At 38.4% G+C, this 144,179-nt stretch overlaps 1 protein-coding gene across 1 annotated transcript; it reads right to left on the bottom strand.

Moving 5' to 3' along the window:
• Nucleotides 1–24,634: 24,634 nt before the first annotated feature.
• On the bottom strand, nucleotides 24,635–135,424 carry tmie (transmembrane inner ear). The gene is made up of 4 exons (XM_028803302.2): nucleotides 134,991–135,424; nucleotides 75,327–75,447; nucleotides 62,301–62,450; nucleotides 24,635–24,966 (listed from the first exon to the last, which is right to left on the bottom strand). Exons 1-4 carry the CDS (start codon nucleotides 135,192–135,194, stop codon nucleotides 24,635–24,637), a joined length of 807 nt encoding a protein of 268 aa, XP_028659135.2. The 5' UTR covers nucleotides 135,195–135,424.
• Between the last annotated feature and the right edge of the window lie 8,755 nt (nucleotides 135,425–144,179).

Raw genomic sequence — 144,179 nt, 5'->3', positions numbered from 1 at the left:
AACATTTATAGCACATGCTGCCTCAGCCATGCATAAAGTCTATTTGAACTTCTCCTATTTGGCAAACAATTCAGAGTCTTTCTTGTAGGGACCTCGAGGTTCAGAAACAATTTCATCCCAAGAGCTAAACACACAGTCAATCAGTCCATCATGTACTCCTGGTATAACTGCTTGTACTTATAAGTAAAAATACCACACTGTAAACTTGCACTAGAGTTGCAATATTGCACAACCTGAGCAACTTTATGAACTATATGGACATGTATATTGTACTTATGCTTTTATATTATATATTTTTCATTGTTTTTTTTTATTGTATTATTATTATTACTGTTATTTTACCATTTTATAGGAAAATAAGTTAATGGAGGATTTGTATATTGAATCTCATTGTACCATACAATAACAATAAAGGAATTTAATTCAATTCAGTATTTACAGATAATGATGACTGGTTTATAAATCAATTTAGATTTCCAACATCTGTCTTCTTGGAGCTCTTGATATCATTTTTAAGGTGAAATGCATTAAAGTACAGTATGTATATTACATTATATAGATACATTTTTAACTTCATTTAAATAATGTATACTGTTAATAATGAAACATGTGGGCACAGTGGCGCAAATAGTAGCGATTAGCTGGTGCCCCATCCAGGGACTGTTACTGCATTGTGCTGTATGGCTGGCTGAGACTAAATAGATAGTTGGATGTAATAATTAAACATGTGCTATGAAGATATTTTAATGTTCCTTAAAGGTTTTGAAGAACCAGCGTTCTAAGCTTACAGATGGTGTGACATTTATTACAGAGCTTATTGTGTGGAGATTGGTTATGTGGAGAAAGAAAAGGAAGGACAAGAATTGGGGGATGGTACATTTGAAAAAGACAGTACTGCTGCAAAAAATTATTTCATCGAGGGTCACACAAGCATCTTGCAGGAGGCAGGAAATATCTCTGGATGGGGCACCAGCTCATCGCTACCACTGCACCACCTTGTTTAATACATGCTTTAATTCATCCATCCATCCATCCATTTTCCAACCCGTTGAATCCGAACACAGGGTCACGGGGGTCTGTTGGAGCCAATCCCAGCCAACACAGGGCACAAGGCAGGAACCAATCCTGGGCAGGGTGCCAACCCACCGCAGGACACACACAAACACACCAAGCACACACTAGGGGCCAATTTAGAATCGCCAATCCACCTAACCTGCATGTCTTTGGACTGTGGGAGGAAACCGGAGCACCCGGAGGAAACCCACGCAGACACGGGGAGAACATGCAAACTCCACGCAGGGAGGACCCGGGAAGTGAACCCGGGTCCCCAGGTATCCCAACTGCGAGGCAGCAGCGCTACCCACTGTGCCACCGTGCCGCCCGCTTTAATTCATTCCATCATGAAAATTATATCAAGTATACATCTTAGTATTTTAATTGTTCAGAGAGCTGTAATATCATGAATGTAATGTATTCTGTGTTCTGTCTGCATAAGAGAAAGCCCATTTAAGAAGTACGAAGTTATTCACACACATAGATCACATAGAAAAACACATAGAACATGAAGCAATTAAAGTGGATATTTCGAACCTTTTTTTCACTGTGTCCCTATTTTTTTCTTTTCTTTGTACCCTAATGCACTTCCGTATGACAGTAAGACAGTGGGCTATGACTCACCTTTTCATGGCGACTTTAATATCTGACCAGTTCTTTTTTATTTTGGGCACTTTTCAACTTTCTGAACTTGTATCACTTGATCAACTTCCTTTTGTTGTTTATACCATTGCTTAATTCAACAAATAGTAAGTTTTTCCTTGCCTCCACTTTGCATTTGCTGAAATTCTTTATTTTACATGCTTTTTCCATGTTTTTAAACCAAACATTGAACAGAAGGTGATATTTATATTGATTTGCTTATTAAAAATGCAAAATTCTGGGAGTTGGGGTGGGGCGGCAGGCGCGTGCATGTACGTTACCTTTCATGCTGACTGGGATTTATGTAGCGGAAGTGTATGCAAGTTGGCTTACACATGGTTTTGTGCTTCTAAATTTTTGTTGTGCGTATGCACATTTCTACTTTTGTCCGTACTCCATGTTTTAGTCTGAATTCTACGCACAGCGTTATGCCTGAGGCCACAGGACCAGATAATATTTACCCTCAAGGTAAAGATGCTAGCAAGTACATATACATACGTATAAACCCTTAATACATATTTTTAGGAAGTCACTGTGCACTGCGGAGATTCTGAAAGACAGGAAATTGGCAAATATTATTCCATTATATAAGAAGGTTGATCAGGCAAATCTAAGCAACTATAGGCCAGTAAGCTAAACATTCATCACAAGAAAATTAATGGAAGGAATTATTAAGGATAAGATTGAGCAGACTATGGCAAGTACAGGAGTTTTAAGTGGATAGGACTGACAAACTTTGTTGGGCTGAATGGCCTGTTCTCGTCTAGATTGTCCTAATGTTCTAAAAGCAGATGATAGTACCTCTCCTATGGAAAGTGGAATATAAAAGTTGAGATTAATTTGGCACTGGAATATATTGAGTCTGATATGACAGCTTACATATTATTTTATCCATTGTCAAACACAAATGTGGAGTCTTCAGAGCTCTGACAAGGCACACAGAGTTGAGATGGGGTGCTGTTGCTAACACCACCTTATTTTAAATGCAGCAGTTCAGAGAGATAGCACTATAAAGACCAAGAGACGACTGGCAGTATATGCTCATTACAAATCAGTTTCCGACTCAGAAGCGACTTTCTTTTGTAACCTTGTGTTGCTTTTTTTTTTTTAACTTTAAACTCTCCATCATTAAATGGGGTTACCATGCTGGTACCCCAACTCTTCTTACTGATTCCTCTCTTTTATTTTTACACCTTTTAGCATAATGATGGGACCTGGAAACCAAATGAGGTAAAGAAAATAAAACTAACCAGAAGTGTCTCAGGTGAATAAAGATATTTTATATATGTACTAGCAAAATACCCGCGCTTCGCAGCGGAGAAGTAGTGTGTTAAAGAGGTTATGAAAAAGTAAAGGAAACATTTTAAAAATAACATAACATGATTGTCAATGTAATTGTGTTGTCATTGTTATGAGTGTTGCTGTCATATATATATATACATATACACATATACACACACATATACACACATATACAGATATATTATATATACATATACACATATATTTTTTATATATAGATTTTTTATATATATATATATATATATATATATACATATATACACATATATTTTTTATATATAGATTTTTTATATATATATATATATATATATACACATACATACATACATACATACACACACATAGATGCACTTACAATAACATAGAAATCAATATAAACAACATTAACATCATTATCATATGAGAATATGAAGTAATATATAAGAAGCACATTTCATATAAATATAAATTATTAAACAGTAAAATCTTCTTCTATAATTTGCTACCGTGGCTTTTCGTTGGTCTGTCCAGGATTTTAAATCACCTGTAGCTTGCAAACCGTTTCACCTATTGACTTGAAATCTGGTACACATATAATACGTCACGTCTGCTATCCGCTTTATGGGTGATGATTGTATTACTCTTTTTATGTTTATTTTATTTTAGAATCAACTCCTATTTGCGCACACCAGGGCGGCTGTGGGCAGATGCGTATGGTGTATTCACTCCATGTTATCGTGCATTGCGCTGTCACTGGTATTTTGATAAAAGAATTAGAACAATATATAAGAAGCGTATAAATTATTAAACAGTAAAACATTAACATTTAAGAAGTAAAGTTACATTGAGTAGTACTGCAGTGCCTTCGGGTATACCTCATTTTTTGTTTGCCCATTACATGCTTAAATGTATACATTTTTTGGTGTACCTACCCGAGAACACGCGACATATAACCGAGCGTGGGAGAAGCATGGATTTTAAACATGCGTTGAGTTCATCTGCTGGTCTCCCTCGTGGAATAACTGGTAATGTTTGAGTAAAATGTACAGCGAGTAAAACGACATTACCTCCTTTTTTTTTTTTACGATCTCTGAGATCTTGCTTTTTTCGGTTCAAGGCTTCATAAGCTCTTTTATGTGCCATGGTGTACTTAATAAGTACTCATCTTTGAATGTTGCAGGACTTTCGCCTTGTATGTAGATCGGGGAAATTACATTCATTGCATTCCTAGTCTGAATCACAATCTGATTGTATGGGTGCTTACCTGGCACTGTAGGGTTGCCACCCGTCCTTTAAAATACGGAATCGTGCCGCGTTTGAGAATGAAATTGCGAGTCCCGTTTTGAATCAATACTGGACGGGATTTATCCCGTATTTTTTTTATCATTTTTTTTTTAAAGCAGCGTGTCATGCAAATCATCCCACACGCATTTTATGAAGATGCCTCCTTTCCTACTTTTGATTGGGTAATACTTGATGTCATCGTTAGTTTGATTGGTCTTTTTAACTGTCCAGTGAGGAGGGCGTGTCTTTTAAGTAGAGTGTGGAAAGTGTTGGCACTGAGATGTGGCATGAGCGCCATAGTTGAAGCCCCTAACGTTGCGGTCAGCAAGTCGGCTAACATCCGCCATGTGCCGTCTTTCAGTTGCGAGAAGCAGATCATAGAATGGTTGAAACTGTTGCCCCTAACGTTGCGCCACGGCGTGTGGTTCGTTTATACCTCGTGTCTTCTCATTAAACTTTTATCTCGCGAATATGTTATTGCAATCCGCAGCGGGAGCGTTTCTATAAACTTAATTTAAAGTTACGTTTTACACCGTGCTTTGTTTCCCTTATGAACATGCTTGTATGCTTCACTCGCTCCGTTCTCAATTGTTTAATTAATTTTTTGCTCTTTGCTGTTTCCGGCTCTTCCTTCATTTCCCCCTACTTCGTTCTTTTATCTCGCGAATATGTTATTGCAATCCTTAACGGGAGCGTTTCAATAAACTGATTGAAAATAGTTTTGCATTTACCTTTTTAGTAAAAGGCGAGCTTTTAAGCCTGAGAAATCACCCCGTAAATGCACACGTTTAATTGCACATGTGTTAATATGTATGCTTACACAGTATTAAAAGACAGTCAAAAATTAACGTCATTTACCTTCGTTCCCGCGTGTGTCTCGTGCTGTAAATCTCTTCCTTGTTTTTAGTTAACGTGATTACGTAGGAGGCGTGATGACGCGATACGTGACTCCGCCTCCTCCATTACAGTGTATGGACAAAAAATATGTTCCAGTTATGACCATTACGCTTTGAATTTCGAAATGAAACCTGCCTAACTTTTGTAAGTAAGCTGTAAGGAATGGGCCTGCCAAATTTCAGCCTTCCACCTACACGGGAAGTTGGAGAATTAGTGATGAGTCAGTCAGTCAGTGAGTGAGTGAGTCAGTCAGTCAGTCAGTGAGGACTTTGCCTTTTATTATTATAGATCAGTCAACAGGAATAGGGATTGAAGCATTTCATCTGGGTAGAATAGGCAGAATTTATAATTAAGTCTCTTAAAATACACAAGATAGGGCTTACTTAACAACATTGCGCTCAAGGCAGGAGCCACACAGTCATGGAGCACTAGTCCACATTCACAATCACTCAGAATTTGAGTAGATAAATCAAATATTAATGGCCTGCATGGTCGCTATGAGGCTTTTGCTTTCTCCCGTCCTTTCAATATTATAATAGTACATCTGCAATGTTAAAGAGCATCCTGTGTGTCAGACAGATTAGTAAAATATAAATTAAAAAACAGAAAGTATCTCTGTTTAAAAAGTTGTATAAAAGTTTATGTTTGTAATTAATTAGACAAATAAAATACACACAAGAAAGGTACGGTATTAAGCAGTACATTAAACAACCCATCCCCTACTCTCAGTACATAATATTACATATGGTCTTGTCAGGTTCCATATTTAATATGTTATTAACTTATTTAGACCATTTTCCCATTCATTAATGCATTACATCAATGATGTCAGGTACATTTTAGCTTTTGTAATATGTTGCTTAGTAAGGTTACAAATACACTGGTGTAATGTGACAGGAACTGCTTTTGTCACTCATCTAAATTTTAAATAAGTAAAGACTTAATAGAAAAATCAAAGCTTCATTGAGATTGAAAGAATTTTAGGAACTTAACATCTGCTTGCCATTGACTCTGTTTTACGACTTTCTCTACTACTCTTTATACCAGATTAATAATCTATATAGTCCTTACTGTCCCGAACTGCAATATTATCTACTTTACCTCCACTGCTCGGAGAAATATTCTTTCCAGAACAATTTGTTTCATATGCAGAGCAAGGAAAATTGTGCTTGGACATAGATTCACAAAAAGGGAATAATCATATGGTATTGATGTCTTAATGATCCGCTGACTTGAGATGCAATCAATACTATCTATTGCTTGATTGACCTCAGCCTTTCTTAATTTTAAAAACATTCACCCATACAGCTCACATATTGATGCAGCTTCTTGTCTCCTCTCATGACTTTTGTCCCTTTAACGTGAACCTTTAATTAAAACAGCCATACGGTAATTGGGTTCATGTCTCTTTCTCTTCAGTTTTTTAATGAATCTCTTTCTGTCTCTCTCTGCTTTCTTAGTCTGTTGAATCTCTTTGGTTCTGGTTCCCAGCAATCCTTTAAAACTGCCTACAAGTAACTTTGATTAATATATAGAATACTCAAAAATGGGAAAATATGTTCATCTAGTAGTAGTAGTGGTATTCTAACATGTACAGAGTTCATATTTACAGAGTGCATGTCTATCTATCTATCTATTGTGGAATATGGCTGGCAGCTTATCCTGGCCAATACCCCCAAGCCGCCAGATGGAGCCATCCCTGCAACATGGAGGGGCCCCGAATTTCAGCAGGGCATCATGGAGCTTGGAGTCTTTCATCACAGCCCTGCTGGATACCATGGGGGACGCCAGGGGACGCTGCAGGGAGGCTCAAGGACTTATATTTTCCATATAACCCGGAAGTACGTCCTAGTCATAGGGACAGAGGAAATGACGTACTTCCGGGCTGAAGAAAAGGAGTTTTCACCCGACCCAAAAGTGTTATAAAGTCACATGGACTGAGGGACAGAAACACTTCCGGGTCAAGGACTTTAAAAGGACTGTGGAAAATCCCAGCAGTGAGCTGAGTTGGGAGGAAGGGTGACTGAGCTGCTGGGTGCAGTGGAGGAATTGTTATTATTGATTGTAGTATTGATTTATTGAGTATTGTGGAGTGGAGGGTGCTTTGTGCACTGTAAATATTAAAATAAATAATATTTTGGACTTTTATCTGGTGTCTGACGTACTGTCTGAGGGTTCAAGGGGACGACAGTGCCCCCTATCTGTCACACTATCTATCTATCTATCTATCTATCTATCTATCTATCTATCTATCTATCTATCTATCTATCTATCTATCTATCTATCTATCTATCTATCTATCTATAATATAGTACACTTCTTGTCTATCTACCTGTCTATATAGCTGCAGTTAGCTGTCTGCTCCATAAGGCTTATTCACAATTGGAGAAAGCTGGCAGCACTGTGAGGATGATGTTTTTTAAAGTTCTCCAGTGCCATTCTACCATCATTGTTAAGGGGTAGGCACAGGTATATAGAGGTGGATGAACCTATTGTATCCTGGATCATTCTTGGTTTATAAGGCTCAAGTGCCTCTGATGTGGATGTCAGCTTCTCAGGAAAAAGTCCTTTCTCCATTTCTCTTCACCCTGTACACCTTGGACTATAAATAAAACATCGTATCATGGTATTTGCCATACTTCACAGATGATTCCTTAGTAATGGGGTTTATCGACAAGAGGGATAAGACAGAGTATAGGAATAAGATGGAGAGCTTCATTTCTTGATCCAAAGAAAATTGTCTGTGGCTCAGAATCAGCAAAACCAAGGTACTGTTATTGACTTGTTATTGGTGCACCAATGAGCCTCAACACCTGGGGCCTCATGTATAACGGCGTGCGTAGAACTCCAGATGCAGGAATCTGTGCATACGCAAACTTTCACGTTCTTCCACTACATAAATCCCGATCAGCGTGAAAAGTAACGCACGTGCACGCGCCTTCTGTCCCGCCCCAACTCATCCCAGAATTATGCCTCTTTGAATATGCAAATCGATATAAATAGCCTTCTGTGAAAAGACAATGGGAAAAGCACAGGGGAAAATATAAGAATTTCAGCGAATACCAAGTGGAGGCAAAGGAAAAACATACTATTTGTTGGTTTAAACAGTGGTATAATCAACAAAAGAAAGTTGATCGAGTGACATAGTGTCGGAGAAACTCGAAAGCTCAAGTTCACAAAGTCTCACAGTGCCCGAAATAAAAAAGAAGTTGTCACATATCAAAGTCGGCGTGAAAAGGCGACTCGTAGCGGACCGTCTGAGTGTCATATGAAAGCTTATTAGGGTACAGAGAAAAAAAATAGGCACACAATGGGAAAAAAGCACGAAATGTCAACTTTAATCTCGAAATTTCCACTTTAATCACGTAGTTTATTTTGTCATTAAAGTAGAACATCATAAACTTCATCTTAAAATCGTTTATTTTACTAGTTTCTCAAATCCCATCGTAACTAAAGTAGCACGTTAAATGCTTTGTTCTGTGTTTGATCTTCTATGTGCTCTATGTATGTGAATCACTACGTGCTTCCGTTCTTTCTCTTTCTCCAACAGGACACAGAATCCATTACATTCGTGATATTACGGCTCTCTGAATAATTAAAATACTGAGATGTATACGTGATATCTTTTTCATGATGATAGGAATGAAAGCATGTTATTAAACATGGGAACACGGTGGCGCAGTGATTGTTCATATCTCACGCAAGAGGCTTGCTGCGCCATGCGTGACCTTCGATGAAATAATTTATTACAGAAGTACTGTCTCTTTCAAACGTACTAACCTCCAATTCCTGTCCTTACTTTTCTTTCTCCAAATACCCAATCACCACACAATCAGCTCTGTAATAGATGTTAAGCCATCTGTAAGCTTAGAACGCCGATTCTTCAAAACTTTTAAGGAACATTGAAATATCTTCGTGGTACATGTTTAATTATTCTATCTGTCTATCCTTCCAGTGTCGCGTCAGCACCAGCAATAATACAGCGCAAGGCAGGAGCTATCCGTGAACTAGCTAGCTCTGCGGCACCGTGTCCTCACATGTTTAATTATTAACAATACAGATTATTTAAATGAAGTTAAAGTTTTATCTGTATACTATAAGCAACATATTTTGCTGCATTTCATCTTAAAAATGATATCGTCATCATACGTGCTTTATAAAGTGGTGCAGGTTGTGCAATATTATAACTGTAGTGCAAGTTTACAGTGAGGTAATTGTACTTATAAGTACAAACAGTTCTACAAGGAGCACTTGATTGAGTGCGTTTATAGTTCTTGGGATGAAACTGTTCCGTTTTGCCGTGGCTGAGTCTGCATGTGCTTGAAAGTGTATACCAATAATTTTCTTTCCAATCAGCTGCTGCTGTGATTCCCCACTCAGATACAGTGATATAAATACTCCGACTGGTGCAGTGAGAGTAATATGGAAAAAGATGATCCGTTGTGGCGACCCTTAACGGGAGCAGCTGAAAGAAGAAGAAGATGCAGTGAGAGTAACAACGCTAAAGCAGTTATGGTATTTGGAATACTATGGCTATTCCCTGGACCATTATATTGCTACAGGTTAATTACAATCAGATGCATTACACTAATAAACAATATGCAGTTAATTTCAGTGTATTTATAAAGCCATGTCAGGAATGTGGGTCTAAGAAAGAAAGGGTAACCACACAGGAACAGTAGCACTGCTTTGATGCTGGGTGCCACCAGTCTGCAAAACCGAGCGGAGAAATTGCGTACACCAGGGTATGAGGTACCGTGGAAATGTGCGTGGCTTTACGCCAAGTTTAGGTTTTATACATCGTGATTTGAGCGTGGAAACGTTCGTACGCAACATTTCTATGCATACACACCGTTTATACATGAGGCCCCTGGTCACTATTCAGGGAGTACTTCCACATCAATTACAAGCTGTACTAGTTTAATAACACAGAGGAACCATATAATAAAGGGCAATGCAGACTTTGTTTCTTTGGACAATATTATTTAATGTGGTTAGTGACATCCTTACATGTTCTATAACTTTGAGCACACTCTCAACCCACTGGAGGTAGTAACAAAGGAGAGAATTAAAACAATACTGAGTGCCATTAAGAACAGTGCTGTACATCCTCTCTCTGGCAAACACTGACGACTTTTAGCCAATAAATTACTCAGCAGAAATGCTCTAGGACATTCTTCATAACTACAGAAACATGCCCCTACAATGTCTCACATTGACAACTCTTTTATCTTTAGACAATTTACATGTTTCCTTCATTTGTGTAATTTTTGTGTGTATTTGAGGGTGGCTGTTGTTGTTTGTTATATTTCTATCTGTCCAACTAGCTATCTAAAATACACAACTAGCATGTGCTTCTAAACACATTGAATATCTTTACACGGATACTGTACACATATAACAAGGACCTAAATGATAACATTTTTAACAGGGATAACAAACACTGTCATATATTAACCCCACATGTACTGAACATCTTTAGTAATGAGAGAAAACCCAACCACCTAGAGAAGTTCCAACAACACAAAGACAGAAGCTAGTAATGACCCAACCAGGATGTTGTATTACAGCCAGTTTGTATTTATGTGTTTTATGGTTGTTTTTGTTATGTTGGAATTATCTATTTTTCATGTAATTTTTGTTAGGTTTGTGCATCATTGTATTATTTTTAATGATGTGCTGTAATTTTATATGTGCTGCCATTCTATATGCTTTGTGGGAGGAGCCCCAGGAGGCAGGACTACCCTGACGGCACTATTGCTGTTTCCACCTTCTGGCTTTATGTTCTCAGTCTGAAGTGAGGTTCAGCAGTGGAGCATTGAATTAGCATTGGATTCTTTTTGCTTTACTGTTTTTTGTTTTGCAGGTTTCTGGATTTTCTTGCACGTTTATTGGATTTCCCTTTTGTAGTTTATGTGTTGGGACTTGGTTGCTTGGATTGCATGTTAAATCCTTTGAGCATGTATATCTTGTTTTACGGTTTTTGTTAAATAAATTCTTTATTTGTAAAATGTAAAGTTGTTGTTTTGTTTACAAGCCATAATTTTACAATTTCTTTCTCCCTTGTCAGACTTTTTCTAAAAATTAGGACATTATATCTTTAAACTTCTGAAGTTATTTCCAAACTCTGGGCCTGAGTAGGCCTAGTCTATAGGTAGTAGTCGGGGTCTGGCTGTCTTGGAGTGAGCCTCTTCGATGGTTGGCCTGCTTTTGAGGTTTACTTTGGAGACCTCATATAAGTTCAACATGTTTGGAATTCCAAATTACAACGCAGCGTTTTTGGAGATGTATAGGAGTAGCAAAGGTCTCCTTTCCATTGTGCTACCCTTGTCAACATGCTAAAACAAAATAAAATGTATTGCAATTGTAGCTGCATTTATTCAAAATTACCAAAGTTCTGCAGCTTTAGTTTGTTTCATGGGATTCTAGCAATAGCTTGACGTGCTGAAATGATTCCACAGACAAAATATCTTCATTTTTAAAAGCTTTAGTAAAATTTCAAAGTAAAACAGTTCACTCAAAAATAGAGAAAAAATTCATATTGCAAAAATAAGGTTCTTGTTTAAGAAAGGTTCTGCTTAAAGCTATATCTTGTTTCATTCTTTAAGTTTGCTCATACAGTTAAACCATTTCTAAACGGTCAGAAAACCGCATGCTTATCCCACTTACAAACTATAAATGGGTCTTTCACTCCATGTCAGCTATGAGCCTATTCCAAAACACAAACTTAATTAACACACAGTATTGCAGATATAGCTAAGAAGGTTCTGTCTCATGTTATCTTACAGGGTGCAAAAGGTTATACCATAATTTATAGCTATGAAAGAAAATTATATTCTATTCAAATTAAGCAAACACTAATCTGAGTTTAACTTAAAACATTAACTTTCTAAGAGTGGCTGTTACAGCAGTGTTTTCATATCCATTAAATTGTGGATAAAAGAACAATTCTAATTGGGTCATGCAGATTTGTGATTTTTTGAAGTGAATGAGAAAGAGTAGCAAACTGTTTGTGGAAAGCCTTGCAATGGGTTGCCGCTTGCATTGCTAAATTGAACTCCCCAGACAATGACACTTCAAGGGGTAATGGGACAACGGTTGCTGAGATTTTCCAAGAGGGACCTCCTCCTCCAGAGAACGATGATTGGCAGCTGTTCCATGGCGAAGACATCCATCCATCCATCCATTTTCCAACCCGCTGAATCCGAACACAGGGTCACGGGGGTCTGCTGGAGCCAATCCCAGCCAACACAGGGCACAAGGCAGGAACCAATCCCGGGCAGGGTGCCAACCCACCGCAGGACACACACAAACACACCCACACACCAAGCACACACTAGGGCCAATTTGGAATCGCCAATCCACCTAACCAGCATGTCTTTGGACTGTGGGAGGAAACCGGAGTGCCCGGAGGAAACCCACGCAGACACGGGGAGAACATGCAAACTCCACGCAGGGAGGGCCCGGGAAGCGAACCCGGGCCCCCAGGTCTCCCAACTGCGAGGCAGCAGCGCTACCCACTGCGCCACCGTGCCGCCATGGCGAAGACATGCCATAGGCATAATTGCGTCACTAGGAAAAGATAAGTTTAAGAACCTCTTTATTAAGATATTAGATTCAGCAGTGATACTGAAAACAGTAAGATATTAGATAACGTTTTTCAATTATTAAAGGCACGTTGTTTGATTCCCAATTACTTGGGAATGGCTGGTTCCTGTCAGACTCTGGCTCCCAGCAGTCCTATACTGGATAAAGTGGGGACAGGAAACATTACAATGTTTGGAAGATGAGCCATTACACCTATTTGTTGTCTAAATTGAACCAAAGTAGAAGATTAGAACAAAGTAAAAGACTAAAGAAGGGGTGGATGGATAAGTTAAAAGAAGACTTGAAGGAAAAGGGTTTGGCTGGGGAGGAGCTGCAGGACCGTATTGCATGGAGAAGGTTGATCAGGCACAACAACCCCACACAGAAGTGGCAAAACATGTAGAGGAAGAAGAATAAGTAGAAGAAGAAGAAAATAAAGAAGATCTCTGAATCGAATCCACCCATTCATTTTGTTTGCAATGCTATCCAGGCAGCATTGCACACAAGGTAGGAACCAGATGTGGATGAAGCTCCATTCCATCATTGGGCACAGTCAATTCAGAGTCACCAATTAACCAAATATACAATGCTAGGAAAGAAAAACAGATCACCCAAAGGCAAAGCGTCAGCTTCATCAGACATATTTTACAAAAGGCAGTAACGTTTGGTTTGGCCATCTTTAGAAGTGTAAAAAAATTTAAAAAGTAACATTAAAAAAGACGAAACTGAAATTAAGTCACCATAATGGCATATCTGCCATTAATCAAACTAAGCCCTAGTGCATAAGTAATTAACTTCATTATTAGAATATTGCCTCATTTGTCCTATGTGTACCATATGAATTAAATTAAATCAACTTCAGTTTGTAAGGAATGATTGTAAGGAATGTGCAGATGTTAATATGAAAGCAGTAGCTAAGGTTTAGCATACTATGCTATCTGACTCTGAAAATATCACTTTGTAGTAATTACGGGCAAGAGAAATATTTTGACTGCTGTACAATTTGCTATTTTTAACAGTAATGACATATTATTAATTTAAAAAGTTATATACTGCCTTGTTACAACTAGATAAAAATACAGGAATAGACCACAATTAATGGCCATTGTTGCCAAAATGAATAGTGGAGAGCAGGAAGACAAGCAAAAAGATGTTATTATTGAAAACATGATATAGTGCCTCATTTGACTTTCTTCCCAGCAGCTCCATCACTAACAATGTATGTGAAATGTGTTTTTAGTTCAGCTGTGGTTGTATGACACGGGCTAAATAGACAGAAAAACAAAGTGACAGAACAGATGAATAAAACATGAGTAGCAATGGGGCAGAAGTGAGTCTGGAAGCTAGGATGGCAGGGATATATTAAAATAAAATATACTGTATCTCACCCGATGATAGTTTTATTAATGATTCTTTGAAGTCATATTTTCACACAATACATCTTTCTGAAAGTTTGAAGCCTTTTTAGTATGTATCAGGACATCAGAAATTCTTTTATTTTGTATACATGTAACCACAAACAATGAAAAATGAAGTAACCCAGATGTGTTCCTGTTCAAATGTGGATTACTACCAGGTTACACATTCACAACATGAAATGCAGTCTAACTAGCAAAGGCTTGCCAGGAGCAGAAGAGCAAGCAGCTTGGCTGTTTGAGGTAGTCCTGAAGGAAGTTTTATTAAAGAGTTAACTTTAAAACTCTTTAAAGGTAAGAGGACACTTCTGAGGGTACTACCCATCTGAACCATTTGTACATGGCTGATGCATCAGCACAAAATTCCTTCAGGGCACAAGCCAGTGCATATATGTTTCTTAACAACAAGATGCCATCATGAAACCCCAGTAGATAAGGAAAAGAAGAGAAGGACAGGGGCCAACCAAATATCAGTTATTTAATAAAGGAAAGCTAGTGTTTTATCAGTAAATGACAAAATAAATAAATGACAGAAACTGTTAAAAATCAAATTTTGCTACATGGGTGTGGATTATTAGATATTTGCTTGCCTATGAATGGGTCAAGTGGAGAAAGGTGAGCAAACTTGCAGATCCTGCACCTACGTGGTACAAACGCTAAGACAAAGAAGAAGAAAAGAGGTGTGGATCATTGAGATCAATAGGCAATTAACATCCCCAGGTGTTTAAAGTCATTGATAAAAGGGCTGCTAATTACGTTGGGCATCACAGCTCAAAGAAAAGTAGTTTTGACAGACAGAGGTTTGATTGTTAACATGAGTGTGTCATGGAAACAGACCTCCCTGACTCACCAGCAAAAGCTATTCTTAATAACTGGATTGGGACTGATAAGGACTGGAGGAACTCAGATATCAAAATCTGTACTGTGACATTGCTACCGTATTAACCGGGGAAATCTGATGATTAGGCAATGAGCTTAAAAACATCACCCTGTTCCAGTGTGGTGCTGAGGTGTCACCTGCTGCACTCGGGTCCCAATCCAGGTGGTTTGTCGTGTGGTGGGTGCGGCAATGTGCTATCAGCGTATGCTCCCAACCCAGCCAAACTTATCAAGGACCTAAAAGAGTAGGTAAGAGTATCGAAAAACCACAGAACAATTCCTCTTTGACTGGAAAACTGAACTTTGAATTTGGTGCTTTTTATTACTCAAGTATTCTACTTTGAACGGCCTGAAAATTTGAACGTTTGAACTTTTCAACCATTATGCTTTGACATAATTAACTATCTCATATATAAATGTCTATGCATGGAAGTGTATGTGTCTGTCTGTCCGGCCCGGAAGTGCAGAGGAGCCCTGAAGTGCAAGACTACAGCATGACGCTCAAAGATAGCAACTCTGTCACCAAAGTGAAACTGCCGCCGCTAATACACAAGTGAGGAGAGAACATCAACAAAACGAAACCTCCGAGGAAAGTGAAACTCTCTTAGCCACTGATAGAAAATGGAGGCAAGCACGTCGGCAAAACGAAACCAACAAGGAGCTGCTAATGCACAACTGATGCAATTGATTGATTGAAGTCCCAGAATGCATGGTTTCTAGGAGCCCAGGCTTTTTACAGCACGGGCTTACACAGCTAGTTTAATTATAATAATGTGTTTAAATAATATTAAGTATCTAGCATATGCCAAATGGAAATTAAAATGGAGTTTTTTTTTAATATTACTTATGAAAAGAAATGCAGATATTTTAATTTGTTCAGTATTATTAGACACACAAAGAAACTGTTCATGTCAACAGGAGTATAAAACCATCTCAGCAGGGAAAGTCCTTGGTGGGATAAAAGTTAAGTAAGAAAATATTGAGAAAAAATTCTAAATTAAAACCTAATGAGATTTGAAAGAAATAGCAATCAGCGTGAAGATAAAGAGGAAAGTCCGAATCTTTGCCGTTACTGCTAAATTGTTATAAAAAATATAATTTTCTTTATTAATTATACTTTGCATAATGTGTTATCTTTGTATTTTTTGTTTGTGAGTTAACAAATAAGATACACTCTTTTAATATTGATTTGGTCTAGACTCTTATATTTTTCTGGTATCAGAGGTTCAGATTGTTTGGGGGGTGTCAACCTAAAGGTTATACTGAAGGGTTAAGCAGAGTCAGGAATTTTAAATACAGGTCTGTGAGACAATGGCCAAACCAAACTTGTTAAAGCCCCAACACCAGGTTCTAGGACCAGAGATCTAAAACTTCAGAGCCATAAGGTGTCCATTTGCTCCACATCTCCCATACCTTAGCCTGGGAAACAGAGACGGATAACCTGGGTACCCCCCTCCCGGTCTGAATCTACACAACTGTTGGTGGGGAATTCTGCTTAACCAGCAAATATTTAACAATGAAAAGAATCTAGGGTGATGATGGTTTAGATGTCAAAACCAAAAGTATTGTCAGCTTGGGGTAAGTATGGATGAGAGTGGAAACTCCTTGTCTATAATGTCTGTAGATTGATTTAAGATGCAAGGAAAGAAGACAAGCAGCATTGGATTATTTGGCTAAAAATGTTAATCTGAGGTAGGAGCAGGTTTCAACGGGAAGTGTGTCATGAGCTTTGAACAAGGAAAAGGTGTCATAGAAATAAAATATTATTATTATTATTTGCTATTATCATAGAGTTTTGAAGGGAAGTTGGGTTTGCCTGCCATCACTGAGCGATGCTGTCTTGTTTATGCTCTCTGGTTACTGGAGCTAAAAAGGCAGAGAAGACAATTTGACAAGTGTCAGTTGCAGTAGTTGTGTTTACAAAATTACCTAAAATTAAAATGAATTAATATGATTTTTTAAAAATATCTGTTTTTCTATATCTCAAGTTAAAAGATGAAAGCAGAAATAAATCAAAGCCTTATAAATAATGAAAGAACATGACACATGTCAAATGTCTTTTGTAAATTTATTTCATAATCCAGAATAATTTTACTGTATAGAAATTTCACAGAAATTTGGCACATTATTATAAAAGTGATATAACAACCACATTGAATAGAAAGAAACATCATCGGAAAACAGAAGAACTTTAATCATTTCTATATTTCAAAATATAGTAAGAAGAATGTTTTTAATATTAATAAATATGTCAATGTAATATTTTTGAAAATCCTGGCCATTGGTGTTATGTAAAATGTCATTTATCCCTGATATCGTTTTTTTTATTTATTTAATATCTATGAGTGCTTATTCCATTACAGAAAGGAGAAGGAGTATAACCTGACAAAATAAACAAGCGCAAGATTAGAATATCTCATCTCTTGGGTGAAGGTTGAATTTTGGCTTGTTATGTTTGGCTTGATTGTCTGGAATGTTATTTGCTTCTAATTAAAATCAATAAAATTCAAATAAAAGAATATCCCAGGCAATCACAGGCTAAAGAAACACACACTTTCACTCAATGCAGATCAATGAATGTCACTTTTCCACTGCCAATTAGAAACCAAGTTAAACTGAGCCGAGCCACAACCTTGTTTTTTAATTGCAATTTTTTTAAAGGTTTGGCACAGGATGTCTCTCACACTATACAGTGCTCTCAATACTCATGGTGCCTTGAAATATGTACCCTGTATAGAAAGTGTTGTCATTTCTACATGGTGTGACCAAAATCTATGCAAAAACCCTTAAATTAAAGTCTGCAACGTGCACTTTAATCACGTCAGGATTGTTTGATATGTAATTTTATACTGTGGAGTAGAGGGGTAAATCAAGGAAACGTGTGTCTTTATCTCAGACAATATGGATGGCACTGTATGAATCTTTTCACTTCCTTATAATGTAGATGTCAATACTATAAAAAAAGTTTTATTTTTTCATGTGCTATTTTTAATCATTCACTTTCATAAACTCAGAGACGTACAGATGGATGAGCCTATGGTCTTCTGAATAATAATGGACTGTCAGGCAGAGCAAAGTTTGGCAGACTCAAAGACTGTGCTTCTTATACAGATGTGAGCAACATTGGAACACCACAAGGAGCAATCCTGTCTCATTTTCGTTTCATTTTGCACACCTCCGACTATAAATACAACACCAGGTTATTCACCTGCAGATTCTTCTGCACTTATGATATAGAGCATAGGAGTCAATGGAGAACTTTGTTTCTTGGTGCATAAAGAATTGTCTGCAACTTAACAGCCTCAAAATCAAGGAACTGGTTATTGAGTTTTGCTACACCAAAGAGCCTCTGTTGTGGTGTGCAAAATCTGCAAAGTTATGTCTATTTTGCTCAAGACAAAACAAGATGAACTTAAATACAAGACACTTGCATGGGCAGTTTAACATCAAAAGTATTCTGTTTTCCTGAATTGTACCAATAGCAATCACAGTACCATTGGTTTGAACTGAGCAGGAATTCAGGAGATGCCTCAAGCTGTATTGATGATTTGATCACCTGTGAAGGGAAGGGCACCAGGACTAAATTGGTTTACAGCTTGAGACAGGAGAGTCTTAAAACATCAAAAAACTTTGTTTGGGAAAATGGACATATTCAAATAGATTAAAGCGTCTTGAGTGAAATCATTTATCATATCAACAGCCAGCCAATTGGAATATCTAACAATCGTGTGTTGCGAAAAACCCCTCATAGAATTTTATAATAAAAATGTCTTGTCTGAAGAGCAACATCAGAAGAAGAAGAGGAAACAGTGATGACAGAAGAGCGACATCAGAAGAGGGTGCCAGCAACATGCAGCCATTTTCATCTGATCGTCAGAAAAGCATCTCATGAACAACTTTGAGTGCTAGATTACAAGGGATATTCATCTTTGACATCTTTACTTTCACGTAAGCTTTTCCTAAAGAGTATATCCAGACTTTACTATCAATCTTATATTCTATTATTCCTTCATATTTAGAGTGACAGAGGCAATAAGGTAATTTTTGTTAAAAGCACCTGGAGCAGTTAGAAGTTTGCCATATGCTCTGATCTGCAAGGTTTATTAAGGCTGTAGGTGAGAGCTCCACCTAATAGTAGGGAACATTACGTAAACTTGGTTGATAAATGGCCTATAGCCAAGGATGTTGAGTCTTTATTTGTGTGTATATGTGCTTTAATCTTAAGGAGAGATAGAGCAACCTGATAATGAACCTGATGAGTACACTTATCCTTGAAGAAAACAGGTAAAGGATAAGTAGAGGGATATATCATGGTAACACAGCCTCTATGTTCGGTCACTATTCAAACAGTGGATGTAGAGGTTGTGCCCTCCTACAAGTACTTTGAGGTCCACATCAACAATGGGTTGGACTGGTCTTGTAACATAGAGGAACCATATAGGAAAGAGGAGAGCAGGCTCTTTTTCTTAGGAGACTGTGTTCCTTTAATGTGGGACGTGACATCCTTCACATCTGCTACAACTTTGTGATGGCCAATGCAATTACACTGTAGTGTGCTGAGCTGGTAACATCACTTCAAGAGAGGCCCACCAAATCACAAACTTTGGACCCCTTAGAGGTAGTAGCAAAGGGGAGAACTAAAACAAAACTGACTGCCATAATGAACAATGCTACACATTCTATGTCTGACACACTTAACACTGTGGACTTTCACTGTGGAAGTTTGTCAGTAAACACTACTGGGGCTTTCTTATACCAACAGAATATGTCTGCATAATGCATCACTGGGACTGGGACTGTCAATTCAGAAGTTTTCTTTCTTTTTAATTTTTGTCCGTTTCAGTCATTCTGGTGTGTATTCAAACCATAGTGTTTGAAATATGCGTGTTTGCATGTGTTTATTTATTTCTTTAACAGTTCTATCTATCTTACTTACTTAAAAATACTTCCTTAGAAGACTGGCGTCCTTCAACATCTGCAATAAGATGCTGCAGATGTTCTATCAGACAGTTGTGGCAAGCACCCTCTTCTACGCGGTGGTATGCTGGGGAGGCAGCATTAAGAAGAAGGACGCCTCACGCCTGGACAAACTGGTGAGGAAAGCAGGCTCTATTGTAGGCATAGAGCTGGACAGTTTGACATCTGTGGCAGAGCGATGGGTGCTGAGCAGGCTCCTATCAATTATGGAGAATCCACTGCATCCACTAAACAGTGTCATCTCCAGACAGAGGAGCAGCTTCAGTGACAGACTGCTGTCACTGTCCTGCTCCACTGACAGACTGAGAAGATCGTTCCTCCCCCAAACTATGCGACTCGGGGTGGGTAAACATTAACATTATTCAAAGTTATTGTCTGTTTTTACCTGCACTTTTATTACTCTTTAATTTAATATTGTTTTTGTATCAGTATGCTGCTGCTGGAGTATGTGAATTTCCCCTTGGGATTAATAAAGTATGTATCTATCTATCTATCTATCTATCTATCTATCTATCTATCTATCTATCTATCTATCTATCTATCTATCTATCTATCTATCTATCTATCTATCTATCTATCTATCTATCTAGACAGATAGATAGATAGCATTTTTATGCAATACTTTTTTTTCTTTCAAAATAAAATACCAAATGACAGGATTTAGCTTCATTTGAAAAATAAGAGCTGTAAAATACCATTATTACCTTCTTATCCTCTCAACTTGCTTCCTGTAATTTCAGCATTTTCAGTTTACTTTGTGGAGTAGAGCCTCTGTGTAGCACAAAAACATGCTGTATTTTTATAGCACTCTAGTAAATAGAGCTATACAGATCCTTGCCACCAATGCACACTATTATACACTGTTGTCACTCTGCAGCCACCCCTTCACAATCCTCGTGGTAACTCAGAGGTAACACCTGTGACCTTCTGGGGGCACTACCAAGCCTCAAACCCCAGACACAACCACACCAAGACAGTCCTGGCTGCAAATACAGTACATTTTTTTTTATTTCACAACAACTTTTTTTAAAGTCCACACCGCAGTCTGCAATACACTATCCCTCCTTCCACTTCTCCATTTGAATTTTGCTCTCTGTCTCCCAACTCTAACTCAACTCTACAAGTGAGATGGCTTCCTTTTATGACAGACCCAGGAGTACTTTCAGAGCCACGGCCTTGCATAACAGAAGCACTTCCGGGTCATATGGAACCCTCCCAAACCATTGAGGTGTATTTCCAACGGCATCCCTTGGCTACCCCAGGGACCCCGACAGGGTCGCCTTTTGAAACTACAACCCTGCAGATGTCCAGGCTGGGGTCAAACCAGAGGAGCACTGCCCCCTTTCATACTGGGGGATAAACTTTGAGAATCCCCCAGTCCATCTATTATTCTTTTATCCTGACTGGGATAGGAATCAATAACCATCCTGGCCGGGATGTACCTCCTGCCATATTGTCCTTCTGTCCGGCTTCCAAGCTGGGCAAGAATTCACCTACCATCCCAGGTGGGACATCAGTCCATCCACCATGCACACCTTACACACCCCACGTAACACGTAATTTCTACAGCCAGTCAATGTTTCATTTAAGCAGTACAATGTATCTGTGCAAAGACTGAACTCAAAAAATCAATGAAAAAGAATGAAAAATAATTGAAAAGCATCCAGTCCCTCAAACAGAAGTTTGAAAAACAAGAAAAGGTCATTCTTTTCACCAAGCTTGTGTGGCTAGCTAATAGATAAATTGTCTCCACGTCAATACTGAATTAAGATCTGCCGACTATGAGTATTTTAAAAGGTAATGTGATTCTTTAACAATGTGTGCAGCATTACAAAGAAAGAAGATCACATTATATATGATATTACACTTTCTGCTTTCAGCAAACATTTGAAAGCAGCATGAGGAAACTGACAAAAGAAATACTGAGATATGAACTGATTTTTTTCTCTTGATCATTCTCTGTTTTGTCACCATTACACTGCATGTCACCCTGTGATGGACTGGCACCTTGTCCAGGGTTTGTTCCTGACTTGTGTCCCATCTTGTCTGGAATAGGCATCAACCACCCCACGAACTTGTATTAAGATGGTTAGAAAATGACATAGCATGGCATGACATACTGTATGTCTTGCATTTCTGTTTTACCTGCATCCAGGCAAAAAAGGGAAAATTGAGGTTTGTACCAAAAAAGATCCTTTAGTTCTCTCACATTAGTGCTGATTTAGCCTTAACTGTAAGACAGCATAGTATTACTGTATAAATTGCCCAAAGATGAAACGTTTCTTGTATGTAAGGTTGAAAAGAATGTAGTCATTAAGGAATAAAAGACTTAACTAATATTTACTAGAATAACTTACCTTACCCATCAGTATCTAAAAGAAGCTGGAAGCATTCATTCAAACACAAACAAAATCCACCAAATGCAAATGCCTTTTACACAGAGATAATATTTTTGTTTATGTAAATCAGAATTAAAAGTTGTTGTTTTTGTTTGTTATTAGCCAAAACATTGTTTAAAGGCAATTGTGCAAATGAACTATTAAAAGTGACTGGAAAATTCATTGTCTTCAACTGGTGGAAGGATATTGAATGCCTTTAGTTGCGTAATGCATAAGACAGCTTGATCATTCCTTCTTAGTTCATTCAACTGTTACTTTACTGAAAGATGTACTTTACAGATTACACACAACACCATGACCATTGTTAGAAATGAAATTTCAATCATGCTTATATAAATATGAACAAGAGGCGTTCTTCAAAAAATATTTAATTTTTGCATGGACCATAAAAACAGAATACATCTTTTTTTAGAAGCATTCATTTTTTCTTTAACAGCACTGTTCCAGTCAAATTTCCTTACAAAACATCATTAACTATAAAGAAAAAAAAAGTCAGAAAATAATGGAATCAAAGTATAATTGAAACAATCCTTCAACTCATCTTTTTCTTAAAATACATTAGGAAGAAGAACTTAATCCCTGATACATATGAGGTCCATCCATCCATTTTCCAACCCGCTGAATCCTAACTACAGGGTCACGGGGGTCTGCTGGAGCCAATCCCAGCCAACACAGGGTGCAAGGCAGGAACCAATCCCGGGCAGGGCGCCAATCCACCGCAGTACATATGAGGTGTAAAGAAAAAAAGTGAAATCAGAACACGGATGGTACATGAGGATTAAAATTAGTGGTTCACCTCAATTGAACAAAATCATAGATAAGTTAAATGTTCTTTATATATTTAAATTTACATGCATTGTTAAATGTGAAAATCTAACAATTTGTATAGGCAGTGTTCACTCTTTGTTTTAACTTGACTACATAGTAGTCAAAATGTAATAGTTAAGTTACTTATTCAGCAAAGAGATGTTGGCTTAAAGCAAATCCTGCTTGCCTTTTGCTTTGAATGTAAATGATCACAATTATCACCTCTACCAATAATAATGGTGAAATGCCATGTGTAATGACATTTGAGTTGACTGAGAAATTCAAAAAGGAAGTATAAAACTGTAGCATAACCTCAAAAGGCAATAATATTTTATTAAAATATGTTGCCTGAATAGGCTCTGGCCACCACAATCGATGGACATATGAATCAAGAGCTTAGAAGAAACAGATGCATAAAGTAATCATCAATTATCTTCTGAGTAGGACAAGGGCTTGTTTGGCTTGGTTCTTAATGGTGAGAAGATGAAAGCTTTGACTGTAAAAAGAGCTCATGAGGAAATTGGTCCTCTTTGTGTTCAATCTCTGTGGACTCTACATCAGCTTTCATAGGCGTGTTACTAGTAACATTTAACCACAATCATTTAAAATGCCTTTTCTGTTCATTAATTAACCAAAAGTCTTTACTGTGCCAAAGCCCCTCCTGACAAACACCTGGCACAAAGTGGTGCTGCATGCAGAAGAGCATGCAGGTCTATTGTAGAATGCCCAAAAGCATAAGGATCCTAAACATTAATCAAACATTGCGGGTTAACTGAACCCCCCATTAAATGAGGAAAGTATCCATAAACTCTTCAGATCAGTTATTTCAAAACAGAAATTATGCATATACCTCAGTGCACTGAGGTAGCACTAAGATAAAATTAAATCATCAGAATTTTTCCAAATCATCTTATGAAATCAGCTAGCTTTACCATTAATTTTAGCAAAATGGCATCTTCTTCATCATGTTCTTCTTCTCCTATTCTTTATGGTTCATCCCTACTGAATCAAAGTTAACTACCACTGTTGTATAAAAAATATATTACTGAATCTAGAGTAAACTTGAAAAGTACAATGTGGAAGTCTTTTCATTGATATTTTCCGTCCTTCAAGCTGACATCTGCAACTTGAATGCAGATATTTGAATTGTTTTCATTGTATTCAGCAGTTTATCTTTTATGCCTTCCTTAAGTCAATACGAGAATGAAAGGCAAATAGTGCAATTAGAAATGCAATGAGAGAACACAGGAACCTTGCTGATATATTTAAACCGGTGACATACTTTCCAGTTGTAACATGATCTCGTTCATTCACATCTGTGCTCATTTTGTCTATGCTGGTTAGCCAAATATCAGTAAGAACGTGGCTGTAATCAGCTTTTCCCTGAGACGTTAGCTCATTGTAACACTGATCTTATTTTTTAGGGGGTGGTTTCTTTGCTGCTCCTTTTGCATTTGTACCCCCTTTCCCTTCTCCTCCTCCTCCTCCTTTGGCATTCGTTGTGGCTTTGTCTCCACCTTTCTGACCACCACCTTTTGCAGTGCCTTCTTTCTTTGATGCCTCTTTTTCACCTCCTTTTTTGTTTGCTCCTCCCTTTCCCCCACCTTTTGCACCTTCCTTGGCATCTTTATCAGCTTCTTTCTTCTGACCGGTTTTGTTGTCTTTTTTGTTGTCTTCCTTTTTCTCCTTATCTACTTTCCCAGCTACAGTTGGGACTTCTTCTTTATTCTCCTCTGGTTTTGCAGCTGCCAAAAAAGAAAAACAGTTAGATGTGCTTTTCAAAACACAAATCTTATTCTCAAAACTTTAAATTCTTAAAATAGTAAATTCATTCCTCACAACACTACGCCACCAGCTTAAAAGAACCTGAAAACAAACCTCAAAACGTAAACACTATATGTCAAGCCACTATTAACACTAGAATTACCAGAGCCTACGAAAAAACTCGTAGATCCGGCCCACCTTAAATCACTTCTTAAATCCGTTCACACCTCTCCACCAGCGTCTTTTGTCCACTAAATGTGCTGATAAAGACAGGCTGCCAGCAGCCGGCTATTCCATCCCCCCTCCGACTTAGAACGTGCACAAACTTCTCCCAGCTCATGCCTTGATTGATTTTCTGGGAGTGGAGTTTTAGAGTGGAAATAATAGATCGTTATTTGGAACACACGCATTTCATGTGTGTTCCGTTTCTACAGTAATCTGTGTAAACACATTGTTAAAACAGAAACTTTTTCATATTTTAGTAATAAATGTTACAAAATGTAGGCATAAACTATAGAATGTGTAAAGCCTGAGTTCCAAAGATCAAATAAACACTTTCACAAAAGCTTCAAGGATGACACAACAGTTTCTGTGGCGTAGTGCACTAAGATTTGCTTCTCAGATCGCAGCAGCTTTGCTCTGCCTGACAGACCTGAGTTCAATTCCCTGCTAAAGATAAAGTGTTACTTTTTTTTTTCTTTTTAACCTCAAATGGACATAAAATTTATAAATTGGTATGCACTGTCAGTTAATGAGATCGTTATATTTTCATGTGGGATGCTCCTTTTCAAACATTTTTTTAACAATTGAGACTGCAATTAACAGGAACAACTGTCCTTATAACTGTTATTTTTAAGATCCATAACACACAGACAGACAGAGCACTGCGTAATAGAGAGACAGACAGGCAGAGATATATAAATAAACACGGAAGGCACATGTACTGAAAGAAAAAAAAGATCAACATGTGCGTTGTTCCTGCTGCACTGAATAAGCTCACGCACTCTAACATCACCCCTCCCCCCCGATCTGACTCTCTAAGTAAGAAAGTGCCTCGCAACCACTCGTGCACCGCTTTCTTCACGCCATTATCTGTCTTGAATAGACGACCACCCAGATGTTTTTTTAGAGGTGCAAAAAAGTGGAAATCACACAGTACGAAATCTGGCGAATAAGGAGGATTTGGCAATACCTCAAACTTCAGTTTCTCCAGACAAACCTTGGTGTTCATAGCAGTGTGTGGCTGGGTGGGCATTGTCTTGCAGCAAAAGGACTCCTTGAGACAGCAGTCTCAAGAATAAAATATCAGGCTTCACATTGGTCTCCAGCTAGTCACAGTAACTTGCATTAGTGACTGTAGTACCGCTTAGCATGAAGTGTTTGACAATAACTCCTGTACAAAAGTGGTTGTGAGGACAAGATGAAACCTTTTATTCTGCTGGTATCCTGGCGCTTCCAGGCAGATGGCGCAAGTGAACTGAAAAGGGTGGAGACTACATTTTCTAATAAATCCTATTTTCTAACTTTAGCTTGACTTCCCCTCGTATTTTCTGAAAGATAATATTAATAGACACACACTAAAAGGAAAACCATTACCTTTTGGCCTTACCTGTTGTCAGACATGTGAAAGTAGGGGGCAACTACAAGGCAATGATAAGTGGAGCAACACCACTTCCGAGCACTTACTGTCAGTAACACCTTCTCCTCTTTTGCCTCAGGACAGACCTGCCACAAGACTGGCGATGTTACATTCTTTGCCTTCAAACTGGCAGTCCCAGTCCTTTTGACCCCGACACATTATGAGGAAAATCCATGTTGAAAGTCAGCGTTCATTGTGGAACATCACCAAGCAAGCAATAACTTATTAGTTTAAAGAATATGATTTACTAAAACCTGTACGGCCATCATTTATGTTTGTATTTTAGTGTTTTATTTTTCTTCCTATATGGGGTTTACCCTAGTGGTACCCCAACCCTTTCTTATGTTTGTTCTTATGCTGCAGTGATACAGGCATTTCAGCTTCTTCACCCTGTCACTGTTCCCTTCTGGTGGACCTTTCTACAGCTGCTTCATTGACAGTACATGCCTCTTCAACACCCTGCTCATTGTACTCATTGTATTTGGCATGTAGTGATTGGGTATGCGATGAACAGCTTTGTCAAAGTGATTGTAAAATGTGCAAGTTTTAACCATCATGTCATACACAAATGAGGGTTGCATCTATGACAGTTGGGCTCAGTGTTTTGTAAAATATGATTTATTATTTGCATTTTATTAATTAATGAGAACTGAAAAAATGCTGTGGGGTGACTGCCATGAAATTTTGAGGCACTGTTTTGAGAGTGGGGTTAGTGTTTGGAGAAAATACATCTTCACGATTCAGAATAATCGTAAAAAGAATAAAACACACACAGAGACAGAAGTCAAAAAGATAATAACAACATAAAATCCTCAAGCCGTCATAGTTAAGAATAATTTGAAATACTGTATTTTGTTTATACAGTTTTCTTGTGCTTACTGAATGATTGCTTCCTCTATAATAATTAAATGGACTATTGTGATGTGATAATGAAGTTAGTATTGTATGATAGGTTTCAGTCTTTTAGGACTGGCAATCCTATTTTTTGTCTAAGCAGGTTTCAGAATGTTATGTTTTAATTGTATGTACATAAATATGAAGCTGTTTTTCTTTTTTTAGGGGAATATATACTTTAAATTTTAGCATTTCATTAATTATCAAAAGTCTGTGCCTTACAATGGCCTGTTACCTTATTAAGACCTCCTAGGGCTACCTGGGTAGGATTTGACCCTCTGTGACTGGCTTGAGAATTTATGTAGGTATTCATAAAAGTCTGATGTTAAGGCACTCAGACTCTTTTTTGTTAATTTACACCTTTGTGAAGCATACACACAGTCCTAATATAGGCTTTTGAAATACAATCTGTTTCTAATTTCAAAACATCATGGCTGGGAAAATTTTGAATTTCTGCAATATGTATGAATCCTAAAGGAGCATCTACTGTGTTTCATTTTACCAGTTAACTTGTTTGCTCTAAAGCAACTCACTTGTGATAAGGTGACAGAAGTCAAGTCACACTGCATAAGGTGTGTAATTAAGGGATGGATTTCATTTATGTTTATTATTATAGTATGGTATAATGTAGACATATGTGTAAGAAGTATAAATATTGTATGCACTCAGTGTTAACTAACATAAAATAACTGTACATCAAAAGTAAAAACTTTTTTTAATGCAAAATGAAGTTTCTGGTTTCACATAATTTTAATGAATTATGGATACCCGCAGAAGAAAATGAGACCATTCAAGCTTTCTCATTTTAACAAAAGGACGAACGACTGATGATTGTGGCTATTGTGAGTATTCAGAAAAGCAGGGCTGTCGTTTTAAGTTCCCATCAGTTCACTCAAACTCTAAACCGAACTAAAGAAATATTTAAAGTGCGGTTGCATCGTTCTTCACTTTTGTCAGCGCTTTCCAGTTCATGAATACTATTTTATTGTACTCCATTGACTGCCAGCTAGTGTGTGACCCAGTGTGTGAAAATGTGAAAGGAGAATAGTAAATCAGAACGATACTCTAAGTGAGAGTGGGCTTGACTTTGCAATCTACTGTGACAAGATTTCCAAATGGGATTGAATTCTAGGACTTACTTCTTTTGGAGAGGCCTTATTAGCCTGAGTGACTATTGTAGGAAATCGGAACTTGTGCCATAAGGAAATGACATCTGCAGTAGCAATAAACTGTTGATTGTATATAAGAATTAAAGAGTTTCCTTTTATCTCACAAGAACTGCTCCACTCCAGAAAAGATGGCTCGTATTTTTCCAAGAAAACAATTCTTGAAAGTTTTCCACTACTCCATCAAATGGATAGTCAATCAGCCTTATGCCTTTTTAGATCATTGGAATTAATTCCTATGGTATGTGGAATATCTTCATAGGCATGTTTGGTCTTAAATTAATACAAATTTTATGATGAATCTTTTGGGGTTATTTTCAGAAAGGTATATTTCTGTCATATTATCTCTGAAAAAATCTCTATAAATATGCGTATTAATGAAAGAAGTCCCAGGTATTCTTTCTTGAGTTTTATGACATGCAAAGTATTGGCCCATTTCCCCCTCTGTTTGTATTTCTCACCAGCAGGTGAAAATGGTGTTAAGTCTTATGAAGATGTTATTGTGACACATTGTTCAACAGGATGAGATTTGAACTCTGACTAATTTTAGTGCCTCAATGTATAAAAAGGTTAAGTTTGGATTTAGAATGGGAAGATAAATACAGTAGACCCCCGTGAAGTCATGGATCAGGGTTCGTGGACTCAGTCGTTCGCGGATTTTTCCTTAAAACCTAACTATTAATTGTCAGCGGAAAGCGCAAATATCCTCTGCAGTTTTTTATGGCTTTTTTCGTGGTAATACTGAGCTGTAGAGAGAACAGGAAGCAACTGCTGAGGGAAACGCTCCTTGCTGCTGATTGATTGCTGCTCTCTGACGCGTCTCCAGGAGAATGGGTTTACCACCACTGAGGGAAACGCGGTTTGGGATGGTGAAAGTAGCCAATCCGAGAGCATTATTCATTTCTCCTTGCTGCTGATTGACTGCTGCCCTGTGACACGTTTCCAGCTGAGTGGGTTTACCACCACTGAGGGAAACGCGGTTTGGGATGGTGAAAGTAGCCAATACGAGAGCATTATTCATTTCTCATTGATGCTGATTGACTGCTGCCCTGTGACATGTCTCCAGCTGAGTGTCCTCGTGTTTTCCATTTTGTTATTGTATTCATTTTGTTATTTTTAAACGCACAAGATGTTGCCGAAATGCAGTGCACCTTCTAAGGCTTCTGGCACTGAGCCTAAGCACCAGAAAAAGTTTAAAACACTCCAGAAGAAGGTTGAACTACTGGATTTGCTCCGGGATATAAAAAGTTATGCTGCAATACCACGACACTATGGCATTAATGAAAGCACTGCACGCTACATAAAGAAGAACGAAGCAGCGATATAGAGTACTGTATCTGTAAGTTTCTGTGATAGTGCCAAAAAGGTAACGACCGTAAGGAATAAAAATATCTTCAGGATGGAATCTGCCTTGGCATTGTGGATCACCGACTGCAGGAAGAAGAACATCCCCTTGGATGGTAACATAATCCATGAGAAAGCACAGAAATTGTACCAGCAGTTCACTACAGTAGACAATGTAGCAACTTCCCATCACAATGTTCCTGAACCCTATAAAGAAAAGCCAGCACGAAACCCCATCAGAAGAAGACCCGTCCAAATATACAACTCCTCCTGAAGAAGAGGCGCCACCCGAGGAGTTTTAAATCCTCTGCATTGTACTGCACAGCTACTTCATCATCATCATAAATATCATTCATCATTGGTGAGTACCCGTACATTTTACTGTAATTAAATGAAATTATTATGCATTTACTCTACTTATACCAAAGAAAATGCGCTTGCATGAATTACAGTACATATAGCGGTAACATCGGTATTTTATACATTCTAGCTCCGCGGGAGACATAGCAGTACAGTACTGTATAGTATACGAGTTTAACTTTACATTCTGTTTTTAGGTAATGTATTAAGGTAATTTTTTAGGTAATGTATTAATGTATTAAGCTGAGTCTGCAACGAAATTACAGTGCTTTGGGGGCATGCTGTATTTAGGGTTTAAACTATAAAAATAGGAATTAAAAAGGCATTTTTTAACCACATCCAAAAGTCGCAGTTTTTCACAATTTGTGGGTGCTCTAGGAATGTAACCCCCGTGAATTTTGGGGATGTACTGAAATTCTGTCTTCCAGAATGAATGTCCGTGCATTTCTAGTATTCTTTATTTAGCAGGTTGTCTAACTTTACTCTTTTCTGTTACTATTAATAAAATGTCAATTATTATTGCACTGTTTTTTGTCTGCAAACATTATAATTATTTTTGGAAAGTTAAAGCCATTTTACTGTGGACACATGCTGGAACTCAGCCTCTGAGTATTCCTAGCCTGAATATTCATATTTGTGAGTATTCTTTAATAGTATGGCTTTGAATTAAATTTACACATGTTAAGTTAAGCTGCCTGGCCAATAAGGCTTTATTCTGAAACACATGCAAAGTAATGGCGCTTGGCCTCTGAGGTGGCACATAAAATATTATTCATGAGAGCTGCTTAGCCCCTGAGATTTTATTATAACCTTTTATTATATTGTTGTGATGTGAGATTTTACATATAACTTGATAAATGTTTTGCATGTCTTTATTTCTAATTTAGGCAAAGGAATGTAATTTAGTGTTTACCCCTCTTAGGAATGGGTCTGTTTGAATTTTATGACAGGATTTGGGGGATGTGTTTTAAACCAGTTTGCCGAGTGTTTCTTTGCTAAAGTCATTTCTACCCCCTATGGTTTGGGGGCAGGTCTCAAGATGTTCTATTCCCCCATTGGTCTGAGGTATGGCTGTTTGGAATTGGCTTGGTTCAGAGGCCTTTAAGTACCATGATGTCCTATTGGCTCTAGGGGTTGGACAGAACATCTATAAATGTATGTGTTTAACCTCACACTCTCTCTCTTACCAACCAACATATGATGAAGAAGTATCTCTCTCTTGCTAACCTGTGATGATGTAGACAAAACAATGGAGAGCACAGCTCAGCAGCCATTTTGAACAGACATGTGGCTGAAAGCTGAGCACCAATGATGCCTTAACTAGAGACATTTAAGTACCTACAAGTCTGTGTGCCACCTGAACTACATATCATCATTTAATCAGATTGTATGGTTGCCAATATTCAAATGTACTTTGCATTTTGTTATTATTTATGAGTATTATCAATAATACATTGTTTAAACTGTAACTTAACTTCTGCTTGTCTTTTTACTACATCTAATTGCCTGAGGTTATAGATATAGAAGGGAAGGTGGGGATAAGTTATATACAATAGTACCTTATAAACAGTGGTAAGTCTGTGAGATTAGGCATTCTAAGGCTACATATTAATAATACAATAGGGGAAAGTAGAGCAATATATATTACTCTACCAAGACAAAACAATTGGTGTAATCCGGCAGGATTTTGCGGTAACCATTGTTTTGCACCTTGTTAGACAAAACATATATACAGTAAGGTTGCATATGAAAAGCTACTATTAGCCAGAGTCCTACTGCTTTCCATATATATATTACCTAAAGCATTAGAAACAATAGTAAGACAGGCTAACTCAAATATTACAGTAAAGACAAAATAGGTCTTTTAGACTAAAAGCAATAAGCTGAGGTCAGACTGATGGTCCATGCTTCTATTCCATCATTGATTAGGAGACGTGAGACTGTAGTGAAACTGGGTGAGTTGAAATATAACATCTTCCTAACTCATAATCAGGTTAAAATGCCTACACTATAATCAGCAATTTCTCATTGGCCAGTAATACAATAAACTGGCTCACATACTTAACATTTTTTATATTACTCAGGAGAAATAAAAAAATAGCCAGTACTTTCTACTAAACTAATAGAAACAAATGTGTTCAGGAGCAGAATTGTAGCATGCTGGTTAGTTCTTCTATTTAAAGGCTTCAAATAAGTGGATATAAACCCCAGGCAAGGCAATGTTAGTGTCAAGTCTGAGTGTTTCCCCTGTCTTTATGTTTTTTTTCATAAATGTGCCCTGTGATAGATGAGTTCCCCATGCTACGATAGTTCCTAACCAGTATTACTCATTTAGTCTAGCAACCTGCCCCGTTGCTCTGAACCAATAAGGGAATGTGTGAAATGGGTGAGTAAAAATATCTAGGCTAGAAATCAGTTCGTCATTCTTTTATTTTTCAAACACATTTATTCCGAACAGCATCACTAACTTCACAGCCTATTTCTGCAGCATTTTCAAGGAAACAGCTCTGGATATGATCTATTTGGTCACAGAACACATTGCAAGACTCAACAGTATGACCATACTCATTCATACATAAAAAAAATTAACCTTTCTCAGTAATCTTAAACAGCTTGTCTTTCAGATGTGGAAAAAGCCAGCAGCACATTTTGTACCAATTAGTACCCTAGTCCATTGTAGCTGTTGTCAAATACAGGTCCTGTAGTGGCCCAGGGCTTTGTTAACTTTGGTTTAATATGCATGTGTTACTGCAGGGACATTTGAATCGACAGTATGATCCACTGTTTCACTTAATGATCTTCAGCTTTATGTGAAGTAAAAATCTAATAATAGGGAAGTTATAAGGGAAGGATCTGAATAAAAAGTAACTCTGTATGCAGAAGACATAGTGATTCATATTATAGATTAATACAATTTATAAAAAATGTCAGAGTTCAATGTTAATTTGAATAAGAGAGCATAGTATCTCATAAAAATAGCCTTGTGTATTACCTTACATTTAATAACTAATTATAACTGGCTCACAACACTTATCAATAATAAGTGGGACATCCTGAGACTTCATAGGATCCACTCAAAGTTGCTGGATGTCATGGCTGGCCTGTACACTGGTACTGTGAGTGCTGTGCAGAGTGGAGGCAGAACCTCCGCGTTTTTCCCAGTTGATTCTGAGGTTCATCAGGGGTGTGTTCTTGCTCCGACTCTGTTCAATGCTTGCATGGACTGGGTGTTAGGCAGGGTCGTGGGGTGCAGTGGCTGCAGGGCACCTGATGATGCTGTGATCTTCGCTGAGTCACTGGAGGCTCTGATTGGGGCTCTTGAGAGACCGAGTGAGGAATCTAAGTGTCTGGGTTTGTGAGTGTCCTGGATAAAAGCAAAGATCCAGACCAATAATGACCTCTTAGGCACAGCCATCAGCAGTGTCTCTGTCTGAGGAGAGAGTGTCAACGTCGTCAAGAGGTTTACTTACCTCAGCAGCGACATTCATCTCTCTAGTGACTCTTCCTATGAAGTCAGCAGATGGACTGAAAGAGCATGGGGGGGTCATGAGGTCACCAGAAAGGGGTGTGGTATCGTTGCAAAAGAACAATGGTCCAAGTTTTTAGAGTCCTGGTGCTTCCTGTTTAGGTATATGGTTGCGAGACATGGACGCTATTCAGTGACCTGAGACGAACACTGGACTCCTTTGGTACTGTGTCTCTTCTGAGAAACCTTGGGTACCATTGGTTTGACTTTGTGTGAAATGAGCGGTTGCTCATGGAGTCTCCAATGAGGCACATTACCTGCACTGTGAGGGAACGTCAGTTATGGTACTATGGCCATGTGGCGTGATTCCCCGAGGGTGATCCGGCTTGCAGGGTCCTCATTACTGAAGACCTGAGTAGCTGGATCAGGCCAAGGGGACACCCACATAAAACCCGGCGGTGGCAGATAGATGGTCATTTTTGGAGGGTGGGACGGGACCGCATGTCTGTCTGGGGGGGTTGCCAAACAGGATCCTGAGTTTTGTCATGTGGTTGGTGTGGCAACATGCTGTACCAGTGCATGCTCCCCAACCTGACCTGACTTGATACGTTGCCAGGCCTCCACTGCAGCTATTTTCAGTTTCTTGTTCATTGGATTTCTGTCATTAGTTTTCTGTTCAAGACGTGAAATGCATCTCTAATTGGGTTGAGGTCAGTTGGCTTGGTCATTAAAGACTGTTCCACTTCTTTGCCTTGAAAAGCACTTGGTTTGCTTGCACAGTATGTTTTGGCTCATTGTCCATCTGTACTGTGAAGCATTGTCCCATCTGTTTAACAGTATTTGGCTGAATCTGAGTAGATGGTATAGCCCTGTACACTTCACAAATTCATCCTGCTACTTCTGCCAGCAGTCATATCATCAATAAACACCAGTGACTGAATTCCATTTACAGCCATGCATGTTCATACCATAACACTGCCTCCACTATGTTTCACAGATGATGTGGTATTCTTCGGATCATGAGCCGTTTCTTCTCTTTTCCATACTCTTCTCTTCCCAACATTCTGGTATATAGAGATCTTAGTTTCCTTTGTCCAAACAAAATTGTTCCAGAACTGGACAGGTATTTTAAAATGTTTTCTGTTAAAGTTTAATCTATCCTTCTTATGCTTGAATTTTACCAGTGGTTTGCGCCTTGTGGTAAATGCATTGTCTTTACTTTCAAGATGTCTTCTCTTGGTTGTAGACTTTGGCAATGGTAGGCCTGCCTCCCAGGGAGTGTTCTTTGTTTGGCTAAATTTTGTGAAGGGGTTCTTCTTTACCAAGGACAGAATTGTGCAATCATCCAGAACAGTTGTCTTCTGTGGCTTTCCAGACCTTCTGGTGTTGCTGAGTTCACCAGTGTGTTCCATCTTTTTTAAGAATGCACCAAATGGTCGATTTGACCACTCCTTGTGTTTCTGCTATCTCTCTAAAGGGTTTAGTTTGTTTTCTCAGCCTAATGATGAACTGTTTTTACTTGCATAAACAACTCTTTGGACCTCATATTGAGAGCTCACAATGACAGCTTCCAAATGAAAATTCCACACTTGGAATCAACTCCAGACCTTTGCCTGCTTAATAGTTAATGAGATAACGAGGGACCTGCTCCCACCTGGCTATGGAACAGCTTGACAGTCAAATGTCCATATACTTTTGAGCCCCTGGAAATGGGGGTCTATGCAGAGAAATAGCTGTTACTCCTAAATGGCTCATACGATATTTTTGGTAAAACCGTTAAATGAAAGCTACTTCAGTCAGGTAATAATTGCTTTATTTCAAATCCATTGTGGTGGCATATAGAGCCAAAATTATGAAAATTATGTCACAATCCAAATACTTATGGACCCTACTGTATAGTCGTAAGAGTACAGATTGAAGAGAAAAGGAGACAGGACTATTCCTTGTGGTGCTCCACATTCATATCAGAAACACAGACCTTGAGCCTCACAAACTGTAGTTTGCCTGACAGATAGCCCTTTATCCAGGACACCGTAGGCACATCCACCTGCATATCTCTGATTTTACCCTTTAACAGGGATGGATGGATGGCATTGAAGGTACTTGAGAAATCTGCCAGCCTTGTCCGGGTGAGAAAAACCCGTGTGGAGCAGACACATAATTGCATCCTTGCCTCTGATCTTTGTCTAATAGGCAAACTGCAGTGGGTCCAGGTGATCTACCAAAAGAGGACTCATATAGTTCAGAACCAGTCCCTCAAAGATCTTCATGATGTCAGACGTATGTTTCACTGGTCTATAATCATTAAGTGACAAGACGCCTGCCTTCTCTGGAACAGGAACAATGAGGATGTTTTCTATGGCAGCAAGATTCTATTTTATGACATACTGTGTAATTTTAGAAAGCGTGTCTTCACAGTTTTAAATTTCATTCAGCAGTTTTTCATTTATCCAATGAACTAATTTATTTTTGTACCTACAGTAAATTAGAAAATTGTTTGGAACAGATTACAGCACAGTGTTCACCTTCTCTGTATAAAAACGCTTCAGTTCCAGATAATGGAAGGCTATCTTTATTGAAACTGCATACATTCTGAGCTGAAAACATTTGCTGCTTTCCAGAATCATTAAACTGACTGATTTTGTGCTGAAGAATTTAGGTTTGCAGGATTTCGTCAAATGGTCACAAAAAGATTCCGCCAGTGCAAATATACATCAAATTATCACACTTTTGCCACTGGTCTGATAAATTTTAAAGAAAAAAAAATAGGCCTTTAATTTTTGGACTGCTTTTTGCATTACTCTGATTTTGACTTTGAGTTGTTTAATGAAATGACCTAAATGCTGTCTTACACACCTTTCACACAACACTTGTATTAAACGCAGTTAAAAAGCAAGTGTTTTGCTGCTAGGATTGGTTTAACTTTTATTCTAGTAAAAACCAAAAGGTATACGATCATATGAAAGGAAAAAAGTAATCTCCAGCTTTCTACACTATAGTAACTTAATATACTGTACTGACAGATCTTTAAAGAAATACAGACCATGTGTTTTGTCCTGTCCTTACAAGCAATTTTAAATCCTAGTGAAGTTAGCTTCTTAAATTAGGAAAATTGATAAAATCCTGTTACTATTACTCCCAAGAGTAGCACCAATTCAGTTTGAGATTTTTGAGCCAGTTATGTCTATTTTCCTACTCTGAGATGCTTGATAAATAAGGACACTGGTCTTCAAGTCACATGTAGTTACTTTACAGTCATTCCATCCACACACTGTGGCACAAAATAATGTTACCCAGGACCACCAAACATACATAAACACAGCACAAGTGCAAGACGGGAAAAGGACTATTCTATACTATAAATAGATACATAAATGAATAATGCAAAAATAGAGAAGTAAAGAAATAAATAATAGCAACAACTTGGAATTTAAACACAAGTAACAAGTTTAAAAAATGTTTGGCATTTAAATTAGCTACTAGAAGCAGATCTGAAGGCAAGAGGGCACCACAGTGCTCACTGTCAGGACAACCAGGGGGCAGATTCTGGCAGAAGTGGTTTGGGTGCCACAGTACCTTCTGTCAGATGGAAGTGGGATAAAGAGACTGTGGGAAGGATGGGACTGGTCCTTCACAATGCGATAGGCTTTGTGGATGAGGGCTGAGAAGTCTCAATGATCTTTTCTGCTATGTGCACTATCCATTGTAGGAACTTACGGTCAGAGACAAGGCAGTTCCCCAACCAGACTTTGATGCAGCTGGTCAGAAAACTTTCAGTGTTGCCCCGTAAAATGTGGCGAGAATGGAGTGAGGGAGGCTTGCTTTCTTCAGCCACTGAAGGAAGATGGAGGTGGTTTTAATTGACCAACTTAGGTGAGCTGCCTGATGCACACAAAGGAATTTGGTGCTCTTGACTAATCCCACTAATGAGCCCTTGATGGACAGTGGGGTGTGGAAAGCGTGGACCTTTTTTGAAGTCAACAATCATCTTGTTCATCTTGTTCACATTAAGAGACAAACTTTTGTTTTGTGCTTGGTCTTGGGCGAATGTTATTCTGATTTCTTGGTTCTCGACTATTGATTTTTCTCCTGCTCCATTTCCAATTATCAATATTGTTCTGTCCTCAGGCAGTACAGTTGAGTCTTTCCCTTTATTATAAGCTAAGTCCAGATGTCCAGCCTTCCATTTTTTAATTAGCTTACCCTCTTCAGGGTCTCTGAGGACTGATGCCTAAACTGGCTACACTGAGCGTGATACAATATCCAGCCTTGGGCAGGGAGCCACCCTCTCACACATGCAGACATCCATCTAACACTAACAAAACAAGCTGCACTACATTGTCATTCCAAGTATGCAATATTTAGTTTGTGTTACAAAACTTCTACATTGGGCTGACATTGATGTAATGGTATGAAGTACGAGGCAAATCTCTCTAATGACATGAGATAATTACAAGGAGTGTGTTAACAGAAGCACATACTTGCAGGGACAAATGGTTAGCAAGGGCTACTTAAAGGCATACTTAACTGCTAAAAACAAATCAGCACACTGTAAATTTGATCTTTATTAGTATTTTAGTTGTAAGTATAACAACTGAAATAGGTCTGACTCAGTGAAAATACAAAGTACAATATTTTAATGATAGATAAGTGAATGGGACGCTGTCTCCAGTTCAGAGTAGTTTCTACAGATACATGTAGTCAGTCCAGTTCAGTGACTAATTCTGAATTAATGCACAGGCATAAGCAGCAAACTGTAATTAGTTATGTGAAGTGGTCTGAAAACAATAGAACAAAGGCTGATTTACAGAAATTCTTAAATAATAATCTTAAATTGACAAATTCTGTTTCGTAAAGGTTGCTTTAAAGTTGGAAGAAATCTAAAAATGGAAATAGATAGATAGATAGATATAAAAGGCACTATAAAATAGATAGAAAAGGCACTACAGTAGTCCCTCCTCCATCGCGGGGGTTGCGTTCCAGAGCCACCCGCGAAATAAGAAAATCCGCGAAGTAGAAACCATATGTTTATATGGTTATTTTTATATTGTCATGCTTGGGTCACAGATTTGCGCAGAAACACAGGAGGTTGTAGAGAGACAGGAATGTTATTTAAACACTGCAAACAAACATTTGTTTCTTTTTCAAAAGTTTAAACTGTGCTCCATGACAAGACAGAGATGACAGTTCTGTCTCACAATTAAAAGAATGCAAACATATCTTCCTCTTCAAAGGAGTGCGTGTCAGGAGCACAGAATGTCACATAGATAGAGAAAACAATCTCTAGCAAACAAATCAATAGGGCTGTTTGGCTTTTAAGTATGCGAAGCACCGCGGCACAAAGCTGTTGAAGGCGGCAGCTCACACCCCCTCCGTCAGGAGCAGGGAGAGAGAGAGAGAGAGACAGAGTTTGTTTTTCAGTCAAAAATCAATACGTGCCCTTCGAGCTTTTAAGTATGCGAAGCACTGTGCAGCATGTCATTTCAGAAAGCAGCTGCACAAAAGATAGCAACGTGAAGATAATCTTTCAGCATTTTTAGACGAGCGTCCGTATCGTCTAGGTGTGCGAACAGCCCCCCTGCTCAATCCCCATACGTCAGGATCAGAGAAAGTCAGCGCAAGAGAGAGAGAGAAAGTAAGTTGGGTAGCTTCTCAGCCATCTGCCAATAGCGTCCCTTGTATGAAATCAACTGGGCAAACCAACTGAGGAAGCATGTACCAGAAATTAAAAGACCCATTGTCCGCAGAAATCCACGAACCAGCAAAAAATCCGCGATATATATTTAAATATGCTTACATATAAAATCCGCGATGGAGTGAAGCTGCGAAAGGCGAAGCGCGATATAGCGAGGGATCACTGTATATGAAAGACAGATAGATAGAAAAGTCACTATATGAAAGACTGATAGATGGAAAAGGCACTATGTGATAGACAGATAGATAGATAGATAGATAGATAGATAGATAGATAGATAGATAGATAGATAGATAGATAGATAGATAGATAGATAGATAGATAGCAAATTAAAGCATCAGATGTTTGAAACAATTGGTATTTGATTCATTTGACTTGACCATTAAACATCACTCTTCATAAACAGTACTTAGGTAATGTCTCCGCCATGTAATGAGACCAAATAAATCTCCCTACAGCAAAAGGCACAACACCTGACAAAGTAAGTTATTACAAAAGAAATATCCTAAATGGTAGGGCAGAGGTGGTGTTTTTTTAGGTTCTAATGTTTTCATGGTCTTGTGTGATTTGCTCCAATTTGTATTTGCATATATATTAAATATAAATTTGATTAGAAAAACCTCGAATGGTCTTGGTATTTAGCATTTCTTGTGTCAATTATATAATAATGTTTGAAATTATATATTTAATATTAATTATTTTTCATTTACTCAACAGAAAATGTCAAAGAATAAATTGAGTATGTGCACATTTTAAAGTAAATCAGGTACTCCATGGTGATCATACCATTCTTTATAAACCCTATGTTAAACCCAGTCAAATTCTACCAATGATATTTAAAATATACTTGTTTAAGCCCTGTTAGAAGAGCATCAGCATTTACTGTAGGTCATTTTAAAATGAAAATATGATTTTGCAGATAACTGAAGTTTTTTATTTAAAAACTAAGTAGTTAAAATGTCCCTAATTAGTAATAAAGTTGAGTTTCTATATGGTAATCAAAGTCACATTTTCATACTTCATATACTACATTTTGCAGATTGTTAACCCTTGTTCAGTTTTTAGTAACTCGGCACAAAAAGTAAAGGAGTGCAACATACAAATTGTGCTAAAGCATCCAAATAAAAAGGCTCAGTGTCTATTGTAAGCACACACAGTCCACTGATAATGGGTTCAGATGCCTTGGAGGTGTTTGAAAAATGACTTGCAGCATCGAGAGGTTACGTCCTGCTTCAGCAGCAATCACCCAGCAGGAGAGCCACTTTTTCTTTTTCTTTTCTTTAGCATGGCTGAACATTTCCTTAGGCTGTTTCCAATGGTTTGCATTTAGACCTAAATGCTATAACCTCATATAGTTCAGGTGGGAAACAAATATCATGGCAAAATATTGTGCATCTCACAGTAGAGCTTTAGTTTGAATAAAGAAGTTATAGTTTCTATTGTCTTGTCTTACTCTCAAAGTTGAAAGATATTCTTCTTTATCGAAGGAGCTGCACTTAAGCTATAATGAGAACAGTGACTCACCTGGGCAACAGGAAACAGCAAAGTCTAAGAGATTATGATGATAAAAATATATTTTAGAGAATACCTAATTTTTCATACTGTTAACTTTCACAATTCTCTTGTATGGGTTCTGCTTTGAGGATTTATAAGCCTTTATTGTTGTTCCTTTATACAATTCAAATGGCATACTGCTTGTTTGATCACTGACATCTTTTTTGCTCAGCCTTTTATTAGTTGTATATCTTCTATTCATTAGAAGTCCACCTGTTACATTTACAGTACCTTCTTTAGTGAAGAATTTACAGCATTTGTTTTTTCTTTCCTGCCTTGCATCCTGTGTTGACTGGGATTGGCTCCAGCAGACCTCTGTGACCCTGTAGTTAGGATATAGTGGGTTGGATAATGGATGGATAATGTTGCTGGGGTTTTGTAAAACTGCTAGACCCTGACACTTGTGTAACACTAGACTGTCAAAAAATATTTACTCTTTTCCATTTAATTATTCCACTGTATTTATTGTTACTGTACAACATAATATTTTAATAAGAAGTAAATAAGTAAGATACCTTTATCGTCACAGTACAATACAATGAAATGTTGTTTGGAGCAAGCCTATACGTAGATGCCTTGGATAAAAGCTGAAGCAGGTAGTGAAGACATCTTCCAGTGATGGTAGCTGAGCACCAGTAGTTCTCTGATCCATTTTGATGATACGCTGGAGGGTCTTCCTGTTTTCAGAAGATACTGTAATGCAGTATGTGATGACATGCTCTATGGTGCACCTGTAGAAGTTAACCAGCAGCTGTTGTGGGAGTTGTGCCTTCTTCGTGCTCCTCAGAAAGTGAAGCCTCTGAAGACCCTTCTTGGCCATTGCTGTTGTGTTTGTTGTTAATGACAGGTCCTGGCTGATGTGGACTTCAAAGAATCTGAAACTCTGGACTGTCTCCACCCTCTCACCGTTAATGCTGATGGGATGGTGACTGCTGTAGTTCAGTCTCCTGAAGTGCAAAATCAGCTCCTTTGTTTTCTTGCAATTGAGTGCAAATTTGTTGTTCTGGCTCCAGCTCTCCAGATTCTCAACCTCTTCTCTATATGCTGCTTCATCATTATTGAAGATCAGGCCTATCATGATGGTGTCGTCTGCAAACTTTATTATGATGTTAGTATCATGAGAAGATTTTCAGTTGTTTGTGAAGTGGGAGTAAAGAAGAGGGCTCAGCACACAGCCCTGTGGTGCCCCAGTGTTCATTATTATGGATTAAGAGAAGTACCTACCCATACAAACAGTTTGCGGTCTGTTTGTGAGAAAATGTAAAATCTACTTGCACAGGTGTGAGTTGAGACCCAAGTTGTTTAGTTTGAGACCCAGTTTGTTGGGAAGGATGTTGTTAAAGGCAGAGCTATAGTCGATGAACAGCATCCACACATACAGTAGCTGTCCCTCTGCTCCAAGTGTGACAGGGCAGTGTGAAGGGCAAGTGAGACAGCGTCCTCAGTTGACCTGTGTGCCCTGTAAGCGAACTGGTATTGGTCCATGGAGGTGGGGATGTTGCTCTTAATGTGTCTGAGGACAAGTCGCTCAAAGCACTTCATAACAATAGGGGTCAGGACCACCGAGCCATAATTACTCAGGGACCTCACCACTGCTTGTTTTGTTCTAGACAGATATTAAACAGGCTGGTGAACATTACTGTCAGCTGATTCACAAAATGCTTCAGGACCCATCCAGGAACCACATCAGGGCCAGCTGCCTTGTTAGGATTAATGTGGCTTAGATATTTCTTAAAATTATGTTGTGAGGAGCCCTGCTCCATGTATGGTGTTTTTGGTGGCAGAAATAAAATGAGTTGAATGGCAGGTCAGGGTTAATTTCATACTTACTCCGGTTGGATCCAGATATGTTAGACCTTGGCAATGCAAACTTATGGGATGTGGAACATTTCTTTACACCCAGGAATGTGGATACATTTTGCACAAGAGGTTGCAAATTTCTGGTTGAACTCACTCTACACATTTGCTCTGGAGCCTGTCATATCAGTCTGGGGTGTCTGTCTCTTTTTTTGGAGTTGTGCCTGAAGGTGTGATCCACTTAATGCATAGTTACAATATCTTTTTTCCTATGTATATTTTTCAGCCTCATTTTCATCAATGATACAGAAAATATATAAAGTTTTTACATACTGCAGTGGTGCTCTCCTCAGATCATTGCTGAAGAGAAGACAGGGACCAACACTCTGACTATCTTTCATCTCTTTATTTTCCTTGTCTACTGCTCATCACCCTACTGCTACAGTCTGTTGCACAGGGGCTGTTCGGAGGAAGCCTTAATGGCCAAGATTTAAAAAGGATGCTGGCTTGGTCAATTGTTTTTTTTACAGCTGCAGCAAATCATTTTCCATGGATTATAACCTCAACATTACTCACAAGGATTGCAGTTTTCTCCTGGATTTTTACATTCTTTGTTCACCATCTTTTTAATTTGTTGGATTTGTTCATTTGATTCATTACTTGGAGCATGCTCTTTACATTTCAGACTCAATAAGCATTAGACATTCATCTTTAAATTAAGACAAGGTTTATATATTTTTAAAAAGGTTGTTCACGTGGTGTTGTATTCATCCCTCATCAGCATTCTCTGGTAACTGGACTATCTTAGTTTGTACTTGTCAGTGGTCTGTTGTGTATTGCCATTGTGAGATTCAGTGGATTTTATAAACAGTACATATTACTAGATATACAGTATATTTGTGGTTGTAAATTCAGTGGTGCCTCATACTTCGAATTTAATTTGTTTCACGGCTTCATGGGGATTGGAGTTCTGTGCAGCTCTGTGGGGTTCCGCAGGCGCCGCCAGAGGGTACTATAACAGGAGCGGCTGGGCACTGGTTTCGCCTTACCCGGAAGTGCAGGCGGATGTCGATAATCAACCACCTGGAGCACTTCTGGGTACCCAATAAAAGGGAGCCAGTGACCACCACTCAGCGGCCAGAGTCGGGTAGAGGTGGACAAAGCTTGCTGAGGAGGAGGAGGAGGAGAAGTGGTGGTGGAAAAGAGGAGAGAAAGAGTGCTTGGTGTACTGTGCTTTATTTGGGACTGTGTTGTGGCTGGAGGGATTACGGGGAAGACGTGCCCTCCAGCTGAAGAAAAATAAAAGTCTTTTTATTTTATACGTGCCTCCCATGTACAATCTGTGTCGGGTCAGGCGCTGTATAGTGCCATTTTTACAATATATATAATTAAACACACCAAAAATAAAGTGAAAAAAGCACTGAAAACACACGACCATAACACAAAAGATGCTTTCACAGAAAGAGTGAGACATGACTTTGGTGCACAGATGCCATTTATGCTCGCTGTCTAACCTGTTGTTGCATTTTTTCAATGTACATGCAGTTCAAACATTGTTCAAACTCCGGATTGAATTTCTCTCAGATTTAACATTCAAACTGTGGAACGTTCAAAGTTAGAATCATTCAAAGTATAAGGCACTACTGTAGTTTATTTAATACATATTTTGAACATGGTGTGTCTCTGTGGTAGGTGCAGGTTGGACTATGGTGGTGGAAGAAAAATACATAAAGCACTGTAAATCTTAGCACCTAAGAGCCACTACAAATGTAAAAGACATAATCTTATAATTTTAATTATAACTTCATTATCTGCAAAGGCAGAATGGTAACGCTGAGCTGTCATTCCTGCCTTACAGTGCCACGTTCTGCCTGGAGTTTGCACATTCTCCATGTGTATTTACAGATTGATTGGTATCAGTAACTACCAGTGAGTTTACTCTTCCAAGAACATTTTCCTCTGTTCTTTTATTACCATATCCTCAGCAAGAGTGACTCATATTGTGTTAAAAAATTTGACCAATGTTTTTTAAAGCTTCTATCTGTTTCCTCATTGTTGGACTCTTTTTCGTTTTCTGATTTTTTTTATTGTTTGTGTGCATGACTCACCACAGAAAGTGAAACATGACATTGGCTTAGCTCTTTCAAAAGTCTAAAGCTTTTATTAAAATATACAATGCAGTGTAATCAGTTTAGATTTATTGTTATCTGGGCTGTTCACCTCCATACTGCTACTCAGCATGACTCTCGCTCATTAGCCTGTATGAAATAGCAATACAGAAAGCAACAGATGATTCTGTAAGTGGGTGCCGTTTAGGAAAAAATAATCATTTGACATGAGCATGTAATGCTGCCTATTATTATTATGGCAGACCATAACCACTAAAGAAACAGAACTGCAGAAGCAAAAGTAGGATAATACGCAAAATTCAGCTTGGTGAAGGGTGGAATGTCATAACTGCACCCACAATGCCAACAAGCAAAAAATGTATTCTTACCTGACAAAAACAATTATTTCTGGTTTACTTTCTTTGCTTCTTCAAAGTGAGCATATTTTTTTAAGTTCCAAGGCTTTTTTTGACATTGGAACCCTGTAACCCATCAGCTCCATTATAAAACCCAAGAGCAGGCTAGTTATTTTTTTTTTATTTATAAAATATGATCTACTTTAGAACGCAATTTTGTGTGGCAAATTAATATATATCCTGATGTTAAAGAAATAACTTTGATTTGAAAAGTACCAAAACTAATATTTTAAAAGGACAAAAGGCAGGAAGATCAGGAAAAGAAGTGCTAGGCAAAAGAGCATTCAATCTGCAAAAGAAGTTGTCAAAACTACATCATTACAACAAGTAAAAACAGGAGACAAACACAGGTCAAAAAAGCCAAAAAGCAAAGTAAAAATAAAGTACTTTGGTAAAGTGTTTTGTTAGTTATCACACCTTCTGTGCCTCCATGTTTTCTAAATGTACGTTGATGATGTTACATGCTATGTGATGTTGATGATGTCTGTGAAAAAGGAGTACAAAATTGCTACGCCCACTACCATGTCAAAAAGGCATTTTTGAGGACTGACTGAAGAAGCTTGAACTCATATTATTTTGGGAAAAAAAGAATTAGCAAATGGCTTTAATATCTTTTTTAGGAAGAGGCAAAGGGTAGAATATCATTGAAAGTTGATCATTATTGATCATTTCAATAAAACTAGCAAAGGAGAATTCTTCAACCAAGCTAATCAGAAAATAATTGATAACAGAAGTATTTTTAAACTACAATTACATGTAAAAAAGTCAGGTGTGTAATTATGTCACAGATGGACAGACCTTAGCATTTTATTATATATGACGTCTGCATGATATATTTAGACAACGATCTCCTGTTGTTTGTCATACTGCTTATCTATAAAAACAAAATCGTAATTTGTCAATATGTTTGTTTTCTAATCAAATAAAAACGGCACAACCTTTTTTTAATCAAATGTTGCATTTACATTGCCTTTTGTCCAACTTATAGTGCAGGCTATATGGCCTATGAGGGAGGGAGGTTGTAATGGAGGAGGTCAACCCAAAAAATAGCAATGACACAAGCACTACAATTCTCATTAGGAGTTGTAACAGTACAGTTCTCCCCTAAAGTGTAGGCCTCAGGCCTGTATGGAGTTTAAGGTCTAGGCCACTTTTGAAAGATTAGGGACTTTTTTGTAGTTATGGGACCCAAATCACAACAATCTGTAACAGTAGTGAAAGAATACCAAGAAAATCCTATCCATGACTGAACACAAGCGATTAGTGGGCATAAAAGTCCCCCCTACTACCATATCAAGGAGTGAGGGCAGACTTCTCTGACTGCATGTATGAAGGAGACATAAACCCAAAGGAACCCTTCATTTTGTCAACCTGGCCACATTACCTTTGTTTTGGAATTTTGCTATCCACGAATTCCTCAAGATATATGAATAAAGAAATGTTTGGTTATGCGTCAGAATCATGATTTAGTAACCCCAGTGAGCCATTAGCTCTAAGCGTCCAAGCGAGGGTTTATAGAGATGTAGTTTTTCTTTCTTGCCACATCAGTTTCTTTTGTAATCTGTGCCCTAGTGCTCCTATAATCAACCAGAATGTGACAAATAGTAAAATCTATTCTTCATCCCAGAAAATCTAAAATAAAATTCTTTAAAAAAAGAGGAAAAACTTTTTAATGTTAACCTGCTTTCATTTCATTTCGAAGATGTATCTGATGACTGTTAATAGATACCCCATGCTGTGCAAAGTGCTTTTTTTATCAAAGCCGTTTCCACCTCGTTGAACCCAAATATTCTTTTACTCACCAGCTCTCTTTTTATTACTGACTGAAACATTTGATTTGTATGTCCTATTTTATGCTTTATGATTTTTTCCTTTCAGTTTTCATCATTGTTTAAGTAACTCATTTTGGTATAAAAGTTTTATAAACCCAAACTTTACTTTTCCATTGACACTTAGATTCAAGGTTACTTGTGGTAACATGCAATTTTACAGAGATAATATTTTTATATATCAAATAAGAAAAGGATTTCTGCTGCAGCACATTATATACATTATGCATGGCAAAAATGCACTCTCTGCTCCTTCATCCAGACTTAAGCATTTTCAAGAGTAAAGCTAAATTCCAAGCAGTTTTCACTAATTATTTTAGAAAATGTCAGAATAAAATTTTTGACTTTACCAAATATTAGCATTAGATGCATGAGGAAATGAAAATTTCACCTGTTAGTCACTCCAACATAATATTAGAAGTCTCAGAGGCAGACCTTCCGTTCCTTACATTTTTTCCAAAAGGGACAAAATACATTTCTAGTAAATTCAAATATGTAAAAGAATATTTTTATTATGTTAATAACCGATGTAAAAATATTCTAAATGGAAGAGGACAGGATGACACGGAAGTACATTGGTTAGCGCTGTAGCCTTACCTCCAAAATCTTTTCTATAGATCTCCAGTTTTCTCCTGGCATCCCAAAGACTGATCTATAAATTTAATTGGTGATGCCAAATTGGTCATATGGGTGAGTGTAGGTGTGCTTAGTGAGTGTGACACTTGATGGACTACAGTCCTGTCCAGGGTTAGGGCCAGAGTTTTGCCCAGTTCTATTAAAGTGAGCTCCAGTTTCCCAAACCCATAAACTGCACTAAGTGGCTTTGAAAATGAATGGATAGATGGATGAAAGAAGATCCCTAAATACATCTTCAATATACTGTATTTAGTGGGTGGGCTTCTTTAGGCTGAATTGTTAGATTTTTTATTACTATTTTCACCAATGTGTAGACAGCAGGAAAACATATCTGATAATTTGAAAGAAAGTTTAGAAAAAAAACCCCTCTATTGTCTTCTAAACAAGAGCAATCCCAGTCACCGCTTAAGTGCTTTCCATGTGTTGCTCATGGGTCATTCCATGTCATATAGTATAGTACATATAGTAATTTCCAGTCTAATATGTGTTTAATTATGTATTTACATAAATTATTATTTTAACCATTCTTGAATTTCAATATTTTCATGTATTTTTTTTACCATAATGGTGCTGCTGCTTTACAGTAAGGAGTTTGTGGGTTATTGCTTCCTCCTTGTGTGGAGAGCGCTTTGAGTAGTGAGAAAAGTGCTACATAATTATTATTTATTATTATTTTGATTTTTGACCATGTTTATATTTCCCTAACAGACTGTTAAGCTAGGCATACACTGTGTGATTTTGCAGTCCAATTTGCAGACGTTGGCTGATTTTCTGAATCAGCCTGAATTTCAGTTTCACCGTCTGTTGTTTCACATGCAGTATAAGAAAGGTTGTGACACCTGATTGCGTTTTACGATTGGGCTATTGTATGATCGGAAGAATTTCTTTCATAAATTTCAGTCACTTGTCTTGTAGTGTGAGAGGTCTCTCAAGCTGATTTTCTGATGCACCATCAAATTTTTCAACATTCATTGTGCAGCGATGATCATGAAACTCTTTCATAAAATCCATCTATATTACAACATGAAAAGAAATGATTAAAAAATAATAATTACTTCAAAAGGATGTCTAGATGACATATTGAATTTAACTTTGATGACAACTATAACAGCAGCAAGAAATGATTGGTATTGAATTTCAGTATGCTGTAGTATAGTGGATGGAAATTGTACATTGGATATTTCTGTTCTCAAGTGGATTTTCACCTTTTTCATTTAAAAAAAAACCTAGTTATTATAAAGCAACATCCGTACAACTAAATGGCCAATGAGAAAAGTATCTTAGGAAAAGTATGCTGGAAGAAACTGAGATGAACACATCTAATATTAAATTACATAGATTATGTTCCTCCAGTTTTCTCTGTAAAACAGACAAACCGTATTGTCTGCACCTTCTTAACCTTCTGCGTGTCCAATTATGATTTTTCTTTTCTTTGTAGTTTCAGAGCACAGAACTGTAAGAGTAAGCAACTTGGCTCTTTTGTTTGTTACATTTTTAAAAATCCTGCGACCATATCTTTTACTAGCTATGCTAACATTTTAAGAAGGGTTGAAATCTCTTGAGACCATTTTTTTTTCATAGTCTCAAACATATTGTGGTGGATTGCCGGCTTTCTATTCCGGCTCTCATCCCCAGGCCGCCAGGAGGAGCTCTCCCAACAGCATGAATGTCCCCCGAGTTCCAGCAGGGCCTCATTGACTATGTAGTTTCTACACACAGCCCTGCTGGATACCTTGGAGACCACCAGGCGTCGCTGTAAGGGGGCTCGTGGGCTCTTATGTGCCCTATAACCCGGGAGTACGTCAGGGTCACGTGACAGGAAGAAATGACGTGCTCCCGGGTTGAAGAACAGGACTGTTTACCCTGAAGGAATAAGGAACTGTGGACTGTTGGACAGGAACACCTCCGGGTCAGGGTGTATAAAAGGACTGTGGGAAAGCCCAGACACTGAGCTGAGCTGGGAGGTAGGAGGGTGAAGTGTCTGGGCAAGGAGGAAAGAGTATTGTGTTATTATTGTGATTTATATGAGTAGTGTGGTGTGTAGAGTGCTTTGTGCACGTGATAACAAAATAAATAGTTGTTATACTTTTACTTCGTGTTTGGAGTGGTACCTGAGGGTCCGAGAGGTGGACAAAGGGCTTATCTGCTACAATATGTACCTTGAGACAGATTAAAGACTCTGGTGGTGGTTAATTCCTTGTTGATCCACAAGATGGCGATGTTTACAAACACTTCTTCTTCTCTTCCTCCCTCTACAGTCCAGATGATTGACAGCCCCACTGCCTCTGACATCAGTTCCAGTGTCTGTCACCCTGGACCTGCCTCTTCCTGCCTGACCTGTATTTAACTGGAAGTGTCGCTATCTTGGTAATCACTTTTTGCTTTTTTCAAAAGTTTTCAATTATAAGAGGTTTGCCTGCGGGTGCCCTAAACCTTTATGCTTGTTTGTGTTTTTTATAACAATGGTTAAAGCTTTTTTGAAAAATGTCAATGTGTAAAAGTGTCCGTATAGTGTGAGCACCCACAACGTGGCATGTCAGTCAGACTGAACAAGCTTGAACAGTTTCTGCACACACACGACTGGCGACTTTTCCTAGAAGTCATACAGTGTATGCCCAGTCTTAATGTATTCACTTCGTCCATTTTCCTTTTGTTAACACACAAAACCTGAGAAGAGTATTGCTTAAAACAACCAAATTTTTGGGAATGATTAATTGGTCAATTGTTTAAAACAATCATAAAATTTGGTTGAAATAGAACCAGCAGCTGAGCACAAACTAACCAGGTTTGAAAATATCATGAAGTTCAGTAGAACGATGAGTATGTCGCCAGTCTCAATGCTCTGTTATTTCATGAAGTCATTTATTGTATCTTCTTTTTCAATACCCATACACACCGGTCTTGATAATAAGGTACACCAAAAACCAAGCACTGCATTCATATTGCATGGGTTTTAAAAATCTTAATAAATAGTTTATTATATTAACTTTGAAGTAAATAAAAGTTTTTTTCAAATGAATGTGTCCAAAGTTTGTTTATTAAAAATGCCTTCTAAGAATGGTACAATTAACTTTCTCATTTCTTTCAACATTTATTGTTGCAAACCTAGGCAAAAAACAACCGTTTTCTGTGTATTATTTATTCCTGTGATAGACTGGCAGGGCTCATCCCCGGTACTGCCAGGTCGGATTTCCTTTCCTAGTGCACTTTTTAAAATAAAGCTTGAAACAGATTGCCATGTTTTGTTAGTTTACAAAATGCAGGCTTTTTCTGCTGAAATTAATGTATTTTATAATTTCAAGTGAAATAAGAACCACTTATTGAAACATAGGAAATGATTTGAAGAGAAAACAAGCCATTCATCCCAGCTTAGTTTTCCAATGTTTATTGACATAACACATTTAAAAACCATTGATTAGTTTTGAAGGTCCCCAAAATACTAGCCTGCTACACTGATAGTGAATTCCGTCTTCTGCTGTTCTGTGTAAACAAATACATTCAAGCATTAGTGTGAAATTTACCTTCACTCAACTTCCATTTGTGCCCTGTTAATTTAAGCCATAGAATTCACGTTAAAATAACAGCTGACATCTCATTTCTTCTTTATATCCATGTGATTGAACTGAAAATATTTACCTCCTTTATTCTTTTCTTCAGTTCATAAACTGCAGTCCTGTAACAAGCCTAACATCTTCTCTCTCTTGGACTTCCTCAGGTGCTGATATGTCTTTTTTGTAATGTGGGATGTTAAACTGCACATGATACTGCAACCTCAGGAGTGCATTACATATATTTTAAAATAACACTGATTTGTACTCCCCACAGTTTGATAATTTATCTAACATTTCATTAGCCTTCTTTATTATTTCTGTGCACAACCTGATTGTTGACAATGACCGTTATGATTTTTACAGTGGATTTAGAAGGTATTTACACCCCTTCACTTTCATCATGTTTTGCTATGTTGCAGCCTTATGTTAAATCATTTAAAATAAATTCATTTTTTCCCTCGTCAAGAAATACTCAATACTCCAGAATGAGAAAGTGAAAAAAGGATTTTAGACATTTTTGCAAATTTAATTAAAAATTGTGACAGATTTGGTCGCTCTTGACCCCTTGAACCCTCAGACCACTCATCAGACATCAGGTAAAAGTCCAATAATTATTTATTCGGACACTAATAAAGTGCACAAAGCACCTACACTCCACAAACTCATATAATAATCCAATAATCAATAATCAATCACTACAATAAACAGTCCTCCACTCCCAGACACGTTGCCACTCTTCCACCTAGCTCAGCTCCACGTCTGGGATTTCCCACAGTCCTTTTATAGTCCTTGACCCGGAAGTGTTTCGCCCTCTCTGTCCATGTGACTAGGAACACTTCCGAGTCAAATAAAAATCATTTTTCTTCACCCCTGAAGCACGTTCTTCCTCCTGTCCATGTGACTTGGATGTACTTCCAGGGCGTAGGGCAAATAATCCTTGTTTCTCCCTGCAGCGTCTCCTAGCGGCCCCCACGGCATCCAGCAGGGTTGAGGATAAAAACTGCATTGTCCAGGATTCCTTGCTGGCATTCGGGGCACCTCCATGCTGCAGGGAGGGCTCCACCTGGCGGCATGGGGGTATTGACCGGGATGAACGGCCGGCCACATATCACAAAATAAAAAATTGAAGTATCTCACTGACACAAGCATTCATAACTTTTATTCAGTACTTCACTAAAGCACATTTGGCAGCAATGACAGACTGGAGTCTTCTTGGATTTAACACAAGAAGCGTCTCTGCAGATCCTTTCAAGTTCTGTCAATTTGCATGGAGATGGTCGGCTATTTTCAGGTCTATCCAGAGATGTTTGATTAGACTCAAGTTCAGGTTCTGGCTGGAAACTCAAGGACACTGTTGTCACTAAACCATTCCTGTGTTTTCTTTTCTTTGTGCTTAGGGTCTTGTCCTGTTGGAAGGTGAACCTTTAGCCCAGTCTGAGGTCCACTGCACTCTGGAGTAGGTTTTCATTAAGGATATCTCTGCCTTTACTCTGTTCAGCTTTCTCTGGACCCTATCTAGTCTCCCAGTCCTTGCTGCTGAAAAAAACAATCCCACAATTATGATTCTGTGACCTCCATGCTTCACTACTAGAATTGTATTACATAGGTGATGAGTGGTGACTGGTTTCTTCAAGGAGTGACACTAATATTGCTTCCATCAGAAATTTGCTTCTCACAGTATGAATTCTTTAGGTGCCTTTCTGCAAACTCTAAACAAGATTCCATTCATCTTTTACAGAGGAGAGACTTCTGTCTGGACATTCTGTCATAAAGCCCAGATCAATGGAATGTTATAGTTATAGCTGTCCTTCTGGAAGTTTCACCCATCTCCACATAGGTTGAACGGTGCTCTGCCAGAGTGACCACTGGGTTCTTGGTCACCTGCCTTACCATACTCTAGGAGATGTGGTTACTTCACACATACGCCGTTTAAGAATTATGAAGCCTCTTGGAAAACTTCAGTACTACAGGTATGGGAAACACGCTACTGTATATAAATAAAATCCAATCTTTTTCTTCTTCTTATTTTTTCCCACCTCTAAATACTGCAGGCAATTCCTTTGACCTCGTGGCTTGGATTTTGCTCTAACACATATTGTTAAATGTGGGACATCCTATAGACAGATGTGTGCTTTTCCTGATCATATCCAGTAAATTGAATTGACCAAAGGTGGACTCAACGAGGTGGTGAAGAAACATCTCAATGATGAACAACAGAATGGGATGAGACAAATTTCAAGTGTCACAGGAATGAGTTTGAATACTTGAGCCAAGTCAAGCAAAATGACACCTTTTATTGACTAACTAAAAAGATAACAATATGCAAGCTTTCGAGGCAATTCAAAGGTTTCATTTTGCTTGACTTCTCATTACATTCATAATGGCTAACACGGTACGACACCCTACTTACTACAATACTTCTGCCAATGTGATATTTCAGTTTTAAGAAACTTCTAGCAACTTCTAATGTCCCGTTTTTGCAGGAAATAAATAGATTTAAATGATTTTAGAACAAGGCTGCAACATAACAAAATGTGAAAAAAGTGAAGGGGTCTGAATACTTTCTGAATCCACTGTAAGTCTTTGTAAGTTGTACTTTCAAGGTCCAGCTCCCTCACTTGCAATTTCATAATTATATCTAATACTTTTATTTTCTATGTGTAAAACCCTTGACTTATTCACATTAATCTCCTGCCCAGGTCCACCTGTAATATGTTTGCTAATTCTAGGATATTCGCCAATCCTGCTAGTTTATTGTGTAAAGTTAATTAGCTGGCTAGTATTATTCTTATCTCGGAAACATATATAAATAATAAACAGCAGCCAGTTCAGTGCTGACCCCTAAGATACGCCACTTTTGCCTACTTTGGAAATAATATGTGCTATTATGACTTTCTACCATATGAGTATAAAATTCTAGATAGGAAAGGTAAGCAGAACTGCCTGGTAGTGGATAAGAGAAGATTTACCATGCTGAAATATGACCAGCCTATGGTAGGAAATTCCATCTAGTGAATCAAACAATATTATGAAATTATGTCCAGTGGTCCAACATCTGATAAATACGAAGGATGTTCAAAAAGATTCCACACTTTTTTTAAACTCTTATTTATTAAGCATTTCAAAAACAAATTACATCACTTTTCTACATAGTCCCACTGCTCCTTTGCGGTGCAATTTCCCCGGCATCATACCAACTTTTTAATGCCCAATTACTACTCCTCCCACCTTAACCATTTCCAATGAAAATATGAAAGTGCGGAAACTTTTTGAATGTCTCTTGTATTAATCATATCTAGTACAACTGAAATGATACTACCATAACATACTATACAAGTTTTTATTATTTAAATAAGTGACTAAAAATATAAAATATTTGTTACGTCATATAAATTAATTTCATGAATCATAGTTGAATTTGATTTTGGCATCCAGTCAACACACTTATTATATAACACACAAATAAATAAAAACTGGAGTCTTAAGAGAGAAGAAGCAGCAGGAAAGAGGAAACAGAAGGAGAGCTTCTTCATTGCTAGTTTCCATGAAGTGCCAACTCATCCTCCTCCTTAACAACTGGAAGAGGGTTGACACTTCTCGACTGGACCTGACCAGAGACAGTTGTTAAGGGTGCAGCCTCGGAGGAACCTGCCGACAGAGAACAAAAGAGAGAAACAGAAACTAAGAGGGGAGGAGAGGGAGAGAAAAAAGAGGCATACGTCAATACGTTGAAGAAATGAGGAAAGGTGAAGAACAGACTGCTGTAGCCGAGTTTGAGTATCTGTGAGCCACTGTGGACTGAGAAGAAAGTACATCATACCCAAGATATTTTATTTTACATAAACAAGAGTAACATCTTAAAATACTCATGTAAACATGGTTCACTCTAGACTGATGACTTTAATGTATTTACTGTACATAATACACAACTCCTGCTCTCTGAATATATTTCATGACAGATTTAAGTTTGAAGCTAGTATAAAAGAAGAACAAACTGATCTTAGCAAAATTTCTTTTGCTATCTAAAATAAAGCAAACATTGTAGTGTAACACAGTGCTCAAATATATATTTTATAGTCTAGCTATAAAAGACTGTAATATGCAAATGATAAGCTGAGCTTCTTCACATCTAGTTCTAAATTTAAATTTTAAAATACTGCTTCAATAATTGCACATTAAAAATGTCCATAGTCACTGCAGTGAAATCAAGCATTACCTGAAAACTGTATGATTTGTTCAGAATGCTAGATACAAATATGCATTTTAAATAATTGTAATTTGTAGGCAAACTTTAATAGGGTTTATGCTACTATAGTAGTTAACAATACAAAAAGAGAGAGAGACAAATAAAAATAATGCCACAATTCATGCATTATTTTTCCTGCACATTAACTGTTACTATAAATGTACATTTTTCTTCAAGCGTCATGTGTTTTAGTTTAAGTGAAAGTGATACATCCATTCCAGGTTGCTAAATTATAACACTTTTATTATTATTTAAATTTATCATTATTATTATAATGAATTTATCAGATACTTTTATCATAGGTAACTTAAAATATCCATCTTAATTAATGCACAAGTATCTGTGTGTGTGTCTGTGTATCAGGTCTGTCCAGTTGCTATGTCAAAACCAGTGCTAATGCTTGTGATGTGCCATCTGTTGGATTGGAAATTTCAATGCATTTTATTACTACATGAGTTACAAAATATGCTGCTCTACAAATGTTAAAGCTGAATATGTCCAACAGAGAATAACTACCGGAGCAGACAGATATAAACTTATTAGATTTCAACCCGGCTTAGACGGATAGCCCAGCTAGTACTGGATATACAATGTTTACTGGGCATTTTTTATTCTTGAGCACTCCCTGTGTGTAATTTAGGACCCTGCCCTAGATAAGTGAGTTAAGAAAATGGATGGATAGAGGAATAGTTTTTTTTTTTTTTTTTTTTTTTTACTGTAAAGCAGAGGCAGTAAATGAACTGCCAAATTTGAGATTTAAAGTCTACACCTATAGCTACTGTACAATATTGGTTATTTTAGATACAAGGGCACTAGAGTCCTTATTCTGATTCCTTTCCTGTGCTAACCATTGTCTCTCTGAAGTTGCATACCATCCCTGTGCCCATTGTAGGACAAACTGGGCATTTCCCATTCTGCTACACTGTTTAGTGGCACACCAACCCTGTAAAGACAACAGCTTTATCAGGGAAGCAGAAATCTGGCTTCAACTTCCTCCAGCTGGCATTCCAAATTATGTGACTTAACTCCAGTTCGTACCAGTCTCAGCCTGTACTTCCTCTGATAACAAAGGTGTAAATCTGAGTTAAACTCTAATTATTTTTGCTAAATATTGTTAAATAAATGCTTCCAGAAAAATCAGTACACATAAACAGACATATGAATCTTGATCAATGAATGAGGAGGACAGGTGGATCTTCAGGTCTGAAATGCAATACCATGTGATTTGTATTTCCTGTTTATAATATGCACTGATTTTAAATAGATACATTTTTCTTGATCACTGTTACAAAAAACAAAGGGTAGGAAACACATATAAAAAATATATAATGTTTTGGATGGAGCATTCCTTTAACATGTTCAACAGCATAAGTTGGATGTCCCAGTAAACAAAAATATATAGCAGACATTGCAAAGGACCATTTTAGAGAAGGCATAAAAATAGTCGGAAACATCAAGTTTGTACACTAAAACCATTTTATATATATATATACAGTAATCCCTCCTCCATCGCGGGGGTTGCGTTCCAGAGCCACCCACGAAATAAGAAAATCCGCGAAGTAGAAACCATATGTTTATATGGTTATTTTTATATTGTCATGCTTGGGTCACAGATTTGCGCAGAAACACAGGAGGTTGTAGAGAGACAGGAACGTTATTCAAACACTGCAAACAAACATTTGTCTCTTTTTCAAAAGTTTAAACTGTGCTCCATGACAAGACAGAGATGACAGTTCAGTCTCACAATTAAAAGAATGCAAACATATCTTCCTCTTCAAAGGAGCAAACAAATCAATAGGACTGTTTGGCTTTTAAGTATGCGAAGCACCGCGGCACAAAGCTGTTGAAGGCGGCAGCTCACACCCCCTCCATCAGGAGCAGAGAGAGAGAGAGAAAGAGACAGATAAAAAAAATCAATACGTGCCCTTCGTGCTTTTAAGTATGCGAAGCACCGTGCAGCATGTCGCTTCACGAAGCAGCTGCACAGAAGGTAGCCAACGTGAAGATAATCTTTCAGCATTTTTAGACGAGCGTCCGTATCGTCTAGGTGTGCGAACAGCCCCCCTGCTCACACCCCCTACGTCAGGATCAGAGAAAGTCAGCGCAAGAGAGACAGAGAAAAGTAAGTTGGGTAGCTTCTCAGCCATCTGCCAATAGCGTCCCTTGTATGAAATCAACTGGGCAAAGCAACTGAGGAAGCATGTACCAGAAATTAAAAGACCCATTGTCTGCAGAAATCCGCGAACCAGCAAAAAAACCGCGATATATATTTAAATATGCTTACATATAAAATCTGCGATAGAGTGAAGCTGCGAAAGGCGAAGCGCGATATAGCGAGGGATCACTGTATATATATAGTGGTACCTTGGGATACAAGTGCCCCAAGGTATGAGTTTTTTGAGAATCGAGCTGTCACTAGGTCAATTTTTTTGCCTTGAGTTACGAGCCAAAATTCAAAATACAAGCCATCAAAGAGCATTCTGAGGAACTGATGATGGAGGAGTTGACAGAACTACAGACGCAGCAAGAGGTTATCTCTTAAAGTGAGATAAAGGAAGTGTTTGCAATGTGGGAAAAGTTTCGAACTTTAAAGAAAAGAAACACCCTGAAAAAGTTACAACTGATCGTGCAGTGGAGCTATTTAATGACACTTGCCTAACTCATAAAAGGGAGGATTAAACAAAGCTCCTTGGACAGGTTTCTATTGAAACGCCCTGAGAATGAAAGTGACGAAAGCGTGGCAAAAATAAAAAAACTAGTGGAGAAGAAAATTAAGTTAAGCAAAAGTGAAGTGAAAGAAAAAAAAATTACAATACGCTAATCGCCTTCGCCAACATCTGTTTATTTCTTTAGATTCTCTGTTATGTATTAGGTTTTATTTTGTTTGTATACAATATTTGTTCATTATAAATACATTTTTCTTATGTTGAAAACATTTAACAAAAAATTGGGGTGTTTTTTTGGGGGCTAGCACGAAGTAATCTCATTTCAATTAATTTCAATGGGGAAAATTGATTTGAGATACAAGCATTTTGACTTACGAGCTTGGTCACGGAACGAATTAAACTCATATCTCAAGGTATCACTGTATATATATTGTCACAGGTGGCTGGGGGTGGTACCCAGCTGGGATACCCTGGAGGAGGGCTTATGCCTCCCCCAGACCACGTGGGGGTGACCGCCCTGGTGGCTTTAGGGACCACGGGAACTGAGCTTAGAAGCTCAACCCTATAGGGGCCCGTGGTCCCCGCTAGGGGAGGCCCAAATGCCTTTGAAGCCCTGGCACTCAGCACTTCCGCCACACCCGGAAGTGCTGGGGGGAAGAAGACCAGTGACACCCGGAGTGCTTCCGGGTGCGCAGCCGGTACTTCTGCCACACTGGGGAGTGCCGGCTGAGGATTGTCGGGAGGCACCTGGAGCACATCCGGGTGATTATAAAAGGGGCCGCCTCCCTCCATTCGATGGCTGGAGTCGGGAGCTTAGGAAGACAAGGTCTTGGAGGAGAAAAGGAGGCGGCCTGAAGAGTGAGGAATTTGTGAGGCCTGGACTTTTGGGGGAGTTTAGGGGGTTGTGTGTGCACTGTAAATAATGGACTTTGTAAATAAACATATTGTGGGTGAACCACCGATGTCCGTCTGTCTGTGTCCGTGCTGCTTTCCACAATATATATATATATATATCTCGTTACGTTAATAGGATTGAAACAAACCAGAAGTGAAAACACAATTTTCCTTCTGTAATTGTTGTTTTTCTTAGTGTTGTTTGAGAATTGGTCTCTAATAGCATAAAAAATAGTCAGAAACATCATGTCAGTACACCACAGTTGTTTTATACATACAGCGGTACCTGTGGTTCACGAACACAATCTGTTCCTGAACCAATTTGTTCGTAGTCCAAAGCAATTGTTCCCATAAAAATGTACCGTCTTTTTCCGAAAATAAGACACTGTCTTACTTTCTTTTTTGGTCCAAAATACGCACTAGGGCTTATTTTCGGGGGAGGACAAAAATAAAAGTATATTTATATATTTTTATTTAATATTTATTTATTTTACACAGAATACAGAAATTAAAATTGATTCAATTACAGTCATGTCATCTTCTTCTGGAACATCGTCATAAATCAAGATTTACACCCCTGGAGTCTTCCACAATTCCCTTTTTGTACTCGACGGAATAGCTCTTTCGTTTTGTACTCATTTTAACTGCGGTTAAAAATTATTCACTTTATAAAAAATAAAATTACGTATGAGGAAATAATCAGACTTACAAGACTGAAATGAACAAACACTGTATCTGCACTGTCGCTCAATGTAGACTGCTGCCTTAACGAACAATTATTTATAGTGTGCGCCAACGACGCGTTCCGTCGCATTCCGCATATGCATGCCCCCCCTCCACCCCCTCCCCACCTCATTCGACCATACTCTGCGATACGCGCGACGCAGTACAACACAGCAGAGCAGAGCGGACACAATATTTATGTATTCATGCTGCCTTATGTTGTATTTTTAAGATAAATTCCAAGAATTAATTTGAAACGAACTGTAGAGGTAAACAATGAATTTCTCAGAATATTTTATTTCAAACATTTCTCTGAAATACGAGTATTAGGGAAGCTAAACATACTTAATAAATCAACAGCATTTTTTAACGAATTCTTTTTTTCACATTATTTTAACTAGGGCTTATTTTCGGGGGAGGGCTTATATTACAAAAAGTTCCGAAAATCTCGATAGGGCTTATTTTCGGGGGATGTCTTAATTTCGGAAAAAGACGGTATTGAAATGTAATTAATTGGTTTCCAAGCCCACCTAACCCTATTTTTTTCATCATTTTTTGTTTTTTTATAGTAAAAAATCTGAAAAAAGACATTAGATAAAAAGCCTTAATAATGCAAAATAATAAAAATAAAGAAATGCGTGGATTTTCAGAGTGATAGACGAGCATCGGCTTCACTCTTAAGTCCTCGCTGGCATTCGCACACAACAAAAGGGTGAGCCTGTCCTTCATTGATTTGTGGTCAAGCAATGCCTTCTCCTTCTGTGTGATGTATGTCCTCTTCTTCCAAAACAAGCCTGTGTTGTCACAAATAAACACTTGACTTGGACGATACCCTTCCTCATCCACAAACTTGCCGAATGTTTTCACAAACTCTTTTGCAGATGCCTTGTCTGAACTCACAGCCTCACCATGCCTCACCACGCTATGAATGCCACTTGAAATTTTCAAACCACCCCCTACTTGCTTTAAACTCTTCAAGTTCAACACTTGTACTGGGGGTCTTATCCTTCAAATCACTGTACAATTGTCTTGCTTTCTCGCAGATCATTGCCAGTCATCTATCACCAGTCATCTGTTTTTCATTAATGTACAGTAAGAACTCGTATGTACAGTACTGTGCGCACGACTGACGGCGACCGAAAACATGATGCTTGGCTAGCGGGGATTTTGCTCATCAACCAAAATTTGTTCATTAACCACGGCAATTTTTTTACAAAATTTTTGGGCGTGAACCCATTTGTTTGTGAACAGGGCTGTTCATGACACGCAGACATGACTGTATATATCTCTTGCTACATTGATAGGACTGAAACAAACCAGAGGTGAAAACTTGATTTTCTTTCCGTAATTGTTGTTTTTCTTAGTGTTGTTTAAGCATTGTTCTCTAATGTGAATTTCCCATTGGGATTAATAAAGTATCTATCTATCTATCTATCTATCTATCTATCTATCTATCTATCTATCTATCTATCTATCTATCTATCTATCTATCTATCTATCTATCTATCTAATAGCATCTTTACTTCAAGTGGTCAAAGTATGGACATTTTTACAGTCAACTGTGCTGCTACAAAAGTTCTGCATGCCACACAGCATCACACTGAGTATAACCAAAATGGCAATACTCATTAAAAACCACACAGAACAGTAAAAAAAATTGTAAACAACATCAATTTAAGATTGAAAAAACATCAGGACAAAGTAATAACGCCTTTAGTTGGATACTAATGTATTTCTGGCTTATTACAGAAATAACAGTGAAAACAGTAAGAAATAGGGATAGAAATTTGTACACATAAAGACAAAAACAAACATAAAAGGTTAATTAAACACGTATTATTGAATGTTGATAAGACTGGCGGCCTTGTGAATAGCATAAATACTAGGCAGTCACTTCACACAGAGGGCTACAACACTTTACTTTGAGAAGTCTTACACCATTTTTGTTATTGATATTTGTGTTTTGGCCATTTTTATTGAGTCAGACCAGTGTTTATGGTTCAATCCCAAAACACCACTGCTAATACCACACAGAAAGTTTGCTTCCACACTGACTCAGTGCCTCACACTGAGTCGACTGCACCTTCAATTTCGTTGTTCCTTTGTAAAAGTGACAATGACAATAAAGATTTATCTATCTATATCTTGTAAATGGAGACTTTAGTTTCAGACACTGTGAGTTTTCTTTCTGTACTTTTATTTAATTTTTCCTTTCTCTACTATAGTACAAAGTGAATCATTGCCCTGACAAGTGTTTGATGAGTAAGGACAAGTAAAATATGACTGTGTTTTTTTATAATATTTTAATTCAGTTAAAAAAGGACACCTTACCTCCAGGTATCTCAGTCAGTTCATCAAGTGGAGGCACTGTGTCCAGCTTGCTGGCATATTTTTTAGCTGCTTGTCTTTGTGCATATCGGGCTTCAATTTCTTTTTTCGTCCTTGGAATTCGACATTTGAAGATGCAACATAAGGTGATTACTAAAGAAAAAAATGACACAGTTCTTCTTAATCAGTCCTTCATTTATTGGTAACTGACATACATAATTACATTTTTAAAACCAATTACTCTAACTCAGAGTTAAAGGGGGCTGATGGAGTATCCTGGCAGCACTAGATGCACGGTAGCGGTCAGCACTTGAGAGAACAACACGCCAGGCAATCAATTTTCATTTTTTACTTCATACAGTGCTGTAGTCAAGACTTCTTTGCCAAGTCCAAGAACATAACTAGTCAAGACCTAGTTTAATGAAGGGTCAAGAGCAAGTGAAGACCAAGACCGCATGATAGCAAACTGAGTCAAGACCAAGACACAAGAAATAAATTAGCTGATTCTCTGAAGAGTCAGTGATACGATACGCCTGCAGATTACCTTTAGACAACAGACCTGAGATGTGTCAAGCAGAAATACATTTTTTTAGATGATCATGTTGTGCTTTTGTTTGTAATAATCAAAAAAGCGATTCAAGTGAAACAAGTATGGCTTTAATAACTGGCATTACACTCAGTGCTCCCTAAAGATATATAATATGTGACCCCTACCCTCATGAAGCGTGTTGTGCTACAAAGAAGTAAAAGTCTAATTAAGCTGAATTGACATTTTAATTGTTAATTGATACAGGACTTTTCAAGCAAACTACCCCAATGGTAATAATGTCAGCCAGTCATTTTGTGAAATATTTATAGTGCAACAGGGACATTTCTGTAAGTACCTGTTAACTTTTTTTTCTGTCTGGTCAGCTATAGATAATAGCGAAAATTATGGTGTAACAAGCAGCTAACCTTGCTGCAAAAGCAAAATACAAACTGAAGAACTCTTTCAGAAATAAGTAAGGATGGAAATTCTTAAAATTGAAAAATGTTAGAGGTAAACGGTTTGCTAATTCCTTAGCCAAAGAAACCCTTTTTAAGTTGGTAAAGTGAGCAATTTTTTTAAAGTGATCAACAATCACCAAAATGATGAAATGCTCAGAGATCTGTGATAAAATCTGTACTAATGAATCCCCTGGGTGTCGATTAAACAGTAAAGAGTTTTATTAAACTGGCAAATCCTGTGTAGGTTTAGCCCAAATACAAACTTCACAGATATTTCTGAATATGATGGAACAGGTTGTGGCATGAAAAATATCTTTGGATAAGTTCTGTGGTTTGTTTTTATCCTAGGGTGTCCACACATTCTGGACTGGTCACCCCATGTCGAGTCTTCTTTTGTAAACTGCAGGGTGGCATAAAGTTTTTCAGTGGATGCAGATACATTAGCAGACTGTGGAAAGTTTGCTTTCCATTGGCATAGCCAAAAATATGCTCCGGAGGCAAAATATTTTCTGGAGATATGAGGGCTTGATGCAAGATGAGGCATATGCCTACCATTTTTGTCTCCATGTCTATTTAAGATTGCAAAATTAAATCTACTAAGAAAAACAACAACAGGCTTGTTTAGAATTCAATCATTTAGCCATTTAGGATAAATACATTTTTACAGGTTAATGAAAAAATCATAAATGATATAATTTTGCCATTTTTCTGTAGCTAGTTTAATAGCAAGTAATGCAGAGTCTCCTACATCAGAGTTTTGTTCAGTATAAGTTAATTAAACCAATTAATATTTTTGCTAAATCTGGAAGTGATATAATAAGAAGTAAATCTGCTTCCATCTACTGTAGTTTGCTAGGATTGACCATCTTTATTCCGCTTCTCTACTTCCTGTTCCAACAATGGATTTTTTGCAGTGCAGGAAGTAATAATAATAATTTATTTTTTTTATAGGCGCCTTTCAAGGCACACAAGGACACCTTACAGAGCACATTAATAACAACAGTCACAATATAAAATTAATAAAGTATTACAGTACAATAAAACCAGAATAAATACAATAATAAAATTAAATTTAAATTTTGTCAGCCAAAATTATCAGACAGAACAAGCTAGCTTAAAAAGATGTGTTTTAAGTTGAAATTTAAAGGTAGGAAGAGGGTCGATATTACGAATATCTTGTGGGAGGGAGTCCAACAGGTGAGGGGCTACTTGACTGAAAGCTCAAGCGAGCAAGAGGTATAATAAAATTGATACAGGAAGAAGATCTAAGGATATGAGAACGAATGGAGATGTGAAGAAGATCAGAAAGATAAGGAGGTGCCTGATTTTTGAAGGGTCTTGTAAGTAATAAGCAGAATCTTAAAATCAATGCGATATTTAATAGGGAGCCAGTGAAGCTAATGAAGGACAGGAGTAATGTGTTAAGTGGAAGGGGTTCTGGTAATAATATGAGCTGCAGCATTCTGAACCAATTGGAGTTTGTGAGGAAGACCAGAAAGGATAGAATTACAATAATCAATTACGACATGTAACCAGAGCATGAACAAGAATAGCAGTGCTGGTAGCTGAAAGTGATGGATATAAACGGCTGATATTACGTAGATGGAAATATGCAGATCGATTGACATAATTAATATGTATTGTTGAAAAGCATTACATAACAAACATTTCAGAATTGGATAAAGAATATAAAATGTTTTTGAAGTAAATTATTTTACAATAAACAAGGTACATTTGTTTACTTATATCAGTAAACTAACATTTTCAACTAATGTTTTTTTTTATATAACGATAGCTTGTTCTGTTACGACAGATGTTAGTGTATTATAATGCAGAATAAATAAGGTAAATTTTACATACTCTTATAAAATATATATCTTTTATCTATGTTTACCTAGTGACCGTTTATCTTCATATTGTTTTCAAAAGATTTTTCATGATTTTTGTATGAATTGTTATGTTCCTGCCATAAAATGCTTGGACGAAAAGCATTTAAACTTACTGTATGTTTCATATTGTTAGTCAGAAAAAAAAAAATTAATCACATTGCCATAATGTTGAGTTGCACATATTGACTCGGAGCAGGTCCATTTCCATTGAGAAGGGACCAGCTGTGCGGTTTCCTATGAGCATAACTCCCACATTTTAACTCCAAGACAAGCATTTGCTCTTTAAAAGGCAATTCCTGTGTCACTATGACACCAAAGTTGCTTCAGTAAAAAAGCCATAGCACCAGTCTTAAGGCAGCATGTTAAATGTATGTACTTATCAGATATAAAGTGCCAGCTACTAACAAAAATGTTGCCATGGCACATAAAACATTTGGTCCTGTATCTCTTTTGATTGTTTGGATCTGTTTTCTTCTCAATGTCTCATCGGTATGAAAGATGTTGAAACTCAGGCAAGGATGTTTTGTTTAAAATTTAAACACAGAGGTACACTACATAACCTCATTTTTTTGTGTTTTTACTATTGTTTAGGATAGTCAGAAGAGAGTTAACCCAACAGCGACACCACCCAAGTATGAAAAGGGCTAACTGAGGGGATTATTTTGGTATGTATAAGGTAATTCTTGTGTTAGGATATTCCCTACCAAAATACTTGAAGCATCTATTTCAACCAAAAACCAAAGTGAAGGATCAGGGTGGTGAAGAATGGTAGCATGGGTGAACAATTGTTTAAGATGGCCAAAGGTTTGCTGAGCTACTGGTGACATGTACAAAAAATATTCCATGTTTTCCACCTCAGAAAAACCTCTAAAACCACAAAAAAAGCTCTTTTTAATGAGTTCCTTGTCTCACAATTGTAAAAATGTCTGTGAAACAAATTTTAGTGTCAGTAACTCAAAACTGTATAGGAATCACAATTTGCTTGTTTCCCTTATTGCTAGTTGTCACTCTCTAATGCTATGATTAATGTGTATGATAAGACACTAAGAGGGACAATGATATTCAGATGGTAAACTCAAAAAATGTAATGGGGAAGGAAAGTTACATATGAGGAAAAAAAACTCGCTGGTGGGTGTCTTTGAAAAGGTTTCGTGGCAATGCGTGGAGTGAGTAAGGAGTGAAGAAGAAAAGGTTCCCAAATCCAGGAAATATTTAAATAGGCAATAACAGGTACTGATCTATAAACCTTCTAACATTTTATTTTTTAAAAGTACATATATATATTTTTGGTGCAAGTATATGATCTGTCCAGGTCTCGATGTATTGATTGTGATTGTCTGCTAATCTGATTTAGTGTCTGCCATCTGCTGAATGTAACTAATTTGTCTATCACTTATTAATTTAAGTAACCACTTAAAAACAATACAAAACAGATATGAATGAAGTGTTATAAACTCCAGTACATTGTACAGAGGGCAAGTGCTAATTGAACTTTACATCACAATGCACTTGTTATGTTTTTTCACCTTGAGCAATATGTGCAGTATTTATCTCTATAATTGCATTAGACCGAGGGCCTTCCAGCCTTAGGGCAGAGTTAATACAGTCGGCGTTCTCGAGGGGGAAATTAAGGTAACTAAGAGAAGACCTAAGGCCAGCAGAGGTACTTGAAAATAATGTTTAATCAGAACACGTACATCAGACACCAGCTGTAGAATTTACATTATTATTAGAAAATGCTTTTTACTTACACTTGGCATGTTTAGAATAGAATAATGTATTAAGACAAGTAAATAGAAATTGAGAAGAAGTAATTTTGGAAAACAATGCATACATTATTGAATTAGAAGAATTGTTCAGTATACGCAGTCTTCCCCTCACAATGTTCAAAGGAGCTTTCTTTTTGCTTTTGGGAAAATTTAATATGGATGTGAATGAAGACAGATATGCAGGATAATATATTTTCTGAGGGTATTCTTCTTATCATTCAATACCATCTGTCTTTATCATTACGCTCTGATCTAAACTTCATGGAACACCTCAGAGATGTCATGTTGTGAAACAACTGCCAGTGTTGCCATCTGGACTATCAGCTACTAAGGGAAAAGATAGCATGGCACATTACACCATATTCTCTCATAATATTATAATAAGCCCAGTCATTGAATCAGCCTTGGTGGGCCTTTCCACTTTCATATATTTATGTGGATGTGAAGGATGCTGTCACATAAAATATAACCATCTCCTAAAAATATGACATGCCAACTAAAGGATTTAACTCCCCCATATTCAATGAATGTGTAATGTTAGGCTCAACCTTTTTGTTATAAATAAATTCTTAATTAATTCCTATAATATGCAGGAGTGACACTAAAAGTGTCAAACTTGTTATACAATTTCCAAATCCTAGAAAAGAGAAACAGGCTACATTAAGTCAGGAATGAGTATAAAAGCACTGAAAAATACACTTGAAAGCTACAGAGTTGAATTACCTACAAATTTAAGTTGAAGCTTGTCAGGTTTTAATATAGCATGTACTTTAAATGGCATAAAAATAGTAGGGCACAGTTTAGATTTTTATCCATTTTGAAGTTATAACATTATTAAAATAGCAAGTAACGATCAGTAATGAGATGTTCAAGAGGAAATCATACTCTGCCTGTGCTTCAAGCCATGAAGGCAAATTTAGAGAAGATGTTCTGCTTTCACTTGTTCTTATGCTGTCAGTTTAATGAGCTCACAGAACAGAAACTCACTCTGCAAAATCTGTCATTATGAATTTGTATATTTAGAAAAATGAATGACTTTTAGAACTTATCAGTGTACTTTTCCAACTAGACTAAGATCTATGTTTCTTAATTGTAAATGTGAGGAAAGCGGCATTATAATTAAAGCATTCATGAACAAGAAAGACATCTTAAGACTAGGTTGAAACGTTTTCTGTAGCACTATATCTAAACTCAACATATGTAAATTATTAACTATTACATTGTTGTACTGTTATGTGGTAACAGCTTGTGTGGAAATTACTTCTTGGATTTCTACCTGCAAAGATCTCCTGTATCATTCAGAGTTGAAGGATATGTTTGGTATTTTTCAAGTCCAAGGTATTTCTCCATAAACACAATGTATGCATATGCCACACAAAATTGTATTCCAATGCTCAGCATTTTCTATATATTTAAAAAAATATCTTGACCACACTAATACTTTACAATGGATGTGATGGGGCATGAAGGACCACTTGAAAATAAAAGCCAACCTGATGTCCTGGGTCCTCCCTACATGGAATTTGAATGTGTGAGTTTTCTTGGGTTGCTACGGTTTCCTCCCACCATCCAAAGACATACAGGTTAGGTGAATTGGTGGTGCTAAATTGGCCCACGTATGTGGGTTTGGAGTGTTCACCTTGTAATGGACTGGCACCTTTGTTCAGGGTTTGTTCCTGTTTTGCTCCCTATACAGGCTCCATCATACCCCGTAACCCTGGTCTGCATAAAGGGGATTAGACAATGACACGACATATATATATATATATATATAATCTTTTATAAAAAAAAAATCTTGGTGGAATGGAGACCAGGGAGACGAGACGTGATCTTCTCGGAAGACACTTTAAAGACCCGCGAGATGAAAGAGATTGGCCACGGAGCGTCTCGCGGGGACCTTAAACGTGAGACTTGGTGCCAAGAGATTGAAAAATTTGACGTCCCGCGAGAGACACTTTAACGTCCCGCGAGACAAGGCAGTGAGACAACATTTAAAACAAGTTCATGGACATGTAACCAAGCAGTTGTTGGAATGCTTTTGTCAGACAGACATCATGTGCTCCCAGCTCTTAAAACAATGACAAGGAACAAGCAGAAAACGCAGCTTGTCAGCAGCAGGAAGCCAGCAGGTGATCCGACCGCTTCTCCTTAGCGTGTGTTCAGACATATCTCAGACATATATATATTTGAGAGTAAATCAATACTTATTTGCACTTTTGTGATAATTTTGTGAAACATGGTGTGTATGTGGTCATCAGTCAGTTTCTCACTGTTTTCTAGGTAAAAAACATATCTGCTATACTGTCTGTTTGTACCAGTGAAGAGTAGCACACAATCATCTTCTTTTTAAGGGTTGAAGGTGTACCAGTGGTTGGAATCCAAAGAAGGCTTTCTGCATAATATGGAGACAGTGCTTTACCATGGGGCAGTGTTGATAAATAGATTAAGAAGTTCAAAAATGGTATGACAAGTGTTAAGCATGAAAAAAAGTGGGACGCCTGTCCACCTCCACTACTGGTGCCAACATTGACCAAGGCCATATCATGATTCTGAATAACCGATGAGGATTTTGAACCCCGGTAAACCTTCAGGCCATAAAAGGTCACCACTGTTCTTTGATGCAAATAGACAGTAGAGCATCCATATTTACTCCTAGAAAAGAAGAAGAGAAACTGACTGATCAAAGACAAACCTTATTACTGTGACCACAGACACACCATGTTTCCGCAAGTGTGTGGGGAAAACTGTACAGCCAACCCAAATGAAATAATCACAGAAATGTGGACGATTATTGGCGTACCTTCATATTTTAGTTTTTTATATGAATCATGTTCTTAGATTGTACATGTTCATAATTCTGGCATCCTGTTTGGAAGGGGAAGTATAGAAATCTCATATTCCAGAATGGATGGATGAATGTGTGGAAATATAGATGGTTTTAATAAAGTATAGATAGATGGTATGTTAGGTAACAAATTGTGATAGTCCTCTAAGAAAAGCCAGTGTTAGTTTGCATGCATTTTTACAAACAGTGTTCTCTGTGAAAATATCCATCCATCCAACCCGCTATATCCTAACTGCAGGGTCACAGGAGTCTTCTGGAGCCAAACTGTGAAAATATTATTTTCATAATTAGAAACTTATAAGATAGAAAATAATATGCATATGTCAAAAGTGGGAAAAATGCTAAGGGAGTCTGAATTAGTGTAGGGCTCCCTACTTCAGAATGCTTATTAGAAATGTAATGATTTACTTCATGAGGTATTAGTGCATAATAAGCAAGAATAGTTGTGTCAGACATTTGAAATATTACAATGTGTGCTTCAATTTAAATGTTTAAAGTCCACATACTGTATTCTTTATTGTAATAGGAATTTTTCATTTTTCACCAACTGATAAAGGTCCATAGAAGGCTAAATCCCAAATTAAGAATCAAAAATATTTTTGTAATCGGTGACCTTGTAAACCATACACATGTGATTTTGTATGAAATTTGTCATTTTTAACCTTCTAGGAGTGGCTCTTAGAGAACTAGGACTACTGGTAAGGAATCAGATATCAAAAATATTATCATATTATTATTATTATCATAGGCGGCACGGTGGCGAAGTGGGTAGTGCTGCTGCCTCGCAGTTGGGAGACCGGGTCCTCCCTGCGTGGAGTTTGCATGTTCTCCCCTTGTCTGTGTGGGTTTCCTCCGGGCGCTCCGGTTTCCTCCCACAGTCCAAAGACATGCAGGTTAGGTGGATTGGCGATTCTAAATTGGCCCTAGTGTGTGCTTGGTGTGTGGGTGTGTTTGTGTGTGTTCTGCGGTGGGTTGGCACCCTGCCTGGGATTGGTTCCTGCCTTGTGCCCTGTGTTGGCTGGGATTGGCTCCAGCAGACCCCCGTGACCCTGTGTTCGGATTCAGCGGGTTGGAAAATGGATGGATGGATGATCAGCAACACTCCACATGCCAATATTACTGATCCCTACTTTTGGTCTAAAAACCAGGTATTTGTGACAAGAGGGACAAAAAACTAGGAGGGAACCCCAAAAAACTTGATGCCGTGCATAACTAGACATCAAGATGAGTCAGACGGTAGATCATATATTGGGGGTTTCTTGTATAAATGGGTTAGGAGGCTCCAGGTGACAAAAACTCAAGTGATTCCAAAGTATACATTAGTAATTCTTATGAACATAATTCTCTTGACCTAGAGTTTTGGAGAAATTTTTTTGTACCCAAGTCAACTGAACATTTAGAAGCCCTAGCCTGCTTCATAATTTGAAGAAAAGTCTTCATTAGGTATAACATTATTGTTTAATTTCCCCTAACATGCTGTAGCCTTACACATACATTGCATGATTCAGGAAATAGCCAGAAGTCGGACAAAATATATATTTTTTTTACAATTAAAAACAAATTTTCGTGAACACATTAAAATGTATGAAACTGGCTCCATATTCCCACCCCATTGTGCAGTACTAACCATTGCTTATTCTTCTTTCTCCATGATCAGATAGATAATCATGGATGGTCTTCTGACATTGACTAGATAAGTCAGTTGATAATAGTGAGAATGGATTATGCCACATGTCAAGAGAGTGACAATTCTACTACCCTTCTGGGAAGTAATTTAAAGAGAATACATAAAGAAAAAGGGGAAAAAAACTGAAGCGTGATGTGTCTGTTCCCTCCAGTAACCTGAAAGAAGAGCTGTAACAATGACTCTCATTTCATCACCAGAAAACCTAGAAGTGTGAAGATACAGTCTCAAAGAAGGAATCAAGAAGAAATGTTCCATTGTAACTGCCAGCACTGTGCTTATACCCATTTTAGCTGCACAAAAAAAATGATATTAAATGGGATTTTCACCAGCTGGAATCCCAACTGTTTTTCTTGTTCTTTTTCTCTGTTTATTTTCAGATACCTGATGTAATAAGTCCTGAAGCACTTAAATATGAATCTCCCACCCATCCTTTTCCTGAGCCTCCTTATTCCATTTCAAGATTACCGGGATCTGGGGCTACTGTAATCATCCTTGGCAGAATTATCAAGGTGGTCAGGTCACTGAAGTTCCAGATGCTTCAGTAATGTATAATAAATATTCAATGGAGGCTTCTGTGTGTATCCAAAGAAAGTGTCTGCAGCCATCTTATAGTTTTTGTTAAAGATTTGTGGTCTATTTAGGTACAGCATATTGTGTAGATCACCCACTTGCACCATAATAGGGTCATTCAAGAAGAACAAAACATTTTAAACTTGTATTGCTCAGTAACCAAATATCATATAAATATGTCGTCTCCACCAGATTGTTCAGTTACCCTTAATTTTTTCTAGATTTGGGTACTTGATGAAATGAATGATAATGGCAGCCATGTCAATCATTGACATTGACATGCGACAAAGAGCCTGGGATGAATGAGGTTAGACATTTAATGTACACCATATGAGGGGCACATTTGTAAGATTAAGAATTTAGAAACTTTGCTAAACAAAATCTGCCCAATTTTCCTCACCTCCCACCTACTTCTATTCCGGAAGAAATACTGATCAGTCTTGAGGGCTCAGACAGCATTTCTATAATATATATATAAAAAAAAAAATTAAAGTCCCTCCCTTTCAAAGATCCCAGAGCACAGTGGGAAAAGGATCTCTTAATCAACATTTCGGAAAAGGATCTCTTACTCAACATTTCAGAAAAAGAGTGGAAGGCTGCCATGTACAGAATTCACTTGAGCTCCATATACGCAAAGCATACAATTATTTAACTTAAAATCTTTAATCGAGCACATTTCTCTTGTTTAAAATTGCCTGAAATGTTTCCAGGGTAAGATCCAACCTGCGAACATTGCAATCGAGCTCCAGCCTCACTGGGCAACATGTTTTGGGTGTGTACCAAATTAACATCATTCTGGACAAAAAATGCTTTTTAGACAGTCTTGGTATCACAATCCCTCCTAATCCATTAATAACTATGTTCGGTGGACTCCCAGATGGGCTTAAAATGGAGAAGGACAAACAAACTGTAATCACTATTACTACACTATTGGCACGTAGACTTATCTTACTCAACTGGAAGAATCCTAACCCACCTCTTTTGAGTTAGTGGTTAAGTGATGTTATATACTATTTGAAATTGGAAAAAATAAAATTCTCACTTAGAGGATCTGTTCAAAACTTTTTTTAAAACCAGCAGGATCTAATCAATAACATTTTAGAATAAGCATTTATATTGAGGAAAAGGATTTTCTCCCCATTTATTTTTACTCTCTCTGTTGGCCTAGCTCACCTTCTCATGCGCTGGGGGTTGATTTGAACTTAGTTTCGTCAAGTTTGACTTGCTTGCATGGAAGGTTACTTGCTTTTAGTAAATTCAATAAAATGTTTTAAAAAATGAAGAATAAAAAATTGAGAGCTCCTTTATGAGCTGATGTAGAATTCTATGTTCATAGAATACTTAATTATGTGTAATATATTTATGAAAGTATTCTGTTATTTTGGCTCACCATATGACCTGGCTGCTCACTTAAGAAATAAATTTATTGTAAATAATATTAAATTAATTATTGAAGGCATACATTTTAATAACTTGTAAGGTCATCTTCTAAACCAGTGCTTCGCAAAATCAGTCCTGGGGCCCCCCTGTGGCTGCAGGTTTTTGTTCCAACCAGCTTCTGTTTTTAATTGGACTCCTGGGCTAATTAAGTGATGTGTTATTTCCCAAGTTTTGTGTTTTGGGAACAATATAGAAATTAGAAAACTAAGTTTGGTAAAATATATATATTAAAATGTACCAAGCAGTTATATGGGAATAATGTTTTTTTTTTCGCTTTAACAATATTTGAATCTTGATTTTCATTCCACTTTTTCAGGTGTTCTAATTGTTTAATGAATCCATTATTTACTAATTAGTGGGTCTGACGCTAAAGCACTTGCAGCATTTGATGTTTCAGTGTTGTTTGCCTGGGTGTCTGCTCTGCTCGTTTTTAATTGTCATTAAAAAGATACAAAGAAGGGGGAAACAGCACAGAGAAAGGGCAAAATATAATGAAATCAACAAAAGAGAGTTAAGCATTTAAATGTAGATCAAAAGCAGAAATATTTCTGAATGTCATATAAATATAAAAATCATACTGCTGTGTTTTCTGAATGTAGAATAAGAGAAAAAACATACCAGCAAATTAAATGAGATCAGTGTTATCAGGTGTCGTCACTGATGATGAAGCTGGTTGGAACAAAAACCTTCTGCCACAGTGGGACCCCAGAACCGAGTTTGGGAAGCACTGTTCTAAACTATTCATTTTCAGCTATTTTAACAGGCTATTTATTTATTGTCATAAGGTTTCCTTTCCAATTTATTTTACTTTTTGCAAATCCTGGGCAACACAGAAGAAACATGACATTAAAAAGGAGTTGGTGTTACAAAATTGTCCATTTTAAAATCTCAGCTTTAGAGTTCAGCTAAAGACTTTTCCTGGTGTCACTGAAGCCAGCTGGGCTCTTTGTTTCTTTAAAGTTCCTTACTCGTAAGTGAGGAGATCTGTCTTCTGTTTCACTTTTCAAACAGCCCATGGCTCCTTTCTATTCCTGCATATATTTTCTCCATCTCTTTGAATCTGTAGTGTTTTTCTGTCATGGTTTTGCAATTTCATCCTAAAAAGTTCCTTTTTGTAGCACAAAAAAACACTTTCTAACAAAGATAATGTACTGTGGATACATAACGTATTCAGCACCCTTCACTTTCTACACACTTTGTTGTGCTGTAGATTTTATTTTAAATGTATACATCTGCCACTTTTGCCCATCAGTAATTCATAATGTCAAGGTAAAAAAAATATTTTCAGAAAGGTTTGCAAATTTAATGAAAATCAAAAACCTGAAATCTCTCATTCATAGATGTATTCAGACACTTTGCTGCGGTACTCCAAATTGTGTTCAAGTGCATCCTGTTTGCTTTAATTACCCTTGAGAAGCATCTAGAACTTGATTGGAGTCTGCCTGTGGCAAATTGAATTGATTGGACATCGTTTAGAAAGGCACACACCTGAGTATATAAGGTCCCACAGTTCACACTGCATGTCTGGACAAACCAAGTCTTGATGTCTAAGGTATTCTCTGTAGACCACCACAATCAAACTGTGATGAAACATGGATAAGGGGAATGATAGGAAACTCCTAAGCTTTGAATGTTTCCAGGAGCACAGTGACCTCAATAATTGTGAAATGGGAGTGGCAGATTTATGTTTCAATTTAAATCTACAATGCAATAAAATATACAGAAAGTGATAGAGCTCTCAACACTTTCTGAATCCACTGTAGTGTTTTCTACAAATGCTACTCAGTAGCAAGATTATCCAACCAAAAGGTTAATGCAATTAAAAAAAAAAAAAAGACTTACTAACTGCCAGAACGAACATTGAAAAAACTCCTATGACTTGCCATAACCGCAGTCCCCAGAAAACTACTGTTTCTGATGTAACAGGGTCCGGTTTCTTCCTTGGAGGACTTGTAGTTGCATACTGAAAATATAGAAAGAAGTACACTTAGCAAACAGTATTCATATAATTTACTTATTATTACATCTTTCTTGTCCTAAGCATTGTTATTGTAACAGGACATCTCTAATTCAAACATTCCTATATTTCAAGAGCCCTTCTACACTTGGGTGTCAGCATTTGAATTTGAACCTGCAGCCTTGTGGTTTTCATGCCAGAAGATTAGGAAAGTCTCTTCAAGCGGCAGTTATGAAAATTACAAGGTTTCCTCAGCTTTTCATTGTACATTATTTAGATATTTTGCTGTATATATACATGTGTGTGTGTGCGTGTGTGTGTGTGTGTGTGTATATAATATATATATATTGTGGGGAATAGCCCGGACACAGACAGGTAGACATGATGGTTTCACCACACACACGTTTATTTACAATATTTACAGTACTTAAAGTGCACAATACCCAGTGCCGCAGCACCAATCACCCCTTCAGTCCTGGCCACACAACACAATGCCTTCACAGTCTCTGGTCTCTCTCCACCGAGCTTCGTCCACTTCCACTCGACTCTTGCCATTGAATGGAGAGAGGCGGCCCCTTTTATACACCCCCGGATGGGCTCCAGGTGCTTCCCGACGCTCTTCCGTCGACACTCCCCTGTGTGGCGGAAGTGCCGGCTGCGCAACCGGAAGGACTCCGGGTGTCCCTGCACCTCTTCCCTCTCCGCACTTCCGGGTGTGGCGGAAGTGCTGAGGTCCAGGGCTCCCAAGGCATTGGGGCGCCCCCTGGCGGAGGCCCCCAAAGCAACCAGGGTGGTTGCCCCCTCATGTTCTGGAGGAGGCACAAGCCCTCCTCCTGGGCATCCCCGCCGGGCATGAACCCCAGCTGATATGATACTCTCACTTGGCACACACACATACAACGTGAATATCACACTTTCGGGAAATCAACCTTCTTCTGGTATCACAGTTAATGAATATCAATAAAACCCTTCTAAAAAAGCTTATACCATCTTGTGGCAAAAAAGTGATATGCACAGTAATTGAGCATTTTGAATGGCTGCCCTTGTGAACTTTTTCTTTTTTGTGGTAAGGTAACAAAGTAAATGTGCAATCTAATAAAAGTGACCTATTAGACACCTGCTCTGATCGAACCCCACCCATATCACCCAACCAGAACTCGTATTTTTCATTTAAAAGCTTTTTATCTGACTAGTTAGGTTTAGAATCGTATGGACTGAAGTGGGGTAATGTGTGTGCTGGAAAGCAATGTCAATATCAATTTATTTAGATAGCACATTTAAAACAACATAGGAATGCTGTGGCCAAAGTGCTTCACAATAAAAGAAGAAAAAACATACAATTAACATAATTAACATAAAAAAATGAATAATAAATAGAAGTAAGATTACATAATCAAAATGAGGAAACCATCAGTATTACTGAAGGTCACAGAAAGCAAGTGAATAGAAATGAGTCTGTAATCTTGTTTTGAACAGTTCAATTGTAGACGACTCCTTTATATGATGAGGTAAAGAGTTCCACAGGCGAGGAGCAGCAGCTGCAAAAGCCCTGTCCCCCTTAGTCTTACACTTGGTGCGAGGGACAACAAGAGACAACTGACCAGAAGATCTAAGCACTCTAGATGGTTGGTGTAAAGCACACAATTCAGATAAATAGGCAAGAGCAAGCCCATGTAAAGATTTAAAAACTAGCAACAAGATTTTAAAATCAATTTAAAAACAGACAGGAAGCCAGTGTAAAGAAGCTAATATTGGAGAAACTGAATCAGACTTTCTTGCCCCAACCAGAAAGCGAGTGGCAGCATTCTGGACCAACTGTAACCTGTATATCAGGGATTGATCTAAGTGTCTGAACTGTCGGTGAATAGTTGGACTTTTCCTGTTATTAAGCAGTTTGCAAATAGGACCTCAGGGTGTGCTTCCGAGTCACCCTGATTGTAGATCTGGCCATAATGCCAATGATGCATTTTTAATGCCAAAATGTATTCTAGCTAAACTGTATCTGGATATAAGGACTGAAAATGATGATTCAGGAGTAAGAGCTAAGGTAGCACTAGTAGACTCCTCAAATATTATGGTTCAATAGAATTAGGTGATAACAGAGTAATTAGTATTGCAGAGCATGCCTAAAGAAAAAGTTATGTTCTTATGTGTGTGTTTATCAAAGACGGTAGGCATTTCAGTCATTTAAAACTGCTTTCATGTTGTTGTTTTTTTTAATCTATCATCAATGATTTTCCCATTCTTTCCTTGGATTAGAGGCAGCCAAACATAATGGCATGTTGGGGTGGGTAGCATCATGTGCAGTGGTTAGTGACACCAAAGTGGCCATTTTCTCTTCTAGAGGAAAGCTTAGGATGTGGGTAAGCTCTGCTGATCTCTACTGGAATTAAATGATCAGACAAGAACCCATCAAGGACTGTTTGAACTGCACTATATGCTGGCTGCTTTATGAGACTCCCCATCACTTACATTTATTTGCTTAGCAGATTCTTTAATCCAAAGCAATTTACAAGACAGGTCATCATAAATAAGTAACATCACTATTTTCAGTAACAATCACTATTTCAACCCAAGGCATGATTTTTGAAAAGCATCAGTGTAATTTTTTATTTTTGTTATTTTGCACCATCTGTGTTGTGATTTGAGGCATGATGGATCAATGAACACTCTGCCTTTCTTTAATGTTCTTAGCATACACCTTCTTATGGAACAATGGTAGCTTCACATGCAGTATTGCACATTTTTAAATTTGTTAATCATTTAAATGAAGAAAGGAAAAGTGTTATTTTTTTAAATTTATTTTGGCAAGCATTCATTCATTTTCTGCTACTGTGTGTTAAATCTATGATGAAAACATGAAAGCAAAAAAAAGGAATTGTATCAAAAGAAGAGACCTTGACATTTCTGGAAAGACAGACAACAATTTAAAGAGAGCTTTTTCCATAACTATTTAATCAAAAGAAGGACTTGACAAGTGACTTCTGATTAATGCCAAGTTCCTTTAGTTGATTTTTGTTATTAAGTGATTATAAAAGAGGAATGAAATCACGCACAACGTACATCTCCCATAATTATTGTTGATTACCAGGCTTACAGAAGGGAGCCCTCGCTGTATTTAGCACTGTCATCCTTTACCTCCCTTTACTGCTGTGTAAGAAATAAAAAACTTGATGAAAAATTTGTTTAAACATACCTTTCAAGCAGCTGTTGTGGCTAAGGATAAAAGAACAAATTATTACCCCACCATCCATCTAAACCAGAAGATCAAATTCTGCTTGCTATTGATTTTTGAATGCATTTTTCAAGCACTTACAATTATTTTCTTTTTCCTAAGTACATTTTACAATTGGCATACCCTGCTGACGAGGACATTTTTACCTAATTCTGTGAAAAGAAAAAAAAATGATATTGTGCAAGAGAACAAACACAACTATACGGCTGCAAAAAAATAGTGTGATCCTGCTGTTGAATTATTTACAGAGTACAATCCACCACCTTTGAAATTTTAAATAGATATTTGCCATGATTGGAGAATCAGCCAGTAGCAGAAACATTGTGAGTGAATTTGGTTTTATTATATTCATGAAAGCTAAGAAAGAAAAAGACCATACCACCTTTCTCCCACTTTTGCTAAGTGACGTTTTCCCTCTCTTTGACATCAGAGCTTGTTGTTGTCTCATTGTTTTCTTTGCCTCTAACAGGACTTCTGAATTGTTCTCCACTTGATATTCGTCAACTGAGTTTAATGTTTTTATGTTTTCAATTCTTTTCACACCCTCAGCCTTTGCTCATTCCCATTACTCAAAATCCAGTACCAGTCAGAGGATATTAGCTACAAATGTAGTAAAGACAAATGGCGCTAAATATAGTTCTCATCTGGGATAAATACAAAAAAAAACTAGAAAGTTGATAGCAAATTTGAATGGCAGCCATATATAAATGATGAATAACGTACTATTTTGTGAATTTCCCCTTGGGATTAATAAAGTATCTATCTATTCTATTACAGATAATTTACTACTGTTATTCAGAATTTGCTGTAATGCTGTGTTAGGTTGAGCTGACTTTTGTAATACAAAGTTCCTTGTCATTATGGTTCTGTCATCACAAATTGCAGTCCACCATAAATTTGGTGGGTATTACTAATGGAAAATACAACATATTTCTTGTGCATTTATTTACAGCCTACAGATTCTCATATGTTTCTCCTTGCAGCTGTGCATTTGATCTAACTTCCAATAATGCACAGTGTTTCTTTATTTCTCCAGTCCCATATCAAGATTTCTCACTGGGTTTATTTCATGATATATTTTACATCAGCTACTTGCCTGCACTTTAATATTACAGTAACAAAGGATGCTGAACATTGGAGAGACAGCCACTTTTATGAGTTTCTCTCTCTGTCTGGGTCTTGCTCATTAAATTGCATTCTTTAGTTTGGAGACAAGGATGCATCACCAGAACACAACTCAATGTGTGGCATGAGGATCTTCTGGGCTGTTACTGGTGCCAGGTCATTCCATAAGTGGATGAGACACAACCACTTTGATTTGGTCTCCGTAAGCTCGAGTATATGCTTGTAGGTGATACTGTGACATCTTGCAGCCGAGTGTATTCAGATTTAGGATAAGGTAACTAAAAGAGTCTTGAGATAGCATTCATTCCCTTTAAAAGTTGTCCGGTACCTCTGGATTACAAATAGCACTTATACATCGTGATCCAGTTATTTCGTCAGAACATTAGTACAATCTAGACAAGAACAGGCCATTCAGCCCAACAAAGCTCGCCAGTCCTGTCCACTTATTTCTTCAAAAAAAACCATTGTCGAGTTTTGTAAGTCCCTAAAGTCCAATCCAATCCGTGATTTTATTAAGACTTGTATGCTTAAAGAATAGTAAATGAGTTATTTCTCTGGAGATATCAAAGTCCATAAAGTGAAACTGCCTACGTATTAGGATTAGTAAGTACTTCAGTAATTCTAGTTACCCAACTGGGAATGTACAGTGCCTACTTTGAAGTTTTCACAATTTATTATTATACAACTTCAAATCTCAGCGGATTTAAATTAGGCTTTTTTACCATTGATCAGAAGAAAAATACTCTGCAAAGTGGTCTAAATTAATTAAAAATCTAAAACATATAATTGATTAGATAAATATTCACCTCCTGCACTCACTATTTCATAGAAGCATCTTTGGCCGCCATGACAGTCTTGAGTCTGTAAGGATAGATCTCAACTGTTACACATCTGGGGCGTCATATATAATGCCATGCGTAGAACTCACACTATAACATGGCATAAGCACAAAAGCGGAAATGTTCGTATGCACAAAAAATCCAGATGCATAAATCTGTGCGAACGCCAACTTTCACGTTCTTCTGCTACATAAATCCCAGTCAGCGTGAAAAGTAACGCACGTGCATGAGCCTGCTGTCCCGCCCCAACTCCTCCCAGAAATATGCCTCTTTGAATATGCAAATCAATATAAATAGCCCTTAAGGGCAGCGTTCTGTGAAAAGGCAATGGCAAAATCACGGGGGGAAATAGAAGAATTTCAGCGAATACCAAGTGGAGGCAAGGAAAAACATACTATAAACAGTGGTATAAACAACAAAAGGAAGTTGATCGAGTGACAGAGTGTAGGAGAAACTCAAAAGGTCAATTCACAAAGTCGCACAGTGCCCGAAATAAATAGAAGTTGTCACATATCAAAGTCGCCATGAAAAAGCGAGTCGTAGCCCACCATCTCAGTGTCATATGAAAGCTTATTAGGGTACAGAGAAAAAAAAATAGGCACACAGTGGGGAAAAAGCACAATATGTCAACTTTAATCTGCAAATTTCCGCTTTAATCACGTAGTTTATTTTGCCATTAATGTAGAACATCATAAACTTCATCTTAAAATCATTTAAGTCCACTAGTTTCTCAAATTCCATTGTAACTAAAGTAGCACGTTAAATTCTTTGTTTTGTATTTGATCTTCTATGTGCTCTATGTGTGTGAATCACTACGTGCTTCCAGGCTTTCTCTCCCTCCGACAGGAAACAGAATCCATGACATTTGTGATATTAGAGCTCTCTGAATAATTAAAATACTGAGATGTATACGTGATATCATTTTCATAATGATAGGAGTTAAAGCATGTTATTAAACATGGGAACACGGTGGCGCAGTGATTGTTTATGTCTCCCACAAGATGCTTGCTGCGCCATGCGCGATCTTCAATGAAATAATTTATTGTAGCAGTACTGTCTTTCAAATGTACTAAGCTTAGAATGCCGATTCTTGAAAACTTTTAAACATTGAAATATCTTCGCAGCACATGTTAAATTATTCTATCCATCCAGTGTTGCGCCAGTCCCAGCAAGAATACAGCGTGAGGCAGGAACAATCTGTGAATGGAGCGACAGCTCCTTGCTAGTGCTGCGACACTGTGTCCTCATGTTTGTTTGTTTATTTATTAACAATATAGATTATTTAAATTTAAGTTAAAATTTTATCTGTATAATATAATAAACATATTTTTGCTGCATTTCATCTTAAAAATTATGATGTAAATACACGCTTTATAAAGTGGCTAAGGTTGTGCAATATTATAACTGTAGTGCAAGTTTACAGTGAGATAATTGTACTTATAAGTACAAACAGTTCTACAAGGAACATTTGATGGACTGATTGAGTGCATTTAGAGTTCTTGGGATGAAACTGTTTCTGAACCGCAAGGTCAGTACAGGAAAGGCTCTGAAGCGTTTGTCAGATGAGAGCAGTTCAAATAGCGAATGGCTGAGGCAGCATGTACTTGATGCTGTATACCGATAATTCTCTTTCCGATCAGCCGCTGTACAGCTGTGATTCTACACTCGGATACAGTGATATAAATACTCCGAGTGGTGCAGTGAGAGTAATATGGAAAAAGATGATCTGCTGTGGCAACCCCTAACTGGAGCAGCTGAAAGGAGAAGAAGGTGCATTGAAAGTAACAACGCTAAAACAGCTATGGTATTTAGAATAGTTTGACCATTTTGTGGACCATTATATTGTTGCAGGTTAATTACAATCAGATGCATTAAACTGTATTTATAAAGCTGCGCCAGGGATGTGGATCTAAAAAAGAAAGGGTAACCACACAGGAACAGTAGCACGGCTTTGACGCTGGGTACCGCCAGTTTGCAAAACCGAGCGGAGAACTTGCATACACCAGGGTTGAAGCTACTATGGAAATGTGCATGGCATTTTTGTGCATATGCACCGTTTATACATGAGGCCCCTGGACTCTGAAATGACTCCCATTCTTCTTTGCAATACTGCTCAGGTTGAATGGGGATTGTGAGTGAGCAGCCCTTTTCAAATCCAACCACAAATTCCCAAATGGATTGAGAGCTGGACTCTGGTACTCGGGACTCCAGGACATCAGGATTGTTGTTTTGGCTTTATGCTTGAGTCGTTTACCTGCTGGACGTCAGTAGAATGGAAGATTGCACTGTTTTATAGTCTTGATTAATAATAGGTGCAATATTCTGCTTTTCTTCTACTGGAACTATTACAAATCCGATGCAATGCTAGAGTTTACCTTTAAAACAGGAGCTTTCTAGTTCATTCTGCAGTTCAGTTCATATGGATGTAGAATTTCACTCCAATCAATTTTAATAAAGCACTCTGTTGTTTACCAGTTACTTTGTTTTTTGTTGTTTCAGTTTATGCTAAAGTTTTACAGAATGAAAATAACAATTGTGTGTTAGATAAATGAGAATCAATTCTTTGATATTTCTTTTGATATATTGTTATTTTTCAATGTTCTGTTTATTTAACCATTATGTACCAATAATCACATTCATAATGGCCTGTCCGTCAGTAACTGTAAGTATTCGAATATAATGAAGTCAAGCAAAACGGCAACTTTTACTGGCTAACTGAAAAGATTACAATATGCAAGCTTTCGAGGCAATTCAGGCGCCTTCTTCAGGCAAGAAGTAAACAAAAAGAAGGGGCCCGAGTTCCCTCAAAAGCTTGCATATTGTAATCTTTTCAGTTAGCCAGTAAAAGGTGGTGTTTTGCTTGACTTCTCATTTTATTCAAATGTAATAAAAACAGCAAAAGTGAATTAAAAAGAAAATGGATAAAAAGAGTTAAGCATTTAAAGCTATCTTAAAACATACACATACGTCTTCATTTTGAATACATGCGTTCAAATCTCACAGCACTGTGCTTTACGAATGCAAAACAAGAAATGGAAAAAAGGTCAGCAAAGTATACAGGAACATCTATTAAAGGTGATAAATGGCTTACTGACTGAAAATTGTTGGGACAAAAACTTGCAACCGCAAGGAACATCAGGACTGAAAATCTCTGCTACACAATAAAATCATGTAAGCCCGTTTTTATCATGAATCATATTGTCAACTGTGCAGAATCAAATGACAAAATAACAGTTTCTTATGCTGCAATGGTAGGGTGAACAAGACCGGTGAAGAGCCTAGTTGGATACTAGCTGCTCCCCAAACTTGCACACATCTTGCCATTTTTTCCCTTGCACCTCTCTGTTCTTTTCTCTACTTCACATAGCCATGAAGCCCACAAATGTGTGCGGTTGCCAACACTAAAGTTAAAATGAAAATCGCACAAATTCTGACAGTTGAGAAAGTTAAGCATGCAAATGTTGGGGATTGATTGTACTTGTTTGTTTATATTATGAAAGTTTTTTGTTCATGTATTTATTTTGTTACTTTTATGTATTTTGTTATATTTAATTATGTGTCTGAGGCTAGAGATCTGCACTGGCAATCGGAAGGTTGCCGGTTCGAATCCCGTCAATGCCATTAGGGACTCTGCTCTGTTGGGCCCTTAAGCAAGGCCCTTAACCTGCAATTGCTGAGCGCTTTGAGTAGTGAGAAAAGCGCTATATAAATGCAAAAAATTATTATTAAAATTATTATATATATATATATATATATATAATATATATATATAATGTGTGTATAATATGGAATTATAAAAGCTGTGTCCATTTGTCATGTGATTCATCGTGAATCACTGGCACTGTAAACTTGACCAAAAGCTAATGACATGATATGTGCCGGTGAAGGCAAAAAGATGACTGTCAGCAACCTCCATAAAGTTATCGGGGTTTGGGTCTTTCTTACAGCAACCTGCATAGGAAAACTGATCTAGAAGGTGATATGGATAAGAAAAAGAGGAGCAGCGACATCTCCTGAAAGTGAAGCAAAAACTGATTATGTGATAGGAAGAAGAAGAATGACAACTCTCTGGCTTCCATTCCGTGTCAAGCACATTTGGTGCAGCAACCAGCTGGTGCTCACAAACTACTGGGGCTTGGAACCTTGCATGAAGGAAATTTATGAAACTGTTGATGTGACAAAGAACACCAACATAAGAAGAAAATAAGAGCAGCTCCATCTGCTAAGCGTCTTACTGGTAGGCTGAAATGTTTACTGTAATATAAAAGTTTGGTCCCTGCAAAACCATCAAATGATAATCCCCGCCAGTATCCTCCACGTACATTCGTGCTCAGAATTCATAATCAACTGTTTATATTGCGCTTATTGATCATTGATTGTGATAAAACACTCCAGAATAAAACTCATACAGGATACAGAATCCAAAAATGTAAACGAATGAGAAATGCATGCCAACAAACAAGCACTGGATTAGAAAGTTACATCACCAATGTCATCATTGTGAGGCCGATTATTTTTTCATTTTGAAAACTAAACTATCTTGCCAAAATGGAAATTTTCAGCTACCTCTGGTAGCTCTGACTTGAACCATCTTTATTTGAGGACCAGAGGTCTGTGTTTCACAGTCCTTTGTAATTATATTTTGTTGTAGAGAACTTTGAGTTATTTATCTTGTATAAAAACATGCTTTAGAAATAAATATTGTTGTTGTTACTGCTGAGTGGGCCCTTGCACTGGTCATCTTGCTCGTTTTCTACAGTTTTCTAAATATTCAGTTTCATTTTGCCCCAGTATTTTTTTTTAATTAAGGAAGTTTATTGATCACCTTCAGTAGTAGTATTAGCAGTTTTTATTATTATTATTGTGGTAGTAGTAGTATTACAATTAAAATTGTGTGTGGTGTTGTTGTATCACATGTCACAAGTGATACTGTAGGCTATATCAAGTAACAGAGTAACAGCACATTAATACACTGGACTATTATTATTATAATTATTACTAATAAGGCCTTCATTTATAAAGGAAACAAATCCATTGGTATATTATTGCTCTTAAATACCTTTGAGGTCCAATTCTATGGGTTAACCTCCAGATTGCAAACAACCCTTCCAGTTAGCAGTTTTTCAAAACTTCAGCTCATCAAGACATACCCGAGGTCATCCATGGCACAACAACATATAAGCACACATATGGCTATCATCCTCATCAACTAAAACCTTGCACAGAAGCTGTCCTGTGATGACCTCATAGATGGCTTTGCCTTCAACGAATGTAGAGGTGTGCTGTTGCAATATTCAACAAAGAGACCGGAGAACCCCACTAACCCCCCCTACCAAACTTCATGTTCAATTTTTGATTATTTAAAAAAAACTATTTGTAATTGACATTAAAAGTTATGGGCGGCACGGTGGCACAGTGGGTAGTGCTGCTGCCTCTCAATTAGGAGACCCGGGTTTGCTTTCCGGGTCCTCCCAGCGTGGAGTTTGCATGTTCTCCCCGTGTCTGCGTAGGTTTCCTTCCACACTCCAAAGACATGCAGGTTAGATGGACTGGCGATCCTAAATTGTCCCTAATGTGTGCTTGGTGTGTGTGTGCCCTGCGGTGGGCTGGCACCCTGCCCAGGGTTTGTTTCCTGCCTTGCACCCTGTGTTGGCTGGGATTGGCTCCAGCTGACCCCTGTGACCCTGTAGTTAGGATATAGCAGGTTGGATTAAAAGTTATAATTAAATTTGGAATGTGTGCTTATTTTTTATGAAATTAAAGCTGTTATCAGAAAAAACTAATCTAGTTGATTCAGGGAGGGGGTGGAGGACCTCCCTCCCCCAGAAGATTCTGCTTAGGGCTCCATTTTGACTAGGAGGGTGGCACTGAATTTATATGTAATGAAGAAGTATTTGCATTGTTTGCCATATCTTAAAATACTTAAATTTGCTTTGCCATATTCTTTTTAATTTGTTTTTGCTCTTTTTATTGCATCTGAACACTCATAATTAATGAGAGGATGAATACTAAAAGACAGAAATTGCCGAAACTGTTGATGTGACAAAGAATACCAACATAAGAAGAAAATAAGAGCGGCACCATCTCCTAAGCATCTTACTGGTAGGAGGAAATGTTTACTGTAATATAAAAGTTTGGTTCCTACAAAAGCATCAAATGATAATCCACGTACATTCGTGCTCAGAATTCATAATCAACTGTATGTATTGCGCTTATTGATCATTGATTGTGCCAAAACACTCCGTAATAAGGCTCATACAGTATTCAGAATCCAAGAATGTAAACAAATGAGAAATGCATGCCGACAAACAAGCACTGGATTAGAAAGTTACATCACCAGTGTCATTATTGTGAGGCCGACATTTTTTCAGGGTGAAATACAAAACTGTCTTGCTAAATGGAAATGTTCAGCCACCTCTGACTGAACCATCTTTTACTGTATTTGAGGACCAGAGGTCTATGTGTTTCACAGTCCTTTGTAATTGTATTTTGTTGTAGAGAACTTTGAGCTATTTATCTTATATAAAAACATGCTTTAGAAATAAATATTGTTGTTGTTACTGTTGAGTGGGCCCTTACGCTGGTCATCTCGCTTGTTTTCTCCAGTTGTCCCAGTTACAGCCCTATGATGATGTGTGTTTGGTCAATGGCAGCCTCTACATTGCCTGGCTGTGTGAGTGAGTGTGGCTCTGTGTCTTATCGAGGATCCCATCCAGCGCTGGTTCCTGTTTTCTGTTCAGAACTGTTGGGTTAGGCTGTGACACTCCATGAGCCTACACTTAAATTTAGCAGACCCTTATAATTAGTGTAAGCTTCCTCCACATTTTAAACAGCACTTGAAGCAGTTTATTTATAATTAACTTGAATGTATTTAAAATTGATTTCATAAACAAAATCATCCATCAATTTAGGTATTTTTATATGAGTGGGAAGCAGATAAGTAGTGTGGATTAGTTTCTGGCATCTCAGTTGTCAAGGGTGCAACACCAAAAATAGTTTGGAATGAATTGAACAGTAAATCTAAAGCTGTTGAATTAGTTTTTAAAATAAAAAAACATCTTCATTAGAATTTTTTTCTTGAAAAAATACATTACATAACCTACAAACTTCAATTGCTTGTGGGTTTGTTTGCATTTCAGCTACAATTAAAGCTTTAATTAAATCCCCCATAAAGCCACACAAAGCTGCAGAACAGATGTGCATTTGTAAGATTTCTCACCAAGCCTGACTGACCACAGCTTTTAAGTATAAACAGCGTCTTGTGTGGCAGATTGGCACCAAGAAGTCAAGCAAGACATGTGGCATTAAGGGGCATAGTTATCACATTTGAGTCAGAAAGTATTACACCAACAAGCTAAAAAGTAATTTTAACAAATGATGTACAAACATTCTAAAATCCTTTTTACGTTTGTGTTTTGAATATTTAAAATAGGAGTTGGAAATTATGAATGAAAAATACATGTTTTCTGCGATGGTTCCTGCCTTGTGCCCTACACTTGCTGGAGAGGCTCCAGCTTCTCCTTGACTCTGTCCTGAAGAAACTGCTTAAGAAACTGTATGGATAGAATAGACATCTTTAGAAGAAAAATGTTTTCAATGATGACTTATTTTCTTGCACACCATTCATGAAGATGTTTATTCATTTATTAATTCACAAACATGCTTATTCAATTTCAAGAATGGTGTGCAGGAACCTACTGTATTCTGGCAACAATGCACAAAAGGCAAGAAGTAACTGTGTAATTGCGCCAGTCCATTATGGACACATTCACTCACACTGTCACACTGTCACTAATAAACCTAACCAGCATGTTACCTGGAATACCCAGAAAAATGCTCAAATGAACAAAGAGAAAATATGCAAAACTCCACATGGGCAGAAAGTGGGCCTTGACTGGAACATACTGTGCTAAAGCTGTGAAGCAGCCATGCTAAATCATTGAATTAAACACTACTTCATTAAATTACTGTTGTGAGATGCTCCATTCAACAATTACACTGGACAACAAGTTTTGACAATTAATAATAATAATAATAGTAATTATACATTTTATTTGTATCGTGTCTTTCCCATGACAAGACATTCAACATGAATATAATTTCAGGCTGTATAATACAGGAATTTGGAGAAACGTGAAGTTAACTTGTATGGAATTTAATGTGTTCAGTTGCTTAATGACGCTGACTTATTGCTTTAGTTCAATTGAGCTAAAAATGTTTTGCTGCTGATTCTCATTTGTACTAAGCTTTCATATGCATCTCATTTCCATGTCCAACAATAGTCAGCCAGCAGTGATGAAGTCCGTTTGTCCTGATACTGCTTTTCCACTGTTGTAATGTCCTTCAGAAATGTAGTAGCGTGGGATTTACATTCATTTGTACAGCGCTGTCCCTTCCTGTACACAGATCAAGCTGTGCACGTGGGGCATGTGATCAGAGGACTGCTGTGAGGGTGCTTGTTGGGGGTTTGCAGACCTCCCAAATTCAGGAGCTAAACCACACAGCCAATTGGATTGCACATTTTTGTCGCTTGGTTTACTTGACTTGAGTTAGATAACTCCTCTCACAGCCCTAATAATTAACCATAGTTTCGCTGGGCATATCATATAATAGTGACAACTTCCTCAACGGAGCGGAGCTCTGGAGGTCCCCAGCTTGACACTGTTGGGGTTATTGCTGTTTCATGAATTGTAAAATTAATAATGTTGACTGTCACCCATTGTGATCATTTTCCATTCATGAGAAGAGAGATGTTTTCAAGTCAACACCAGTCAGGAGCAGAGAACAGAAAAAAACGAAAGCATGAAGAAGCAGTTTGTGATGCATTTTCAGGTGTGTTTTAGAAAACTGAATTTGTCTAACTTCCAGTAAGATAGCTAATGTTGCATCAATTGCCACTACTCAAAAGCTAGTAGTTTATGGAATAGCACTGTGTGTAATAGTTTTGATATCTGAATGTTTAACAGAGATTATCTGATGTTACAGAACTTAACTGACGCATAGTTGTGAATTATTTATCACCTCTCAGGACCTCTACATGTTGTTAAAGGCTGCTAATGTTAGTCAACATATGAAATGCTTTGAGTGTTGCTGCATTGATGACTGGTCAGGTCAGGTTGGGAACATGTACTGGTACAATGCATTGCCGCACCCACCACACAACGAAATAGCTCAGGATCATGGTTGGCAACCCCCCCAGGTAGACACGCGGTCCAGTTCCACCCTCCGGAAATGACCCTCTATCTGCCACAGCCAGGTGTTACATGGGTGTCCCCTTGGATCCTGTGAGCTGGATTACTCTCGGGGGGAATTGTGCCACATCGCTGTAGTGCCGTAACTGACACTTCTTCACAATTCAGGTATTGTGCCTCATTCGGGACTCCATGAGCAACCGCTCATTCAACACAAAGTCAGACCAGCAGTACCCAAGGATTCTGCGAAGAGACACAGTACAGTCTTTGTCTCAGGTCAATGGGTAGTGTCCATGTTGCACAACCATATAGCAAGACGGGGAGCACCAGCACTCCTTTTGCATAGATATCTGGAGCACCACACACCACTTTCTAGCAACCTCATGACCCCCCATGCTCTCCCAATCCATCTACTGACTTCGTAGGAAGAGTCACCAGAGACATGAATGTCACGGCCCGAGGTAAGTAAACCTCTCAACAAGGTTGACACACTCTCCGCAGACACACACTGCTGATGGTTTTTATCCAGGACACTCGCAAGCCCAGACACTCAGACTGCCCGCTCAGTCCCTCAAGTGCCCCGATCAGAGCCTCCATTGACTCCGTGAAGATCACAGCATTGTCAGCAAAGTCAATGTCAGTGAATCCTTCTTCGCCAACAGATGCCCCACAGCCACTGGACCCCATGACCTTGCCCAGGCACCCAGTCAATACTCGGATTGAACAGAGTAGGAGCAAGAACACACCCCTGACGAACCCCAGAATCAACTGGGAAAAATGCAGAAGTTCTGCCTCCACTCTGCACAGCACTCACAGTACCAGTGTACAGGCCGACCAAGACATCCAGCAACTTTGAGGGGATCCTGCGAAGTCTCAGAATATCCCACAGGGCAGCTCGATCAACTTAGTCGAACACTTTACAAAAATCAACAAAGGCTTCAAAGAAAATATGTTGATGTTTGTATTTGCGCTCCTTGAGAACCCTCAGTGCCAAGATGCAGTCAATGGTAGGCTTCTTAGGTGTAAAACTAGACTGCTCCGGTCGCTGGTAGGTGAGCAAATGATCTCACATCCCATTGAGGACTACTCTAGCATTGACGACACATTTGTAAATTTCACCAACACACAGGCTGTCTGGCTTACTAGTTAGTTATTGACTGAGTTGTGGAAAAGCACCAGGCATGCAGCTTTGACATACAAAAAGAACAATTCGCTCGGATCGTTCAATTCTTGCTTCAATAGTTGCTACAATTGTTGGCCAATTTTATTAGTAGCTAACATTACTGATTTTAGTTAATGCTACCTTGCTATCTAGGACAATAAAGTTTGATAAATTCATAAGTGTAGGTTTACAGTGTAATACATTAATATGCTCATTTTTTTTAAATATCTAAATATTCAGTTTAATTTTGCCCCAGTATTTATTGAATTAAGGAAGTTTATTAATCACCTTCAGTAGTAGTATTAGCAGTTTTTATTATTATTATTATCATTATTATTATTATTGTAGTAGAAGTAGTATTATAATTAAAATTGTGTTTGTTGTTGTATCATGTCACAAGTGATACTGTAGGCTATATCAAGTAACAAACAGTAACAGCACATTAATACACTGGACTATTATAATTATTATTAATAAGGCCTTCATTTATAAAGGAAACAAATCCATTGGTATATTATTTCTCTTAAATACCTTTTGAAGTCCAATTCTATGGATTAACCTCCGGATTGCAGCAACCCTTCCAGTTAGCAATTTTTCAAAACGTCATCTCATCAAGACATACCCGAGGTCATCCATGGCACAACAACATATAAGCACACATATGGCTATCATCCTCATCAACTCAAACCTCGCACAGAAACTGTCCTGTGATGCCCTCATAAATGGCTTTGCCTTCAACAAATGTAGAGGTGTGCTGTTGCAATATTCAACAAAGAGACCGGAGAACCCCCCCCCCCCCCCCCCCCCCAAAAAAAACTTCATGTTCAATTTTTGATTATTTTAAAAATAGTATTTGTAACTGACATTAAAAGTTATAGTTAAATTTGGAATGTGTGCTTATTTTTTATCAACACTGTTATCAGAAAAACTAATACAGTGGATTCAGGGATGGACGGAGGACTACCCAAATGAAGAGTCTGCTAAGGGCTTCTTTTTGACTCTTGGGGTTTGCACTGCTTTTATATGTAATGAAGAAGTATTTGTATTTTTTGCCATATCTTAAAATACTTAAATCTGTTTTGCCATTGTAAAAACATAAAAAGATGTAATTGAACAAAATGTATGTGTGTATAGAAAATAGGACAGAGTGATGAAACTTGTTTGTGTTTTGCGTGCGTGACAAAAAGCATGTATACTTTCTAGAAGTTTCTTTTGATGATGTGTGTGACAAGAAAATATACCTTTAGGGTAATGACTTTACAAAAATTGGAAAAGTACAATGAGTCAGGATGCTATTTTTTGCTTACGTGGTCAACGATCAGGAGATTAGAAAGGTATAAAAGAACAAGGACATCTGCGCTCGAGGCAGATGAAGCGCGGTGTCCTAGGACTGTGTTTCTCTGTCATTTTACCCTTGCCTGGTATGTATTAATAAAAGGTTTTGACTAATTTTAATTTTCTTCTCTGTCTTCAGTCACAAAAAGTGTCCACAGTTTTTTGGCGCCCGGACGTGGGGCAAGAGACGGCCGGTCGACTCCTCCAGCGAGACCATTTCAGTGATCCGTCTTACCAGCGGACTGCCGTCAACTTGAGATCTCCGGCAGCAGAGCATGCAGCTCCGGCAAAAGTTAGGACTGCCCTGTCCTGAAACAGTTCTTGCGTGAGGAGTCCCTGGTCTCCTCTTTGCTACATCCACGGTGACTGAACGGATTTCCAGACAGAGCTTGCACACTTCCAGGCTGGGGTAAGCACCGGGGGATTTCCGAACATTTTTTATTTTCTAAAAAACGGGAGGGCGAGTTTTTCCTGTTGACCGTCTAGTCATACTCATATCTCAACGGGTTGCTTAAGGTGATGGAGACTTGACCCAAGCAGTTTGACGCATACGAAAGGTCTGACGAAAGGATACTGGCCTCACCCATATCCTAGACTCGGCTGGACGTATTGATGTAGTATTCTGCTGAACCGAATCGGACACGAAGTCACCTGAGCTGGAATCCGGGGATGTGAGCGGACAGGCTAACGGGACGAGTAACGGGGTGGTATGGAAATATAAACCGAAAAGAGCATAGATTGCAGGATTGCTGTTAGGAACGGAATGACACGTAGCGCTATGGAAGATATGTAGCTATGGAAGATATGTAGCGCTATGGAAAAATAAATAAATCTACATACGGAATAACCAACAAAACCGTGTTCTCCTGGGAACTGGATCAGTACCGATAGTTAGGTGTCTCCCCTTGAAACTAAGAAGGGAACAGTTTAGGTTTAGTGAGTGGCACACTTAATGCCTCGCTGATTCATACGTACAAGGGATTAGGCGAATCAGTATATAGTTGGAAAATTAAATACAGGACCCGGGAGGGCAAGGGAACATAATGGGAACTTATAACAGTAAGCCTGTTAATCGCCGCACAGGGGGATCAAAATCATTAGTGCTGGAAGGATTATTTTCGGAGGATCAACAGACGCCCCGTAAAAAATGGGTCTCCTAGAAAATTTATAGAAAAGAAGACAGGTTTAGATTTATCCTATTATTTTTTTCCCCTCCTCAGAACCAACCTCAGACATCTCTATTATCCCCTCCTCTATCCCCCATTCCGACTGCCCCCCCCTGCACTACAACTAGCAGAAGTTTCCCCTGATGATTCCCCAGGCACAGACTCACCCTGTACTAGACAAACCCCCGTCTCCAAATGCACTCGAAATCAAACCTCCACTCACAAACCAGCTCCAACTTTTTTCTCATCTAATCCTTCACCTTCACTTACTTGCCCTTTAATAGAAGTTCCCAATCCCCATTATAACCCTGCCCATCCAGCTGGACCCCAAAATCCCACAACAGTAATGATACATCGGAATTGGGACATCCAAGAACTAAAAGATGTCGTGAATGCATTTCCAGATCCAAAGGATGTAGGAGGACTAAAATTTGTTGAACAACTTGATCAGTTAGATAGCATGTATAAGCCTAATGCTGCTGAATGGACCCAGGTACTTCGTCGAAAGCTTGGGACCACATGGGCCACTGTTAGCAGGGGTGTCCGCAATGACGTTCCATGGGTATGGAACCCAGCTTTAACTCGAGGACAGGGGATAGGTGGAGAAGGCGAATTTAACCCACAATGGGAGGCGTATAAAAAAGGAATGGACTGGTCCCTTATTTCTGCTGTAAAACAAAAGAGAGACGAAACGGTTGATGAATGGGCACATAGGATTCAAGACCTTATGGCTAATCACTCGGGCTTGGGAAATGCTGATGACCGCACCCGAGCTGCAGTTCCACCTTTTGTTTCCGTTTTGCGCCTTGATATACAAAACAAAGTCCGCACTTCCTGTATTGAGTGGGAAAGTGCCACGTTTGATGAAGTCAAACGACATGCTGAACATGCCGAATCGGACTCTCATGCCAAATTATTGGCAGCACAGATGAACTATTATACCAGGAATGCTCCTGACCAAGGTCGAGGATATGGCTTTAGAGGAAGAGGACGAGGTGGTTTTAGAGCTCCTCCTGTTGACCACACTAAGAATCCTTTTATTCCCTCTCCCTTAAATTCCAATGCTAATTCCTACTCTTGCTACGCCTGTGGTGAAACTGGACATTTTCATCGGGAGTGCCCATACAGACAGCAACAGCCCCCACCTCCCCTTATTCCACCTGTTTTTTCTGACACCCCTGACCAACAATACTGGCCATAGGAAAACGCTGGGACCTCCAGCCACTCTTTTCAACTATTTTTGCTCACCCATAATTCAGAGACTGATTCTTTACTGACATTGTTCGTTGATGGCACTGAGACTGTTTTCTTAATCGACACTGGTGCCACTTGCTCGCTGGCAAAGGTCCCTACCTCGAACGAAACTGTTACTGTACTTACTGCTTCTGGACAACCTCACCTTCTTCAAGTATCAAAACCTCTCCAAGTCCAGTCACGTCCTGGCGGACATACCTTACTGCATCGTTTTCTTTTGAATCAGCTTTGTCCAGTTAACCTTTTAGGAAGAGATCTCATGACAAAACTTTCTCTTTCTATTTCTATGACTGAAAAAGGTTTTTTCTGTTCAACCCCCAAGTTGTTGTGTCAAATTACCCCTTACCCCAAACCCTCTTTTGCAGCATGGACTTTAGATATTTTCCCCACACACCATTCTCCTCAAAGCCCTACACTCTTTTTCCCCTTGTCTTTTTCCCAATTTACAGGCCCCTGACATTTTACACTGTACTGCCCAATACTTCCCTATAGAAGTAGACACCACCTGGCTAGAATCTTTCCTTACTTCTGGTACTTGCCCCGAAACCCTTCACATCTACTGTGTTTTTATTTCATCCACAAAGGTAGCTGCTTCTGTTCATTTTACATGCTCACAGCACATATATTATCTTGGCAAAATAGTGCCTCATATTTTTCCTTAGCTAAATCACACACTGTTAAATGGGAGAAAATAGGACCATGGGTGGAAAAATGCCTTGAAAGAACAGACTGGTTACAAGTTACTCCAGGTATTTTGATACTCCTGACCATTTAATAACTAAAGTAGTGTTTCAAAGGATAGCCCATTGTGAGCCTCTGGTGATCCACCCGAAAATCCTCCTTCCGCCCGCACCGTGCCCAATATCCTTTGTCTCCCGAAGCAGAGGCTGGCATCTCCGCCGTACATCCCGATCTCGTTAAACGCGGTACCGCCGATGGACATGGACCGTCATGCCTCAGGGATACAGAGAAGCCCTTTGTGTTTCTGGTTAAGCTCTTGCCCAAAATTTAGAAGGCGTCTGGCCGGAAGTAGTACATTGATACAGTATGTAGATGGAAATCGCGACGGAAGAAAATTGTACAATTCATACTCGGAAATTGTTGCTGTTTCTGGAGGAAAAATCATACTCGGAAATTGTTGTTGTTTCTGGAGGAAAAATGGCCATAAAGTTTCTAAGGTTAAGCTGCAGCTAAACAAAACAACAGGTTATGTCTGTTTTAGGTATTCTGGGCTACTGCAGACAGTGGGTTCTAAATTTTACTGAAAGAGCACAGCCGTTGCAACAATTGGCTGAGAAGGCTCTCTGTAACCTCAAAACTACTCTTTTATCTGCGCCCGCGCTAGGTTTGCCTGATTATTCTCGTCCATTCACTTTGTTCGTGGACGAAAAGCAGGGATTTATGAATGCAGTACTGACGCAACAACATGGAAACAACATGGAGATAAACAAAGACCGGTGACTTATTTTTTCTAAAAAAAACTGGATCCAGTGGCCGCAGCACTTCCTCCGTGTATTCGTGCTGTGGCTGCAACAACAGAAGCTGTTTTAGCAAGCACGGATGTAGTTCTTATGAGCCCCCTAACAGTTAAAGTGCCTCACGCTGTACATTCTATCCTAGTAAGATCGTAACAATTTATACAGATTCCAGGTATGCTTTTGGAGTCTGCCATGATCATGGAGCACTATGGAAACTAAGGGGATTTAAGACCAGTACTGGAGAGCTCTAACTAAAAACTGAAAAAGATAATTATCGATTTGTGTAATTGGTTTAACGCAAATGAATGTCTCCACTTTCGTTTAAGGCTTGTAAATATACAAAATATTTTTCCTTTTAAACCCTGATCAAGTTTGAAGGAAAAATACTCTTTTAATAATTGTGATATGAATGGAAGTTGTGTATTTTAGGTACTATAAAGGAAGAGCATGGTGACGCAGTGGTCAGCACACTTGATACGAATAAAGGTTCAAGCACGTATGTTTTCCTTGTTAAGTCAGAATGTTCTTTGTGACCGCGTAATGGGAATGCTTTCTTGTTGTTGGGAATGCTTTGAAAGTGATACCAGCTTGCGGCCTGAGAAGTTGTAACAATACACATGAAGGAAAAGACGCGTTTAAGTATGTTGCATAGATAACCTTTAAGCACAACCTCGCGTGAGAGATTTCTGTGAATAAAGTACAATTGAAAGAAAACTTTATTCTATGAATGAAATGCAATTGTAAAAGAGATGTTGAAAAACATTGGGAAGCTGTAGGTTTCTCTACATATGCAGAGCAATTTTGCAGACGCTGTGCAATATGTCAAAAGTTTAATGTGGGAAAAGGTACCCAGGTAAGTCCCGCCGTTACCCCTAATCCAATGGGTCCGTTTGAACACCTCCAAATGGATTTCATTGAACTAACCCCGTCTAAAGGGTTCCGATATTGTCTTGTGATTGTCGATGTGTTCTCCCGATGAATAGAGGTTTTCCCTTCAAAACACAGCGATGCCAAAACAGTAGCTAAAGCACTAATTAAAGAGATTATTCCAAGATGGGGTATCCCTCAAAAGTTACAAACAGATAATGGCACTCATTTTGTGAACTCCATTATAAATGAATTAACCACCTGGCTATTGTGAATACCATCCCCAAAGCGGAGGCATCGTAGAACGATGCAATGGCACTTTAAAAGCTAAACTCGCAAAAATTTTGTGAACAAACTAATTTATCATGGCCGGATGCACTACCCTTAGCTTTAATGGGACTAAGGGGACGGACACACCGACAACTGGGACTATCGCCGTTTGAGATTCTGACCGGACGTCCCATGCCCGTTGGCATGGTTGTAATGTGAATTTGCATACTGTGGACAATGATTTTCTCTCTAGTCTTGCAGGTTTACGAACCTCGTTGAAGGAAATCCACCAGCAGGTTAATCAAGCCTGGAGGACCAGCCCCCTTTCCAAGGATTTACCAATTCCTTTGGGCACCTGGATCCTGGTTCGAGATACTCGGAGGAAACACTGGCATCAGCCTAGGTGGAGAGGACCATTCCAAGTTCTTCTATCCACACCACACGCCGTGAAGTTTGAGGGACTGCCTGCCTGGATTCACGCCTCACATTGCAAGAGATGGCACCCTTGATTGCTGTGCTACTATGTTTTTCCTTTCCCTTGTCTACTGCCCTGGTCACCTTGACTTTCCCGTTGGGAATTACCACATCAGTGCAGTTTGATTTCTGCTCTATTATCAACTGTGGGACTGGTCGACAAGCCCAGTGGACCGGATCTGACAAATACGTGTGTATGAGGGGAAGTGACTGCGACAACTGGCAATGGGTTTTTGCTAACACTGGAACTGAGGACTGGGGTTATCAACCTTTTGAGGCCCAAAAATACGGTTTGAAAAATCGGTTTTCTATCATAAAAGGACATGCCTCTCATGAATGTGCTGACAACCATTGTAACCCCTTGATCATTACTTTGAAGAACCCCTCTTTACATGACTCAGGTATTTATGTATTAGGGGCATATGTATCTGGAACAGACCCTTTAGGGAGATTTCTAATTAAGATTGACAATCCTGTTACTAACACCCCTCATTCTCTGGCACACACACCCATCTCCCCAACTTTTGGTTCAGATTTTTCTCCTGTTAAGATTATGAATATTTCCACCCTTTCATCCACTTTTTCAGTAGAAACTGGTTATGGAGATCAGAATAGATGGTTGCAGTGGGTTCTCTATTCAGCTAAGCAAGTTAATCGTTCTCATTGTTATGCGTGCGCTGCAGCCCGTCCCCATTTAGCTACAGTCCCTTTCCCATTATCTAACATTTCTGACCCCGTGGGGTTGCCCTGCCTTCTGTACTTATTCACTATTTCCAAGAAACCCCTCTCTGGTTCAAAGTGTTCTAATCTATCTATTCTTTTTCCCCCCACCCGTCACATGGATACCCCTATGTTTCAAACTCACGAAGGAAATTATACATGTTTCAAATCTTATGGAACGACATGGGTAGGAGAATTACCATTTTCTTTCTGTTCCCAAACTTTTCAGGTTAATTTTTCTCTGAACACCGTTCTGTCTTCCTTTCTTCTCTCCCAAACCACTCCTAGATCAGATATTTGGTGGATGTGCTGTAGGTCCAAATTATTTGCCACCCTTCCCCCTAACTGGTCTGGTACCTGTGCTCCAATCCAATTAGTTATGCCTTTTAGACTTCTATCCTTACCTCCCTCTCACTCCCCATATTATTCCACACCTCCTTTTTATTTCCGACATACCCGCTCTCTTTTCCATATGCCTACTAATATCTCCTTACATGGCCCTGGAGTATACATAGATGCTATTGGAGTCCCTAGGGGTGTCCCAGACAGATTTAAAGCTAGGGATCAAGTTGCTGCCGGTTTTGAATCTATCATACCCCAAATTACTATTAATAAGAATGTAGACTGGATTAATTATCTTTATTATAACCAACAACGTTTCCTTAACTTCACCAAAGACGCTATTGAAGGCATACATGAACAGCTTGATCGTACTTCTCTGATGACTTGGCAAAATCGTCTAGCCCTGGACATGTTACTTGCGGAAAAGGGAGGTGTCTGTGCTATGTTTGGTGATGCTTGTTGTACATATATTCCAAATAATACCGCGCCAGATGGATCAATAACTCGTGCATTGGCAGGCCTCACTGCTCTCTCTAAAGAACTTTCCACTAATTCTGGCATTACAAATCCTTGAGATCAGTGGTTTGCATCCTCCTTTGGATCCTGGGGACAATGGATAAGATCTGTTTTCATTTCTTTGGTTGTGACATTTTGTCTCCTCCTCCTGGTTGGTTGTTGTATTATTCCTTTGGTTCGCTATATAATATCTAAGTACTTTACCGCCTCTATGGAAAGGGCATATATGCTACATGAGGAGCGCATGTCTCGTATAGCTTCTTCCACTTCCTATCCCCCTTCCCCTTCATCAACCATTTCAAGATAGAATTATATAGGCCCACATCATTTTTGTTCAAAAAGGGAGGAGTGTAAAAACATAAAAAGATGTAATTGAACAAAATGTATGTGTGTATAGAAAATAGGACAGAGTGATGAAACTTGTTTGTGTTTTGCGTGCGTGACAAAAAGCATGTATACTTTCTAGAAGTTTCTTTTGATGATGTGTGTGACAAGAAAATATACCTTTAGGGTAATGACTTTACAAAAATTGGAAAAGTACAATGAGTCAGGATGCTATTTTTTGCTTACGTGGTCAACGATCAGGAGATTAGAAAGGTATAAAAGAACAAGGACATCTGCGCTCGAGGCAGATGAAGCGCGGTGTCCTAGGACTGTGTTTCTCTGTCATTTTACCCTTGCCTGGTATGTATTAATAAAAGGTTTTGACTAATTTTAATTTTCTTCTCTGTCTTCAGTCACAAAAAGTGTCCACACCATACTCTTTTTAATTTGTTTTTGCTCTCTTTATTGCATCTGAACACTCATAATTAATGAGAGGATGAATACTAAAAGGCAGCATCTGCTTCAGAATTACCCACTTGTGTGCTTAGTACTAAATAACGACTTAAATAACTAAAACATTAAATAAGAACAACATCTTAAAGATCAAAAGAATGCATTTTTTTCCCTGTTGAATACATATAAATGCTTGTTTCTTTCAGTGAAAATTTAGCATAACCAGTTTGTAATTTCTATTATAAAAAGCAAATAATCTGGAAAAAAATGGCTTGCTTAGTTAAGGTTGCAGTTGAATTAAAAGGCAAAATTGGTTGGGGTGAAAATCTGCAGCCACAGGGGAACTTTTGGGACTGAACAGGAACACCACTGGGTTCAAGCGTTGGGCCATTTGAAGACAGCAGGCAAGTGAAGAGAATCTGTGTCAGTGCTACAAGATTGTAAGACGTGATGAAGAATACACAGTGGATTTGCAATGTTTCAGTCCCTTTCACTTTCTGCACAAATTATTGTGTTGCACATGCAATGGACAAATTTGCCATTTTGCTCATCAGTGTACACTCAATAACCTACAGTGACAAAGTGAACACATGATTTCAGAAAGGTTTTGAAAATGTATTAAATATAATTCATGGTTTTTAAAATTTTGCAGTTTAATTTTTTTGAAATTTCTGTTCTTTTATAATGTTTCTTTGTCTTATGTGTATTAAAAGTACTGTATAGTGAAAGGATTAATGTTAAACTGTGCTTTGTTATTCTAAATGGTTTCTTACCTTGTATAAACAAATAACCTTCTGATGTTTATGGCTTCTGTTTTAATTGAATTTTTTTCATTGCATTTAGTGCTGAAATTGAATTACAGGACACGCTTTACAAGTTAATATTGTACTGCCCCCTTGTGGCAGTATTATGTAGAAGCAAACAGCAATACATAGCAAGTGACACTACATTGCTCTTACACAATTTATTTGTTAATTTGCTTGTTTTAGCAGGAATGCATTTGTAAAAGTACAAATTCAGTTCTAAGTCTGGGTACCTCATGAAGTGTGTGTCTTTACATATGGGCCTGCTAATAAATTACAGTATTAAAGCATGGCATCTTATACAATTAAGAAATAACTTTGGCATTTGCAGTTTGGACTACTTGTTTCCAGTTGATTTTAAATGACATATATTTTCAGAACATATAGGATCTGATACACTGAAGTGGATGGAGAACATCAAGAAATGGATGGATAGATCAAGACTGTAATAACCAATACAACAGGGCAGGCAAAAGTCATGGCAAACTGTATTGGAGAACAAAACTGATAATACTAGAGAAGGACTTTAAGGCAACAAAAGATTAACGAAAGTCTGTTTCAAAACATTCATAATTATGCCCCAATGGGCCTCAGCTGAGGGTCTAGCAATTACCATCTTTGGGCAAGGGCAAAAAGGAGAAATAACAAAGGGCACAGTGTCGGGTCCCGCCACCACAAGAAGAAGGCAGAAGAGGGAAATGCAGATAGAACAGGTGTCCACCTAAGGGATTCCCCAGCCGCAAAGCTGCGATTAAGACAGGAACTGTGACATGTCCAACAGAGGGCAATCAAACAAGTCAAGTCTCCTCACCACTAATTATGAGATCCTACGGCCTCAGATTACAAGGTGAACAGTTAGGGCCCATCTGTTCATATTTCTTACAGATAACCTGGGGGATTATGCATATACACAAGTCTGTTGTGAGTTTCATAACACATTCCCAACAATCTGTAGGTAAGATTAACTGTTGGTTCAAAGTTGCTCTTGTATCAGTGGGCCATGTCCAGTGCTGCCAAAATAAGTTTAAGCTCCCAGTGACCCTGAACTGGATTAAGCAGGTTATGCATATATATACATTGTCGGAGATGGCTGGGGGGGGGAGGGGGGCGACCCACCCGGGACGCCCAGGAGGACCGGAGGAGGGCTTACGCCTTCCCCTGACCATGTGGGGGCGACTGCCCTGGTACCTTTGGGGGCCACGGGTACAGAGCTTTGAAGCTCAACCCTGTAGGGGCCCGTGGTCACCGCCAGAGGGCGCCCCTATGCCTTTGGAGCCCTGGACCTCAGCACTTCTGCCACACCCGGAAGTGCTGGGGGAAAGAGGAGCAGGGACACCCAGAGTGCTTCCGGGGATGCAGCTGGCACTTTGGGGCGTGTCGGTGGAAGATTGCCGGAACACACCTGGAGCACATCCGGGGGAATATAAAAGGGGCCGCCTCTCTTCATATTATGGCTAGAATTGGGTGGAAGAGGACAAGGTCTCTGGAGGAGGCAAGTAGTCGGCCCGAAGAAGATAAGGCATTGGACTGTGTGGCCAGGATTTTGGGGAATTTTGGGGTTTGTGAGCACTTTATTGGAAATAATTATGTATAATAAACATGTGTCAGGTGATTTACACGTGTCTGCCTGTCTGTGTCCAGGCCAGTGTTCACAACATATACAAGTATATGTATATATGTGCATAAAAGGAAATGGGTATATTGTGTAATTAACTTAAGGGTATGTTACAATATGCATTAGGACCCATTAACATCAACCATTTCTGTTCTGCCTTTAATTTCTCAGTGTGAAATACTCTGGCTGAAACATTTAAAGTTACGATTAGGGATTCCCAGACATTTTTCATTCCCGCATTCCCGGGAATCAAACCGCTGTAATTCCCGGGAAAATGGGAACGGCGAAGCTCGCATATATGGCGTGTAAAAATCGATCAAGAAATAAGAGTTATAGCTGAAAATAATTAAGGTGGCTCTATTGCTGCAGATTGCACTTCATCAGACAACAGCTTTGAACAGCAGCTTGAAATTACAATGCGTCAGTCTGTTGCATCCGCATTATCTGTGCCAAGAAACTTACCATCACAGAATGATGACAAGAAACTGGATGCATCAGTAAAAGCTGAAATGACGGTGTTTCAGAGCAATGGCAAGCACGGGCGTTGTTTAGAACAAGTCTATCAGTATCTGATGATTGTGCCGCCTACTTCAGTGGAGGCAGAGCGTGCTTTCTCAGCGGCTGGCGTACTTCTGCACGAAGGTGCACTCTCGCATGGATGACCGCACGCTGGACACGTTAATAATAATTTATTACATTTATATAGCGCTTTTCTCAGTACTCAAAGCGCTATTCACACAGGGAGGAACCGAATCCACAATCTTCCACAGTCTCCTTACTGCAAAGCAGCAGCACTATCACTGCGCCACCTGTGAGGACGTTGTGCTTTCAACGCTCTTATTACCGCAACTAAAGATACATGTACGTCTATGACAGCATGAACTGCTTGTAGATAAGGTTAGTCTTTTATTTGTGTCAACATATTGCAGTAGTTTTATTAAAAATAAGTGTTGGTTGTCCTAAAACCGTTCACATGTGAGATGCCCGTGAACTGTGTCATCCCCGGGAGCCCGGGATTCCTGGGAATGAAATGTGGGATTCCCAAATTCCCGGGAATGGATTCCCTAGTTACGATGCATGTGCAGTGCCCTACTAGTAGGACATATTAGTGCACTTAATAGTTAGCCTCAGTGACACACCGTTATTATTCTTTTTTTTTTTTTTTTTTTTTTTTAATTCAAAAGCTGGGTCAGCGAGAGATATGATTGGTGCCCTTTACTACCAATACAATGTATAGCGCGCCATTAGTTATCCAATGAAATACTTTCTTTTCCAAAGAGGTGCGGGAGGTAAAAAAAAGGAAAGAGGATGATGGTGTAGACTACACTGTAGAGTGTGAAGCGAGGGTGTAAGAAAAGAAAAAAAATACACAGGATAAAAAAGTCAAGTCAAGAGAGGGAGCTTTGGAAAAATAGAAAAAAGTTTATTTTCTGTTATTGATAATGTTTAGCGTAAGGAGGCATTGAGCAAGTTTGGCTCACTGGAACTAAAAAGGAAGCTCGGCTTTGGGAAAATGTGTCAGACAGTCGAAACAGTGGATGGCGGCCTTATTGGAATTCGCTAGCTAAAAGAAAAAGAGGATTCTGAATTTATCATACATCAAGACAAAGATATCAGCAGTTCATAGGCGGAACTGTGAGATTCGTGTGACGAAAGTGAACGCTGTGAGTAACCTGTGGGTTTGTGTATTACAAATGAGCTCCAACTAAGCATGCCAATGATTTCCTTTTCATGTATTTCTATTAACATTAATTTATATGTGTTTGTCCCAGTGAACATTGACATGTAATAGAACTGAGTTAAACTGTGAGGATATCTCCTGAGTGGTGTGTTTTATTGTTTTACGTATCCATCATTGTGTGGAGTATTTACACTTTGGTTGTGCAGAGATATACAAATAAAAGAATACAAGTCTATGTATGTAGAGTATGTGCATAAAAGGAAATGGGTATATTGTGTCATTAACTTAAGGGTGAATGTTCACAAAGCATTACTTTGCAATATTATAACAGCAGGTTTAAAGATAATTGATTCATTGGCCCCTTAGTTATTTAATTGAATTTGAGTGTGTTAAATGTACATGCCATCAGTGAAATTTTACCTAATATCCCAAATAACGGTTTAACGCTGGGAGGGATATACATGGATTGTGTAATATCAATTTAATCAAAAGGCGATGATATGTAAAACTGGTATACATATTTAGGTTACCTATATACTATGCTATATTTATAACAAAGATATGCATTGTATATAGTAGAATAAAAAATATTCAGACCTCTTCACTTCGTTCATTTTTTGTTATGTTGCAGCCTTGTGCTAAAACCAAATTAATTTTTCCCCATATGAAGCAACACTCAATACCTCAGAATAACGAAGTGAAAACAGGATTTTAGAAATTTCTGCAAATTTATCAAAAATAGAAAACTGAAATACCAGTCTGGTACAATTATTCAGTTCCCTTTGCTATGACACTTCAAATCTGACTCAGGTAGTCGATCTGTAATATCGATCATCAATGAAATGTTTCTGCACCTTGTTTGGAGTTCACTTGTGGTCAACCCGATTAGGAAAGACACACAACTGTCTTATTGAGGTTCCTTACAGTGTAGCACAGCGAAAAACACCATGAGATTGAAGGATTTGCCTGCAGAGCTTAGAGACAGGATTATGTTGAGGTACAGATCTAGGGAAGGCTGCAAAAAACATTTCCTGCAGCATTGAAAGCTCCCAAGAGCACAGGGGCCTTGATAATTTTTAAATAGAAGAAGTGTGGAACATCGTTGAAACTTCCTAGAGCTGGCTACACAGCCAAACTGAGCCAGCGAGGGAGAAGGGCCATGATAGGGAGGCGATCAACAGCTTGATGGTGACTCTGGGTGAATATGAGAGTAGCTTCCGGAAGGACAACAATGACAGCAACACTCCACTAATCTGGGATTTATGACAGACTGGCCAGATAGAATTCTCGACTTAGTAAAAGACACATGGAAAACCTGGAGTTTGTAAAAAGGTGCCAGAAGGACTCTCAGACTTTGAGAAACAAGATTCACTACTTTGAGAAATCCAAGATTAGCATCATGTCTGGAAGTAACCAGGCACCGCTTATCATCTGTACAATACCGTTAGAACGATGAAGTGTGGTGGTGGCAGCATCAAGGAATGGGAGACTAAACAGGTTTGAGAGAAAACTGAATGGAGCAGAATACAGAGATATTCTTAACGGAGACTTCCAGAGCACTCTGGGCCTCACATTGAGCTGAAGGTTCACCTTCCAAAAGGACAATAATGGTATGTGCAAAGCAAAGACATCAGAGGAGTGACTTTGGGACAATTCTGGGTTATGTCTTTGAGCTGCCCAGCCAGAGCCCAGACTTGAACCCAATCGAACACCTCTGGAGAGACCTGAAAATAGCCGTTTGTTGATGGTTTCCATTTCACATTACAGAGCTGGAGGGGATGTGCAGAGGAGAATTGCAGAAAGTCCCCCAAATCCAGTTTTGCGATGCTTGTTATGTCATAACCAAGAACACTCCAAAGATACACCTAAATAGTGAATAAAGGGTATGAATACTTGTGTCAATAGAATTTGTTTAGCTTTTTATTTTTAATACATTTGCAAAAATTTCTAAAGTCCTGGTTTTGCAGTGTCTTTCTGAGGTATTGAGTGTTACTTGATGTGGAGGATAAAGGATTAAAGTATTATACAGTAGCATAAGGCTGCAATGTATTAAAATGTGAAAAAAGTGAAGGCATCTGAATACTTTCTGAACCCACTCTTAGATATTTGGTTCACATTTATTGGATGAGTTGCTCGCTAAGAAAAAACTCCTGATGGACTAAACCATCCCCTGTTGCTTGTACAATATCTTACACACCTACAGCATATTTGACAATTGTAGATTTAGATGCTGTTTCTGAATTGTATATTTAAAATGACATATTATCATCTGTTTAAACTCTGCCCTACAGAAATCCCAGTGGCAGCAAATCTGTCATTCAGTAGCTACTTTGCAAAGGTAACGTGGCCTCTTGCTTATTTATTCTCCTGGTTTCTTCATTTGATATCCAAGTCGTGTAGTCAGATCTTTTGGGTCCCTCAGTTGTGGTAAGCAGTAAAGTCATCCTAAGGTATAAGCAGTTATTCGGTCTTAAACCACAGTCAATAATAAAATACCTTAATGAATGACTGGGGTCAATTTAAAGCTGAAATTAGCATGTAAACAAATATTCATTTTTTTGCAGTGCATAATCTGACCAACAGTATCCACCATAATAAAAGAATGTGTCTGTGTATTGATGTACACAGTTAATGTCCAGTTAATATATCTCTCTATAATTCCAACAGATAGTGCATCACAAACATTGGTAGTAATAAAATGCATTGCACTTGTTATTCCAACAGATGGCCCATCACAAACATTAATACTGCTTTTAGGAATCCCATACCAAATGACATCCATCCATCCAATTTCCAACCCGCTGAATCCGAACACAGGGTCACGGGGGTCTGCTGGAGCCAATCCCAGCCAACATAGGGCGCAAGGCAGGAACCAATCCCGGGCAGGGTGCCAACCCACCGCAGAACACACACAAACACACCCACACACCAAGCACACACTAGGGCCAATTTAGAATCACCAATCCACCTAACCTGCATGTCTTTGGACTGTGGGAGGAAACCAGAGCGCCTGGAAGAAACCCACACAGACACAAGGAGAATATGCAAACTCCACGCAGGGAGGACCCGGGAAGCGAACCCGGGTCCCCAGGTCTCCCAACTGCGAGGCAGCAGCGCTACCCACTGCGCTGCCCACCAAATGACGTATAACAGAGATATATGCATTGCATTTGTTAGCTGAACAGGTAGTGCACCAGAAAAATTTGTAATAATTCTGTTATTACTACAAATGTTTATGATACAACATCTGATGGAATGACAAATGCAATGCATTATTAAATACATTCCAATAGATGGTGCACTGCAAACATTAACACTGATGTTTAATTTGATTACTTAGATTTCAACTCGTCTTAGCCTTGCTGTGCTACCCGTCTATATTGAAATGGTAAGAGGCGTAATTTTAGTGCTGAACTGGCCTTCTTACACTCAAGTGGAGCTCAAGGTACTGTTATTTGAAAACATTACTATCTAAAACAGTGCAGAAAAGAATATTATTCAGTTAATTAATAAACTAAAAATATGCTGATGTGCTGCAAATTAGACTCTTTTGACATCCGCCATCTAGTGGTGGTTGTGAAAATTACATCATATAAACAACTCAATCGTGAACAAATTTAGTAGGGGGGGGCAATGCATGATTATAATACAAATAAAGTGCACATTATTTTCAACTCACAACAAATATGCCTTAGTGCAGGGGTCTCCAACTCCAGTCCTGGAGCCTCATGCATAATGCCGTGTGTAGAATTCACACTAAAACATGGCGTACGGACAAAGAGGAAATGTGCATATGCACAAACAAATCTATTTGCATAAATATATGCGTATGCCAATTTTCACGTTCTTCTGCTACATAAATCCCGGTCTGCATGAAAAGTAACGCACATGCACGCGTCTGCTGTCCCGCCCCAAACTCATCCCAGAATTATGCCTCTTTGAAATTGCAAATCAATATAAATAGCCCTTAAGCTCTGCATTCTGTGAAAAGACAATGGCAAAAGCACAAGGGAAAACAGAAGAATTTTAGCGAATACCAAGTGGAGGCAAGGAAAACCATACTATTTGTTGGTGTAAACAGTGGTATAAAACCACAAAAGGAAGCTGATTGAGTGACATAGCGTGTCGGAGAAACTCGAAAGCTCAAGTTCACAAAGTCGCACAGTGCCCGAAATAAAAAAAGAAGTTGTCGGATATCAATGTCACCGTGAAAAGGCGAGTCATAGCCCACCGTCTGAGTCATATGAAAGCTTATTAGGGTACAGAGAAAAGAAAAAAATAGGGACACAGTGAGAGAAAAAAGCTCGAAATGTGAACTTTAATCACATAGTTTATTTTGTCATTAAAGTAGAACATCATAAACTTCATCTTAAAATCTTTAATTTACTAGTTCCTCAAATCCCATCGTAACTAAAGTAGCACGTTAAATGCTTTGTTTTGTATTTGATCTTCTGTGTGTGAATCACTAAGTGATTCTTAAACGGACTTTCTCTTCCTCCGACTGGACACATTCGTGATATTAGAGCTCTCTGAATAATTTAAATACTGAGATGTATACTTGTTATCATTTTCATGATGATAGGAATTAAAGCATGTTATTAAACATGGGAACACGGTGGCGCAGTGATAGTGACGAGCTTGCACCCTGTCCAGTGATTGTTCCTGCCTCCTGCAAGATGCTTGCTGCGCCTTGCGTGACCTGTGATGAAATAATTTATTGCAGCAGTACTGTCTCTTTCAAACGTACTAACCCCGAATTCCTGTCCTTACTTTTCTTTCTCCAAGTTCCCAATCACCACACAATCAGCTCTGTAATAGATGTCAAGCCATCTGTAAGCTTAGAACGCAGAATCTTCAAAACTTTTATTAAACATTGAAATATCTTCATAGTACGTGTTTAATTATTCTATCCATCTATTCTTCCAGTGTTGCGCCAGTTCCAGCAAGAATACAGCGTGAGGCAGGAACAATCCCTGAACGGGACGCCAGATCATAAACATCACTGTGCCACCATATCCTCACATGTTTAATTATTAACAATATAGATTATTTAAATGATATTAACATTTTATCTGTATAATGTAATAAACATATTTTACTACATTTCATCTTAAAAATGATATCGTCATCATATGTAAATACACGCTTTATAAAGAGGCTCAGGTTGTGCAATATTATAACTGTATCGCAAGTTTACAGTGAAGTAATTGTACTAATAAGTACAAACAGTTCTACAAGGAGCACTTGATGGACTGATTGAGTGCGTTTATAGTTCTTGGGATGAAACTGTTCTGCTCTGAAGTGTTTGTTGTATGAGAGCAGTCCAACAGACTGTGCACAGGACTGAGGCAGCCTGTGCTTGATGCTGTATACCAATAATTCTCTTTCCGATCAGCTGCTTGAGAGCTGTGATTCCACACTCGGATACAGTGGGATAAATACTTGAGAGTAACAACGCTAAAGCAGTTATGGTATTTGGAATAGTTTGGCCATTCCATGGACCATTATATTGTTACAGGTTAATTACAATCAGATGCCTTAAACTAATAAACAATATGCAGTTAATTTCAGTGTATTTGATAAAGCTGCATCAGGGATGTGGATCTAAAAAGAAAGGGAAACCACACTGGAACAAAAGCACTGCTTTGACGCTGGGTGCCGCCAGTTTGTAAAACCGAGCAGAGAACTTGCGTACACCAAGGAATTAACTAGCCTGAAAATGTGCGTGGCTTTACGCCAAGTTTAGGTTTTATATATTGCGATGTGAGCGTGGAAATGGGCGTATGCAACATTTCTGTGTATACGCACCCCTGGAGAGCTACTGTGGCTGCAATTTTTCATTGTAACTCTTTTCTTAATTAGTGATCAGTTTTTGCTGTTAATTAACTATTTTCCTTTATTTTAATTGACTTTTCTTGAGACTGTGACCGCTGAATTGATTCTTTTTTCTGTAAATGGCACCTAAACATAAACTTGATGTGAAGTGAGCCAACAGATGACCAACTAAGTTTGGGCCTCAAACTCCAACCAGCTTCACTTCATTCAGTTTCTTAATCTGAAGCCAATTCTCGTTGCTAATTAAACTCGTTATTTAATTCCATGGCGCTCATTCTGCCATGGCAGACATTTCCAAAACTGTTGATTTTGTTTTTTAAGAGCGCTGTCAAAATGTTTTGTGCACCTGAGCAGATCAACATTACTGAGGCCTTTGCCTTTCTTTATTTTCAGTTATTGTGTGATGGATGCAGGTTGTTGTTTATGTGTTGGTTCATTTTGTGTCTTAAAATTGTTTGGTCTGCGTTGGACTGGCGCCCTACCCGGGGTTTGTTTCCTGCCTTGCACCCTGTGTTGGCTGGGATTGGCTCCAGCAGACCCCCATGACCCTGTAGTTAGGATATAGCAGGTTAGATAATGGATGGATGGAAATTGTTTGGTTGCTTATTAAGGAAAAAATAAATAATTAAGGGACCCGAGTCTTAAATTGTGCATCAATTAAAATTAAGGCAGAGTTAATTAGCAGCAAACTCTTGTCACTAATTAAGAAAAGGGTTAGAATGAAAACCTGCATCTACAGTAACTCTCCAGGACTGAAATTGGAGAACCCTGCCTTCGTGCGTATAAGCAGTACAGTAAAACAAACACAAGTCAAATGCAGGTTGCATCAATCAAACACGTATAAGGTGGCTCTGTTAGGTTTTGTTTTTTCCTTTGCTTTAACAACATTTGTTGAAGTTCATTTGTAATTTTATTTCATCTATTGAATGAGTTCCTAACTAGCACAAACAGTGTCAAATGCATTGCTGCGTTGCATTTTGAGCTGCCTTCCCAAAGTGAAACTTGACTGCAGGTATTGTGATACTCAAAAGATTTTTGTGTTGAGAAACCCTTGCTAGGTTCACACTAGTAATGTATAAATGCATACAGTTACCTTTACTGAAAATCTAATATGCATATACAAAATGCACAGCCACAACAGAGGCTGAGGACACCACAGACTAGACAACGTCATAGTTTACGAATGATTGTTGACTAGTCCATACTAGTGTAACCTATAAAACGTTTTAGACTTTGAAGCCATCAGTTCTGCTGGAATTTCCAATTTCTCCATAATGATGAAAATGTTATTCAATTCAATTTAGTTTTCGATGAGTACAGGCAATACGTGCTTATATATATTGACATCTACAATTGTTAAACCATAAAATATGTATATACATAAACAAACTAATGACATTACAGTAAAACAGAAGCAATCTCAATGAGTAACAAGAAAACTCGTCACAATATAAGGACTATTAACATTATAATTGAAATATGGCCTATTCATAGCCAAGTAGAGGAAAACAAACTGCATTTAACAGAAAATAAACTTCAGTTGGATATAACAGACAAAGACAAAGTGGCCTGGGTGAACTCACCACCCAGGCCATGTTATGCATCTCACGTTTTGAGAACTGAATGCTAACATTTAGTCTAAGACACCTTCTACAGTAAGTGTCTGATGTATTCGTGCCCCAGTGCCTCCTAGTATACCAGTGAAGGCTGAGTTAGGGGATGGCTGCCTGTCCTCAAACGTATGGGTCAAAAGAGCAAGGATTAGATCTGTGGTGGATGTTCAACAAGTAACACTTTCAAAGCACCATAAAGCAGTATGAGGGGCTTCTTAATTTTATTGTCTGCTCCCAGTGCCTGATGAAAATGTTTGATGTGAGTAATAAAGAAAATGTGCTACAGAAGACATGGTGAGAAAAGGAAATAAGGTTAGAAATTACATTTTGAACTGATGTGTTACATAATTATATTTGGGGATGAAAGCAAAGAGACAGAAGGCTTGCAGCTAAAGTTAACACTACACTTTTGATGAACTAAATCCCAGCAAGAGATGTTTCAGTAATACAATATAGCATTTAAAGGAAACAAAAGTACAGTATATGCATTTTAGAAAGCAACTGATCTAATTTTGTTGATGTCTTATTTTTCCAATTTCATATACTGTACATAAAAAAACAATTGAATGCTTCCATTTTTGACCTCCCCTCCTCCATGTCTTTACATATAAGTCAATTTCCTCATCCTGTAGAGCAATTTTCATTCTGGTCTGTTTTTATTTTTCAATAACAGGGCTGCTTACATTTGTGAATGCATCTCCTGCTCTACTTTGCTCTTTTACTCTGAGGAGCCCACCATTTTTTTCATTCTACTGTATGTCTTGAATTTGCCTCCTGTTGTGAGTCTGCATTTTTAATTCAATTTCATCTTATACACAACATTTCTGTTTCACTGAGTTATGGTTTCCTATCTGCCAGTCTCAAGGACTGGGTATAGCAGATGCCAGCAGAACAGTACCTTCCGGACTGCATAGTACTAACTGTAAAGCTTGGTGGTGGAGTCTGGAGCTGTTTTTAAGGGTTAGGGCTAGGCCCCTTAGTTCCAATGAACAATACTGTTAATCTTACGGTATACAAACACATTTTGGACAACTGTGCATTTTGAGGCTTGTGACAACAGTAAGGAAGGTTCTTTTCTGTAGCAGCATGATTCTGCCCCTGTGCACAAAGCAAAGTCTATAAAGAAATGTTTTGACGAGTTTTATGTGCCTTCACAAAGCCCTGACCTCAACCCTACTTAGCACCTTTGGGATGAATTGGAATGCCGATTGTGAGTCAAGTCTTCTCGTTCCAACTGCAGTGCCTGACCTCACAAATACTCTTTTGATTGAATAGACACAGATTCCCATAGACACACTCCAAAATCTTGTGGAAAACCTTCCCAGAAGAGTGAAGGCTGTTATAGATGATAAAGCAGGGGGTTTGGGTGGGGTGACTCCATATTAATGTCTAATGTTTTGATATTGGATGCCCAATAATCTTATGTAGGTGTGAAGGCCAGGTGTCCAAAAACTTAAAGAGCCTTCATGTCTGGTCAATATTCAGGGATTGGATGTAGAGGTGGCGCAGCTCCTACAAATACTTGGGGGTCCACATCATGAAATGTTGGACAGGTCTCAAAACATAGAGAAACTATATAAGAAAAGGCAGAGGGGGGCTTTAATGTGGGTAATGGCATCCTTCACATCTCCTACAACTCTGTGATGACCAGTATAATTTTCTGCACTGTGGTGTGCTGGACTGATAACATCGCTTCAAGCGAGACCCACCAAATCAACAAGCTAATTAAAAGGGCAGGCTCAGTAATGGGATGCACTCTGGACCCAACTGGAAATAGTAGCAAAGCAGAGAATTAAAACAAAATGGAGTGCCATTATGAACAATGCTGCACAGCCTCTCTCAGACATGCTAACACTGAGGACTTTCAGCCAACGATCATTCAGCAGAAATGTGTTAGGAAACGCCACTTAATACCAACAGCAATACATCTGTATAATATCTCACTGTGATTGTGACTGCCAAGTCAGAAGTTTTCGTTCTTTTTAAATTTTCTCCCATTGTAGAATGAAGTATAAATGTATAAATGAAGGAGCTTCTGTTGACACAGCAGCTCCAGCACTGAGTAAGATTTCTGGATTTCTTGTTTATGTATCTTTTTGTTTTTTGGGATTTCCTGGATTTTTGATCCCTGTTCTTGTTTAAAGATATTTTCTTTATTTAGTGATTATTTTGATTGGTTTAATTTCAGATGCTGCCTTTAATGTAAGCCTCCTTTTTGTTCTGTATTTTGCTATTGTCTTATTCTTTGCAGTCCTTTGGATTGTTCTTAATATATCTTTTATACTATTTAAAAAAATTTGTTTTGTGAGTCTGAGGGTTTTGTTTATTTCCCTTTCCATTTTTTGTGAACCTTTTTCAACTTTAACCCTTAAACTGGCTATAGTTGGTTCCCAATACAATTTGCCAGCACGCCAGAGCCGAGTATATTCGGCAACATACATTCGTTGAACGCTGCAACCGGCTATAGTCGGTTCCCAGTGCAATTTGCCAGCACACCGGAGCTGAGTATATTCGGTGGTGTACATTCGTTGAATGATAAAACTGGCTATAGTCGATTCTCAATGCAACTTGCCTGCAAGCTGGAGCCGAGTATAGTTGGTGCCGTACATTCGTTGAGCAGTCAGCTCATGACCACTGCCACCCCCTAGTGAATCAGCATCACTGTCCCTGAGATTCGGCTGCTGCACTAGACTAGCCTGCAAGCAGCCAGTTCAAGCGCAGTTGGCTCCGTGATTTAATGAATTTCATCAATGGCGTCAGTTGCACCTTGTACATATTGTTGCAGTAGTTTTTTTTTGTAGTTTTTACAGTTCATTGGCAGTGTGTAAAATGATCAGTGTTGCAGTAATTGTGATGCACTTTGTATAAAAAACATATGTGTTCCATAAAATTTTCACATTAACCCCTAAGTATATGGCAGTTTAAGGATTAATGGTCTAAAGCCCATTTTGGGCCTGTGCAGGTCAGAAAGATTGTCTGTTGAGTTAGGAGTTGGGCTGCCTGGGGTGAGGTCTTTTCCTGGGGCCCAGACCAGAATTAGGGTTGGACTGGCCTTCTGTTTGGATTCTGGGAGGCCTACTGCCCTTTTTGAGTTTTATTAAGTGGCTGTTTCACACCATTCAGAAATACAAAGCGGCATAGCTTTTGTTTGAAGCTTGCAAATTTATGTATGACACGATTCGTCTAATTAGCATACCAGAATTAGTGAGTTTTTTTTTATTTTAAAATTTAAACGGTCGTCTCAGAGGTGGGTGAAGTTTTATTTACAGCGGCTGGAGTGCCAATCCTGCCACCAACCCTCATGATTTCCAAGCAAGTTGGAGGGCCGCTTGCAGGGCCGGATGCAGTTCAACGTCATACCCAGGACACAACCTCCTTAAAGATTACATATAAATTACAACATAGGAGGAGAACAGTTTCTTATATAACAATGTTATATTTTCTTCACCCATCCAACCCTTAAGACCACATCAATCCACCAACTCTCTTTTCCAGCAACAAAACCTCACTTTTCAATATCTCTTTGAACCCTTCCTCTTATCTCTTTCAACACCCAAAATTGAACACATGTTGCCCTTCTAGATAAATTATTTATAATTGAATTCCCAATTGTCTTCCAAACTCCCAATTTAACCCAGTTTATTAAACTTCTCTGTCCCTTTGTCTGTTAGTTCCAAATCATAGGACCAATGCATGAATACAAAGACTGCTTGCATTCAAGAATGTTTATGACAAGCAGACAGTTCTACTAGAGGCAGCAGAACAGTAGCCTGACCTAAGTTTTACATCCACTCCCGTAGGGCAGGGGTGGCGAACTCCAGGCCTGAAGGGCCGCAGTGGCTACCGGTTTTCATTCTAACCCTTTTCCTAATCAGTGACCAGTTTTCGCTGCTAATTAACTTTTTCCCCATCACTTTAATAGCCCTATTAGAAGAGTTCAGCCCTCTGAATTGATTCCTTTCTTCATTAAATGACAGCCAAGCAGAAATGAGATGTGAAACGAGCTAACAGATGACCAGTTAAACTGGGGCTTCAAACTCCAACCAATTTCACTCCAATCACTTTCTTAATGAGAAGCCAATTCTTGCTGTTAATTAAACCCGTTATTGAATTCCATGGCTTGTTGCTGCTCTCATTCTGCCACAAAGCTGTTGTTTTGACGGTGCTCTTAGAAAGAACAGAAAAATGTTTTGGTGACCTGAGAGATCAACCTTACCAAGACCATCACCTCCCTTTAATTTCAGATATTATGTAATGGACACAGGGGAGCTGGTCATGTGGTGGCTTGTTTTGTGTCTCATTATTGTTTGGCTGCTAATTAAAGAAAAAGAAACAACTATGGTGCTGAGTCAAGTTAATTAAAAGAAGTAATCGGCAGCAAAAACTGGTCACTAATTAAGAAGATGCTAAGAATGAAAACCTGCAGCCACTGCAGCATTCGTGGCCTGGAGTTCGCCACCCCAGCCGTAGGGTATCTAGGAAATCAAAAGTGCCAACCGCAGCCATAGAGATGACAGAAGTAGAAGGTGAACATTCAATTTCTAGGAGTCTCACAAAGCCAGGTGCCCGAATTCTAATTATGTGATTTGACAGGAAGACATCTCTCTGAGGAGCCTCTTAATTCAGCTCTCACTTTACTTCCCATAATGCTCCATGAAGAACTAATCAACATAATGAAGCTGTCTTTACTAAGTGGATTGCACTGCCTTTGGGCCAGCAGACTTGTTTGTGTTTTCTTTACACTTCACAGTATTTTGTTATATGCTCCAGTCAGCTTCTATAATAGGTCATTTTGAACATGATGGGCTATTAGGAGCCATTTTTATGTGAAATGTGCATAATCTCTTAATGTTGCTAAAGGTTTTCTCAAAGCATTTTGTGTTCCTTCCAGGTCCTAAAGACAGACTAATATGATTCTATATTTACCAAGTGTGAGTGAAATGGACTGGTGAAATTTGTAGATTAAAAAAATGAATTATTTAAAGATATACAAACAATCTCTGTGTGATGCATGTATCAATCAATAACACAAGAACAGTCAGCAGCCAGAGACAGCCGATCAATCCATTAGGTGATGTCACCCATGCTTATTGCTCTTAGAGACCCAATTGTAAAAGCACTATATAATAGCAATGTAATCGAATACTCTTAGGCCCACTTACTTCAGTTCACTGTGATGGGGACAAGAGTATATCATGGCAGCAATGGAAGCAAGTTAGGAACCAACCCTGAATTGGGTGCCACACACACCAACTTATTTGTATTCACAAAATCACAGAAGGTGCAATCTCGGGCACACTCATGATATTCTTTTACTGGCCATGTCATCAAAACAAATACAGAAGCTAGTGTGCCAAGTTAAAAGGGGTGCAATGGAGTATAACATGCTGAACAATCTAACACAAATGAAAGGAATGATGACAAACACTGATGTGATATGTAAAATAATGATACTTGGAGAAAGGTAGGAGCAGATGGACTCTTTCGTGTATTTGGGGAGTAGGGTGACAAATGATTGTGTGGGTGAGGAGGTAAGGTTGAAGCTGACCATGAGCATAACAATAATGGTTAAGTTGAATTGGATATACAACAACAAGTCGCTTAGCACCACCAGGAACTGTGCTTGATGAAAGCCTTGGTCTGGTCAGTAGCAAATTATGAATGTGAGGCCTTGATGCTGAAAAATGTGAAAAGAGAAGCCTCCTGGCTTTCGAGAACAAATGCATCAGAAAATTGCTGAGAATATCATGGATGAAGCTGGTGACCACTGAACAAGTCTACAAGCTGGCTAGAACAGAAAGCAAACTACTGAGTCACATTAAAACCCGCAAGCTAACAGGCCTTGTGGAAGGGGTCAGAAGGTGTGGAAGGCCAAGCATTAGAACATCACGGTGTGGACTGATATATTAGGAGCTAGTTCTCACAGACAATGTTGGACAGCACTGGCCCATCTCTGTAGCAAACTGTTGAGATTCAGTGCAATCACTTAAAATGGGAGGAAGAGCATGCAATCTGGAGAATGTGTAAACCCAACACAAATCATATCTGGGTACAGGATTTGAAACCAGGATGTTGGATCTGAGAGGCAGGTGTGGTAACTACTGCATCACCATGCCATCCTGCTATGTAATATAAACAGAAAATTTCATCAAACTTTTATAAATGGTAAGGACTATTGTGTGATTTTTTCCCCCAATTACCTGCATTGTTTACTGTTCACTTTTGTACTAAAGGTCAAATTCTGTTAGAATGAATTTGATTGACAGTTATCCTGTCCCTAGATACACCATACAATGCCTCCGGTTTGCAGTAACCCTTCTCAAACTCCAAATGTGGCAATTGTCAAGTAAACCAAGAGACATTAAAGTCCAGTCTAACTGGCTCTTCAGCAGAGCTCCAGAAATGCAATTTTTGGACCCAGTACAGGAGAAGTAACTTTTTGTAGCTTATTTATGAAAAAATGACCAAAGAAAATGTGGATTTTGTTAAAGTGGGGTTCACTGTAACAGAATTTGACCTGTATTAGCCAGGTACAATGTGAGTGATGTGAGTAGCAGTAAGGGTGTCTTTTTCCACATCCTGCTCACTCAGCTGCAACTTGTCCCTGTTAGTATTTGGTCTGTTCGAGATGTTTCCCATTGTTATGATATTCTCTCGATGGGAAGCCAAAATCACAGAGAGTGCCCAAAATGTCCTTCTAGACTTAGTACTGAATTAATCTATTATAAGATTAATTAAATCAATAATTAAAAATTGAATAGTTCAGAAACATATAGCAAAAATTGACAAAAACAAAAGCCTTCCAAAGGGTTACAGATAAGAATTTTATAAACTTAATACTTCAAAGAAATAAGGAAATCAGCAGAAAACTACTCAAAACAACTTCTTTGGTTGATATCACTGTAGGCTAAGTTTTCTTTTTAGGAAAAAAGATGTCAGAATTCTTTGTTTAATACTCACATTGTGGAAAACATGTAACTATGTATATGTGTGTATAAAAACTCTGTACACATTAATCATTTTGAAGTGCATATACAGTTCAAAGCAGCCAATTGCATGCATTGGTACAGTGTATTCAGACAGCATTTAGAGATCAACCAAGTGAATCCTAGAACTTAAGGACATGTCTTACTCTGACAGACTCAGAGAATTAAACCTGTTTAGTCTTGAGCCAAGGAGCCAAGGCCTTCAAAAATGTTCAAAGTTCATAAAGTAGATCCAACAACAGCAACATTTATTTCTCTAGCACATTATTATATAAACTCAGAGTGCATTAAAAGATATCAAAGAAGCAGTTACATGCAAAGAAAAGCAAATTAAAATTAGATAAGATGAATAATGCATACTGTAAGTAGTGTATAAATGCACACTTACATAAGATAGATATATAATTAAGAGAAACAGAGTCCTTAAATATCGAATTGGAATCCAGCAAAATAATAAATGTTATTCAATGACCTCTTCATGTGTTATGAATCTTCATGAAGACACCCATCAACTAAGCTGTTAGCCAAATTTATTCCCCTATTGGACATTTAAAATAATCTTGAATTACTTGAAATTATCCATCCATTCAACCCGCTGAATCTGAACACAGGGGTCTGCTGGAGCCAATCCCAGCCAACACAGGGCAGGAACCAATCCCGGGCAGGGTGCCAACCCACCACAGGACACACACAAACACACCCGGGCGAATTTAGAATCGCCAAACCACATAACCTGCATGTCTTTGGACTGTGGGAGGAAACCAGAGCACCCGGAGGAAACCCATGCAGACACGGGGAGAACATGCAAACTCCACGCAGGGTGGACCCGGGAAGCGAACCCGGGTCTCTTAACTGCGAGGTAGCAGTGCTAACACTGCGCCACCGTGCCGCCCACTTGAAATTATTATTTAGTTAATTAGTCTCGGAAATATGCCCTCACAGTCCTCAGAAAAAAAGCAAGAATTTTAAAATGAGGATCTAGAGCTGATGCTTGTTGACAGCTGCACGGAATGAATGGAAATAAAAAATCGGGAGTGTGGTCCCCTCGACTTTCTTGTACACTGAGATAGAGGAAAAGGTCATCAGAACCACAACCAGTTGCGCAATATTTCTCAAATATATCTTTTTGTTTCTCATCATAAATAATTCATATTATCGATACACAATCGTTTATCTCTAGTTATAGTCAAACTTTATATTAAAAATGATATTTTCGCACTTTGGGAGGTTGAAAAGTGGTGGAATTTTTTCATGATTAAATATGCATTACCTAGATTACATGCAAAGTAAAAAGTCATTTAAAAACATAGAGAAAGTGTTAGTATTATATAATATTTTTTGCAATTTTGCAATAGGTAAAAGAGCATTTAGCTACATTTAATTATGATAATGATGGCGGAAATAAAAAAAAAAAAAATCATAAAATTAAATGTATTACCAGGAACACGATGGGGACGCAGCAGTTTATTGTTCCCATTACATCTTTATATTTGCATGGCTTGTTCAATGTTTACACATTATTGTTAAACTGATAATGTATAAATTAAAATAAAATGAATAATAGTTATTGAAAGAATATGCGTTATATTGAATACAGTTTCTAATATCGTGTACACATTTATATTTCCATGATACAAAAAAACAGATGTTTGTTTAAACTTCTGGTTGAGTACTTTTTCTCAAATTTCATATCTCTTTGCTTTTTATCATTATAAATATCTATACAAAATTTGAATCATCTATCTGTAAATATAAACATTGTTTACTTGAAAATTCGCAAAAGTATTCAGTTAAAATACCACTTCCAGTTGTTGGAACTGGCCCAAAAGTTAATAGTACATTATTCCTGTTTTTTGATATTAAACAGGTGTATAAAATATCATTGATCTAGGTCAAAGTGTTTTCGAATTATTGTGTTTACACACAGACACACATAATTCCAAAAATGGTATTTTTGGACTCATGAAGGTCTAAAACATCAAGATTCATCAAAATCTCAAGGTCAAATTTTTTCACGACTCTTATACTTTCTCTATACTATGTATACGAGAAAGTTAAAAGAAAGAAGTGGTTATCATGACTGCTAATGTTGCTATTATGGAGCTACTTCAAGTTGGCTGCTTTGAGCACACGCTCACTTTCGTATCTCATGCTGCTCTGAAAATTCCAACAATTGCCTGCTTGCTTTTCCAGGTTGTTTTTCCATAGTAACAGTACAGCTAGTCATCTGCTTAAAGAGATGTAATGTTTTTTGAACTTGCCAACACATAAACTTGTGATTGATGCGGTCATGGCAATGGAACAGTGCATTGGAAATGCTAGAAAGGTTTTTGGAACAACAGTGAGTCATCTCAGCAGCTCTGCATATAGGCAGTGAGGTTGCTCCCGGTGTGACTGGCCTGCAACGCGCTTGTCTGTAACACATTTGCCACAGGCGCCCAGTTGTTTTTAATGTGTAATTGTTACATAGGAATCTGCTTCTCTGGATGTTCAGATGTCCAAACATTGGACTTAAGTGTTCATTTAAAGAGGACTTTAAAATGTGCCTGGGTTAGATGTGAGCAAAATGTTAATTTTAATTTAAAAGGAAAAAAAAATTACTAATATACTGTGCACTATTTTGTTTTTATGCTCTTTGAGATGTGAGGTCAGATATCACCAAAATGTTTATTTTTTTATTTCAAAAATGGAAAAAAGTATTGCTACTACTTCAGATTCTGTTCTACTTCTGATATGACCAACTTTAAAAGGAAAACCATGAATAAATCCAGGTTGGTTTAAAATTTGTCATTAGCTGCTGCTTACCGGCTGCTGAAAATATCTGGCCCAACTAAATTTCTTGGTTTGAAAATGTGGCCCAACTGATTTTGTAATTGAATCCCCTGCCCTACACTGAAATGTCTCAAACTCACTGCACGGCCTGTTGTCTTAATTCTCAGCAACGGATTATTTGGTGTCACCGTGTGCCTGTTTTTGGACTCCTGTCTAAATTGAGTATTATTTTAAGACCATGTCACATTACACAACTTTTAGTTGTAGAGCTATTTTTTAGCTTTTAGTCATACAGCCATTTTTAGTTGTAGACTTTATTTACATAATCATAGTCTGAAGCAGTCGTGGCACACTCCCATGGCTTCTAGTCACATAATGCTACATACCCAGCAACTTAGTTCAACTAGTCTGTGACCTGCCCCAGCAAATCAAAGAGATTTGATTTTGCCTTCAGTTGTAGGGGTGCGATTGTGTGTACGCAAGAGTTGACAACCAATCAGCATTTAGTTGGAACTACAATGGAAATAAGGCAATGAAGAGACATAAGGAACACGAGTGTTTTGGAACTCCAAACAGAATTTAGGATTGCCTGTCAGATGTTTCGTGTTTTCCATACCACAATAGGAAGACAAAAAAGAAATAAAACGGCTAAGGATGCGACTGAACCCTCTCTACTCTCTCTACCTGTAAACCCTTTCCATGGACACAAAAGACACCAGCACATTATTGGCTGTCAGAGAAAGGGGTGAGGTTGTGATACTTTAAAAAAGTGAAACTATACTGGAAAGTTGTAATGCAGTCGTCTCATTTGACATCCTAAGTGACTTCTACTCATATAAACTGACATACTTAGCAATGGGATCATCAACTGTACTTGTCAGATTTGACATCCCCACCGACTAGAAATCGTGTAAGGTGACATCAGCTTTACACAGATAGTACTTTATTGATACCTGAAGGTAAACTGTCTTGCTGCTGAAGAAAACACAAAATAAAAAGTACTTTTAAACAGTGAAAAGCAAAGATTGTCGTGATTGTAGGAATTTGTCTAGGGCTTAATACATTTTTTCTTGTTGACTTGTAAATTTTTTTCCCTGAGGGGGACCCAGTTATCACTTTAAATTAAGTTCTTCAGCAAGAACACAGTGACACAGATACAAACTGTCCAAGGGTACATTTTACACAAACACTAGGAAGTTTCAGAGAATCATAGACACATGAAAAAACTTAACAAACAAATGTGAAAGACAGTATTCTTTAGGGACCTTTAAACTCAACTTAACATTATTTGGAAAATCTAAGTGAATAGGATGGACAGGCATTTTGGGCGGAATGGTCAGTTTATATCAAAATGTTCTAATGTTCTAACATCAAGGTGTAGAAGACAAATGTAGGCGACAGTCACCTAGCATTTATTGTTTGGTTTTCTCCAATAGATGGGAGCAACGGTCTAAAGAAAAAATTATTCCTGTGCACTTCAAACATTCATTTTCTTTACATAGTGGCATCAAATATCGACCATCAGTTTCATAATTAAATATCTACTCATATATATATATAAAATCCTAAGCCACCGTTTAAGATGGAGTTTCGGAGGAGCAACCACGTCTCCTTGAGGTGTGTTTGGCCATCCTCTTCACAACGCGAGCAGCAGAGACTGGAAGTGGCTGGTGCATAGCACAGGCCGGGAGGGTTGGTGAGTAAAGCGAGCAGGGGGTGAACCCCCTAGTAATACACAAAAATACACTGCATATGTTTTGCATCTTGATGATTACTCAAATTCTGCACTGTCATTTGAACATTTCATCAAATCTGTTCTAATATTCTAATGTCATTGAACAAAATTACGTTGATTTAATAAAAGGTCGATGGATTACTTAGAACCAATAATAACAGCTAAAAAGAAGAAACATAGCAACATAATATAACTTTCTCAAACCAGCTTAATCCGCTTCAGGGTGGTCTATCCAAGCAGCAGCAGGTTACAAAATAAAAACAAAACAAAAATAAAAACTCCGAATAAGTCTGGTCATTCAAAATGGGCTAATTAGGAATTATCATTCAACCCAAAAAATCTGTGAGAGGGAAAACCAGAAGATCTGAAGTAAAACCTCACACAGATGCATTGGAAATGTACAATCTGTACCCAGGCAGTGGCCCCATCTTGGTCTTGAAACATCCGCACACCCCTTTTAATCCAGTTCGGGGTTGCAGGAAGTCAATGGCTATTCCAGAAGCATGAGGTGCAAGTCAGGAACTAACCCAGGCTGAGGCGCGTATTCATTGCAGGGCTCATGTGTGCAACAACTTTGGGCCAATTTGGAGTCACCAATCAAACTAGTACTTCTTTGGAATCATTCCACACATTGAATAGCCAAGTGTAGTATTTAAACCCGTGATACTCACTGAGTTACTGTGTCATCCAGTTAACAAGAAAGTCTGCTTCAGGTGAAAAGAGAATGAAAGATGGAAGTTCTTAGACACTGCAGTCCTTTAAAGTCATCTTGCCTGGTCAAAGGTGATTTTATAACAAGCATTGTAAAGCTGAGAATCTGCCAAATTAGAGCAGATATCTAACCAAATTTAAACTTTAAGCAGTGACGATCTGTTGGAAAGTGAATAAACAGAAATGACCGGTCGCAGTGTTTTTCTAGGGCTGAGTTAGGAATCTCTCATCTCAGCATCTAACCCACAGCAGACAGAACAGTGAAAAAGCTTGGGAAGAGCTCACCCGATTTATTTTAGACCAAAAGCCAATATTCACATTTCAAACAATAGACAATTATTTTTAAAAATTTCAAACACAGTACACTTCAAGGTTTTAGCTCAGCAGACTACTTTCAATTCATGATACCATTTACGCTAGATGCTTTTCTTTTTGATTTTAAATCTTTTAGTGTGAGAAATTGACCTCAGATACAAACAATGCATTACACCATGAAATGAGATTAAGTGATGAGATAAGAATGTGAAGGTCTAAATGCCCATTGTCAGACCTTTCTGGCTTTCTCCTGCAAATCTCCACAGTTTCAAATATCCAGCCAACATACACATGTATAACCTGATATGCACGGATGATTTAATGCAGGAAGAAATCGATTCTGTTTTCAAGTTGTACATTAGAGCCAACATATTTCCGTTTCTTGAAATCCAAATATTTTGACAAGTGCATTTGTAAAGTCTGAATTTTGTCAAGCAGGGTGCACTGAGATGAGGGAGACTTTGGACCTTGAATATCATAAGAATATGGATTCTTTGATGTTGCTGTACTCATATTGAAACCTTTGTGTAAATCTGGGAATATGAGCCCCCCTGATCAACAGAATGGAAGATGCTGGGAAGTGTGCAAGTTGATATCAGACCAATTCCTAAAATAGGACTGCAAAGTGGTATAGTGTAGGGTGAGGGCAGCTTCTTCATAGCACTCAAATCCTGATCTGATCTGTGGACTTTGCAAATTCTCATGTCTAGGTGGTCTTTATCCTCCAGTATCCTGGCTTCCTCCCACATTCCAAAGACATTTGGATTAAGTTGATTAGAATCTCCGAATCAACCTTTGCATTAATATGCTAGACATAATTAAACTTTCCAGAGATAGTTGACCCTTACTGCCTGGGTGGATTTTGACTATCTGTTTGTAAAATGATGATTTTCTTTTTGTTATCCATACAAAGCAGTCTCATTTTTATGGTGTAAATCATCAACATGCCCTCTTTCTCCAATCCCTTCTTCTACAGTTTCTTGTCCCATTGGTAGTAAAGTCAAGGCATTGAACTCCATATTATAATTATCCAAACAGGTCATGAATAACATCAAGCAAAAAATAAATGTAGCTTACTTTCAGGTCAAATTCAAAATCTTCAATAGATTCAAATAAAGGGTAAAATTCTCTTTTGAATGTTATTGTGTTCTGAAGATCCTCATATTAAATCATATCATATTATTTAACTACACAAAAGCCATCCAGTCTACCATATATACTCGTGTTTAAGTTCTCCCGCGGATAAGTCAGGGCTTGATTTTACTGTATAATTTCCAGTATTTTGTAATGTCAGTCGTATATGTTGAATGCGGAAAACTCACATTATTGGTGCAAGAGATTATGATATGCTAACGCCTGCCTGAGAGAGTAACCACGGAGCACACTGCCTTTTTTTTTCTATGTATTGTGCCTACGTGACCACACGGTAATACCCGAACTCTTCCGAAGTGACGTTTGCACTGTTTTGTGTTTTTTGTATCTCACACTCTCATACACCTTTATCGTAAGAGCATTCCTTATCTATGATGGAACATTCAATCAGAAGAAAATATGAACATGGTTTTAAATTTAAAGTCATTGAAGTTGCGAAAGAAATTGGTAACTGTGCTGCTGCCATAAAATTCGAGAACCTGGTGAGAGACTGGAGGAAGCAAGAAAATGTAAAAAAAGAATAAGTGTCGCATTTTTGAACGGGTGTATAAGTCGGGGTCTGATTTTATGACTGATTTTTCAGGTTTCAAGACCCGACATATATGTGAGTATATACAGTACTTTCAATTGACACTAATAAACTTTCCTGGTGAACAGCATTATGGTAGAATGATTACCTTTGCTGCCTCAGAGCTTGAGGAGACTGTGTACAAATCCCTGCTTGGCCACTGTGCAGTCCTAGTTTTCTCCTAATATCTGAGAGAGTTTTTCTTCAGCTCCATATCTTTACAACACTGAGGTTAGAAAGACATCAGGCTGATTGAGGTTGTGTGAGTGAGTCTGTCAAGTGATAGACATCTATGGCTAGTAACCTACTTATTCATTTTGCTTCTATGACTACGTCCCCAACCACTTTGTCATCAACTTTACTGTGCCTGCTCCCAAGGAGTAACTGTCTACATATAAAGCACCTAACAGGCTCAGTCATGAAAGTGAATAACTATGTTTAAATAAAAGATAAACATATATCAGGTGTCTTAAAAAATGTATACACCAGGGGTCTCCAACCCCTTTCCAAGTAGCTCACCAAAGGGTTAATGAATGCTACATAAATTTGAAAACTTGATTAGTCAAATTAGGGCTGGGCGATCTTTCCAAAAAATCATATCACGATCCTTTTAACACAAAATCACGATCCACAATTTGAATTGCAATCTGTCTTTTCAATGTGGCATACACTTAAGAGAATATTCGGATTCAAACTCATCAAGACCTAAGAAACACTTTATTTTAAATATCAAACAAAGGTGAATTCAATTGTTCTCTCGTTTGCTAGCTAGCTAAAACGAAATGAGAGACGTCACAAAATCAACCGGAATGTTCAAGCAAATTGTTGAAAAAGACCCGATCTAAATCTGTTAAGTAGTTCTCTCGTGAAAAGCGGACAGACATACAGACAGACATTGGATTTTATATATTATATATTAGTAAAACTTCAAAATAATGTGCAGTTAAAGTCTCAACAGCATTCTCAGCATTTCTGCGAGCTTAGTAGAGCCAGATAACTATAAGAATCTTCACCAAGCAGCTCTGAAAATGTCTGCTTTTGTTTGGGTCTCCATACCACTGTGAGTCTGACATGAATGTCATGAAATCAAAGTTCAGAAGAAGACTGACAGACGAACATTTAAATGACTTCATAAGAGTGAACCTAAGTGGCTAAACTCCACCAGACACCTGCCTCTCTTGTTGACTCCATGCAGTGCCAGTCATCTCACTAACCAAAAACACATCATACATGCAACTGGACCTGTGAATACTCTTGTGAAGTGAAACAGTGACATGTAACAAAATGACAAATGAATAAGTCATATCTGTGTATTTGTAATTGCATTGTTTTGTCTTGACAGCATTCATGTTTTAATTCAATAGTGTGAGATACACTAGAAAATGCATACAGACATACAAAATGCACTTGCAGGTGAACTAAATATTTTTTGTGATGTTTTAATGCAAAATGTGAGTTGTGGACACCAACATTTTGTAAATGTTCAGGCAAAACAAGTGTATTCAGTTTGTTTGGGTTGAAATAAGCTTTGAGAATAAATGTTAGAAAACACGAGTAGCTCTCAGCCATTTTCATTTTGTAAAAGTAGCTTTCAGGGGAAAAAAGGTTGGAGAACCCTGGTATACACACTTTGAATGAATATAAATAAAAGGTTTATTAAGATACTGTATATCTTAGTCTTATAATTCAAATTAAAGAAGACAAATGTAGAATTAGTTATTACAAGTATTCAAACTACTGGCTGCTCTAGTCCAGGCACTGCTGATAATGCAGACCAATGGATTTTCAAACATCACAAATCTTTTCATTTTGCATTTGGGTATATTCTCTTTCATTAGCTGCTTTCAGTTTATCAATTGTTGCGGTTTTGTGAGATAAAGCTTATCTTTGACATGGTCCCATTAAAAAAAAAAAAAAAATCCATTGCCATGAAGTCTGGTGCACATGAGGGCTACCTTTCTTGCCCAATCCATTTGTTTGGCAGATTTTCATCAAGATAGGCCCTCGCATCATGGTGGTAGTGGGGAGGTCCATCCATCCATTCATTTTCCAACCCGCTGAATCCAAACACAGGGTCATGGGGGTCTGCTGGAGCCAAACCCAGCCAACACAGGGCACAAGGCAGGAACCAATCCCGGGCAGGGTGCCAACCCACCGCAGGACACACACAAACACACCCACACACCAAGCACACACTAGGGCCAATTTAGAATTGCCAATCCACCTAACCTGCATGTCTTTGGACTGTGGGAGGAAACTGGAGCGCCCGGAGGAAACCCACGCAGACATGGGGAGAACATGCAAACTCCACGCAGGGAGGACCGGGAAGCGAACCCAGGTCCCCAGGTCTCCCAACTGCAGGGCAGCAGCGCTACCTACTGCGCCACCGTGCCGCCTAATGGGGAGGTGCTGGAAATAAAACTGGTCCTCATCCCCAAACTCCTTTCAAATGCATGGTATGACAGATTCCTGCAGCATATTAAACAGCACCAGTTGCAGTGTTGTCTTAGCAAACTTTGTATTTATAATCATTTTAAGTCTGTATACATGTTATTGGGACACCCTGTATATGGTGCCTATAAATAGTGTTCACCCACTTGGAAGTTTTCAGTTTTATTGTTCTGCAAAGCGCTTTGAGTAGTGAAAAAAGCGCTATATAAATGTAAAACCTACTATTATTGTTATTATAATTATTTTTATTGACATTAAATCATAGTGGATTTAATTTGTTTTTTTTTTGACACAGATTAACTGAAGAAGACTGTTTAATGTCAAAATGAAAACATGTCACAGCAAAGTGGTTTCACTTCTTACTACATTCATAATGGCTAACACGGTACTACACCCTAGTACTACAGACATACAAGTCACCGAAATGTACTGCTACTACATGGAGTTGAAAACTGGCACACATGGACAGCGACATCTTCTTCTTAACAAAATGCAAAAAGGAAAATCTTATCCCAAAAGGCATCATGATAAGGAATCCAACCATACCCACTTATAATACTCGGTTTACATTTAAGATGTCTCACTTAAAGGTTTTCCAATGTAGTTACTTGTCCTAGTGTGTATATAAACACAATGAACTCCAGTTTCTGGATTACATCTTGGCTGAAGAAGGGGCCTGAGTTGCCTCGAAAGCTTGCATATTGTAATCTTTTTAGTTAGCCAATAAAAGGTGTCATTTTGCTTGACTTCTCACCACATCCATAATGGCTAACATGGTAAAACACCACGGTAATAAAGACCAGAAAATAACTAATTACGTACTGTAAGTATTTGCTCCCTTTAAATCAGTATTTAGTAGATGCACCTTTGGCTATCTTGAACGCCTTGAGTGGACAGGTCTCTCTTTTTCTTTCTCTCTGTCTCTTTCTATCTCTTTCTCTATTTCTCTATCAGCTTTGCACATTTGGACATTTCCATTTTGTCTCCATTCTTCTTTTAAAACTGCTCATGCTCTGTTCATTTGCATGGTGGTTGTGAGTGGACAGCCTTTTTCAAGTCCAGGCACAAATGCTCAGTTGGACTCTGACTCTGCCACTCCAGAACATTGACATTGTTATTTTTAAGTCATTGCTGGAAAACAATTCTCCTGACACGCAGGTTTAGTCAAGACTGCATCAGGTTTTCCTCCAGGATTTCCCTGTATTTTGCTAAATTCATTGCACCTTCTACCCTCACAAGCCTTACTAGGGTGTCCTGCAGAAAAGTAGCCCCGCAGTATGTTACGGACACCACCATGCTTCACTGTGGGGATGGTGTGTTTTTGATAATGCACAGTGTTCAAACATGATGTTTAGTCTGATGACCAAAAAGATCAATTTTGGCCTCATCAGACCATAGAACCTTTTCCTACTGACTTCAGAATCTCCCGTGTGCCATCTGGTAAACTCCAACAAAGATGTCATGGTGTGTTTTTTTCCCTCTCATAACTGGTATAACTCCCATAACTTTGCTGCAACTGGTAAAGCACCCATGTAGCCTCGATGCATGCTCAATAATCCAGGTAAGGAAATCCTAGAAATTTGATTCTGTTCATCTGGACAAAGTTTTTAAGTGGGAGAAATATTTCGAGACTTATCCAAGTCTCTTCCTCAGTCTCAATTGACTGCAGGTTTCCCCAACCTTATAAACAGTACCTTTGCTTAATCACAGAGACTAGCACCATTGACAAAGGGCCAGTTGATCAGTGATATGCAAATTGTCCACTGATTAGTAGACGTGTGAACCATTCATAGAGGGTTGAGGAATGGCTGCAATCACAGCATTGTAAGATGGCGACAGATGTACCCTTAGGCCCCCTCCTCTGTTCAGAGATGGTCGTTCCTTTTTCACGTAAATGGCCTCCTTGATTCCTCTCTCAAACCAGCGCTCCTCCCTGTCCAGGATGTGCACCTCTTCATCTTTAAAGGAGTGACCACTATCCTGTAGATGTAAATAGACTGCGGAGTCCTGGCCTGACGAGGAAGCTCTTCTGTGTTGTGACATGCGCTTAGCCACTTGGATAAGTCTCGAAATATTTCTCCCACTTAAAAACTTTGTCCAGATGAACAGAATCAAATTTCTAGGACACCCATGTAGCATTTGTATGTACAGCCTCCCCAATCTCAGACGCTGTAGCTTGTAATTCCTTCAGAGTTCTCATTGATCTCTTAGTGTCTTTCCTCGCTAGTCTTTTTCTTGCACAATCGTTCAGTTTTTGTGGATGAGCAGATTTACAACTGTGTCACTCTTTCCATTTCTTAATGATTGATTTAACTGTACTCCAAGGAAAATTCAGTGACTTGGATATTTTTTGTCTCCATCCACTGACCTTTGCTTTACAATCATCTTTTCACATAGTTGCTTGGCATATTCTCTTGTCTTTATTGTGTAGATTAGGTAGCCAAACTGACTCTCCACAAGTTATACCTTCCAGATACAGCTACATTTATACTATAATCAGCTGAAGCACTGGACTATAAATTGGTGCTCTCCAGTGAGATAATTTTGTGATTTATAAAACCAACTGGGGATGATTTAGGTGTGTCATATTAAAGAGACTGTGGTGGGTTGGCACCCTGCCCGGGATTGGTTCCTGCCTTGTGCCCTGTGTTGGCTGGGATTGGCTCCAGCAGACCCCTGTGACCCTGTGTTCGGATTCAGCAGGTTGGAAAATGGATGGATGGATATTAAAGGGAGGGTACATACTTATGCATGCCAGTTATTTTGTTTAATATTTATACTTCATTTACAACATTAGAACAATCTAGACAAGAACAGGCCAATCAGTCCGAGAAACCTTGCCAGTCCTATTCACTTAGTTCTTACAAAATTCAATACAACTTATTTTTGTATAATGCTCTTCACTGAGTGCAAGCACAGAGCTCTGTGAATAATTCTGAGTTCAAATACAAGTACAGATGTTTGCTAATTACTAAATGCAGAACACAAATAAATACAAATTTGTTAAAACACACAAAAAACAAGGTAGACCTAATTAAACATAAATGGAAACCAACAATATCTCTCCATTATTTAATTGATGAACTACAGCCAGTTGCCAACGGGGGAAATTAAAATTGTACAAGAGAAAGTCAAAAATAAACATCAAGTCTAGTTTTGTAGGTGCCTAAGATCCTACTTTCTGTCACGCTACTTGGTAGCTTATTCCATGGGTCTATGCTTCTCAGGGTGAAGAACAACTTCCTAATGTTTGTGTGAAATTTACCCTTAACAAGTTTCCAACTGTGTCCCCGTGTTCGTGATGAACTCATTTTAAAATAACAGTCTCGATCCACTGGACTGATTCCCTTCATAATTTTAATCACTCCTGTCATGTCTCCACTTAATCTTCTTTTGCTTAAACTGTAAAGGCTCAGCACTTTTAATCTTTCCTCATAATTCATCCCCTGTAGCCCTGGAATCAGCCTAGTCGCTCTTCTCTGGACTTTTTCTAGTGCTGCTGTTTCATTTTTGAAGCTTGGAGACCAAAACTGCACACAGGACTCCAGATGACATCTATCCAATGTGTTATAAAGCTTGAGTATAACCTCTTCTGACTTGTACTCTACACATTGCTCACATGCAATGGAAAAACCTAGTAACTGCCATTTTTTCCAAAATCGAGTTTTTTTAGTTTTTGGAGTTACTAGGACTTTCCTGATGTTATAAGGTAGCGGTGATGGCCAAATATGTCTTCATTCCAGTCATAGCACAATAGAAGAAGTTAGTATGTACGCAGTAGTTTACATACTGCAAGACAAAAACCTAGCAACTCCACTGACCAATGAGGAAAGACTGCCTACCAATGAAAGCATCGAATTATCATCACGTGATTTAAATGCAGCGATTGAGTGATTTAAATGGCGGCAGTTGTTGATTTGGGGCGGCACGGTGGCACAGTGGTAGCGCTGCTGCCTTGCAGTTAGGAGACCTGGGTTCACTTCCCGGGTCCTCCCTGCGTGGAGTTTGCATGTTCTCCCCATGTCTGTGTGGGTTTCCTCCGGGTGCTCCAGTTTCCTCCCACAGTCCAAAGACATGTAGGTTAGGTGCATTGGCGATCCTAAATTGGCCGTAGTGTCTGTTTGTGTGTGTGTGCCCTGCGGTGGGTTGGCACCCTGCCTGGGGTTTGTTCCTGCCTTGCGCCCTGTGCTGGCTGGGATTGGCTCCAGCAGGCCCCCATGACCCTGTGTTAGGATATAGCGGGTTGGACACTGACTGACAGTTGTTGATTTGTAAAAAAAAAAAAACAAAACATTATTGTGTACATGAAGCTCAGGAAAAATTAAATCTAGAGATCGTTAATTATAGGTGCAACATCATTTTCTCAATTTGCCAGAAACGTGAAAGATGTGACATACTGGGTTTTTCCATAGTTGGTGAGATTGTGCTATATAACCCAACATTATGTTAATCTTTTTTACGGTTTCAGAACACTGTCTGGAGATTCATAGTGACAAGTCCATTACGACTCTTAAATCCTTCTCATAAGGTGTATTTTTGATTTGCAGACCTCTCTCCATTGTGTATTCAAAACCTACATTATTATTTCCTATGTATAATACTTTACATTTAACTCAGCCACAGGGGATGCACAAACCAGTGTGTTTCTTCATGCCAGTCCCAAGCCCGGATAAATGGGGAGGGTTATGTCAGGAAGGGCATCCGGTGTAAAATTTTGCCAAATCAATATGCGGACAACAATTTTGGATGATCCGCTGTGGCAATACCAAACAGGAGCAACCGGAAGAAGAAGAAGAAGAATACTTCACATTTACTTATATTAAAATATTTAGACACCACCTTGCAGAGATCTGTTTTCACTTTGACATTCAAGAGTCTTTTTTCTGTTGACCAGTGTCCAAAATGGCAGATTAAATCCATTATGATTCAATGCTGTATAACAATAAAATGTCAGAATGGGATGAATATTTATTATAAACACTGTATATGGTTATGGTGCTACACAGTACAATACAGTTCAATGCACTTTGTGGAGCAGATGGCTCTTCACAGTACACCTTTAAGATACGTAAGAAAATCACACCGACTTGAAGTGAATATGCAGACTTGTCACAAACAGTGAATGGGCTCTGATTTGATGGAAAGAAAGCCACACTGTACAGTGACAAGGCTGACTGTCATGCCTCTAAGCCACTGCTGCACTTTGAGCTATTTAATGACTTCATGCACACAGTACAATAGCACAATATTAAGAGAAGTGCATTTAGAAACTGTTTGTAAAAAATACTTGGAAACCACAGTAATCGTTTTAAAGCATCTAAAAAACTGACCTGGTGTTGCTGTATACTGTGCTAACTCGGCCTGCTACCTGTGAAAGTTTTACTCCCAGGTTTGCATCTTCTTTTGCTATTTTGTTGATCACTATCGTACCATGTGGCAACCTATGTCTGTCTCTTTGATTTGTCTAGTTCATTCTGATATTCTGTAGCTTCTTGTGGTATTTACTTTTTATTGTGATTTATATTTAGCATGACAGATTTATTGCACATCTGGTAGTTCACTGTAAGCTCGTATTCTCAGAAAATGACTCGTGGAGATGTATGCTGTTATTGACACTTGAAAAAAATAAAGTGAGTGAAAAATGTAACCTATCATTCTGTAATAAACCTCTAATTAAAATGTTAATCGCATATTTTGAATAGTCAGAGAAGTTCAATAATACTTCATTTACTTTTTAGTGTATAACATGATGCTTTTGCTTCAGCATAAGTAAGTGTGCCCCGTGATGGATGGCATCCCCACAGGAAACTGCTGGTTACGCTGTAATGGTAAAATGCCAGTCTAAAAATTGGGTGAAAGGATGGATGGATTTTAGCGAAGACGATTGATTCAACTTTATAAAGCGAGTTTAGTGATAGAATTCTGAAATAACATACTGTACTTTTTTTTCCCTCAAGCACGTATTGAGCTTTTTCTTAAAAATATACTTCCTATTTTAATAAATGTTCACATCTTCTAAAGCATTACACATTTTCATTTTCATGTTTCTTTTTGCTGAGCATTACACAGATACAGATTTTAGATATCTTCTGTTTTCTGAATTTCATGATTAACCCATTTTTAGCCCATCAAATGCTGCCAACAAAGCAACTAATGCTCTAACTAAACAGAACAAATAATTCTGCATTGTAGTCGTATCTGTAACATGTTACAGGTGTTTCTAAAGACTTTTCTTCACAGTTGCAAAATGCAATAACTCTCCCTAAAATTTGGAATCAGAGATTTATTACAAAAATACAAAACAAAAAAGAAAACCTTGAATTGTCAATTTATTCATAGTCATTCCTTGCAGGTTGTTATTTCCGAGCATGCCGTCATCATTTGCCCTGCTTAAGGTCCGTCTGTCTATTTGGTGGCCTGAAGCTTCCATTGTTTCATTGTGAAACATTTGCACCACCTTAAATTCTCAAAGCCCTTCTCAGGTAATGGGTTCCTGTCACTCCAGGATTCATTTGTAACTTGAGGACGCTATTTAGAGAAGGCAGACAGAGCTGTACTTACCTCGGGGTCTGGGATCTGTGGAACCACCACAGACATGTAGAGAGATAGCAGCACCGAGAAAGTCCCAAGGAGGGAGAGAAATGAACATGGATGCAGGTCCCACGCCATCTTCTCTTCCTCCACTCCTTCACCGGCTGTTTGCAAAGGAAGGAACAGAAGTGGCCAGGTGATTGATAGCCAGCACGTCTTTGACAGAGCGAGCATCTGTCACTGCACTTGCCTTGTCCTATGCTTCTCTGCTTTCCAAGTCCCTCTGGGACTATTAATTAATAAGACTGGTGTCGCTTACACACCAGCAGCGAGCTAAACAATGATGAACTCAAGGGGATGGTGCAGTGGTAAAGTGCAACGAAGGATGCAAAGGCAAGCACAGGGGAGGGGAAATAAATTCTAGTCATAAAACTGCAATTGGTTTGACTGCACAGAAAAACAATGCGTCTTAGAGGGGGCGGATATTGGAGCAATCATGTTTGTCTGTTAAAGGTCTGGTAGATGAGCCTTCCAGAAAACTTACAGTGAGTGGAAGATACAATTCAAAGGCAGCACGTAAATATTGTCTGGTGAAGAAATCCATGTATAGTGACAGTGTTGCTGAAAGGTAGCAGAGGAAAATGAGGATGCAAATGGACATGATATCATTATCATTAGAAAGAATTTATATTAAGGATGTGTGTCACAGGTCTACAGTATACAGGCATTTTGTATTTGTCATTAGAGCTAACTACAATATAGGAGTTGTTGGTGAGCATGTATAGATGTTTATTTATATTTGGAAAATATACAGAACTTCAGAATGTGTCCCTCAGAAAGGGGACAAAAAAGTTAAGTTGAGAGAATTTATTTTATAAGATGTTTTACAACAACTGCATTTCCAATTTTAAGGAGGAATGATAGTATGTATATTGAAACATTTAATCTAGTGTAAAGTTTCATCGCAGAGGAGTTTAAAACTCAAAACATATTTTTTAATTGCCAATAGAAAAACCGTATAAGCTCAGTTTGTGTGCACGTAGATGACATTTAACTTGTCATTATCAGGACGCTACGGGAACTAAAATCCAGGGCCGCCTTAAATTGGACGGCCCTAAATCCTCACACAACAAAACGTTCTTTAAAACTCTACCAAACAGGTAATCAACCACCTGCGTACAATTAAATCATTACTACTAATTGATTAAAAAAACACGAGTGCCTGTTTAGGTAGTTAGAATTCCCAAGTATTTTCTTAACACTTAAAAGGAAAAGTTAATTAATCACTGAATAAATAGCACTAATCAATGCACTAAAATTATTTACTGAATAATTAACAAATTAAAATCTTAAACAAAAATGCAAATTTTGAGCAAGAAAATAGCAGATCTTAAACAGAGGGGAAATAAAAACTCAAAACCAAATAATAATCCAGACTTTTTCATGTGAAAGTAACTCCAGGCAGCAACTTTAAATGAGAACCAGAGATCTTAACCCCCTAGTAAAATTTAAATTAAAAAATGTGATGACCAAATAGAAAAAAGAGCAAAAAACAAAAAAGCTTGGAGTAGAACAGGAACAAATATTAAAACACGTATCTCTTCTACCAGGCTCAGAAATCTCCGAAACAAAGCAGCTCTTGAGTGATGCACTACTTGACACAAGAATTCAGACGCTTTACTCAGTACTTAGCACCTGTGTAGACATTACAGTTTGGAGTCTTCTTAGCTCTGATGTGACAAGTTTTACAGCCCTGGATTTAGGAATTTACTGTCAATCTTTTCTTCAGATCCTTCTTCAGAGATGTTCAATTAGGTTCAAGTCCAGGCTATAGCTGGGCACCTCAAGAATATTCCCAGAGTCATCCCTAAGCCACTTGTGTGTTGCCTTTGCCTGGTGCTTAGGGTCTTCGTTCTGTTGGTAGGTGAATCTTCAGCTCAGTCTGAGGTCCAGAGTGTTCTGGAGTTGGTGTTCATTAAGGATATCCCTGTACATTACTGTATTCAACTTCCCCTAAAACCAGTCTAGTCTCCTAGGGTCTGTCACTGGAAAACAAGCCCACACCATGATGCTGCTACCACCATGTTTCACCATTGGAATGGTATTGCACAGGTGATGAGCGGTGCCTGGTTTCCTCCACATGTAATGCTAATCTTGGTTTTATCAGACCAGGGGATCATGTTTCTCAAAGTCTGACAGTCCTTGAGGCACCTTTTTGAAATCTCCAAGTGGGCTTCCAAATGTTTTTTTTTTTTTACTTTATGCCAATCTGTCATAAAGCTCAGATTAGTACATTGTTGCAGTAACAGCTGTCCTTCTAGCCAGTGGTCACTTCTCTTACCAAGACCCTTCTACCCCATTTGTTCAGTTAGGTCAGGTGGCCATCTCTAGTAGGAGTCGTGGTTGTTTCAAACTGTTTTTTGTTGTTCATTTAAGAGTCTTTAAGCTCTGCAGGCTTTGACATCATGGCTTGGTTTTTGCTCTGATACACAAGCGTGTGCCTTTCCTAATCATGTCCACTCATTTGAATTGACCACGGGTAGACTCCAAACAAGACGTAGAAACAGCTCAACGATAATCAATAGAATGGGATGTGTCTAAGCCAAATTTCAAGTGCTGTAGCAAAGATCTGAAAATCCTGTTTTTGCTTTGTCATGTTGGTGTATTCAGTGAATGAATTTTAATGATTTTAGCACAAGGCTGCAACATAGCTAAATGTAAAAAAAAACTGCAAAAATGATATTCAACAGAAATTCTAAAAAAGATTATTTAACAAATACAGCACATAAAATGATAAATATGTGAAAGAAATCGGATTTGGACACAATGCTTTCAATATGAAAGAAACATTAAAGCTTGTCTGCTCAAAACCCAATTGTCTACAAGACCAGTAAGTTTGACATTCCTCCTTAGCAGACTAAGATCAAAAGTTAGACCTTTGCACTGGACTCCTTTGTATAAAAGGGGAGTCCAGCGGTGGTCTTGATTTAGTGGTTTTTGACACTGCAGTTTTCTGTTTTTGTACTCAATGGGCTTATTTTCTTCCAGTCTTCCATATCTTACATTATTCTTATTATTTACTCACTGGTAATTTTTAAATTTGATATTCATCTCCATTGTACATTCACTGTCTTTTTGATAAGATGTCTACTTATGTCCAAATTAACAGCCGTCTGTTAGGATTTTAATGAGGACCAACTGCAGGCGGAGACAAAGATACAATAATCAACGCCACGAACATTATATCCCCAATCAACCATACCTTAAATAATATAGACTTGTTCACACCAAATGAGAGCATAAGAACAAGAGGAAATACTAAGAAGAGTTCAAGAAATTCAGACCTAATTAACTAATAAACAAACAATAAGCCCCTAAAATCTTGTTAAAAAATAAACAAAAGGAAACAAACAAAAAAAATCTGAAAAAAAATTAAAATTGAGGAGGAAATGAACAACACTGGGTGGCCCGGTGGTGCAGTGGGTAGTGCTGCTGCCTCACAGTTAGGAGACCTGGGTTCGCTTCCCGGGTCCTCCCTGCGTGGAGTTTGCATGTTCTCCCCGTGTCTGCGTGGGTTTCCTCCCACAGTCCAAAGACATGCAGGTTAGGTGCATTGGCGATTCTAAATTGTCCCTAGTGTGTGGTGTGTGTGTGTGTGTGTGCATACGCCCTACGGTGGGCTGGTGCCCTGCTTGGGGTTTGTTTACTGCCTTGCGCCCTGTGTTGGCTGGGATTGGCTCCAGAAGACCCCTGTGACCCTGTAGTTAGGATATAGTGGGTTGGATAATGTATGGATGGATGAACAACACTAATTCTAATTAAGTAACCTAAGGCATAAAACCCCAAATAACTACGAAAACTAAGGCAGAAAAAAAGGCCAAAAGCAGATAAAGAAGAAACAGACAAAACTAGCAGGTAAAGAACAAATTCCATAAATCTAAACTCTAATCACAATGAAAAAGAACAAACTCCCTAATATAAATTTTTAAATGAGGTAAGGCAACACAAAAACTAATATCAGAAATACAAAGAGTAAAACCTTAACAAGCTTGACTCAAGAAAAGAAACATCAGATCCCCGCAGAGAAGTGAGCCGAGAGTCTGATCTTTTATTTGCCTTCAGGTGACTGCACTAAGAATTAGCAGCAGCACCTCAGACTGATTTAAAATTGGTGTCTTTTGTGAAATGAGTAAGGGGTCCGAGGCAGTGTGTGTTTGTTCTTTAAATAAAAAGTGCTGCTCAGATCTGGTGGGTGTAAGTGCGTGCTGCAGCATAACTGAGCGACCCTGGGGTATATTGAATGGGGAAACTGACATGCATTCACATACAAATGCAGCCAGTTCAGCTGGTTCAGCTTCATTGGCACTCTGTGGGTCAATAATGGAAGCACCTGCACACAAAAGTATAAGGAGGTTCTGAGCAGAGTGATAGGAAGAACAGAGGAAATGAGAAAAGAGCAAAACAAAAGGCAAGGAGTAATTAAGAAAGTAAGGTCAAGGAAAAGAAAGAAGAAAGAATTGGACGGTAACCACAGTGATGTGAAGTAGGCATAATGGTCAGGGAAAACCCCATGAAGGTGCTGCATGAGTGGCACTCCTGGGGTGAACAGCAGAGAGCAGGACTGACCATGTGTTCCGAGAGGTCCTAAAGATGCTGAGAGATGGCAGCAGGATGAGGGAGATGTGCTCAGTGTATCTCAGCAGACACCGATGGACAAGTTATCAGGATGGGAGTCGATCAAGTGCCAATGTTGCTGTTGTCTTGTCTCCACTACGTGTACCTAGGAGATGGGTGAGCGGACAGAGAAACGAGAGAGAAACACGAACGTGGCAGAAGAGATAAAGAGTAGCACTGTGTAGAAGAGTTACAAGACAGATTATCTGTCTGATCCTAATTTTACCTTTGATTTTAATGGATTATTCACTGACTTCTCCACTAGAGCACTGTATTTTTGTGAGTGATTTGTTTATTGATTTTTGAAGACTTTGCACAGCACCTTTGGACACAGGACCTTGTATGGATTACTAAATTTGCTGAAATAAACAGCACAATGCACATTTGCACCAGCCTTTGTTTTTTATGTGCCCTTGTTGTCATAGCCATCCTTGTTATGAATATCAATGGCGCAGGAGGTTCAAGGAAGTGATGCCAGCTGGGGGCAACCCGGGCATCACAGAGACCTCATTCAACTTAATATCTAATGTAAGTTGGAAAGGAGAAATAACAACAAAAAGGGTCATTAATATAAAATTAATAACAAAAACATAAAAAGGAAAAAAAGTTGGGGCCAGCAGCAGAACTTCAGTAAAACCATAACAAGGTCAACACTACTTTGCTTTTTGTTTTTTAAAGCATCTTACATGGAAACAATTTTAGATTGCTGTGTCCTTTCTTCTTAAACCACAAGCAATTAAAATGAGGTGTAAAAACAAGGCAGTTGAACGGTAGCTAACCACCAAACCTACTTCTGTCTTCTGTATTCAGCATGAATTAGATCTTTTAATAAAATATTTCACTAAATTTAAATGAGAAACACATGAGGGGTCCTAATCCACTCCATTCCACAAACATGTTGTTGATTTTTGCAGGAAAGTTAAATTATACACTAGGAAAAGATTCCAGACCAACAGTATGATAGTAGCAATAATGAGCTGAACGTCTAATTAAATGACATGTTCCATTAACCACAAGAATTGCTTTCAAATTAATTTGGTTGGAAAAAAAGCCTACAGTCACTGCAGCTCTCCAGAAACAGCACTGAGGAATGGTTGCCTGTGTGAGTGTGTGTGAGCAGAGCACTGTTTAAAGAAGACACATTTTTGGTTTTACTTTCCCCATTCGTGAAGTCAAGAAAGGTTCACAATCATGTTTATTGTAAATGAAAATCAATAATTTTTTAATAAATCTGCAAACAATTCAGAAATCATTTTTTAATTTTGTTGTTATGAATTATTGAGTGTATATCTCAACTCCTATTATTTAGGAGTTATCTTTGACTCTAGCATGTCATTTAAAGCGCATATTACAAAGTTGTCCAAATCATGTTTCTTCCATCTTAAAAATGTTGGGAAATTAAGGCCCTTTCTAAATAAACAGGATTCTGAAAAATTAATTGAGGCATTTATTTCTAGTAGGATTCACTACTGCAATGCAGTGTTCACTGGATGTTCAAACTATTCTTTACATAGCCTCCAGTTAATCTAAAATGCTGCTGCAAGAATTATTACAAGAACAAGAAAATACGAACACATAACTCCAGTTCTTAAATCCTTACACTGGCTCCCGGTTAAGTTTAGGGCAGATTTCAAAATCCTCCTTTTAACATATAAAGCATTAAATGGCCAAGGTCCGACTTACTTGTCTGAACTTATCATGACTTACAAACCAGAGCGCACATTAAGATCTGAAGATGACAGTCTGCTTAGAATTCCAAGGATTAATAATATAGCAGTGGGAGGTCGAGCTTTTAGTTACAGGGCCCCTAAACTGTGGAATGGTCTGCCTGCTACAATAAGAGATGCCCCTTCAGTCTCAGCTTTTAAATCCCGGCTGAAGACTCACTACTTCAGTTTAGCATATCCTGACTAGAGCTGCTGATTAACTGTACAGACTGCATCTCTGTTATCAGTCATTAGCACTAAAACATAAGTAACATGATAGTTATAATTGGATACTAACCTTCACCTATTCTGTTTCTCTTCTCAGTACTCAAATGTAGCACTTGGTTCCATGGCCCACCTGCCAAGTTGTTTTGCCTGCCTAAGGTAAAGTCATCCCTGATGGAGGATCGCAGGAATCGTGGGAAAGAGGGGTCCTTTCATCGGATTGGCTGGCCCAGCGCTGTCTCAGCTGTGGAATGGCCAAATGGGGGAGGCAACTTGATGGCTGAGGTCTCCAGGACTCTAAACAAATCCAATTCATATTATGTGATATCATCTACTGTTAAATTTTGCTCCGTACTTATAAACGTTTTATTTTTATACTGTATTGAGGACTACTTGTGTTCTGTTCTGTGTATTGTATTGTATTGACCCCCTTCTTTTTGACACCCACTGCACGTCCAACCTACCTGGAAAGGGGTCTCTCTTTGAACTGCCTTTCCCAAGGTTTCTTCCATTTTTTCCCTACAAGGGTTTTTATGGGAGTTTTTCCTTGTCTTCTAAGAGAGTCAAGCCTGGGGGGCTGTCAAGTGGCAGGGCTTGTTAAAGCCCATTGTGGCACTTCTTGTGTGATTTTGGGCTATACAAAAATAAATTGTATTGTATTGTTTAGTATATTGATGGGCAAAAATGGCAAACTTATATCCATTTTAAATTATATCTACAACACAATAAACTGTGCATAAAGTGGAGGAGTCTGAACACTTTCTGATACCAATGTACATCAGTACCCACATCCGTAGATGTCCTAGTGTGTATGGTGTGGCCAAGTGTGGGAATGTCAGGTTGCAGAAGGATAAAAGTTGGGACGCCAAGAGGTTTTGATCAAACCAAAGTCCAAAAAAAGAAAAGCCTTTTGCCATTGTACAGCCAGCCCTTAGTCAAAATATAAGTAAGAGGTGTTCAGCTCTTAACCGCAGAAATAAGGGTGTTTCACAGGAGCTCTGTTCAGTGGGTTGCTCTGAATTTAAAGATGCCTCCTTCTAAGTGGCCGGATTTCTTACAGCGAACAAACCAAAAAGGGCAGGGCTAAGTGCCTTCACTGCATGGTTTCTCGGAGCTGCGGGAAGAGAAGGAGAAGAAAATGTTAGCAACAGCACCCACTCTTGAACTGGTGGGTTATCGAATAGAGTAAATCCTCAATTATCCATAAGGGGTTGGGGCCAAGAATATGACAGATAAGAGAAAAGACAGATAACAGAACAACTACTTTAAAAATGATATACTGTAGATTAGTGAGTATTCATATTTATTTACAAAACAAATAAACAAATAAACTATATTAAAATATAATGCAGTATTAAGAAAATTAATTAATTCAAATAATATTGTATTGACCAGCGTAATAAGCAAATACAACTCAGTGGTACTGGAGTGTTCTGCGTTTTACTTTGAGTCTTCATTCTGTAACAGACAGTGCCCTGTCTTATGCACCATTATCTGGGATATGGAGCACACCTCCAAAACAATAAAAGAAAGCTTTCCCTACCAATCAGTTTGTCTCCTGCCACTCACGTTCTGTCTCTCCCTATTCCGCAAACACTCTTGATTATTGCCTCCTGACTCCCTACCCTAAACTTCCCTCCACTGCACCTTCCTTTTTCTTCTGACATCTCCTGTTACTCATCTCCTAAGAGGTATGTCCGACCCTCACAGAACAGAAGCCCTTCACCCAGTCCCATCACTTACAGCACTCATTTCATCACTCTCACACAGCGCATCACAAGCTGCCTACACATCACAATATATTAGCAAAGCATAATATAACAGAATTTAAAAAGAAAATTACAATACAGAAAAATATTAACATTAATACAGAATAACATTACCATCAGTGGTTTCCATTTTGGACAGGTTTTTCAATTTTGTCAGCATCATGCTTTATATCGTTCACTTTTTTCCTTCCTACTCCGTAAATTGAAGGAATACTTGAAGCACTTTCACTGTTTTGTAAATGTTTAATAATTTCAATTTTTTGCGACAATTCCAACACCACAACACATATGTTTATCGGCCATAATAATGTATAGTAGATTAATTATGACAAAAGAGAAAAGCTATGAAATGCTGTTAAAACTGAAGGTACGTAACTGACACTGTGACTTCAAAATCTGACATGACACGTGGTGCTGGGAAAGAACACTACGCACTAGCAGAAGGGAGAGTTGATGCAATGTGCAGAGCTTGCACTGTACCACACAGCAGTAGTAGTACATTAATAGGGAGGCGAAGTGTTTTTTTTTGGTTCTGACGGTTAATCGAGTAACAGATAATTGAGATTTTACTGTATCTTGATCAAGCCCGTGAAGAGATTCTCTGACGTGCATGCATGACAATGGTCAGAAAAGTGAATGCTTCTACAGTATACCTTTCTATTAGTAAGCAAAAAATCGAGTCTATCATTTTAAGTGTTGCACCCGAATTTAGTATGAGTGTCCGAAACGTTCCACTAATGAGCTAGCTTATCTGTCTATACAGTATATACTGTTGTGAAATTAACAGCCTCGACACACACAAAAAGGTTTGGTGCAGCCACCCATATATTGTTCCTGGCTACAAA

This window comes from Erpetoichthys calabaricus, chromosome 6 (genome assembly GCF_900747795.2).
Source record: "Erpetoichthys calabaricus chromosome 6, fErpCal1.3, whole genome shotgun sequence".
Lineage (NCBI taxonomy): Eukaryota > Metazoa > Chordata > Cladistia > Polypteriformes > Polypteridae > Erpetoichthys > Erpetoichthys calabaricus.
Note: the sequence above shows the minus strand (reverse complement) of the source record. Positions and strands in the feature narration are given on the sequence as shown.

What these genes read in the sequence shown, in the direction of transcription:
- tmie (XM_028803302.2), bottom strand. Translation starts at nt 135,194, where the DNA reads ATGCTCGCTCTGTCAAAGACGTGCTGGCTATCAATCACCTGGCCACTT. An exon ending in AATGTTCGTTCTGGCAGTTA is followed by an intron (nt 62,451 to 75,326) that starts GTAAGTCTTTTT and finishes TTTTTTCTTTAG; the next exon opens with TAATCACCTTATGTTGCATC. An exon ending in ACTGACTGAGATACCTGGAG is followed by an intron (nt 24,967 to 62,300) that starts GTAAGGTGTCCT and finishes CTTTTTTGGCAG; the next exon opens with CTGCAAAACCAGAGGAGAAT.